This window comes from Saimiri boliviensis, chromosome 20, assembly GCF_048565385.1.
Source record: "Saimiri boliviensis isolate mSaiBol1 chromosome 20, mSaiBol1.pri, whole genome shotgun sequence".
Taxonomy (NCBI): Eukaryota; Metazoa; Chordata; class Mammalia; order Primates; family Cebidae; genus Saimiri; species Saimiri boliviensis.
Genome location: NC_133468.1, coordinates 3,864,021 through 4,006,829, shown reverse-complemented (window position 1 = coordinate 4,006,829; position 142,809 = coordinate 3,864,021). Strand labels below are relative to the sequence as shown.

Below are 142,809 nucleotides of genomic sequence, written 5' to 3'. Positions count from 1 at the left end.
AGCCTTTCATCCTCCATAACTGCATGAGCCAATTCCTTCTAATAAATCTATATAATATATCTGTCTATACGATAAATAAATAACTCTATGTACTTATGTAACTCTGTATGTTACATCTACCTATCTATCTATCTATCTATCTATCTGTCTGTCTATCTATCTATTCTCTGTTGTCTATAGAGAACACTGACATAGTAAGCAATCATATAATCTGCAAATGATGAAAGCTGTGTATTTTCCAAATCAATCATTGTACTTCGTTTTTTCTTGCACTGACTAGTGCCCCTTAGAGGGGATGATAATTGAAGTATTTTCTTGCTCTGATTTTAAAGGAAGTAGTTACTTCAAAGAATTCATCATGGAATGCAATATTTTCTGTAGGCTTTTAGTAGATAACTTCATCATTTTAAAGAAGATCCTTAGATTATGAAACACTTAAAATTATGAATGAATATTAGATGTTATCAAATGCTTTTTCTGCATCCATTTAGATGATCATGTTTTTCCTTTAATCTGTTAATGCAGTGAATTACATTAATAGATTTCCTAAGTCATTAATCTGCTAAAGTGCATTTCTGGGACAAACCAGACTTGGTTATGACATTTATGTATTTCAGTTTGCAAATATTGGACTAGGATTTTTGTATCTATATTCCTTAGTTTGGCCTGTAAATTTTATTTCTTATATTAAGTATTAGCCTCATGAATGGCATTGTCAAATGTTTTCTTTTTTCTATTCTGAAATTGTTTGGTGAAAAAACATATTTTGTTCCAGTGCATTTCTGTACTGTGGATTAGTTTGATGGTATGTTGAAAGTGTTTTGGTTTGTGTGGGATTTTCTCCCAGCACATTAATATTTTACACTCAAAGTAAGAGGATCTGAATTCAGGCAAAACAACACAGCTGAGAGAGTATAACTTGAGAATATGAGGCTGTGCCTGTTGTGGCTTTGACTCAGTCTCTCTCAGCTTAGTGTGGCCCCTTGTTCTCTCACAAACACTTCTGTTTGGTCTTTATAACTCAGTGGCATCAACCCTTCATCATATCCTTTCTCTCCAATATACTTTTATCTTTCTTAAAAGGTCAAGTTCTCAGTTTAATGTAGTATGTATGTACAGATATGCACATATATATATATATGTGTGTTTGTAACAATTTATCATGCCCTTTTAACTTTGCTGTTATTTTTCATTAGGATTGTGGTTTTCATTAGTGTTCTGGTTCCAAACCTCCTTATGATTTGAATGGTCTGTTACAATCCTATTATTCCAATACCTCTGTTTATTTTTTGTCTGCAGTACAACACAATAATTTTCAGAAATACCTATACCATAGTCTAGCAGAAACACCTTATATATTCCTTGATTGTTTTGCGGCATTCCTTGATTGTTTTGTGGCATTTGTCTGCACCCAGATCTTCACTTGCTGTCCCCTCTGCCCAAATATTTTCTACCATAAAGGCCTTTTATATACCAAACTTGGTATCCATATGCAAAAGGATGAAGTTGGACCCCTACCTCACACCATATACAAATATTAACTCCACATGGAACCAAGACCTAAATATGAGCGCTAAAGCAATATAAAACTATATACGTGGTGGTTGCCCAACACTGTGAATGTCCTGTGATTACAGAATGGAAAACTACAACAACCAGTTAGGCAGCACTGCTCATGGCCAAACCCCTTTAGGAATAAAAGTTGGGGTAGCCCCATCAGGTTAAGATCCACAACCAGCTGAGGTGTTTGCTGAGGGCAAAAGGAATATGGAATGGGTAGTGGAAGACTGGTCATGACTACATGACCAGTGATAAAAATGAGAACTGTACTTATGAGTATTTTTTTCTTGCTTGGTTATGAATATGTTTTTGGTAATACTTCTTCCCTCTCTTATCCCTCATTATGTAATGAATGTACAATGTGTTGACTTTATGTCATAGTATTTGTTAACTTTACCTCATAGTATTTAAGTTATGAGATATCAAGGAGAAGAGCAAACATCACCTAAAGACTTTTGCATCTTCTTCTGAGGAAAGGGTTAATGCACTTTCAATTGTATGCAGGGGTTTATCATGTTAGGAAGAAGTATGATCTTGTTGTTGTCTTGGTTTGGAGATTAAGTATGGTTTAAGCAGATACATATGCATGCCATGTTGACAAGTGGTAGACTTCTGATGGTTAATTCTGTGTGTCAACTTGTCTAGCCCACAATACTGATACTTAGTTAAATATTATTTTAGATGTGTCTGTGAGAGTGTTTTTGGATATTTACATATAGAACAGTGGACTTCGAGTAAAGCAGATTGCCTTCCATAATGGGGGTGGGCATCATCCAATCAGCTGAAAGCCTGAATAGAGCAAAAAGCACACCTCACCAGAGCAAGAAAACATTCTGCCAACAGATGGCCTTCGGACTTGAACTGTAACACTGACTCTTCTTGGGGCTCCAGTCCGCAAGCCCACTCTGCAGATTTTAGACTAGCTGGCCTCCGTAATCACACAAGCCAATTCTTTAAAACAAATATCTCTCTCCCTCTCTCTCTCTCTCTTTCTCTCTCTCTCTCTCTCTCTCTCTCTCTTTCATTCTCTGTCTGTGTGTGTGTGTGTATAAGAGTTCTGTACAAATTTTAAATGTTAGACTCTTATCAGATGTGTAGAATGTATTGAATGTTTAAAAATATTTTCTACTGTTCCTGGTTTCCTTTTTTTAGTTTCTTGGTAGTTTTCTTTGATGGCCACAGTTTTCAATTTTGTTTTTAATTTACTTTGTTTAATTAAAAGCTTCCAATTTATTATTTCTTTGAGTGTTTGTGCTTTTTGTACCATATCTAAGTAATTGTTGCCTAATCCAAGGGCATAATGATTTACCTCTATATTTTATTCTATGAGTTTTATGATTTTAAATCTTACATTGAGGTCTTTGAACCATTTTGATTAAATTTTGTGTATGATGTGAGAAAAGGGTCCAGAGTCATATTTTTGCATGTATATCCAGTTATCCCAGCACTGTTTGTTAAAAACCATTTTTTTCGACATTAAATGGTTTCACCACCCTTGTCAAAAATCAGTTGACCATAGGTTTTGATTCCTTCCTTCAAAATCAACTGACTGAAAATGTGTTAGAGTACATTTTTGGACTCCTCATTTTATTCCCTTAATCTAGATATCCTTATGCCCATACCACACTGTGCTGGTCAGGGCCTCTTGCAATTACATGTGTATGTAAGCATTGGCTTTGCCATTTCTGAAAAATATTAAATCTTTCAAGCCATGAACACAGGGTTTTAAAAATTTATTTTAAGTTTTCTTTAATTTATTTCAGCCTTATTTTATAGTTATTAGTGCCCAAGTCTCTCACTTTCTTGGTGAAATTTATTGCTATTTTATTCTTTTGAATATTGTTGTGAAAGGTGTTTGATTTTAATTTACTTTTCAGATTGCTTATTGCTGGTGTATAGAAACATAACTTACTTTCATGTTTATTCCATATACTGTAAATTTGATGAATTCATTTGTTAGCTATAGTAGGGTTTTTTGTACATTCTTTGTGACTTTCCAAATAAAGATTCATGTCATCTCTGAATAGAGAGTTTTCTTCTTTTCCAGTATATATGTCTTTTATTTCTTTTTCTGGCCTAATTGCTCTGGCTAGAACTTCTGGTACAATATTGAATACCAGTGATGAAGGTGGGCATTCTTGTGTTGCTCCTGGTTTTAGGCAGAAAGCTTTTCATCTTTTACCATTGAGTATGTTAGCCATGGGTTTTTCATACATTTCCTTTACTGTGTTGAAAGAGTCACTTTTTTATTCTTAGTTTTCTGATTGTTTTTATTCTAAAAGCATGTTCAGTTTTTAAAAATGCTTTTCCTGCATTGATTCAGATGCTCATGTGTTCTTTTTTCCTTCATTCTATTAATGTGGTGAGTTATAGTGATTGATTTTCATATGTTGAACTACTTTTGCATTTCTGAGATTAATCCCACATGCTCCTGGTGCATAATCCTTTTTATATGCCACTGGGTTCAGTTTTCTAGTATTTTGTGGAAGTTTTTTTTTGTATTCTCAATTCATAAGTGATATTGGTCTGTAGTTGACTTCCACATCTTTGTCTGGTTTAGTACCAGGTTAATGCTGGCCTCATATACACAAAGGTTGAAGAAGGGTTCTCTCCTCTTTTGTTGTTGCTCTGGTTTTGTTTTTTTTTTATTAAGAGTTTGAGAAGGATGGATGTTCATTCTTCTTTAACTGTCTGCCAGAACTTATCCAATGAAACATAGATTTTTCCTTGTTGGGAGTTTTTTGATTACTGATAACAATATAGGTCTGTTAAGATTTTCTATTTCTTCTTGAATCAGTTTTGGTAGGTTGTGTGTTACCAGGAATTTGTTCATTTCATCTAGGTCATCTAATTTGTTAGCATACAAATGTTTGCAGTATTCTCTTATAGCTTTTTTAAATTTCTCTAAGGTTGGTAATAACATCCCCACTTTTATTTCTAACTTTTAGCACTGGGTGAGCACTGAGTTAGGTAAAATAAAGACATACCTTTCAAGTAGGTTCTTCCAGGGAACACTCACATGCAGCCGACAGTGATAACTTCGCAGATTTATGTTTCAGGGGAGTCTCTTATAAGCAACATTAAACTAGATTTTGTTTCCCAAAAACTTGAAATTTTTGTCTCTTCACTGAAACATCAAGCAGAATTACATTTATCTGAGTTACTAGTATACTTCAATTTAGTTCTCACATCTTACATTTTTCTGTCTAATTGTCCTGCTTTTTATGTTTTAAAATATTTAAATTGTGAAAAGTAACACATACATTTTTAAAATGCAAGACCGTAAATGTTCAGTGTAGCAGAAGAGTGTAAATAAAACAGCCGTATAATCCTTCACAATCCACAAGCACCCTCACAAGTCACCACCCAGTCATGATCCTTCTTTGCATTTCTTTGTGCTTTTACTACTGAAGTGTGCATCTCAAACACTATGGTTTATTTGCGCATTTATGGATGCTATGTAAAATGGAATTAAAGTATGTGTATTCAGTTATGTGGAAGATTAATCTGTGCTATTGTGTATCACTTTGGCTCACTTCTTTTTCTATATAATATTCCATTCCAGTGCACGGAATACCACAAGCTATTCGTTCATTCTACAATGTACTTTTGATTTGTTCCATTTTTTAAATAAATAATGGTACCTTGAATGTTCTTATGCATATATCTGTGCATTCATTTTTCTAGGGAATATACCTACAAATATAATTGCTGAGACCTAGAGCATGTATATCTTCAACTTTAGTAAATAATTCGAGATTGTGTTCTTGAGAAGTGTACCAATTTACCCTCCTGCTGGCAGTGTATGAGGGTTCCTATTCTTCAGCACCCTTAACACAGGAAATTTTCAGTCTTTTCCATTTTAGCCTTTCTGCTGGATAGCTCATTGTGGTTTTAATCTACATTTCCCTAATTTTTAATGAGGCTGAATTTTTTCATATTGTTATTGATATTTTGATACCCTTTTTTTGTGAACTGACTGCTCAAATCTTTTGTCCATTTTTCTAATGTGTAATTTGTGTTTTTATTATTGATTCATAGAAGTTCAGTCTGCATTCTGAAAATGAGCGCTTTCTTAATTACATGAGTTGTAAACATCTTCTACCACTTGGTGGCTTGCCTTTCCACTCTCTTTACGGTGTCTTTTCTCTCGTTTTGTTTTCTAGAAAAATAGTGTTACAAAATCCTATAAACCTGTCGTATCGCTTTGATCATTATCAACAGTTCATCCTTATCTTTATGCTGTCTGCAAGAGAGGTCTTAATTTTAGGGTTTTGAAATTTACAGTTCCTTTCTTTTATAGTTAGTGTTTTTTTGTGTTCAGTTTAAGGTATCTTTCCCTAAGGTCATGAAATACTCTCACATACAATCTTTGACCTATTTTATTGCTTTGTGATTTGTGTCCCCACACAAATCTTATGTTGAATTGTGATCCTGAGGACTGGAGGTGGGGCTAGGTAGGAGGTGATTGGACCATGGGGGCAGACTTCCCCCTTGCTGTTCTCATGATAGTGACTGAGCTGTCACTAGATCTGGTTATTTTAAAATGTGCAGCACTTCTCCCTTCTCTCTCTCCCTCCTGCTCTGGCCACATGAAGACATGCCTACTTTTCCTTCCCCTTGTACCATGACTGTAAGTTTCCTGAGGTCTCCCCAACCATGTTTCCTGTAGAGCATGTGGTATTCTGAGTCAATTAAACCTTTTTTCTTCAGAAATTATCTAATCTCAAGTAGTTATTTATAGCAGTGTGAGAACAGACTAATACAGTTTGCATTTCCCATTTAGATAAATAATGCATCTGAATTGACTTTGGGGTGTGGAATGAAGTAGGGGTGTAGTTCCATTTATTTTCATAGGAGTACTAACTTTTCCCACTTCATTGATTGAAAAGACTGTCTTTTACCCACAACTCTGTAGTCTCACCATTTCCGGTCTCTTGCTCTTGCGCTTGCGCTCTCTCTCTCTCTCTCTCCCCATTGTGTTTGTGTGTGTGTGTGTGTGTGTGTGTGTGTGTGTGTGTGTGTGTTGCTGTGGCCTCCAGCACTCCATCTCAGGGGTTGGGTTGCTGTGGATCCTGAGCTAAGCTGATGCTGATCATGAGAATCCTGGTCACACAACTGCCAACTGGCTTCCGTCCCTGAATTGCAAGACCAAAAAAAAAAAAAGTCTGTTGTTTAAGCCATCCGGTCTGTGGTACTTTGTTATGGAAATCATAGCACACTAATAAACAGGGTAAGAGATACCTGTTTCCAGAGGAATTCTGGAACTAGAATTCTCCTAGAACAAAAAACCACATGGTTCAAAATACACAAACTGCAATCTCTGGAGTTCTCTCAATTCCTTTTCTGTCCAGATTTCATCTGCAATAAATGGGAGAAAATGGCTAGAAAGTCTCTATCCAGGATGCCATCTTTATAACCTAATGAGCAACGGCCAGGCTCAGGGATCGGCCAGGTGTGGCTCCGCGAGCCCCGCCATACTGTCAGATGTTTGTACCCTGGCAACCCGGTTCGTTACATCTCTGTGCTCCTCTGCCCTTTGGTTTCCTCGTCTGCAATATGGGGATAATACTAACACCTACTTCAGCAGGGTGTTGTGAGAATTAAGGAGAGAGATATATATGAGAGCTCTCATCACCTATTATAGCAATTTCATTACTACTCTGTTTCTAACCAGACTCTTAAGAGAAATATGCAAAAGCCTACACACTAGGATTAGAAACACTGAATGGAAATTTTAAAACACTAGAATTTGGCATATCAAGTTTTCCACTTAAAAGATCTGTACACTGATGGCTGGGCATGGTGGCTCACGCCTGTGAAAATCCCAGGACTTTGGGAGGCCAAGGCAGAAGGATCATGAGATCAGGAGTTCGAGACCAGCCTGGCCAATATGATGAAACCCCATCTCTACTAAAAACACAAAAATTAGCTGGGCATGGTGGCTTGTGCCTCTAATCCCAGCTACTCCAGAGCCTGAGGCAGAAGAATCACTTGAACCCAGGAAGCGGAAGTTGCAGTGAGCCGAGATCTCATCACCGTACTCCAGCCTGGGCAATGGGAGACTCTGTCTCAAAAAAAAAAAAAAAAGATGTGGACCCTGAAGCTAAAGAAAGGTACAGAGACTTGCTCAACTTCGCCTTGATAAAAAGTGACCTGGCTCAGATCTAGACCTGGGCTCTGGAGCCCTGAGTGTGCACTAAACCCCCACCCTGCAATTCTGCTGGGTGCCCTTTGCTTTTTCCCCTGGATGCTTCAGGCAGAGTCAGAGGGATACAGACAAGTTGTGTCCCCCAAATTCTTATGCAGAAGCCCTAACTGGCAATGGGAGTGTCTGTGAAAGCAGAACTTTAAGGGATGATTAGGTTAGATGAGGTCATAAGGGTGGGGCCCTAATCTGATAGGACTGGTGGCCTCACAAGCAGAGAACAAGAGGACTCTCTCTCCTCCTGCACACACCAAGAAATGGGGGGCCGGGGGCCAGGACCCGGAGTAGGAGAAGGCTTGTTTTACTGACTCACACTGCAGTATGCTATGCTGTAAGTCGGGGTACACCACTGACTTCATTTGTACTGAGTTATGCTGGTGAACGCAAGAAGATGCATTCTGGGTTCATCTTTCTTGAGGGGAATGTTGGTTGTAAGTAAAGAAAGTTAAATGACTCATTAATCTGCTCATTGGTTGCCTATGAAATCAGACTGGCTGTTATCAAAGCTTTTCGCCATGAAAAGAGAATCTCTGTTCTGTGGCCAGCTGTCTGTGGGACTTTGCTGTGGCCGCCCAGCTGAGAAAAGCAGTCCCAGGGGCAGGAGCAACAGGACTTCTCTTGGAGCAACCTTTTAAATGAGGTCCTGCGTTTTGTAAAAGTGCATGGAGCCCCAGCAGCTGAATCAGGACGCTGCAGGAGGGCCCTGCGCCCTGTGGTTGGGTGTCCCCGCAGGCACTCTCCCTGGCTAGGGAGGCTGGAGAGGTGACTGCTTGTCCTGGTCCAGCTCTGAGGAGGTCTGGCAACATCTCTTCATCCAGACCCTGTTCCCTTTCCTCATCCTCGAAGTCCTAGCCTCAGGCTGCTTTTATTTCGGGTGGTGGGGGCGGGGGCGTGAGGGAAGAGGACAGCATCTCGCTCTGTTGCCCAGGTTGGAGTGCAGTGGCACCATCTTAACTCACTGCATTTTTGACTTCCTGGGCTCAGGGGATCCTCCCACCTCAGCCTCCTGAGTAGCTGAAACCACAGGCGTGCACCACCATGCCTGGCTAATTTTTGTATTTTTTGCAGAGACAAGGTCTTGCTATCTTGCTCAGGCTGTTCTCAAACCCCCAAGCTCAGGCAATCTTCCGCCTCCGCCTCCACCTCCCACAGTGCTGGGACCACAGGCAGGAGCCACGGCACCTGGCCTGCTTCCTTCCCGGCTGATGGGTCTCCCAGCATCACCAGGCCTTGCGGTGGCAGCAGCGCCTCTGGTGACCATGGCTGGAAAAGCTGGTCCTCGGGCAGTACGTCACAGGGAGGCCGAGCACTGAAGAGCACAGTGAGGAGGCCAGCGATCAACAGGGAAGGCTGGAGGGAGGTGACGCTGGGTCTCGGTGACAGCCAAGGCCCAAACTCCTGCCCCGCTGCCATGAGGGGCTTGTGGCTCCTCTTGGGGGTGTGAGGGCACTTGGGAGCAGCAGGCTAGTGGGGCTTGCTTCCCAGACACACCCCACATTACTCCACACAGGACATTCTGGGAGGGATCGGGTAGGCTTCCCAGGTACAGACCCCGTGCTTTTCAACATCGCTGTGCCAGAGTCCATGCTAGACGCACCGGTTCACCCACAAAACATGTTCCCAACAAAAGAGAGAGTGGAATATGTCTAAATCCCAAACCTGGGACTGGAAGCTTAGCCATTATGCAAACCTGGGAACATAGAGCTTTAAACTAATTTTGCAACTGGAACCGTGTGGTTGTTAAAGGTGGGGGCTGGTCTGGAGGAGACACGGAATGGCCCGGCCCTGGGGTTGGACGTGTGGACACAAGCTGAAGGCAGCAGCCCAGCTTTTACTTTCCTGTGTGCTTGTTAATGGCAGCAGCTGCAGCTAAAATCACAGAAGGCTGCAGGGGTTTTCCAAGCCACAGGCCTCTGGGCGGCGAGGCGTGGGAACTCTGGGCGGCATGGCGTGGGGCCTCTGGGTGGCAAGGCGTGGGAACTTTGGGCAACGAGGCGTGGGAACTCTGGGTGGCGTGGCGTGGGGCCTCTGGGTGGCGTGGCCTGGGGCCTCGGCCTCCTCGCCTCTTCTCACGTGTGCGACGTGCACTGTGGCCTCTGCCACTGCATGGGGCTGAACGAATTCTATGAATGTTCCCGCCTGTCTCAATCTTTGTTTCCGGGCCCCTCTGCCACTTATTCTCTTGCTTCTCAACTCCAAGTCCTCAGCCACCCCCTCCCAGTCTCCTTACTTCTGCTCAGCCCCCTCATGTGGGGGTTCCTGGGGCTCCGTCCTCACCACCTGTCCACACCCTCGGCCCCAGGGAGCTCCTGCATCCCACGGCTTTAAACACCACCATGGTGATCCCACCTCAGCTTTCCTCCCACCCTGGCCTCTTTCCTCAGTTCCAGGCTCACGAATCATGAAGCCTCTGCTTTCCTGCGTCCAAACCTCACCTCTTGGCTTCTGCCCTCCTTGACCTGCCCAGCTCTGTCTCTGGTCCTCGTTTCCTCAGGGAATGCCCCAGCAGTGATGCCATCCTCCATGCCCACAGACCAGTCTCCATCAGGCCTAAAATCCTGCCACCCCCTCTCCTTCTCCAGCCCCCTGCTCACAGGTGTGTGCACCTCCCTCCTACAGGGTGAAAACCCCCTGCCAGTCTCCCTGCCAGTCCCCCTGCTGCTGCCCCTGCTTCCTGGTGGTCTGTCCTTGGTCATGCCAAGCTGTCAGGCCTGTTCCTGACAGGGAAGGGCCCACCCACCTCCCAAGCCCACTTGTGCAGTCCTTTTCAATGTCAGGCTCAGGGCCTTGTGCCAGCTAAGCTCCCCACCCTTCCCACTGTTAAAACGGATAGCAGCCGGGCTAGACCCAGCCTGCTGACTCTGGGCTCCCACCAGGAGAGGTGGCCCTGGCAGTACAAACTATAGGGGCCTGGGGGGTGGGGAAAGAGAGAAAGTGGCAGGTTTCTTGCTCGCTCCCTCTGCCATTCTTGCCCAAATCCCTGCAGCCACCCTAATCCAGTCTGTCTAATGGAGCCCAAGCCGGCTCAGGCCTCGTATGAGAAGCCGGCTAATCCCTGTGGCTAGGAGGTCACCACCTGTCTCCAGGATGCCCTTTGCTCTCTTGGCATCAGAGAGCCAAATCCTGGGCCTCAGAGGGGGGCGATGGTAAAGGCATCTTTTGGCCAAGCCCCCTCACCTTGGCCCCCACGATGAGACGGGGAAAGTTAGGTACCGAGAGCCTCACGCAGTGCATGCCACAGCTCGAGTCGCTGCCTCAGACCCAAAGCCCAGGGAGGCTTTAGACACAGACAGAACAACCCATGAGGACTCCATCTTCCCAGGCAAGAGCGGGCAGTGGGAGCTGCAGGGAGAGGCGGCCCTCCCCTCCCCCCATCAAGGGCAGTGGGCGCTGGCGTTTCATGCCATTCTGGGTGCGAATCCCGATGCCCACACATGCCAGTTGCATGCCCTTGGGCATGGCAACTCACTCCTCGAGAGCTGTTTCCCGACTGCAGGGTGTGGTAAGTTCGCTCATATTTAAAGGCTGCTCGCTCCGGGCCCCTCCCTGCCCCTTGCTCTACCTCCTGCTGCTTAGGCCGTCCCAGCTCAGGCAGCCCCTGCGCCCTGCAGGGTTTTGCAAGGAGAAAGCCGGGCAGTACCTTAGGTAACTGCCATCAAGAGCACTGGCAGACAGGACAGAGGGAGAGAGACAGAAAGTCGTTAGGGACACAGAGAGATAACGTCAGGGAGAGACAGGAAGGGACAGAGGAAGATTTCCAAGAAGAGGACAGCGACAAGAAAGCCAGAGGCGGGGACTGAGGAACAAGGAGACCTGGAGGCGGAGGCAGAGACGGAGAGATGGACAGAGGCTCCGTGTCAGACACAGCCGCAGCCAGACAGCCAGAGTCGGAGTCGGACACAAACCAGAGACAGGAAACCAGGAGACAGACCCAGAGATTAGGAGAGGGAGGGGACCGGGCTTCAGGGAGGGCCAGCGCCGCCGCCCCCACGCTCAGGAGGGGTCTCCACCCTCTGAGTGGCCTCTCGTCCCTCCCCAGAATCCTTAAATCCTCTGTCGCTCAGGACCTCGGTGGCATCTGTCATAGACTTGTCCTGAACCCATAGCGGCTGGCGCAGGTGACTGGCTGGGCTGGGGAGGGAGCCTGGGTGTTCGCTGGGGATGGACCTCGAGGAAGAGGGGCCAGGCCGTCAGGAGGTGGGGGGCCTGGAGGGGTGGAGGCGGTGGTCGGGCGGGACCCCAGGCGATCGGGTTCAGCGCCGGTGAGAGCGAGACGGACGCCTGGGCAGGCCAGCTGCGCTAACTCCCCAGAGCCAAAGTGGAAGGCGCGCCCGGAGCGCCTTCTCCCCCGGACCCCGGTGTCCCTCCCGGCGCCCTGAGCCCGCGCCCTCCTTCCCCCAGCCCTCAGAGCGTTCCCCACCCCTCTGTCTTCCCGCAGCCCGCTAGACGAGCCGATGGCGCGGCCCGGGAGCGCCCGGGAGCCGCTGCTCGTGGCGCTGCTGGCCCTGGCGTGCTTGGCGCAGGCGGGCCTGGCGCGCGCCGCGGGCTCGGTGCGCCTGGCGGGCGGCCTGACGCTGGGCGGCCTGTTCCCGGTGCACGCGCGGGGCGCGGCGGGCCGGGCGTGCGGGCCGCTGAAGAAGGAGCAGGGCGTGCACCGGCTGGAGGCCATGCTGTACGCGCTGGACCGCGTCAACGCCGACCCCGAGCTGCTGCCCGGCGTGCGCCTGGGCGCGCGGCTGCTGGACACCTGCTCGCGGGACACCTACGCGCTGGAGCAGGCGCTGAGCTTCGTGCAGGCGCTGATCCGCGGCCGCGGCGACGGCGACGAGGTGGGCGTGCGCTGCCCGGGAGGCGTCCCTCCGCTGCGCACCGCGCCCCCTGAGCGCGTCGTGGCCGTCGTGGGCGCCTCGGCCAGCTCCGTCTCCATCATGGTCGCCAACGTTCTGCGCCTGTTTGCGGTGAGGGCCGTGTGGCCGAGAGAGTCTCTCTCCCTTCCTCGCCCTGGGGTGGCCCGAGTCTCCTTTCTTTACTTCTGGAAGAGTCTCCGTTTTAATCACTCGAATTCACACAGCGTCAAAGAAATCCTGTTCGCTGGGCCCGACGCAGGACTGAATCGGATCCACCCAACCACTGCAGCCGCCCTTGTCTACCCGGTCCCGCAAGGGCGCCCCTTCCCCGGCGGGTGCCACCTACGCCTAAGCCGGTTGGTTGGGGAGGGCGGCCTGGACTTAAGTCCCCATTTGCCGGCCTGCTCGGGTGTCCTTGTTCTGGGCACACCCCCTGCAACCACGCTAGGTGCTCCTGCCTCCTGGACCTCGTAGGCTCGAGTGATGAACTTGAGTTTTCTTTGGAACGGGGCCCTTCTTCCAGAGCAGCAACTGGGACGTGTCCTTGAGCTGCTGTGGAGGGTAGATAGGCCCGAAAGGTCTGGTCCTTCTCTTTTTTGATCATTTAAATTCATTCTCAAAATGTCTGCCTTGAACCCTCCCTCAAGGGGCGTCCAAGAGCGGGGCGGGCTGTTCCTTTCTGAGCGCCGGTGTCCTGCACCCTGCCGTGTGCAGGTACCCAGGCCGGCCCCGTCCTCAAATGTAGGGAACTGTCCTGTGAGGGACAGCGTGTTCCTTGCAATTCTAGGGGCCAGAGGAATTGGGATTAGGGGGCTTTGGCATATGAGTTTGGGAGTTTTCGATTTGGTCATTAACTGGGGGTTGTGGGACCGTTTTTCTGGAGTTCCGTCGGGGGGGGGGGGGGGTGCGGGGAGGAAGCACCGTTTGCATGCGGCCGTCTGTGAAGTAGGAGGGCCTAGCTTCCATCTGCCTAGGGGAGGAACTTCTGTTTCCTGAGAGTTTCTCCGACTCTCCCGGGAGCAGCGTCTGCGTTTGCTCCACGCAGGCTGGGCTGCTCCCCATCGGCTGAGCACATGGAAGCCCCCATCCCCGTTTCCTCGGGTGGGCAGTGTTAATGTGGCCAGACACACACCTCCATGCTGGCACCAGAGAGGCTGTGCTGCGGCCCAGGGGTTTTTCAGCCGCTCGTGTGCGTCCCCGGCCCTGCCCAGAGCTCGAGTTTCTGTCTGTGTCGTCTAGATGGAATGCAGAGATCCCAAACCCCAGGGCTTTCAAAGGGCCCAGTTGGGGACTCAAGGGGGCAGGACCCTGTGAGCCCAGGGCTTGCTGCTGCCATCTCAGCCCAGGCTGAGGTGGCGCTGCGGGGCTAGAAATGCAAACATTAAAACAATAAAAACTGTGGGAACGACAGCCGCAGGCAAGATGCTGCAGTTCCTGGTCTAAAAGAAACAATACAGTCATTTCCCGGCCGCCCTGTGCTGGCAGGCATCTTCAGGCAACTTCCCTGAGGAACGTTCTTCCCAAACTCAAGTGTCCCGGAGAGCTAAGAGGACCACACCATTGCTCACTGAGCTGTGGCCGTGGGGACTGCCTTGCCTCCTGTTCTCCTGGGTTTTTTCTCTCTCTCTCTCTCTCACCTTCTTGTTTCTCTCCACTACCACCTTCGCTCCTGTCTCTCTCCCTGCCCCTCCCTGCTTCCTTTTCATGCTGCCTCCACACCTTCTATCCTGTTTCTGACAACCCTGGGCCAGCCCCGCCTCCCCTTCTAAAACCTCTGTGCCTCTGGCCTTCACACTAGCTCCTGCTGTAGCCCCTCTGCCCTGGAGCCCCGGAGCCCCCTCTTGCCTGTCTTCTCAGCCCCGTGCCTCCGCCTCCACACTCCCTGGTCACTTCAGCCTCTGATCTCTGCTGTTAATCACTCTAATGCACGCAGAGAAACCCAGTTTTCAACAAACCCGATCCTAGGCCAGACGAAGCCTTAAATCAAACACCTGCCGCTGCTCCCCCGTCTGCCCTAATCCCTCTTCGAGCTGCTCGCCCCTGCAGACCGCCCCTTGGTGTGAATCAGGAATATGTACTTTCCCCTGGGGCTGATTAGGACACGCAGATGCAGCTGGATGGGCTGCAGGTCCTCTGCTGGGGGTTCTTGCTCGGGACACAGCTTGTACTACTGCACGTGGCCGTTCTGCCCCCTCCCCTGGACCTGCATACCTCCCACGTTCACAACCTTCACAGAGTTCTCAGGCCCACTCACAAAACGCAGACCTTGCCCCACACCTTCTGGCCTTTCCAGGTGGCTGCTCCAGGTGGCCCCAGGTCCCCACCCCAAACCTCCCATGCCCCATCTGTGTCCCAGGTCCCTGCCCCCCACACCGTCTGTGCCCCGTGCATGTCCTGGGCCCCCCTTGCCCTCCCTCTATCGAGTTACTGACCTCCATCCACAGCCCAGCTGTCCTTCCTGCCCCCAGATACCCCAGATCAGCTATGCCTCCACAGCCCCGGAGCTCAGCGACTCCACGCGCTATGACTTCTTCTCCCGGGTGGTGCCACCTGACTCCTACCAGGCCCAGGCCATGGTGGACATCGTGAGGGCCCTGGGATGGAACTATGTGTCCACGCTGGCCTCTGAGGGCAACTATGGCGAAAGCGGGGTTGAGGCCTTTGTTCAGATCTCCCGAGAGGCTGGTGAGCTGGGGACTCCAAGGCACCAAGGGGTCTACAGAGGGTGGGCCCAGGGCCCTTGGGTGGGGCAGAAGCAGGGAGATGAGGGCCTGGGTCCATGGTGGGCTCCAGGGCCAAGGTGGCCTGGCTGGTGCTCCATGTGGGCAGGGCCTCTCCTTTGGAGGACTCAGCCCTGCCTCAAGCCTGGCGGATGGTGCAGGCCAGATTTCACCCCTGCAGACCCCGCAGCCAGGGTACACAGCCCTACCAGGTGGGTGTGTGGGTGGGTGCGACAGAAGCTGACTTTGGCACCCCCAACACCCAGGGGGGGTCTGTATTGCCCAGTCCATCAAGATTCCCAGGGAACCAAAGCCAGGGGAGTTCAACAAGCTGATCAGGAGACTCATGGAGACGCCCAACGCCCGGGGCATCATCATCTTTGCTAATGAGGATGACATCAGGTGGGACAGCGGCACCATCGCTGGGCCCCAAGGGCTCTCCCTGAGGGTCCCGCCCCTGCTCTTGCACGTCACTGCCTTACACACACCCTCCCTGCCTCCCTTTCCCCTGCTCCCCGCACCCTGGACCTTCCCTGCTGCTGGCTGTGAGTCGGGTGCCCCCAGCGGCGAAGCAGACTTGTCTGGGGAGATGCCATAAACCCAGACCGAGTAGCACACAGAACTGGGGTCTGTGTTTACAGCTCCTGGGTGTGGGGAGGGACCTGAAGGAGGAGCTGAGGGCAGAAAACGGGCTGTTAGGGAAGAAGCCCAGGGTCCATACAGAGGCTGCGGACCTCGGCCCGAAACCCACTGGCCCTGAGCTCATATCCAGCCTGGGAGGGTGCGACGTTGGCAGAGGTGTGTGGGGCAGGGGTGGCTTCTAACTGGATTTTCCCCCAAGAAGTTCCCCCCCTACAGTGGGTTACAGTGAGCAGAGCAAGTGGGCAGGCCTGGGGTCAGAGGTAAGCCCAGGGAAAGTGTGCCAAATGCCTCAAGCCCCATGTTTCCTGAGAAACAAGGATCTGGTGAGCGTTTGTGGAGCAGGGGAGATGGACAGAGTGGGAAGGAGCCAGGGCCAAGCGGGAAGAGGTTCCCAGACCCTCCGTCACCACAGCCCTGTTCCTACCAGGCGGGTCCTAGAGGCAGCTCGCCAGGCCAACCTGACCGGCCACTTCCTGTGGGTGGGCTCAGACAGCTGGGGAGCCAAGACCTCGCCTATCCTGAGCCTGGAGGACGTGGCCGTTGGGGCCATCACCATCCTCCCCAAAAGGGCCTCCATTGACGGTGAGTCCAGGGGCACTGAGTTCCCCAGCCCACGTGTCTCCCCAGCACCCCCTCTTGGGGATGCTCTTTTCTGCATCGCGTAATTGGTGTGATAATCCAGGTCCCTTCTCAGATCCCCAGATCCCATGATTCTGATCATCTGTGGACACATCCCTCCAAGCCGTGCTTAAATGGGATGGCGTGAGGAAAAGCACACTCCACTCACTGGACAGGGGAAGAATTATTGGTTTTTGGTTTTGTTTTGAAATTTAGTGCCTGTATTTCTAGTTCTGCCAAATACATTCTAATCTGAGGGTGAGGGTGGGAGGGAGAGAAACCCAGGCTGTGGACTATACCACCCTGTTGATCACAGTCATGCGGCCCTTGCACCCCCAGTCCCACCTGTGGATCTGGATGAATCCAGCAGGGACCGGCGGATCACCTTACAATAGGATTGTTCATTTTCCCCAAGGCTGGACTGAGGACGCCTTGATGACACCCGTCAGGGCTATTTTATGAAACACAGACCCTGGAAACGGGGAGCCCTGGGTGCTAGGACTTCCCAGTCTTAGGGGGATATACACCATCACACCAGCTACGATGCATTTGGGTGCCAGCGACAGCCTGGACTGAGGGCAGTTTTAGTGATAAAGGCATCTCATCACAAAACAAGCGGTCTAAGAGTTGGCAACTTCAGGCGTGGGGCAGTGAGTGAGTGACACTCTCAAAGCCCTGGGCTCTGTCCATTCTTTTGTTCCACCATTTCCTGTGGTTGCCTTATGTCTTCCTGCTTGTGGTCTCATAGTCACAAGATGGCTGCTGAGGCACCACCCATTATGTCTTCACAGCAGCATCCTAACAGGAAAGAAGGAGCAGGGATAAAAAGGCTTTCAACTGGTGAGGCTCTGAGCTTGCATTAGCATGTAAATCCTACCCTGGAACCCCCAGTTGGCTCTGAGTCCGCCAATCGGAACTTGGTCACGTGGCCACTCCTAGCTGCAAAGTGAGCATGTGGCAGAGAGACACAGGAGGAACACAGCTGGCTTGGGTCACCACCACCCTCCCCCTCCTTCCCTTTCTGTAGGTTTTGACCAGTACTTCATGACTCGATCCCTGGAGAACAACCGCAGGAACATCTGGTTCGCCGAGTTCTGGGAGGAGAATTTTAACTGCAAACTGACCGGCTCAGGTACCCAGTCAGATGATTCCACCCGCAAATGCACAGGTGAGAGCTGCCCAGGGTGGCAAGGGTGGGGAGAGGGAAGGTGGGAGGCCGGGTTGGGTGCATGGGGGCCGGGCACGCTTTCTCTGGGCATCCCTAGGACAGGCGAGGAACGCATCGGCCGGGACTCCACCTACGAGCAGGAGGGCAAGGTGCAGTTTGTGATCGATGCGGTGTATGCCATTGCCCACGCCCTCCACAGCATGCACCAGGCACTCTGCCCCGGGCACACAGGCCTGTGCCCGGCGATGGAACCCGCCGACGGGCGCACACTGCTGCAGTATATCCGAGCTGTTCGCTTCAATGGTGAGTGGGTCTGCACACCTGCAGCAGTGAAGACAGCAGGCAGGATGGCTTTGCCTGTGGAGGCTGGGATGACCTCCGGGTGAAAGCTCTGGTAGGGGCTGCGTCGTCGAGTCGGGGCGCCTGGGGCTGAGTGTCAGAAACTTGAGACAAGTTCCGGTCCCCACTTTTTTTTTTTTTTTTTTTTCGAGACAGAGTTTCGCTCGTTACCCAGGCTGGAGTGCAATGGCGCGATCTCGGCTCACCGCAACCTCCGCCTCCTGGGTTCAGGCAATTCTCCTGCCTCAGCCTCCTGAGTAGCTGGGATTACAGGCACGTGCCACCATGCCCAGCTAATTTTTTTTTTTTTTTTTTTTTGTATTTTTAGTAGAGACGGGGTTTCACCACGTTGACCAGGATGGTCTCGATCTCCTGACCTCGTGATCCTCCCGCCTCGGCCTCCCAAAGTGCTGGGATGACAGGCTTGAGCCACCGCGCCCGGCCCCGGTCCCCACTTTTTAACATGACTCCCTCTCAGGCTTCAGTGTTCCCCCGGCTGTTTTGCACATTCAGACGCTGGGGAGTTTCTCTGTGAGCGCTTCTGCCTGGAACCCTCAGTGGATCACACAGCACTCCCCTCCACTGCGCAGAGCTTGAGGCCATGTGGACTCTGGGGGCGCACGTGGGGCGAAGTTAAGACTGCGTGGGGGGCCCACCCAGGGACTCACTGCCCTCTCTGTGTCATACGCTAGGTACAGGTGTGGGTCTGATGTGTCCCTTGGCACCAGCCTTGGTGTGTGGTCAGGGCTCCAAATTGCGTCTTCTGAGAAGACGCCGGTGGGCTCAAGCTGTGTCCACAGTTTGTGGAGAGATGACTTTCTGTTCAGTTACTATCCTTTACACAGTTCAAAACTCCGCTCTTCCACTAAACACTCACTCGCCACCTTCTCTCCGCCATGCTCTCTGCTAATCATTTCAGCTTAGTATTACTCCGGAGCCCTTCTGTAGGCTGATGGAACAAGCTGGTAAGAAAAATGGAGCTCGTTGTTCCGGTCATTCCGATTTCATACTATCCCTCAGACCTCTCTCCATGTCTGAACTCATCCCCTAGCCTGGACAGTGAAACTTTTTTCATTTTTAATTGTGATAAAATACACATAATAGAAAATGTATCACCTTAACCATTTTGTTTTGTTTTGTTTTGTTTTTCAAGGAATATTTAATAACAAGGTAGGCAACATATGCTTATCTAACATGGAATTTTATGTCACTGCTGCTAAAGCAAAACATCCTGTTCACTGGGTGAAAGACCTGCTTTATGTGTGTACACTTCAGTGCAATTAAAAAAATACTGTAATTATAATTTCAGAGCTTCTGAATTTCAACAGATGCCAGTATTCTCTTTTTTCATATGGGAAAAATCCTTTGAAAATCATTTGAAGCTTGGACAAAAATTCCACAGCTGTATTCCTCAGGATCACTCTGCAGAGAATTCAGTCGTGTTAAATACATTCAGGCCCCACACAGTGGCTCACTCCTGTAATCTCAGCGTTTTGGGAGGCCGAGGTGGGCAGATCACTGCAAGTCAGCAGTTCAAGACCAGCCTGGCCAACATGGTGAAACCTTGTCTCTACTAAAAATACAAAATTTTTTTAGTTACTCTACTGAAAATACAAAAAGTTTTAAATTGTGTAAAGGATAATAAAAAATTAGCTGGGCATGGTGGCAGGCACCTGTAATCCCAGCCACTCAGGAGGCTGAGACAAGAAAACTGCTCGAACCTGGGAGGCAGAGGTTGTGGTGAGCCAGGATCACACCACCGCACTCCAGCTGGGCGGCAGAGTGAGAGTCTGTCTCAAAAATTAAAAAAAAAAAAAAAAAAATCCGAATGTCGTGCAGCCGTCACCACCATCCATCCCCAGAACTCTTCATCTATGAAACCAACACTCTGTACACAGTGAACGACTTCCCACGTCCTCCTCCCACCAGCCCTGCAACCACCATTCCACTGCCCCTCTTTATGAATTCTCTCCCCTCGGTACCTCCTGTGGTAGCATCAGACAGTATCTGCCCACGTGTGACTGGCTTGTTTCACTAAGCACCATGTCCTCAGGGCCCATCTATTTTATAGCATGGGTCAGAACTCCCTTTTGGAGGCTGAATCGCGTCCCACTGTATGAATGGGCCCCATTTGGGCCATTCATACAGTGGACATTCGGGTTGCTCTCACTATGTGAATAATGCTGCTATGGACGCGGCTGTACAAGTATTTCTTTGCCACTCTGCTTTCTAGTCTTTTGGGTATCTGCCCGGGAGTAGAATTGCTGGGGAATGTGTTTAATTGTTTGAGGAGGCAGCTTTCTGCAGCAGCTGCAGCCTTTTCCCATCCACCGTGCCCAGGGGCTCTGATTTCTCCGCACACTCACAGCACTTGTTATTTTCTGGTTCTTGGATAGAAGCCACCCCAGTGGGTGAAGGGGGATCTCCCTGTGGCTTGGATTTGCACCTCCCTTATGAGGAGTGGTGTTCATTAAGCCCCTCCTTTCTCCTGCTGGCCCTTGGGGCCTCCCCAGGAGGCCAGCTCTGCTGGGCTGGAGGACCAACGAGGATGCCGGGCTCTCCTTCCAGGCAGCGCGGGCACCCCTGTGATGTTCAACGAGAACGGAGATGCGCCTGGGCGGTACGACATCTTCCAGTACCAGGCGACCAACGGCAGTGCCAGCAGTGGCGGGTACCAGGCAGTGGGCCAGTGGGCAGAGACCCTCAGACTGGATGTGAGTGTGAAGACTGGGCCCCGGGTGGGCATGGGCCGGGGATCCCGGAGGCAGAGGCCACCAGCCTGTGTTTTGTGCATCCCAGGTGGAGGCCCTGCAGTGGTCTGGTGACCCCCACGAGCTGCCCTCGTCTCTGTGCAGCCTCCCCTGCGGGCCAGGGGAGCGGAAGAAGATGGTGAAGGGCGTTCCCTGCTGTTGGCATTGCGAGGCCTGTGATGGGTACCGCTTCCAGGTGGATGAGTTCACGTGCGAGGCCTGTCCTCGTGACATGAGGCCCACGCCCAACCACACGGGCTGCCGCCCCACGCCTGTGGTGCGCCTGAGCTGGTCCTCCCCCTGGGCAGCCCCGCCGCTCCTCCTGGCCGTGCTGGGCATTATGGCCACCACCACGGTGGTGGCCACCTTCGTGCGGCACAACAACACGCCCATCGTCCGGGCCTCGGGCCGAGAGCTCAGCTACGTCCTCCTCACTGGTATCTTCCTTATCTATGCCATCACCTTCCTCATGGTGGCTGAGCCCGGGGCCACGGTCTGTGCCGCCCGCAGGCTCCTCCTGGGCCTGGGAACGACCCTCAGCTACTCTGCCCTGCTCACCAAGACCAACCGGATCTACCGCATCTTCGAGCAGGGCAAGCGCTCGGTCACACCCCCTCCGTTCATCAGCCCCACCTCACAGCTGGCCATCACCTTCAGCCTCACCTCCTTGCAGGTGGGTCCGTGGGCTCCCAGGAGCCAGGGCAGGGAGAGGGACTGTCCTCAACTTTAAAAAGCAGACAAGGCCAGGCACAGTGGCTCACTCCCGTAATCCCAGCACCTTGGGAGGCTGAGGTGGGTGGATCACCTGAGTCCAGGAGTTTGAGATCAGTCTGGGCAACAGGGCATAAGCCTGTCCCTACAAAAAATATGAAACTTAGCCGGGCATGGTGGTGCGTGCCTGTGGGCCCAGCTACTCGGGAGGCTGAGATGGGAGGATTGCTTGAGCCCAAGAGTTCAAGGTTGCTGTGAGCCAAGATTGCACCACTGCACTCCACCCTGGGCGTCAGAGGAGAACCTATCTCAAAACCGAAAGAGAAATGTTGCTTCTAGAGTCACTCTTTTCTATTTTGGCTCCTGTGTTTTGTTGTTTTATTTTTAAAGGCCACAGGAAAGGGAACCCCCCTCACTCCTGTATGACAGCGGCTCAGTTAGGGCGGCCACCTTCCCTGCCGGGTCTTTGAAGGAACACGGGGCAGTAAGGTGCGGAGTGTGGGCCTCAGGGATCTGTCCGTACCGCAGTGAAGTTATTTTTTAAACCGAACGTGCTCTTCCACAATTTGGCTCACATACGGAAATGGGACAAGGAGCTACCTGAGCGGTTTTCCTGTTTCCACAAGGGAGTCCCTGCTGCCCTGTTCACCGGGGCAGTGTGGATGAGAGGCGCCGGGTCCAACATTTTACTGTGGAGTGGGGCATCGAATTCCAGCCAGTGGCCGGTGTTTCATGCTGGGCTGTGCATTAAAAAGTGGCGCTCCTTTGGGGGATTTTCCTAAGACAGTAACATTACAGCCTTGGAGACTGCTTCTGGAGTCTGGGAGGCCCTGGATGTTTTCTGTGGGAAGGATACAAGAGACAGATGGCTTGGGGAGGGCGACTTGGTGTGACATTGCAGGGCCAGCGGGGTTCTCAGGGCCAGGTGGAGGGTGGCCTCCGTGCCAACACCTGCTCATTTGGACCTGGCACTCTCCGCTCCCAGCGAGCCCCTTCTCTACTGGTTCCACACACGCCACGTGCCTTGGTTTATGCAGTTCTTCGTGACTGGGAGGTACTCCCGTCTTCCTCCAGATAACAGAGCCTGAGTGTCCCCTGGTCAGGCCCGGGTCTCCATGTGCCACACATCCTGAGAAGGTGCGGCCTGAGGTGCTCCATGCCCCCCCCACCCCCAGGTGGAGATGCTTAAACCACGTTTGGGACCCCCAGCTCTCCTCCCCAGCCCGAGCCATTACCCGACCCACACTATACCCTCCTTTCCAGAGAAACGGATCTTTAAACAAACGCAAACTTGCAACTGGACTAGGTGTTTTTGCCATGACTACCACATCATGATGGATGTGAAATGGCCTCTCATTGTGGTTTTAATTTGCCTGCAGTGAATACTGGTGCACCTGGCCCTGGGGCTTTCCTCTCCTGTGCTTGGCCTGTTCCTGTCCTTTGCTCATTTTTTGTTCTTTTGCAGGAGTCCATTCCTGAGTGAGGCATGCTCGCCCACTCTGTCCCATGGCCTGCAGCGCCTGTGGGCACGTTTTGGTTGTTATCAGTCCCGTGGCCTCACGGGCACATTTTGTTTGTTATCAGTCCCATGGCCTGCAGCGCCCGTGGGCACGCTTTAGTTGTTATCAGTCCCGTGGCCTGCAGTGTCCGTGGGCACATTCTGGTTGTTATCAGTCCCGTGGCCTCACGGGTGCGTTTTGGTTATCAGTCCCGTGGCCTGCAGCACCCGTAGGCACGCTTTAGTTGTTATCAGTCCCGTGGGCACCCTTTGGTTGTTATCAGTCCCGTGGCCTGCAGCGCCTGTGGCCATGCTTTGGTTACCAGTCCCGTGGCCTGAGGCGCCCGTGGGCGCGCTTTGGTTGTTATCAGTCCCGTGGGCTCACAGGCGCACTTTGGTTGTTATCAATCCCGTAGCCTGCGGTGCCCGTGGGCGCGCTTTGGTTGCTACTGCTGTACATCCCTGGACTTGCATTTCTGTTTCTTAAAAGCAACTCTTTTCCCCCCACCTGGAGCCTTGTCCTAGCAGGAACTTCCAAACTTATTTTGGAAGGTCCTTTCTTCAGGGGTCTGCTGCCTTTGGGAAAAGCACAAAAAGCTGCTTCTTCTGGGTGGGCAGATGATTGCAAAGCATTCCTTCTGGCAGGATCCCATGGCCCTGCTCCAGGTGCATGGCATGGCACTGGCATGCAGGCCGGATTCCAGCTGCATCCCCACCCCCAGTCAGGTGCTCTTGTACAGTGGACAACTAAACGCGTGGGGCGGCCCTTCCAGGGTCCCACCTTTATGCAGGTGGCTTCATTCCTGTTTCCCAGCTTCCCTTGGCTGGAGCTTGTGTTTCCTGTCCTGTGAGAGAATTGGAATTCCATCTCCTCCCTGCAGACACCAACACTCCTCAGGCCACCTGGCAGCAGCTCCCACTCCCGCTGCTCCCCACTGAGTGCCCCCATTTCTCTTGCCTGTGATGTTCCCTTATTTTGAAGCTCACTACATGTGAGGAGGCTAGAGAGACGATGTGAGCTCGGTTCCAGAGCTTCTGGCCGCAGCCATCGACCTTGAAGGGGTGAGGTCAATGGCATTGGTAATATTAACGGCTAGAACACAGGAAGAGGACACCGAGCTGCCCCTTATGCAAATTGCACTGATGTTGCCAACACAGCTCTTCTCTGAAGCTACAAAGTCACAGGCCCTTGGCTGGGGGGACCCCTCTTGAGCTGCCCCTTCCTGGGCTGCCACCCCCTCTTCTCCACTGAGTGCTCCTGAGAGCAACCACAAAGAGGCAGAGCGCCCCACTTCACAGGCCAGAGCCTCAAGGAGATCCCAGCCTGCCAGGGGCCTCGTGGGAGCTGGAACGGATTTGTCCCAGGAAAACGCTGTGTCTCTGACGTGATATTGGCTCCTGCAGGTGGTGGGGGTGATAGCGTGGCTGGGGGTCAGGCCCCCACACAGCGTGATTGACTATGAGGAGCAGCGGACGGTGGACCCGGAGCAGGCCAGAGGGGTGCTCAAGTGCGACATGTCAGATCTGTCTCTGATTGGCTGCCTGGGCTACAGCTTCCTGCTCATGGTCACGTGCACAGTGTATGCCATCAAGTCCCGCGGCGTGCCCGAGACCTTCAATGAGGCCAAGCCCATTGGCTTCACCATGTATACCACCTGCATCATCTGGCTGGCATTTGTGCCCATCTTCTTTGGCACTGCCCAGTCAGCTGAAAAGGTAATGAGGTCCCCAGAAGGTCTCACTGCCTCGTGTTTCCCGCCTGTCCTGTGGTTGATTCATTCAGGAGCTTAAATGCTTGTTCACGCTTTTGTTTATCCCGTATCTGGCCGCTTGCTCATCCACTCATTCCCTTCTTACTTGGTTCATTCATTCGCTTATCCACTTCTAACCCAGCTTCTTAACTTCCACTCTTCTTTTTTATCATTTTCATGTCTTTGAGAAATGGTGCCTCACTCCGTCACTCAGTTAACTTTTTTTTTTTAATTCAAGTTCTTCATATGCTTTTTTTTTTTTTTTTGGCACAGAGTCTCGCTCTCTTGCCCAGGCTGGGGTGCAGTGGTGTGATCTCGGCTCACTGCAACCTCCGCTTCCCAGGTCAAGCAATTCTCCTGCTTTAGCCTCCTAAGTAGCTGGGACTACAGGCACACACCACCAAGCTGGGCAATTTTTGTATTTTTAGTAGAGACGGGGTTTCACCATCTTGGTCAGGCTGGTCTCAAACTCCTGACCTCAGGCGACCCACTCGCCTTGGCCTCCCAAGGTGCTGAGATTACAGGCCTAAGCCACTGTGCCCAGCCTTCACATGCTTTATAGCTGCCGACCGATCAATGTGTTAGTCCATTGCTACATCATTTATTCCCATAGAGGGCAGAACATTTTAGATACCTGTCATCCATTTGTTTGCCGCTCTGCTCCTGAATTCAGTCTCCGCCCATTTATTCATTTGCACGTATTTGAAACGTGCTCATTGGCTGGCTCTCATTTCCCCAGGTGTCACTCTCTGTTAATAACCCCTCCTCGCCCCTCCCTCCTGCCTGTATCAGAGCTGCACGGAGGCTGCCAGCCCCTCGGGCGCCAGGGCCTCGGCTCCTACTGTTGTCCTGGGCCAAGTGCTCCTTCCCCGTTCCCGGACTGAAACAGACTCAGCTCCAGGCTGTGTGGTGAGGCTGTGCGGGGCGGGGCAGGGAGAGTGGCGCTGAGTCCCACCTCGTCCCCTCCTCCGTGGCCTAGATCTACATCCAGACGACCACACTGACCGTGTCCTTGAGCCTGAGTGCGTCGGTGTCCCTCGGCATGCTCTACGTCCCCAAGACCTACGTCATCCTCTTCCACCCGGAGCAGAACGTGCAAAAGCGGAAGCGGAGCCTCAAGGCCACGGTGGCGGCCCCACCCAAGGGCGAGGACGCGCAGGACCACCAGTAGCAGCACGGGGGGATGAGGCCGCCCGCTGCCCCTCCTTTCTTCCTCTGGCTTCACGGTGGGAGCTGTCAGGAGCCCAGGCCTCCGGTGAACAGTCAGAGGAAGAGAGTCTGCAAGGACCAGGCCCAGCATGGGTGGGGCTGGCCTTGAGAAGGAACTGGACCCAGCTCTGCCCTGATGCCAGCACTTGAGCGTCTTGCTTCCTCACCACAGACCAGACGCGCTACCTATGGTAGGAAACAGCCACCGAGAAGGTCCTAACTCTAGAGAGGGACTAGACTTGTTCTCCCGTTCGAGGTTGGAAGATGATGATGCGGCCCCGGGCTTTGCCTGGTTTGAGGGAGATGTCCTCCCTCAGTCAAGCCCCGTAACCTGGGCACTGGGCAGTGTCGAAGAACGTGTAGATCCCGGAATGAAACGTGGGGTCAGAGAGGAGGAGGAGCTGTCTCAGCGAGGGACCTGTGGCTGTGCATCTGGACGGAGGCACGCCGGTCTGGGTAGGATTTCTCTGGCACCGAGGGAGAGACCCTGGGTGAGTCCCCTGCGAGCATGGGAAGGGCCTGCAGTGGGCGAGGGAGCGAGGTGAGGAACTGGGGTACACCCCCAGGAGACTCCTCGTGCCATGGGCTTTCCCCGCCGGCCCCCCCAGGATTGGGCAAGGTCAGTCTTAGAGTACAGCTGTTTTCCTCCCCTGGATGTACTCCCTTAAATCACCCCCAAATCTTGGTCAGGCACAAAGGCTCATGCCTGTAATCCCAGCACTTTGGGAGGTCCAGGTGGGTGGGTTACCTGAGGTCATGAGTTCGAGACCAGCCTGGCCAAGATGGTGAAACCCCGTCTCTACTAAAAATACAAAAAATTAGCGGGGCATGTGGCCGGCATCTGTAGTCCCGGCTACTCGGGAGGCTTGGGTGGGAGAATCACTTGAACCCAAGAGGCGGAGGTGACAGTGAGCTGAGATCACGCCACTACAACTCCAGCCTGGGCAACAGAGCAAAACTCCGTCTCAAAAAAAAAAAAAAAAAAAAAAAAAAAAAAAAAAAAAATCACTCCCAAACCTTAAGAAATTCAGATCCACTTGTGTAGTGTTAATGATGTGAGAACAAGGAGCAGGGATGCATTTGTGTTGTGTTTGGGGTTGAAGATGGGTTTAGAGCTCCAGGTTGGCAAGAGTGACAGAGAGTCATGTCTGTGGTGAAGGTTAATCCCAGATGGATGGCTCAGGAGGAGTCAGGCTCAGGATGGAAACTCTTCATTCCCCGTGTGTACTGGGAAGCCTGGTTTGACAGTTGAGCACAAGGCCTGGGAAGGAAGAGGCTTGGGCTGCAGATGTAGGCACATTTGTTTTTCATTGACAGTTTTTATAAAAAAGCTTGGTTTCAGTTATGGAATTCTGTGTCACTGGGGGTAAAATTTAAATTTTGTTAAATTGACTGCTGTTTAAGATCAGTGTACACTCTCTAGTATGTGATGTCTGGAACTAGTTTTGAGGGTGAACCACACTTTATCCAACATACGGACTCTTTCTCATACAGCTTCTCTGGTGCGTGGTAGGTTTTGACTTTGGGACTAGGTGGGTTTTTTTGTGTGTGAAACCTCTGACAAACATACTGTTGCACCACTGACTCTCCTTCCCCACCTCTGTGGCATTCCTAGGACTCCTCCACAGTTTGAATTAGGACGTTTCATTTGTTGCTGAATGCTGTCCAGAATGTGTTTATCCATAGGGTTTCTCTACTGTGCGGGCTCTCTCAAGCGTAATGTTTTGTTTCCTTGCCGAAGGTGGTTCCACACTTGTGATTGTCTAGGGTTCTTCTGTATGAACTCAGAGTCAGTGAGCTCTGATCTCCAAGTGAAAGTTTTCCTGCATTTTCTGTTTTCTCAGTGTTTCTCCCTGTAGGAATTTTTAATGTGCAATTAGTTTTGTCTTCTTGTTGAAAACTTTTCCACATTTTTTTACACTTGTGCTGTTTTCCCCACTCTGAACTCTATGATTCAGAATTAGGAGCAGTTCTTAGTAAAGGCGTTTTCACACTGATTGCACGAAGAATTTCTCCCCAGTGTGAAGTTTCTGGCATAGAGTCCTGGCTTCCTGCAGAAGACTTTCACACGGCCACGTTCATGCCTGTGGGCCTCTCTGGCAGGAATTCTATGACACACCGCAAGTCCTAACTACCTCCTGTGGGCTTTCTCACATTTGGTCTCCTTGTAGATGTTATCTTCACAGCATGAAGCATTCTGTGTACAGTGGGACATCCCCTGTTACTAAAGATATTATCATATTCACAAGGTTTCTCTACTGTCTGAATTTTCTGATGTATACAAATGACTGACTTCTACAAGAGGGCTTTTCCATACTCAGTGTGTACATACAGTTTCTGCCTGTGATCAGTTCTTTCTTATTATTTTATTTTTTTGGAACAAGGTCTTGCTCAGTTTCTTAGGCTGGACTGCAGTGGCATCATAGCTCACTGCAGCGTCAACCTGGGCTCAAGCAATCCTCCAGCCTCAGCCTCCTGAGTAGCTGGCATGCACCACCATACCCAGCTATTTTTTTTTTTTTTTTTTTTGGTAGAGATGAGGTCTCACTATGTTGCCCAGGCTGGTCTCAAGCTTCTGAGCTCAAGCAATTCTCCCACCTCCACCTCCCAAAGTGCTGGGATTACAAACATGTGTCATCGCACCTAGCCTCTTTGATCATTTCTTTGGTGTTCAGTGGAGGTTGACAACTCCCTGAAGATTTTCCTGCTTTTTGCATGCAGGGATTTGAATTCTTTGAGGTCCAATCAATTTATTTGGACTCCTGAAAAACGTATTGTGGGTTTTCTCCTATGTGTGGAATGGATGAGGCCATCTTCCAATGTGGTTTCTCTTCTGTCGAGTGAGCTGACCTACACCTACGGTTTTGTCCCATTCGTTGCCCTTGAATTATTTCTCCCATCATGAATTATATGTCCCAGTGAAAATGGAGTTCTGGAGGCTTATTCCACGTGTACACAGTTAAAATTGCAGTGTTCCTTTCTGGGATGACAGCTCTAAGGCAGAGTAAGTTTATGTTTTGACATAAGCTTTACCTGCCTATTTATAAGGTCTCACCTGTGGTCCAATGTGTTGACACTTATATCGAAGGGCTTCTGTATATTAACCATATTCTTAGGCTTTCTCACTTGTGTGAATCACAGCTTTGCCACATTTCTTAAACTTTTTGCTCTTTAGAAATGTCCCCCTAATTTATTGCGTTCATTGCTTGTGACAGAGAGTCCAGGGAACTGACTTTACTCTGTTACTTCCTGTGAAATAAATTCAGCTTTTCCTGAAAGTTTGATCTGGGTCTTCAGTTGCGCCTTTATACATTTCATGAAACTTCTTAAAAATGGAATAAAATGCACAATTCCAAGTGAATCTTCCCATCATTTTATAGAATGAAACTGCTTCACAAATACTCTTTATTGATACCTTTGTTTCTAAATTTGAAAAATTCCAAACTGTAAATATTTTTCACCCCTTGGGCTTTGATGGGGGAACGCTGCTGTAGGATGCACAGCCAGAGTGGAATATGGATGGTTATTACAAGTAGCTTGGGGGGTTTCAAAAATGACATTCCACCCTGTGGAGAAAAGGCTGAAGAAATGTAAGGGATAGAAACCAAGAAGGAATAAGGCTCTGATAGGAGGAAACTGGTCAATCGGATGGAACTCCAAAAGGTAGGCTAGAGTATAGAGAGGTACATTAGCAAAAGGACTGGATTTGGCTGGGTGCGGTGGCTCACACTTGTAATCCCAGCACTGTGGGAGGCTGAGGTGGGCGGATCACTTGAGGCCAGGAGTTCGAGACCAGCCTGGCCAACATGGCAAAACACCATCTCTACTAAAAACACAAATTTAGCCAGGCATGGTGGCACGTGCCTGTAATCTCAGCTACTCAGGAGGCTGAGGCACAAGAATCACTTGAACCCGGGAGGCGGAGGTTGCAGTGAGCCAAGAGATTGCACCACTGCATTCCAACCTGGGTAACAGAATGAAACTCTGTCTCCAAAATTAAAAAAAAAAAAAATTAAAAAAAGGACTGGATTTGAAAATTTTCAGCTTATCACTTCATTTGTGGAGTCCTGTCTTACTCCATTCAGGCTGCTATAAAAGAGTACTATAGACTGAGTGGCTTCTGAAAAACAGGCATTTCTCACAGTTCTGGAGGCTGGGAAGTCCAAGAGGAAGGCACTGGTGGACTTGGTGTCTGGGGAGGGCTGCTTCCTTGTTCATAAATGGCACCTTCTTGCTGCGTCCTCACCTGGTGTGAAGTGCGAGGGCACCTAGGGTCTCTTTTATAAGAGTTCTAATCCCATTCCCGAGGGCTCTATCTTCATAACACCCCAAAGGCCCTACCTCCAAATACCATACATTGGAGGTTAGGATCTTACCATTTGAATTTTGGAGCAACATAAATATTCAGCATATAGCAATTACTCTGTCAGAATACTAACTAGTCTTTCTGCTTCTAATATCTTTTCCCTCTTATTCATCCTACATACTAATATAAAAAAATCACCTTTCCATGGCACCATGGTGCCGTGACCCCATTGCTAGGGTCCCAGCCTTTTCCGGGTTGTGATTCATTCTCAAATCTACCTGCAGACTCTCCTAACAGAAATAGTAGAAGGGTACATCAGTCTAGGGGAACATGGCCCCAGGCACTGCTCACTGATACAGTCTGCCAGATTAGGTATGATCATAGCTCTCTAATATTGAATTTACCTGTAGTATCAATGTCTGAGTTATTTTTCCCATTCTCGTCTGCAGACAGGTAAAACTTCCAGGGCACACAGATCTCGTCTTGCCCATGCCCTGTGTACTTCTTTAAGTCAGCTTTCACATCTTGACCTTGCACTGTGTCATGGTTACGGCTTCTTGAGGTCAACTGCAGCTCTGCTAGATGAGTGACCTTGGGCAAGATACTCATTTCTCCCACAGTCACTGAAAGCCAGAGTCCCCTTAATGCACCCTGTAGAGGTGCCCAAATTGCTACCATTGGACCTCCCAGTCCTACCAATCACTGCCCACACAGGCCCCACTCACCAACTCAGCCCCACAACTGAGCGGTCCCCGGACCCCACCTCACACCCAGGTAACCCCTACTCACGGGCCCCCACAAGCTGCCCATTCATTGTTAGTCCCACTCATAGCCTTGGGTGCTTACTCTGTGCTAAGCACCCGGAATACATCAGCAGACAAAACACAGGAATTGCTTCCTTCAGGTGACTTGCATCTAATAGTGGAGACACACAATAAACAACATACGAAACTAATAAATAATATTGTATGTTGGAGGGTGACATTCTGTGGACAAAAGAAAGTAGCAAAGCAAGGTACAGAGAATAGGGAAGCTGGAGGTGATGGCTGCAGTTCTGAATAGGGCAATCCAGTGCAGGCTTCCCGGGAAGGAGGTGGGGAGCGAGCCACGGGGATGTGTGGGCAACAGGCTCCTGCGGGCAGAGGGGCGAGTGCCAGGCCCTAGGGCAGGGGCCTGCCTGGTGTTTTCGGGATCCAGCAAAGAGAGTGGCATGGAGGAGTAGGGTGAGGGAGGGAGGCAGCAAAGTGGAGCAGTCAGGGCTCTCCAGAGGACAGAGCCCAAAGGATCAACAGATTAGACATAGATATAGATTAGATAGTAAGAGTTTTGCTCCGAAGGCCTTCAACTGATTGGAAGAAACCCACCTAAATTATTGGGGGTAATCTCCTTTACCTAAAGTCAGCTGATTGTAGATGTCACCTACATCTACAAAACACCTTCATAGCAACATCTAGATCAGTGCTTGATTGAATAACTGGGTCCCAGAGCCTGGCCAGGTGACATGTAAAGCTAACCACCACCTGAGGCACTGGCATATGTATATTGTGTGTAGCCCTGTAGGCCAAGGCCATTAAAATCATGGACTTTCTTTTACTCTGGGTAAGACGAGGAGACACTGGAGGGTTTTAATAACAGTTACCGGGTCCGACGAACTAACTAAAAGGACCACTCTGGCTACTGTGTTGAGACTGTTTTAGAAACATCTGTTGTCTTTTTGGAGTTTATTACATGCGGAATAGTGTGTATTACGTGCGGAAGAGTGTGCTTAGACACCTTTATTCATAGAAGCAACGCTTCGCAATCATACGCCCAAGCTGCACTCTCAGCAACACCTTTTATACCCGTGTTTTTAAACAGGGCTTTACGTGCAGAAACAGTGTAGTGGGCACCTTCATTCACCGGACTAACACTGCTCTCAAACGTGCACTGCTAGCATTCTTAGAAACATCTTTTTTTTTTTTTTTTCTTTGAGACAGAGTCTTTCTCTATACTCTAGGCTAGAGTGCAGTGGCATGATCTCAGCTCACTGCAGCCTCCGCCTCCCGATTTCAAGTGATTGTCCTGCCTCAGCCTGGGAGTAGCTGGGATTACAGGCACCCACCACCACGCCCAGCTAATTTTTGTACTTTTAGTAGAGACAGGGCTTCACCACGTTGGCCCGGCTGGTCTCAAACTCCTAACCTCAGGTGACCCACCGGCCTCAGCCTCCCGAGGGGCTGGGATTACAGGTGTGAGCCACGGTGCCCGGCCAGAAACATCTTTTGATGTGTATTTATGTTTTGGGAAAAGAATAAAAAGGAGAGAGAAATGAGGTGAAGCGAACTTGGGCTGCCAGAGCGACTGACTCCCGCAGCCCACGGCGGTACAGCTTAGGGGGTGAGGATTCGGGTTCCATCACAAAGCCTTCACATTCAAAGCCCTCCTCTTAACTCTAATGTGATCTTGGTCAAGCTGCTTAAGTCAAAGACTCCTTGTCTGTCAAGTAAGCATGATGATCATATCTAGCTGATAGGTAACCATCCACCCCTACAAACTTGAAGGTTTCTATATAAATTTCATGGCATAATGTAGGAAAAATGCACACTGCCTGACTCATAATGAGTGCTTAGTGAACCTATCTCTCATGCGATAATGGATGAGTATAAAAACCATTAGAAAGACTAAGAGAAGTTCATGACTAAAAAAACCTAAGAGACAAGAAGGACCACGACCTGCTTCTCAAGGAATAACCATCGACGCGTCCTTTACCTATCTTGTCTTCAACTCGGATGGATTCTGAACAGCTGCGTAACTGTGCTCCCAAGATCCCGTTTATCTCTAACTTCAGGTATCCATGTTTTCCTGCCATAGACTCTTGTAACAAACCTCCTTCCTAATGAACCTGTTTAGTTGTGGCATTATCTTCACCTCACCATCCCAGCCCAATGCCACTGCCTGCTTAAGAAGTTTAAACTATAACCCTGGTGACAACAGCCTCCAAGTTTCGTCCTCTGCCTGGGTATGCACTGATCAAGAACAGCAGAAGTCATATAACTAGATAAGAGTTTTAAAAATCTTCAGTCGACCTCTATGTTTTTAATCAGTAACGACACTAAAAACTGGATGATAAAAGATTTGCCTGTAGGTATGTTACTGAGATGAATTAGCGATTGAACTTCAGGTGATTAAATACGTTTTCCAACTTTGGAATTTTTCTTCACTGCTAGGAAAATTAATTGAGAGAGAAAGAAAAGCAGTTTGAAACTTTTCCATTTTCTAACACTCTGGTAAAATGTATATGATTATAAAAACTATCTGGAGCTTGGAAATTTGAAATACAAAACCCAAAACCAGGTAACAGCTTCCTGTGTTTCAAGTGCTACCAAGGCCCCCTGCATGAACTGACGGGCCTGTGTGGTCTTACAGCTTCAACTGATGGAAGGCAGGGAGGGCAAAGGGGGAAGGAGGAAGGGAGGGAGGGGAAGGGGAGGAAGGAGGAGGAAGGGGGAGGGGGAAGGGAGGGGGGAGGAGAAGGAGGGGAGAGGAGAGGGAAGGGGAGGGGGGGAGGAAGGAAGGACTTCAGCAGGTCTGCTGCCAGTCACCACTGTCAGAAAGGCCGCTGGGTTTTATTCTCAAACTGCTGCCTCTCCAGGGAAAGAGGTCCTCCGGGTGAGCGCGCCGCCTGCCCTTCCCCTGCATCTTCACCCAGACTCCCGGCTCTCTCACCCCCGTGAGGCTCAGCCTCAGGCCTGGTCCAGAAGGTGTGGATCTGAGAAGGGGGTGAGCCACCAAGGGCCGCAGCCTCAGCCTCAGCTGCGTCAGGCCTGGGGTCATCTGTGGTTTGCCTGCATGGGACCTTTCCACACCCTCCCTTCTTTGGAGAAAAACCCTGTTTTTTTCCTGTGGGCCCCTCTCTCCCACTCTTGGCTCATGTGGTTTGCATGAACCCCACCTCCTTAGGTTCCAGGTGAGCACGTGGCCCCAGCCCTCTCCACCCACCAACCCCAGGCAGCACAGACTTTTCCATTAGGTGGAGTAGACACAGTGCCTACGGCCCAGAGTGTTTCTAGGGAAATGTTTTCAGTTCTCCTCAAATTGGAAGGAAAAAACAAATGATCTTTTAGGGTCAAATGCCAATGCAGTTGTAAAACAGATTGTACAATGTCACATAGTCATAAAATAGTTATGAAATATAGGGTATATATTTTAAAATTTTCCTGTATATTTTGTTTTAGCCAGGTGTGGTGGCTCACACCTGTAATCCCAGCACTTTGAGAGGCCAAGGTGGGCAGATCACTTGAGGTCACGAGTTCAAGACTAGCCTGGCCAACATGGTGAAAGCCCATCTCTACTAAAAATATAAGAAATTAGCTGGGTGTGGTGGTGCATGCCTGTAATCTCAACTACTGGGGAGGCTGAGGTAGGAGAATCACTTGAACTCAGAAGGCAAAATTTGTAGTAAGCCAAGATAGCACCATTGCACTCCAGACTGGGTGACAGAACAAGACTCTGTCAAAACAAAGACAGAAAAGAAAAGAAACAAATCTTTTGGCTGGGGACAGACAGAGCCTGCCCTTCCTGGGGCTGGCCAGTTCTTAAGAGACAGCGAAGACTGAGCTGGGCATGCCTTCAATATGCACTAACCACCCAGAGCCAGGCCTCCTCTCTCAGGCTCGCACACCCCGGGAGCACCGCTCCACTGCCTTCATCATCCCTGAGCTGGAGACCAGGCACTTAGGGACACCCCCTCTCCTTCTAGATTACAGCCCACTGAAATTACTCAAACTAGTCAGTCTAAACTATTCACCCTGCCCTGCCTTTCCCTCAGAAACCCAAAGAAAGGCTCTGGCTTCGTGTTTTCCCCAATACGCCCTGACTCCTGTCTTCCTCCTGACTGCCCTGGTGCCTCACCCACATGGCCCTGTACGGCCTGCCCTGCCTCCTGTCTCCAGGAATAGTGAGTACACTTCCATTTTCCTGAGCCTCTCCTCGGCCTCTTTTGGCAGCATCTCCTTGACCACCTCATAATAGAATACAAAACAGGACGGAAGTAACGGTTTCATGCAATTTTGTGACGAGTAAATGAATTAATATATGCAAAGTTCTTCCAATAGCATCTGGTACTAAGCATGCCCTCAAAGGTGAACTGTGAGCCCCAGTGATGGGGGTACAGCTCTTCATACTCCACAGTGTCAACAGTCTGCCTTTGAGGACCACATAGGGTTTCAATGGTCATTGCCAGGGGCTTGGGCCAGGCTGGCTACAGAGAGAAAAACACTTGGAATGCTTCTGGCCGTGTCTTAGCGCCATCTAATTAGATAACCAGGTGACAGAAATGCAACTTATACATCTTAGAAAACTGGGCACTTATTTTATTTTCAGAAAGACACACCGATGAAGAATTACTGTCAACATTTTTTTAAGGATAGTGATGTGGGTACACAGGGTGGCACATGGAACACAGAAGTCTCAGTGCCACCCAGTGCTGGCACCTGCAGAGGATGACTGTCAGCACCACCAAGAGGCCCTTGAGTGATGAGAATCAACCAAGCCTTGCATTCTTTTCCCTTCACAAACTGTTATAAAAATATTTAAATTGCCAGGCCAGGCGCGGTGACTCACGCCTATAATCCCAGCACTTTGGGAGGCCGAGGCGGGTGGATCACGAGGTCAAGAGATCAAGACCATCCTGGTCAACATGGTGAAACCCCGTCTCTACTAAAAACACAAAAAATTAGCTGGGCATGGTGGCGCGTGCCTGTAGTCCCAGCTACTCAGGAGGCTGAGGCAGGAGAATTGCCTGAACCCAGGAGGCGGAGGTTGCGGTGAGCCAAGATCGCGCCATTGCACTCCAGCCTGGGTAACAAGAGCGAAACTCCCTCTCAAAAAAAAAAAAAAAAAAAGTAAATTGCCAAAGATCGATTTAGCAGGAGTTGAGGTGGGCCAAGAAGTGGGGAGCCCTCCAGCTGCAAGACAGAAGAGGGTGAGAGACTGGCATCTCCATGGTGTACTGCCGGCTGAGCCAGGGCTACGGGGGAGGGGGGGCAAACTGCAAAGGAACAGGAAGAAAAGGAGAGGCATCAGACGGGGGAGGCTATGGTGTTCTTGCATTAATTCTGAATTACACTGTTTTCTCCACCAAAAGCATTCAGTTTAAAGCAACTTTGTTCCAAGACTCTGAGGCTCGGGCACAGTAACCTGGAAGCCTGAGTCTGCTGCAGGGACAAAGTGCTGTTCTGGAAGCAGTCAATGAATATGGAGGAAGGTAACGTTTTAGAGAGGCCACTGTCAAAGCTGGACAAACAGGAAGGCAGGGAGAAAGAACTCAGATGACACATCAGTCACCTGGAGATGAGGGGCACCTGGCAGGAGATGGGCAGAGGAATCTGAAGGAGGAAATATGAAGCAATTTTTTTTTTTTTCTTTAAAGAGGAGGCAGTTTCAGTGGCTGTTCCCAGAAGCGAATAGAAATGAAGAACCTATCAAAGTCTAGATGCTAATTCCCTTCTCAAACCCTCCCCCTGGGCTGAGTGGAACTGGCAGCGGGATGGGTCTCAGAAGGCTCCAAGATGGGAGGAGAGGCCAGGCTCTTACCTTTTTCTATGGCCCAGGTGAGGGGCGGGGAGACTGGCTTCACGTGAAGCTCATGGTCGTGGCATGCCAAAACAGTCTTGTGCACTACATGAAGCAGGTGCAGGCTGGACCTGTAAAGACGGAGCTGCTAAAGGCGGCACATGACCAGGTGGCCAAGTCTGTCCCTGAAGAGTCCCAAATCATGGTCCTTCATCTTGTCACGGTTATGTCTACATGGCCATTAGGACTGGAAAAGCAAGGTACAGAATGAACTGCTCTTTCTAGGAAACACTGGGTGTTTGGGGATTAACCCAGCTGAAGGTGGGGTACAGAAAACTCCCTCTCAGTAACTGCTGAAATGTCAAACACTGCACAGATCAGCTGGCAGAAAAGACTGTGGCTGAGGAAGTCTTACTGCAGGGTCCTCAGAAATTTACTTTTAGGGGTTGGGCTGGGGCAGGTTAAAATGCCCAGGTAGAGAGCCATATAATCCATGTGAGAAAAAGACTAAGACCCAGGCAACGCGCACTCTCCTCACTGAGAAGGCCACGTAGCAAGCTCGCACTCCTGCAGTCAAATACAATGAGCCACTGCCTGGCCAGTTACTAGTACCATAAATATGTTCAAGTCAGCCTGGGCATGTCTAATAGGCCAGCGACTTACTTTTTGCCTTCCCAGACAGGGATAAGTGAACAGGCACGTCGGAGGGCTAAATCCATGAAAAACCAAGCATGACAGAAGAGGAACTCACGGAGAGCGCACCGTCATCTCGGAGGGGCTGCAGGCTGCACTTAGGTGCTGGAGCATAGTTCCTGGAGCTGTGGCTGAGATGAAGGAGACTCTTGAGCTGGGTGCAGGCCTTGGCCCTGGCTCAACTGTAGGCACATACCAAGTAGTGGTAGTTCTCATGCATTGATTACAAATAACCAACCAACTCAGCTTAGAAACGTGCTTCTTGGGGATTCAAGGTAAGGGGGTGGTAGTTAAGACCTGGCACATCACATGGATAGGGATGAAGGCAGACATCTGTAGCAGTGAACGTGACTTTTTCAGATTTACTCTGGAATCTCAGGGTGTCAGCCATGTGAAGCTGCAGATGAACTTCTGTGGACATGGGACACAGACAATCCCAAGAAACCTCTTGGAACAGTGCTTCGCGTGCAGCTTAATATGGGAGAAAGTCTGAGTTGCTGGTCATCTAGCAGGAGATGCTGGCCCACAAAGGTGGCCTTTATTAGATGAAGACTGAATTTAGATTACTTGGACTTTGAAGCTGCTGGAAGCTTCCAAGTACGTTGCAAGCCAGAGCCCACTGAGTTCTACCATGATATAGAATATCCTCTTCTGTAACATGGGGTGAGGTGCTGCATTCTGAGGGGTCAGCATTGCTCAGCCTGACAGAGAGCACGTCCACAAACCAGGAACTTGCCACTTCACTGTCCAGAGTAATTTGCTTGGCCTCCCATCTTCATGCATGGTATGTTCCACCTGGCGGTAGTGCAGGCTCCTCCATTCCTTGTGGTAGGGAAAGGGAGAGGGCCCCAGAGGCTGTGTGTGTGAAGGAGCACAGATGTTATTTTATCTGTGTGATTTCTACTGAAAGCAACGAAGGATTAAAGATGGTGAAGGAACCCTGCCTCCCAGACTGCCGTACCAGACTTTTGAACATGGACATGGCCCTTGCCAGGAAATGTCAATGGTGCTACTGACCACTTCTTGACTCATGGAATTACTCAACATTTTTCTCACCATTGTCAGCATGAGTCCTTAAATAGTGAAAGGCCTAGATGGAGGAGAGGAAATGACCACTTCCAAATGCAAATGCAGAAATGCAAAGCTGTCAGCTTTCCTATGAATATAGAATTAATACCTCCAGAAACCTAGAAAAAAGCAGGGGAAGGACTAGGATGCAGCAGTTCATACTGAGAGCAGTAAACGTACTCCAGTGCAGTAGACACGGTGGACTGCCCAGTGAGGGAGAAGAGAGCGGGTCAGAGCACTCTGAGAACTGGCCTTGGGGCTTTCACCTCTTCTATCAGTTGCACACAGGGAGATGGGAAATGACAGATGGAGGTGGTCAGGAAGACTACAACTAAAGTGGGTGGAATCATTGCACCAGAAGCTGAGCAAGTCCCTGACTGATGTGTAGATTCACTAAGTATACTACAGAACAACTGGAGGGTAAACGTGACACAGGCAAAGCCCCTACTTCAGGCAGCATCCCAGGGTCAGTCAAGCTGAAGCCCAGTGGAAATGTGTAACTCAAGAACTGTGATCAAGCTTTGCCTTCCAGACAGAGACTCTTAAATTCTGAAAGCTGTATTTGGCTGTGATATTCAGAATCATGGACTGTGTCTGAGACCAGATCACCACACTCCCCATATGGGGCAGTGATAGGTGACACCATGCAGACAGTGAGGAGTTGCTAAGTCAGAAGAGGGTCGTTTAGGGAAAATAATCTCACAGGGATTCTACAGGGATGAAGCCAGTGGACAGGCAGACAGAGGTATCTGACAATGGATGGTTTGCAGCAGAAGGTAGGAAGCATAATGTAAATAATTATGGGTGACCCATGGTGACTGCACTTTCTTTATACTGGGTGTCAGTGGTTTGGGTGAAGAGAGGACTAAAGGTTCCATTAGAGGTGGCAACTCAACTCTCTCATGTAAGAGAATCTAGTAGAGTGAAATGCTTGTAGGCCATTTTGACTTTTTGTTCTTTTGCTTCTCAACTTTAATTTTTATAATTTCATAGTTTCTCTAATCATCAAGATGTAATTTGATAAACCAATTTTAATGCTGTTAATTGTTAATGAAGCTCCATTTTGGTTCTGATAGCTGGCACTTCAGACTAATGAAACACTACTGCTACTTGAGGCAGTATTAAAGAATGAGGAGTGTTTGCCATTCTTAAATGCCCAAACCCCATGACACTGTCAAACTTGACACTCGGTAAATAAAGTGACTATCTTGATGCAAGCTTTCATAGTTATTCTCTAGAATGGATTATCTTACATTCAATAATTAATTTACTCAGTCTCAAAGGTCTTCCATACAAACTACATTCGTATCACTTTTCTCCAATATGATGTCTCTGATGCTGAATGAGATTTGCAGTCTGGTTAAAAGCTTTCCCACATTTATTACATTTATAGGGCTTCTCTCCTGTGTGAATCCTCTGATGCTGAGTAAGGTGGGTGCTTCGGATAAAGGCTTTCCCACAGATTTTACATTTGTAAGGTTTTTCTCTAGTATGAATTCTCTTATGTTGGGTAAGGGCTGAATGGTCACTGAAGGCTTTTTCACATATATTACATGTATAAGGTTTTTCCCCAGTATGTATTCTCTGATGTTGGGCTAGTGCTGACTGGTCCCTGAAGGCTTTCTCACACAAACCACATCTGTAAGGTTTCTCTCCAGTGTGAATTTTCCGATGCCGTGCAAAGGATGAATTATCCCTGAAAGCTTTCCCACATTCATTACATTTATAAGGTTTCTCTCCAGTATGAATTCTCTGATGTTCAGTAAGGGAAGAGTTTACTCTGAAGGCCTTCCCACATTCGTTACATTCAAAGGGTTTCTCTCCAGTGTGAATTCTCTGATGCTGAAGAAAACTCGTACTCTGATTAAAGGCTTTCCCACATTCATTACATTTATATGGTTTCTCTCCACTGTGGATATTCTGGTGTTTGGTAAGATGTGCCCTGCACACAAAGGCTTTTTCACAAATGTTACATTTAAAAGGTTTCTCTCCAGTATGTATTCTATGATGATGGGCAAGGTGTATATTGCGGATAAAAGCTTTTCCACATAAATTGCACTCAAAAGGCTTCTCTCCGGTATGAATTTTCTGATGGTAGGTAAGTGAGGAGCTCACTGAGAAGGCCTTGCCACATTCCTTACACTCATAGGGTTTCTCACCAGTGTGAATTCTTTGGTGATGGATAAGGTGCGTACTCTGGTGAAAGGCTTTCCCACATTCTCTACATTCATATCTTTTCTCTTTAATATGAATTTTCTGACTTGTTGTTTTTTCAGTATGAATTTTCTGATGTTTATTAAGAGTTGAACTCTTAGAGAAGACTTTTCCACACTCACTACACTCAAAGGCTTTTTTGCTGGGTTGAAGTCCCTGGCTTTGAGCACTGTGAAGAGATGAGCTCCTAATGCTCCCAGAATCATCACATTCCTGTTCACCGATCCCAGCGCGGGTGTTTGGGTGAGTGAGTGCTGCTCGCTGCAAACTGATGCTCTGGCCTCCACACTGCCACTCCAACAGACTAGCACATTTCCAGTAACTACTGCTACCCAATCTTTCGTTTACTGTCCATTGATCCAATTCTTCTTCGGGAATCTCTGCCTTGAGAGTAGACTTCTTACGGACAGGCACAGCCATCCAGTCTGAAAGACGTTAAAAAGAAAAATGTCCACAGTAAAACATTTGCATGGGACAAGATGATAAGCCTGTTCATAATGCTAACAGAGAGTGTAAGCTTTTCTGTTAGTCCCTTCTTTTGCCCTCTTTTCTGCCCTTTCTTACTGTTACTTCAGAAAATTTTCTGAAAGTAACAGTAAGAAAGGACAGAAAAGAGGGGTGAAGAGGGGGTGATGGCAGGGGTTGGTCTCATGTGTAATAGACGAGGCAGGAGAGCTTGGAAGCGTGATCTCAGACGTCACAGGCCTCAGTTAGAATTGAGAACAACACATGTTTTCTTTGTGATAATAGAGAAGTTTTCTTATTTCCTAAGCCTCAAAAAAAAAAAAAAAAAAAAAAAGAAAAAAGAAAAAAGAAACTGATAAAGACCACATAATGTTAACAGACAAGAAAAAAAAGCACCCTGTCTATTCAGAGATGGTTTTTAAAACAACCCAGGTGTGGCCTTAAGAAGCTGTTGAAAATAGCAGTCAACACTTGGTAGGAAGAAAACCTTGATCCAGAGCAATTACTAAAATCAAGATGCAGGCTCATTTGAGCATTCAGGTGAATAACAAAAAGCTAGGCTGCTGTACAGGCTGTGTGAAATGCTCCTATCTACTAAAAAAATAAAATAAAAAAATAAGGACCTCCTATTGCTTGTGAGGAAGCAATGTCTCCAAACCCATATGAATAATGTGACATCTATAGGAGGAAAATGTACCATGAGATATTTTGTGGCAAAGTTATCTCAGGATAAACACTGCAGCTGTAAGCACTGCCGGCAAGGTCATAGTAGACTTTCTCAGGGCAAACAGGAACGGGGCTAAAATGTAACACTAAGGACTAGATTCTAAACACAGATGATGCAAAATTCATCAGAAATCCCAGAAAAGCCATCCTGAGTACTTCCTTTTCCCACTCGCTCCAGAAAATCTTTAAAAGGCACTTCCGGTATTATTTTAGAATCAAAGAAACAAACCTCTTTACTTATCAAGAAAAGAAAGGTAAACGGGCACATTTCAAGACTAAAATCCTGTTGAGCTCAGAACTGATACATCCTTGCTCAAAACAAAGAGTGGTCAAAGTTAAACATCAGCATGGCCAAAGGTCAAAATGGTAAGGACTACTTTCACCTCTGGCAGACTAACATTTCTGCAGAAAACAACTAGGACATCTGAACTGAAAAAAGTTCTCTGTCTGAAGGCGTGAGATGTCACCCAGACAGACTTTATAGTCTAATATTTGGGAGAGAATGAAAATATACAGAGGTGATCCCAATACTCAGTGGCTTGTTACTCAAACAATTTACTGAATTCTTAAGCTTTACAGGGCAAAAGAATAAAGTTAAGCAGATATCCAGAATTTTCTATAGTATTTTGGTACTATGGAATCAGGACCTTCCAGGGAGAGGTCATAGTAGACACGTGGAGCTCTGAGCTGGTACTCCCAGGTCTACAACCTAGTAGTAGGGGCAAATGAGCAGTTGACAAAGCTTTATAAATACTGTGACCAACCTCCAGCTATTACAGCCCTTTGGTTGGACGAGGATAGTTTGCTTACACTCTAGCTGCTAGCAGGGAATTTAAGTCTTCTCTGGAGGAACAACATCTAGACCCTTGGCTCTTCTTCACACATAGTATCAGGGACTCAATAAAAGTCAGCTGTGCTAAGAAATTGAATGAAGGGCAAGAAATAGACAATAGAAAAAGAACTGCAGAACACAAATAACAGAGTTATCAGATGTGAACATTAAAACAGCCGGGATTAATATGTTCAAGGAAAGAGAATGAGAGTTACAAGAAAGAACTGGAACAGAAAAATCAAATTGAAATCCTAGAACTGAGAAATACAAAAACTGAAAGTATGAATTCAATAGATTTTTAACAAGGTATCAAACACAGCAGAAGAGAGGAACAATGAGCTACAATAATACATAAGCAGAAAATATCCACAGTAAAACATGGCTAAAAATATAAACATTTTTAAAAAGAGAAAGGCTGAAATATGAACTCCGAGTAGCGCCATAAGCTCCACGGATAACTACAAAGAAAGTCCACCTAGGTGCCTCACCTAGGCATACTGAAAACCAAAGATTACCTTGAAAGTTGCTTGAAGAAAAATGATACATTACCTTTGAAAAAGCATAAATAAGACTGGCAGCATCTTAATGAAAACGATGGCACCCAGAAGACAATGAAGTAGCATGTGAAGTGAAGGAGCCTAACCGCCAAACTAGAATTCAACACACAGAGAAAGTATCTCTAGAAAGTAAACATGAAGTAGGTATTTCCATAAAAATAAAAACAGATCGCGTCACCAGCAGATCTACATAAAAAGAAACACAGATGTGTTCCAGGCAGAAGAAAAATAATTCCAGGTAGAAAAAAAAAAAAGAAATGATCTCAACAACCCAATAAACAGATTTGACCTCAAATTCTCAATTCTCCCCCATTAAGCTACACTTTCAGGCCAATTCCTATCAAAATTCCAGCAGGAATTTTGTGAAAATTGAATCGCCAATTCTAAAATTCTAAAAGAAAAGAAAAGAACAAAACTAGAGAATTTACGTCAGCCAGTGTAAGGCTCATTATAATGCTAGAGTCATTAAAGCAATGTTGTGTTGGCACAAGATTGGATAGAATGAAACAGAACAGAGTCTGTACACAGAGTAGAAACAAATCTGTACACAATCAGAACAAGGGAACAAATTATAGAACCCAGAATCAGACTCAAGTACCTCATGCAGTCACCTCATGTATGAGAAAGGTGACCGTGCAGTACAATGGGGAAAAGATGGTCTTTTCAGCAAATGATCCTGGGTCAACTGGATACCCATATAGAAAATAATGAGTAATAAATCTTCCATATGGACTGCAGACCTAAGTATTTAAGACAAAGTACTAGAGCTACAATAGAAAAACACAGATCTTCATGGCCTTAAGACAGGCGTCCCCAAACTTTTTATACAAGGGGCCAGTTCACTGTCCCTCAGACCGTTGGAGGGCCGCCACATACTGTGCTCCTCTCACTGACCACCAACGAAAGAGGTGCCCCTTCCTGAAGTGCGGCGGGGGGCGGATCAATGGCCTCAGGGGGCTGCAGGCGGCCCGCGGGCCGTAGTTTGGGGACGCCTGCCTTAAGATGTTCTAAATAGAACAGAACAAGCATTCACAATAGGCAGGAAAAAAAAAAAGACTTCTGATGAATTCAGGTATCTCAAAATTCAGAATTTCTATCTATCAGATGACATAATTATCCAGAGTGGGAAACAATATTTGCAATGTGTATATGTGACAGAGGATTCTACATTTCAAGTATACAGCCCTATAAGCCAATAACAAAAGATCAGACAACAAAATAGAAGTGGGGGGAAGATTTACAGATATTTTATAAAAGAGGATATTGAAATACTAAAAATTAAAAGATCAACTTCAGTTATAAGCATACATCCTCTAGAAAGGTGGAAAAAATTTTGAATGACAATACTAAGTGTATAAGAGATGCTATGGAATCCTCACGGTATGCTGGCAGGAGTATGCATTTGTATAACCACTTCGGAAAAGTATTTGGCTATGTCCATTAAAGTTTGCAAATGCACAATTATAACACTCCTAGCTATTTAATCAAGAAAAATGTGTACATATGTTCTCTAAAAGTTGCACAAGAAATGTTCATAATGGTACTATTTATAATAGCTCTAAGTAGAAATAAACCAAACATCTAGCAACCGTAAAATGTACAAACAGTAACAGGTTTACACAGCAAAACATTATACAGCAATAGAACGAACCAACCATTGTTCCAAATGACAATAAGGATGAATCTCAAACATACTGTTGAAAGCAAGAAGCCAGGCCAGGTGCAGTGGCTCGCGCCTGTAATCCCAGCACTTTTGGAAGCCAAAGCAGGTGGATCACGAGGTCAGGAGTTCAAGACCAGCCTGGCCAATATGGTGAAACCCTGTCTCTACTAAAAAATACAAAAATTGGCCAGGGATGGTGGGGCACAGCTGTAGTCCCAGCTACTTGGGAGGCTGAGGCAGGGTTATCGCTGGAACCCAGAAGGTGGAGGTTGCAGTGAAACAAGATCACGCCACTGCACACCAGCCAGGGAAACACAGCAAGACTCCATGTCAAAAAAAAAAAAAAAAAAAAAAAAGAAAGAAAGAAAAAGAAAGAAGCCAGATACGTACTGTATGATTTAAAGCTTAAAAACAGGCAAAACAAATCTAACGCCAGGGTAGTTGTTACCTTTAGGACAAAAGAAACTGACGGGACTGGGTGGTGGTAATGCTGTATTTCTTGATATGAGTACTGACAACACAGGTATATTTAAACAATAAAAATTCATTGAATCAGACATTTATGATCTATGTAGTTTTCTGTATGATGTATATAGGAAACAGTTTCTGTATAAAGTTCAAAAGTTGGCTTTTAAAAATTTGGGATATGGCTTTCAAAAATAATAAATAAAAATACCAATTTCTATCTATCTTTTCTATCAGCTCTTAGATACTGATGCCTATTAAAACCTTTTCTTGATTGTGATTAAAAACACATCATCTATATATCACAGAACATATGACTTAAAATATTTTTTGAGGGTAATTATTTGACTTTTAAAATATTCTATATTACATGATAACACTCATCTTCAAAAGGATTTTATCAAGACGGGAGTCAAATGTATTTTGGTTTGACCACACTGAAAATTAATGAGGTGTGAATTAAGCCAGTTCAGTAAGACTGGACTTGCTGGCACTGATTTAGCCTACAGTATGAAAGAGCACTCTGGTGTGAGCAACTCAGTCACACTCACAGGGTACCAAGTCACTTTACGGTAGGCTGAATTAAGGAGCTATACCCTATGGGAAGAGATGGCCAGGGGCAGACCTGTGTTACTTTTAGTTAAATGATTACAAGCTTGCTTTGCTTTTCGTACACCAAGATTTGTGCCTGGATCACATCCAAACTATGGTGCAGTAAAATAGAAGCAGAGATCAAGCCTCACAGGAGTCCTATGGTGCGAACCGTCTGAGAGCGCCCTGTAACCGCAGAACACTTCGGTGTGGTTGCAGAGCAGAAAAGAAACTGTTCTGGTCCCACAACTCTTCCCAACATAGAGTTTGTGTGAGGATCTCGTAAAGGGAGCTTATGCAAGAGGCTCTGGGAAATAATGCAACCTCTGCTCACAAGACTAAGGAGGGTCTTTGCAGATGGGAGCTGGTAAGGCTGGAAGGCCTTAAAAGGCAGAGATAGCGGATCACCACAGGCTCTGCCTGTGTTCTCAGAATATGGAGCAATTCCGATTGCTCTGTGTCTACAATGCTCAGGAGAGAAAAGCCCCTTGATGTGCTGTGTGTGGTCAGATCTTATGGGCCTTATCCGCTGTGCCTCTCTTGCCAAAACATCTGGAGAGACAATGGGTGGTAAAATCTGTGTCCTTAGTTAGCATTTCTTAGGAAAACCACATTTGCTGTTGAATGCTGCGAACACATGCTCTTCCTCAGGCTATCTTCCTCCTCAACCCTCCTCCCCTGACAGCCTGCAAGATTAACAAGATAATGTATTCAATAAAAGCACATGAAGCCTAGAGTTCAAGGCCAGCTCGGATCAGCCCGCACTTGGATCACACAGCGAGAGTACGTTGGACCCCTGGACCCATGCTGTAAAATTTTATTCTTGTGTCTTTGTCTTTATTTCTTTTCTCACTCCCTCATCACTGCAGAGACATGGGGCACCCAAGTACAGGGTTGGGCTGGTTCCCAACAATATCCCTACCTGCATTGGTCCATATTTAAAAAAAAAAAAAAAAAAAAAAAAAAAGGGCCAGGTACGGTGGCTCAGGCCTGTAATCCCAGCACTTTGGGAGGTCAAGGTGGGTGGATCACAAGGTCAGGAGTTTGAGACCAGCCTGACCAACATGGTGAAACCCTGTCTCTACTAAAAATACAAAAATTAGCTGGGCATGGTAAGTATGCACCTGTAATCCCAGCTACTCTGGGGGCTGAGGCAGGAGAATGGCTTCAACCTGGGAGGCGGAGGTGCAGTGAGCCGAGATCACGGCATTGCACTCCAGCCTGGGTGACAGAGCCAGACTCCATCTTAAAAAAAAAAAAAAAAGTTTAAAAATACTTAATGTACTTAATGTGGAGTTTGAAGTGGCACACGAGTACTGCGTTCCAAGCCTCCCACACAATGTAGGTAAGAGGTCTGCAAACACTGGGAGGGGCCACACACTAGACCAACTCACTCTTCAGTCACCGAAGGTTTCAAGAATTGGTCCTATCAATTCCACCTGGAAGTGGAAGTCAGGATGGATAAAATAAGGAAGACTGGTTTAGGGTCAGTTTACCCTGCCCTTAGGTGTCCAGATCTTCTTCCCAACTCAAGAGAACTAGGGGATCTGCCCTTTCTCAAGGTGGCACATTTTTTTTTTTTTTCAGGAGAGAACAAAAGAAAGCTGGTCTAGACTGAAGACACCTGGGGCCAGAGAACTGTATCAAGACGGAAGCCCCACTTACCCATGCAGAGCTTCCAAAAGGACGTTCATCTTCCCGCTGTTTACTTTGGTAGGCAATGAGGGATTACTAGGTAGCTGAGGAAAGCCTCTAACAGGAAAGAAATACCAAATCATCAAACAGAAAACTAGAGAAAATGAACCCAATGATGGGAAAAGAAAATGTTTTTGGAAATCATTATCTTCAAATGTAAGCTATTTTAACTTTAAAACAGGAATAAGAATTTATCTTTTTAAAAGGCAGTATCTGGAGAAACGAGTTCTTGGAAATTAAAAATGATTAGAGAATTTAAACATGAAATAGTTACTTCTGTAAACAATTAGAAAACCAGAAAAAGGAATGAAATGACTGTTTTTAGGTAAATGACAAATGGTGGTCAAGGATGGTGGTCCCTGAGAGAAGGAAAACAAGCCAGGTGAGACCTGTGGATGCCCCAGGGTAGTTCCTGGAAGCAGACTCCAGGTCATGGCACGGGACCAAAACAGAGCCCAGGGTCTTAATAAATTGAGAGGACAGAGATCAGGTTTCGGGAAGGCCGTGGCTGTAATCTGTGAACCATCAAAGAGAAGAAAGCCGCAGAAACAGAATTTATAGTTTAAAACTGTCCCACAAGTCTTCTGCTTCTGGCCCAGAATACGTCACTGGTTCTGCCAAATATATAATGGAGAAATAACAGTATTTTGGCACAAAATTTCCCAGAAAACAGAAGGAGAAATTTCCCAATTCATTTTGTGAGACCGACGTTACTCTGAGACCAGACACAGAGATGTCATAAGGAAACTATAGACTCATATCGCTCATGAAAATCAATGCAAAATCTTCCACAAAATGTTCACAAATCCAATTCAGCAATACTTAAAAAAGATAGTAAGTGAAAACTAAGTTACATTTATCCCCGAAATACAACTTTCACTTGGTCCTTAAAAACCAACATAATTCATTATATCAACCACAGCATCATCTTAAGGATTGAGAAAAACATTAGACAAATATTTAGTACAAATCTGTGATAAAACTCTCATATCAAACCAGAAATGGGTATAAACGTCCTCAACCTAATAAAGAATATTTACAAAAAGCCTACAGCTAACATCATACTCAATGGTGAAAGACTAAATGCTTTCCCGGTAAGATAGGCAAGGCCACCCCCCTACAGCTACTACTCAACTTTGTGAAGGAAGTCCTAACCAGTGCGATGAGAAGCAACCAGATCTCACCTACACGGTTGTGGGAATACAAAGTGGAACGGTCACTTTGAAAATAGTTTCGCGGTTTATTACAGAGTTAAACACACACTTGGTATACAACCAGCAACCCTCCTCCGAGGCAATGACCCTAGTGGGAACATATGCCCACAAAAACAAAACATGTAAACGATCCACAAAGATTTCCACAAGAATGTTCATAGTGGCTTTAGCCCCAAACTGTAAACTCAGATGCTCACTCGTGATGAATGGATGAGCAAACCGTGGGACCTGGATGAGCAAACAGCAGAAGGCCACTCAGCAATGGCAAGGGAACTGCTGACATTCAAAACAACAGGGAGGAATGCCAAAGACATGATGCCAATGAAGAGACCAGACCGAACACGCACTGTGCAACTCCATTCATGTGAAATCCTGGAGACGGGCACAAGTAGGTCAGTCGCAGCCAGGGGCTGTGAGAAGGGGGGCAATTAACGGCCAAGGGGTGAGAGAGACCTTTAGGGGATAAGAAAAATGTTTTTTTCCTTGATTTTCTGATGGCTACAAACTGTAGACATTTGTCAAAACGGATCAAATTTTACACTTCGAATTGGTGAATTTTATTCCATGTAATTGTATTTTGATGAAGCCGAGTAAGAATTACGTTAAAAAACCTCAGTAGAAGAACTGGAAGATAAAGTTGTGGAAACCTGTCAAAAAGCGCATACGCAAAATAGCATAAAAGATGGGAATTTCAATAATCAGAGAAGAAAATTAGAACAGTCTACGGTGTCCAATGTTAGTGTCAAGCATTCCACAAAGAGAAACAGAAAAAAAAATTGAAGCTGGAAATAAAAAAAATAATAGAGAAAATGTCCTACAGCCAATGGGCAGGAATTTAATTTATTTATTTTTTATTTTTTGAGACACAGTTTCACTGCTGCCCAGGCTGGAGTGCAGTGGTGCAATCTTAGCTCACTGCAACTACCACCTCCCAGGCAGGTTCAAGCAACGTGCCTCAGCCTCCCGAGTAGCTGAGATTACACGCTCCCGCCACCACCTCTGACTAATTTTTGTATTTTTAGTAGAAATGAGGTTTTGCCATGTTGGCCACGCTGGTATTGATCTCTTGACCTCAAGTGATTCACCCGCCTCGGCCTCCCAAAGTGCTGGGATTACAGGTGTAAGCCAACACGCCTGGCTGGGCAGGAATTTTAGATGGAAAGGCTCACTGAACGCTCACGCAAAGGCTCATCAATGCTCCGTGGATAAAAACAGAACCACAACAGGGAACATCATTGGGAAACTTAAGGTCACTGGAGTAAACGAGAAGATCTTGAAAGTTTTCAGAGAGGAAAAACAGGTTATAAATGATTAAGAAACAGAGTGAGTTCAGATTTCTTAACAGCAGCCTGAGGTCCAGAAAACAATGGAGTAATGTCAAATTTCTGAAGGAAAATGATTTCCAGTGCTGAATTGTATCCAGTCAAATGATCCATAAGGTGTCAGAGAGGAAAAAAGACATCTACAGACAAGCTAAGCCACAAAATATTTATTTCCTTGCATCCTTTCTAAGAAACTACAAGGAGATGTGTGCCACCAAAAGGAGAGAGCAAACCATGAAAGAAGACATGGGACACAGTGAAGAGCATGGTAAACTGCGCAGGAGAGAAGGGGATTCTCAGGATGCCAGCTGGGCAGCAGATGTGGAAGGCCAAGCCCCCTAGAATGGAGGTAGGTCAGAAGGCTCCAGAAAAGATAAAGGCAATGAGAGAAGGGCTGAGATCAAATTAATGACAATATAGACCAATCTAAGAACCAATGAACTCTAGGAATACACTGCTTAGTGTTTGAGAATGTCAAAACACTGACCATTGGTGGAATGAAAGCCACACTACAACCGGTGGACAGGGATGGAAAGGGCAGTAGGCAGGAGTCGTTGAAGGGGCAGGGGGTGAGTTTAAGCCTCACTTTTTATAGAAAGAATTCAATACGTAATGTCTAAAACGGAAAAGTCAAGAGGTAGCAATACAAACATGTCACTTGGAGAAACGGAAGCAAATATGTCAAATAATCAGCTAAAAGAAGAGAGAGTGGTTACTTCAAGAGAGGGGAAAATCGGGACGTAGGGGGAAGAGCAACCATTGTTCACTACAAACCTCGTAGAGTTTCATTAAATGGCTGTATTACTTTGATTAAAAATAAATGCCTAAAAGAAAGAAAAAGAGGGAAAAACAGAATAAATTCCAAAAAAGTTGAAGGAAATAGTGAAAAACAAAAAATAAACACAAATAGAAAGGATCAGCAAAGTCAAATGTTTATTCCCTTAAAAGTCCTAAAAAAGGACAAACTTTTGACAACACACAGAAAATAAAAAGGTAAATATTATTAGAAATGTATTTATTCAACAAATATGTACTGAGACCTAGTATGCCCAAGACACAAGAGCAAACAAGACAAAGTTCTTCCCTCACGGGAAAAAGGTAGAAAAGATCATTTAAACAGGACACAGAAAGCATTAAGAATAAAGATCAGAAAGAAAAAGAGTGATACATTTTACTTCATCAAATAAGAACTTCTGTTCATAAAGAAAGAGACATGGTAAGCTACAGACTGGAGAAGATAATGGACATACATACCAACCGATAAAGTATAGATTCCTAAATACAGAGAGAGCTCCTAGGAATTAATAGAAAAAGAAACTATAATAGAAGAATTGGTGAAGAATAGGAATGTGTAAGTCATAGAATGTAAATAATTGATAAATATATGAAAAGATGTTCAACCTCACTAGTAATGAAGGAAATGTCAACAGAAACCACAAGATACCATTTCTCAGGTATAAGACTAAGAATTCCTTAAAACTCTGACAGTTCCAAATTTAGGCAGGGATATTAAATAACAGCAATTTGCATCAACTATTAGTATAATTTGGAACAACTAATTTGATGATCAATCTGGGAATATCTAGTAAAGTTGAAGGAGCATATACCCTTAAATCCAGTACCTCTGCATGAATGAATACACACAAAGAAACTCCCAAACAAGGTCCATGTATATAAGGAAACATGTACGAGAATATTCAGGTCAGCATTATCCATAACAGTAAAAAGTCTAGAAGCAACTTACAGGACGGGCAGCAGAAGAATGGATAAACTAAGGCATAGTCATTGAAGGAAAAATGCAATTTCAGAAATGACCTAGAGCTACACGCTTCAACAGGGATCTGAAAAAAAGCCAGTTGTACAAAGGTTTCTACAGTAAAGTACATAGTTATTAAGTTTTAAAGCATGCAAAGCCAAGCAAATATTGCCTAGATCTGTAGAAGTCTGTGGTAAACCCACGAAGAGAAGCACAGGAGATGCTGGTATAAAATTTCAGCTAGTAGCTGTCTTTGTTATAAGACAAAGAAAACACAGAGAGGCTCAGTGGACTTCAAAAGTGCTGCAGCGTTCCATTTCCCAAGCTGGATGGTGAGACATGGGCATCGCTTCCTTATCATTCTTTAAACTGTTCAAAAATACTACATATTATTTTTTGCATACATGATGTACAATATTCAAAACAAATTTATTTTATGGTGAAAGAAATAATGGAATGTGTAGAAATTACATGTAAGAGCAAAAAATAAGAAATGGTTCTCTAAAAGAAGTTCCAAGCAAATTTCAGAGAAAAAAATTCAGATCATAAATTTGGAAATAAAAGGATATAATATGCAATGTTAAAGTCATAGATCACACATAGTTGCAATCAAATGTATTTTATAACAAAAAAATATGATAAAACTAAAAAAATTTACAATTGAGGTAACAAAAAGAAACCTCAACGGATTAAAAAATAAGGAAGAAATTATAAAAGGTATTAGCAACTACTCAATTAAGGGATCAGTTTTCTTTACATTTAGTGAGTGAACAATCTGTATGTAATTTAAGCTCTTTTGAAGAGGGGAAGGAAGTGTAACACCAAGGGTCGGATGGGTCTCCTGCTGGCTTCATGCTAACCCTGACTTGCCTCTTAACAGCAGCATCACATCAGCCCAAATTAGTTCTGCAGCTGAGGCTCCATTTTCTCCCAAGTGGAGTCAGTCATTCTCGCCTCACAAGTTGTTGTAAGAATTAAAAATCCCCCAAGTCTTTCAGCCTGGTGCTGATCCACAGGTGTTCAAATGTCAGCTTTCTTCCCCTCCTCTGGCTCACAGCACAGAGAATAGAAAAACTAAAAAGGAAAGCTATTTACCAAAGACTTTTTTCTTATTATGATTAAAAGTAAGCGTCAGCCAGGCAAGGTGGCTCACGCCTGTAATCCCAGAACTTTGGGAGGCTGAGGCTGGTGGGTCACTTGAGCCCGGGACTATGAGACCAGCCTGGGCAACATAGTGACACCGTCTCCACACACACAAAAAGTGTATATTATAAACCATGACTAATTAGTGTAACAATGGAAAATTTCTAGATCCAATACGTTGAAAACCTATTATCATTGCTCTCTATGGTCTTTGATGTCTTAGCCAGTCATTAAGAAATGAAACAGAAATACAGAAATAAGAGGAAAAAAGATAAAAATGAATTCAATAAACATATTAAGAATGAATATGAACTAGGAAGGGAAAATACTAGTCATTTGAACACGACTAGCACTTCTTTACAGCAGAAATTCTCAGTGAACAAAAATCAAAATGGGACATGTATTTTTTTTAAATATAATTTTATTAGGAGGCTGAGGCAGGAGGATTGCTTGAAGTCCAGAGTTTGAGATCAGCCTGGACAAAATACTAAAAAAGAAAGGCCAGGTGCAATGGTTCATGTCTGTAATCCCAGCACTTTGGGAGGCTGATGGAAACAGATCACCTAAAGGTGACGAGTTTGAGACCACCCTGCCCAACACGGGGAAAAGCTGTTTCCAGTTAAAATATAAAAAATTAGCCAGGCAAGGCAGTGGGCACCTGTAATCCCAACTACTCGGGAGGCTAAGGCAGGAGAATCACTTGAACCCAGGGGGCAGAGGTTGCAGAGAGCCAAGAATGCATCACTGCACTCCAGCCTGGGTGACAGAGCGAGACTCTGTCTCAAAAACAACAATAAATAAATAAAAATTAACCAGGCAGTGGCAAGCACCTGTAGGAGAATCACCTGAACCCAGGAGGTTCAAGGCTGCAGTGTGTCATGATTACACCACTGCACTCCAGCCTGGGTAACAGAAGGAGACTGCCTCAAGAAATAGATAGATAGATAGATACACACACATGTAACTTACATAAATTATATGTTATGTAAATTTATTTATTAATTAATTTAAATTTATAAAATTCATAATTTATGTAAAATATATAAAAATTTAATAAATTATATATACATATAAAACTTTAATAGGCAATGGAAAAGCCGTAACACTTTCTTGAGACATAAATTAAGTCTTCTTTGATGTCAGACTGGCTAACTGCTAATCATCCTTCGCAAACCAGCCCCAGTGCCCTATCACCAAGCAACTCAGAAATCAGGCCTGCAGGAGCAGAGTGCAGGGGCGCCCAGATGCAGCGAAGTGGCCTTGCACCTTCTGGGTTCAGGTGATTCTCCTACAGGTGCTTGCCACTGCCTGGCTAATTTTTATTTATTTATTGTTGTTTTTGAGACAGAGTCTCGCTCTGTCACCCAGGCTGGAGTGCAGTGATGCATTCTTGGCTCACTGCAACCTCTGCCCCCTGGGTTCAAGTGATTCTCCTGCCTTAGCCTCCCGAGTAGCTGGGATTACAGGTGCCCACTGCCTTGCCTGGCTAATTTTTTGTATTTTAACTGGAAACAGCTTTTCCCCGTGTTGGGCAGGGTGGTCTCAAACTCGTCACCTTTAGGTGATCTGTTTCCATCAGCCTCCCATGCCAAGGTGGTAGAAGTGTGAATGAATTTCTTTTAATTTCCTCCATTTTTGTTACAAGACTTCGTGTAACACAGAATAAAATATTTAAAATGCCTTAGTTTGATAATGGAACATACAAATTCATAGATTATTCTGAATGCTATTGAATATATTAAACATTTTTTGTTGACAACTAAGTTTTAGAGTTAAGATATTTAATTTCCAGCTGGGCGAAATGGCTCACGCCTGTAATCCCAACACTCTGGGAGGCCAAGGCAGGTGGACCACTTGAGGTCAGGAGTTCGAGGCCAGCCTGGCCAACATGGTGAAACCCTGTCTCTACTAAAAATACAAAAATTAGCCAGGCATGGTGGTGCACACCTATAGTCCCAGCTACTTTGGAATTTGAGGCAGGATAATCACTCGAACCCAGGAGGTAGAGGTTGCAGTGAGCTGAGATTGTGCCACTGCACTCTAGCCTAGGCAACAGAGTGAGACTCCCTCTCAAAAAATAAAAATAAAAAGATACTGAATTTCCATAACAGATTGGGTCCTAGATATTCCAGGTACACAGTTATTTATTGTAGGATATAAATTCCTGCCTACTACATTGGGTCACTGTGAAAAATCTGTAACAAAAGGTTTGTAAAAATACTTGACAGCCTACAAAATGCTAGCTGAAAGTGAAACACTACAGTACTTGGGTAAGGCACTAAGCGCTCTAGAATCCTGGGGGTTATGGGGGAAAACACATCACTGCCCTCAAGCCGCCAGATACAATGAGCTCCTCAAGACAAGTAACAGTCACCAAACTGCCATGTCTTTTGTATCCCCAGGCAACAAGTCTGTGCCACCTACTAGGTGCCAAGCACTGTGCTAGGTGTGAGCAACACAGCAAAATATGCAATAAAGCTGCTCTCCACGGCACCTGCAGCCTAAGACAACAGCTGGCAAAACAGAGAAGATACTCTGCGTGGCCAAACACATATGGAGGTAGCTGAGGAAACGTGCAGTGTTTACTAGAGGAGATGCCTATAGGCACATGATAACTGGCTCTTAAGACCAAAAGCTGCCATGCTGCGGCTCCTCATGAGAGAAGGGCAGGCAAGGACTGCACTGTCAGACGCTGAACAGGACGCCCATGCACGGGGGTGTGGGGAGAACTGCCCAGATGAAGTTGAGTCTTTTCTAGACCACAGACTCTACTAATCTATGCCAAACAGGGAGAGAAGAAAAATCATTGCGGGAAGGGTCCAGGCCTACTACATTTTGGCAGTGCAGGCCAGGACAAATGAAGCCACAAGGTATGAAGGTGAACAAAGGTGAAAGGGGAGCTTTCTCAATCCACAGGCTGGTGCATTTGCAAGCCTCCCTGCCTTCCCTACCCAGCAGGGATCCTCCCTGTCTCCCACACACATGATTCTTACCAAGACAGAAGCCTCCAGAGGGGTCCTCTGGCATCCACTCTTCCCTTTTTTCCAGCTGGGAAAATATATCTGGTTTGGGTCCTAAGAGCCCTGTTTTTGAGGGGAGACAAAAAATGAACCACATTTGTTTATACAGGAGATAAAAATCATTGCAAAGACAAAGCCTGGCCCTCAGAGCTTAAGGGGACTTGATAGGAAAGTCCAGGGCCAGGTGCATTCCCAGTGGAAGGAAAAGATGACTCAAGCCTAAAACAATCTGTTCACACATTCCTCTCTCTGCCAGAAAGGAAGCATTTGACCCCTAGTCACTTCTGAGGCATCTGAGAGGACTCCAAAAGAGGCCTGTGCCCAGGACACTAAGGACAGGCAAGGATTCGTAACACTCTTGAAGACAGCATCCTCAACCGGTCCAACCGAACCTTCTATATGGTGTCAGTGTAAGAGTCCTGAGGAGATCCCTGAAAGTGAAGAGAAACTTTGCAGGGGTCCCACTTACCCAGTGAGACCAGGTTCCTGTAGTTCTCCAGCATCACATCCCTGTACAAGGCCCTCTGGGCTGGGCTCAGCTGCCCCCACTCTTCCTGAGTGAAGAGCACAGCCACATCCTTGAAGGTCACCGATTCCTGTAACAACAAATTCATTCTCCTTGGCCAGGGGCAACCCCTGCACATGGTTATCTGGAAAACAGACTGGCAGCCCCTGGAAGCTTCTGGAGATTTACAGGACTGCTAGCACACAGGGAGCTGGTGTTCTGTGGCCAGTTTAAGCCCTCTTCAGGGTCTCCTAGGGGCTGAGCCTTGGACTAGACATTGCTACCCACTCTGAAGAAACACATATGGTGGTGAAGATAGGCTTCCTCACCGCTGAGACTTCCAACTTGCCATTCATTTAGCCTAGAACATTTTCTTTTTCTTTCTTGTTTTTTTTTTTTTTTTTTTTTTTTGTCAAGATGGAGTCTCACTGTCACCCGGGCTGGAATGCAGTGGCACCATGTCGGCTCACTGCAACCTCCATCTCCCAGGTTCAAGTGATTCTCCTGTCTCAAACTTCTGAGTAGCTGGGACTACAGTTGTGCACCATCATGCCTGGCTAATTTTTGAAGTTTTGGTAGAGACAGGGTTTCACTATGTTGGCCAAGCTGGCCTTGAACTCCTGACCTCATGATCACCCACCTCAAACTCCCAAAGTGCCTGGCCTAGCCTAGAACATTTTCTTTCTTGCCCTCAAACCGCCCAGCCCTGCCTCTCCTCTCACCCCAGGGGACCAAATCCCGCTCAGGTCTCAGCATAGACACCACTCGCTGAGCGCAGCCTTCCCTGACAGCTTTCACAGTTGCCTATGAGGGCCATCAAGGCCATCAAGTCCCATTTTACTGTGATGTTTGGTTTACTTTCAGTTTCCCCCACTGGACTGTTAACTCCAAGATGTGGACTGCCTGTCTCTACATCTCCTGGGCTTCCCCACACCTGGGACATGACCCATGCACTTGGCACCTATCTGTGGCTGCTCAGCCACTCCTGCTTTTCTTCAGGGTGTACCTTCCCACCTTCAATACACACACAGACACCTACATACACACCTATGCATACACATACACCTACACACACACAGACGCCCAGATACAACACACACCCATACCCACCCCCCCCACACACAAGCATACACACCCATACCCCTCCACTTAAACACACAAACACACACAACAGGCACCCATACCCACATCCCACACACACACACAAGCACACACACAAGCATACACACCCATACCCCTCCACTTACACACACAAACACACACAACACGCACCCATAACCACACCCCCCAGAGACACACCCATATACACCTGCACACAAACACATAACCCATACCCACCCTCCACACAGACACATACACCTAGATACATACATCTACACACACACCCCAACTCACTCCCCCAGAGACACATACACATACATCTACAAACACACACACCCATACCTAACCCCCACACAGAGACACACAAACACACATGCACCTACACACACATACCTACACACACACACACCCATACCCACCCCCCAGAGACACACAAACATATACCTACACACACCCCTACATACACCCATAACCACACCCCACACACAGACACACACACACAAGCACACACACACACCCCCATACCCATACCCCCACATATACACACATAGAAATACACATAAACACAGAGACATATACACACAAACTCACAGACACACCCCTGCACATCCCCCACACACCCTCAACACACATATGCAAGTACACATGCACCCAAACACACACACACACAAATACACCCCTCCACACACCCTGTGACACCCTCAACACAAACACACGCACACGTGGGCACATGTGCATACACTCATGGGTCCCATGGAACGAGTCATTCTACACAATAGGACCTCGTTCCTTCTGATTAGAACTACGTAGTCCCTTAGAAACTCTGAGATGGGGTCACAGAGGAAAGTCTCTCTGTCCTGACACACAGGTATACTTAAAATCTAACCTAGCATGTAAAATCCAGTAACTATTACAGCTCTGGTCTTCCCAGCTGGCTGAGAAGCTAAGGGAGCCAGTGTTCACTGAGAAAGAAGAGGTAAACAGAAGCCCAGAGAAGAAACCAAAGGTCCATGAGAAAGGACTCTCGGGTTATTCTACACCCCACTTCCATAGCCAACACCCAGCTGTGTCTTTGCCTTTGCATTTGGGGAAACACCTCCGTATCTTTCCACTAAGTGCTGCTTCTGCCTACGACAGTCTGAATTAGGTTTCTGCTACCTGCATCCAAAGCCTTGGTACATGGCAGGGAGTCAAGAAACACTTGAATTGAAGCCAGGAACCAATTTGTTAGGGACTAGGTATCGTTCACTTTGTATTTCTAGCCCAGATCATAATTCCTGGCACATTTTACAACCCTAACATATGTCTGTTAAATGCCAACCAAATTAAGGCAGCCTCTAAACATGAGATAAATTGTGTGACACCGACAATGACTTTGAGGAAAAGGTTAGGGATGGAAAATATCACAGCAGACTGGAGCCGTGGGTGGAGGCAGGTTTCACAGAAAACCTGGTGCATGAGATGGGGCCTAAGTGACAAGTCAAAAGCCAAGAAGAGGAGCAGCCGGTGAGCTGAGCTACGCTGAACATGGCACTCTCACCTAGCTGGTCATCCCTTCCAGTGATTCCTGCCACACATTCCAGTCCTTGGGAAGGTTTAAATGTGAAGGAATTAGACCAATTTTACCAAATGTATCAGAATGTATATGCCCAAATGAACACTGTCTCCTTCAAAGCACAGTCCATATTTTTCTTCTAAAGATGCTAGGCCTGCTCAAAGCGTTTTAGGAATTTATTGAACTTTTTGGAAGCATAGTCTTTTCAATCATTTCATGGGTTAAAAAAAGGCAAGTGTTATTAAAAAAAAAAAAAAAGTCTAGTAAATCCCACCTCCCCCAAAAAGTATTCCCACTCTGCCCTTCTCCGAGCTCTGTGTGGGGTACCACCCTGATATGGTTTGGATGTGTGTCCCCTTCAAATCTCTTGTTGAAATGTGACCTCCAACGTTGGAGGTGGGGCCCGGTGGGAGGTGTTGGATCATGGGGGTAGATCCCTCATGAATGGCTTAGTGCCATCCTCTTGGTAATGAGTGAATTCTCACTCAGTTGGTTCACCTGAGATCCAGTTGCTTAAGCGCCTAGGATCTCCCACTTCTCTCTCTCACTCCCTCTCTCACCATGTGATGTGCCTGCATCCCCCTTCACCTACTGCCATGATCAGAAGCTTTTTAAGGCCTCATCAGAAGTAGATGAGGCTGACACCATGCACAGCCTATAGAACCACGGGTCAAGTAAACTTCTTTCCTTATCAATTACCGAGGATTAGATTTCTTTAGAGCAACGAGAAAAAGGACTGATACATGCCTTTACCACTTCAGATCCCTAACCTGACTGGCTAGTGAAAAGAGTACAGGTTTTGATTTCATAGGAACTTGCGTTCCAGTCCCAGTTGTGACATTTATGTGACCTTTAGCAAATGATACATCTCCAACATCCACCAGGATGAGCCAGATACGGGTGGGGGGTTGGTTGGGGAGAAGCAACTGAGGTCAGTGTCTGGGTGGGACTGGATTGGGAGAAAAGCTCCTGGTCGGAGGAAGGAAACACGCCACACTCTTCAACTCCAGAAAGCAATTTAGGGGGAAGAAACCCCGACTCACCTGGACCATGGCTGGCAGGTGGCTGACAGCCATTCTTTCTTCTCTGATGAGCCCTCTTAGGGACAGGCAAAGTGCTGTGGAGGCAGGTGTGGAGTTTTGCACCCTTAGGACTCCTCAGGCTAGAAGGGTCTACACACCTGCAATTAAGAGAGGACTGGGTCAAAAGCTCTCATACGGCAGTCCAGCGCAAGGCAGCGGGCATTCACATCCTGGGCGGCCTCCAGTACCCCAAGCAGTGAGTGCTTTGGTCCCTGTTTGCTCCCCATTCTCTCTCCTGCTTCAGAAGATGCTATACCTTGACTTCTTGCAGAAAGCCTGCTCCAGCCCAGTTCTCACACCTTCCACCCACCCTCTGGTCTTTCCCTTCAGCCTCACTGAGCAATCTCAACATATATAAATGTGTATATATATATATATATATATATAATTTTTTTTTTTTTTTTTGAGACAGGGGCTGGAGTGCAGTGGCACGATCTCCCCTCACTGCAACCTCTGCCTCCTGGGTTCAAGCGTTTCTCCTGCCCCAGTCTTCCAAGCAGCTGGGATTACAGGCTCCTGGCACCACACCCCAGCGAATTTTTTTTTTTTTTTTTTTTTTTTTTTTTTTTTTTTTTTGAGACGGAGTTTCCCTCTTGTTACCCAGGCTGGAGTGCAATGGCTCGATCTCGGCTCACCGCAACCTCCGCCTCCTGGGCTCAGGCAATTCTCCTGCCTCAGCCTCCTGAGTAGCTGGGATGACAGGCACGCGCCACCATGCCCAGCTAGAATTTTTGTATTTTTAGAAGAGACTGGGATTTCACCATGTTGGCCAGGATGGTCTCGAACTCCTAACCTCAGGTGTTCCGTCCTCCTCAGCTTCCCAAAGTGCTGAGATTACAGGCGTGAGCCACCGCGCCCGGCCGAGAATTGTCTCTTTAACAAGTTATTCAGCTCCAGAACTCATCAGGATGTACCCGAAAAGGTGGGGGCGCTGAGGCAAGGCAACTGAGGGCGATGCGTGAGTTGGGCTGGACTGGAAGACGGCTCCCGCTCCCGCTCTCCCTCTCCCTCTGCCTCTGCAGCTTTGGAACAGCTGCCTCATCTGGGAGTGATGGGAGAAGAGGGAAAGGAGGGCAGTCTTCTTTCTCCTCAAACAGGCGGCTCAGAAGTCTGCTCTTCGCTGTCGAAGCCTTTTAAGCAAGCCCTTCCCTGGCCGCAGGGTTCTGACTCTCTGGGGCCCAGTGTGGGCGGCCCGGAGTCACGGGTGCGCGGAGGCTGCGTCTGCCTCGCCGGGGTACGGGCAGCGGAGGGAAGGAGCCGTGTCCACGCAGCTCCCGCCCGTGCCGCCTCGCCGGCTCCCCCGGGGCCGCCTCGGCAGGCTCCCGGCGCAGGACTGGGAACCGCGCCAGGCGTGTCTCCGTCACCTGCGCGGAATCCTCGGGCTTCCCGGAGCCCGCTGCAGGACACACGCCGGAGGCCCTGGCCCCGTCTCCTCCGCAGGCGCTCCCAGCCTCGACCCCGCGCCCAGGATGGCCGCCCCTGGCTGTCCTCCCTCTGCACGTCTGGGATCCCATCTCAGACCTGCATTCCAGGAAGTTCGGGGCATTCGGGCAGCGTCCTCCAGAAGGGACCACGACCCGCACCTCCTCGGCTGTCCCTCCGCCCTTCTCCCCGGACCGCCTCAGGACCACCACCGCGCTCCCTCTGCGTCTCTGACCGCCGTGCCCGGTCACCCCCGTGTCGCTCCTCCAGGAGCCTCCGCCGGCGGCGAGAGACCGCCAGCGCCACATCGCAGCCAGAACACAATGAACGGGAGGCTGCCGCTGCGGACGGAACTGCGCTTGCGCGTTGCCCTGGGAACCGCTGGGCCGAGTTCCCACAAGTCTCAGAGCTGCGGCAGTTCCGCCTGCCGGACTCCACTTCCACAGGGAAAATCGGCGGCGAGAGTGCCGCCGTGCGCCTGCGCGAACAGGGCCCCGCCCCCCGCCCCCCCCCCCCCCCCCGGCGCTTTGGGCGCGAAAACTACGTTTCCCAGAGGCCCCTCCGCGTCGACGCCAGCGCGCTGACCGCGTACGGAATCGGTTTCGCTCTGCGGGCTTTAGAGTTAGGTCTCTGCCTGGCGGCAAGGTCCGGGAGGACGCAGACCAGCGGAAAGCTGACGGTGGGACGAGGGAGGCCAGTCCAGGGGCGCGCCGCGCGGTCACCGCCGAGGGACGATCGGGAAGGCCTGGAAGACCGGCTGGGAGGCTGACGGGGACCGCGCCGAGGCCGGGAGGGCCGCAGGAGGGCGCCTGGCCCGACGCCGGACTCCAGCCTGGCTCCGCGGGCGGGCCCGGGCGGGCCGGGGTGGAGACGCCGCAGCCCCGAACTAGTGTACGGTGCGGGGAGGACGAGGATGTCGGGCAGGGACGTCCTGCGCGGCGCCTCGGGACGGAGCCCCTGGTGGCTGGAGCCCGGCTGGCGGCCCCTGCCGTTTTCGGGAGGCAGAACCCTTCGTGCTTGGGGTCTTTCGGAGGTGGGGACGAGGGAGGGGAAGAAGCCTGGATGCCCGGAAGCCTCCATCCTGGACAGCTGCGTGCCATTTAGAAGGTGGTGTTTACTTTTGTTGAGACTGGCGAGGATGAGACGAAGCCTAAGAATATCTAACTGGAGATACTTCGTTGCTTTTGAAAAGATAATTTGCATGGAGCTCAGGAAAGAAAGATGAGAGGGTTTTAACTTTGTTGGTTAAAAAAAAAAAAAAAAAAAATCAAGAATGTGACCTGAGGCTTGTCACATATGGAATTGTTGGCCCCCTTTTAGGAAGCAGGGTCACTGACTACAGCATTCCGTTTGGAGTTTTATTGAAGAGTTCATTCTATAGACACTTTGTGTCAAGTGTTCGACAAGGCCGGGGTAGCCGCTGTGCAGCCTCTAGAGCAGTTGCGGGGTACCTGGCAAAGCGGCGGGGGAGGCAGAGGATGGTTTGTGAATATCGCTGGTAACCCTTCTCTCTCCCCTCCCAAGCCCTCAAACATACAAACACCACTTCTGGCCCACCCGTGACTCCAGGTCCCTCAAACTGGGCCCTAGAGAGTGAGAACCCGAGCCGAAGGGCTGGAGAAATAGCTGGGAAAACCCTGCATGCATGGAGTTTTAATTGTACTAGAGGAAGGGTCAAACAAGTAGAAAATATTTATCAGGTATTGATAACACTGCTGTTAGGGGTTAGGGTGTGATGGGGCGGGGAATGATTTCAAGTAGCATTTTTGGAAGTTCTCTTTGAGGAGGTAACATCTGAGCAGAGATTTGAATACAGTGAGGGAAGAAACGAAGTGAATGTCTGGATAACGTGCCTTCTAAAGGGAGGGAACAGAAATGCTGTCCAGAGAGAAGTGTTCTTGGTGAACTCCAGGCAAGGTCCGTATGACTGACGAGGGCCTAGTGAACAAGGAAGAGTGGGAGATGCTGTTGCAGGGGTAACTACAGGCCTTGAAGGAAATTTGGATTTATTCTGTGTGCCTGGAAATGATTAGATTCGAAAGAGTGACATAGCTGGGCACATTTCGATAGAATCAGTGGTCAACTTCAAGGAGGGCAGATAGTGGTGGGGCTAGAGGGGATCCAGGGAAACCAGTGAGGAGGCAATGACAGCAGTCCAGAGTTACAAGTAGCCTCCCACAATTATATAACTTTTCTATAAGGCAATTGCTTCGAGAGCCTAATGATTCTAAGATAATGAAGGGTTCTGGGTGCCATGCTAAGGAATTTGGATATTATTGTTTGAGGAATGTGAGAACGACAATATGTATTCAGCACTAACTACATGTTGAGCACTTTTATAAGCACTTCACATTATTTAATGCAACCAAAAAGTGAGGTTTGCCCTATTAATAAATGAGAAAACCAAGGCACTGATCTATTAAGTGCCTTGCTCAAACACCCATGTCCTTGGAACCAGGAGTCCTTCTCCTGCTGATGGAGGAAAGGTTCAAAAGTGCTGTTATCATTTGTCACCTGGATGGCAAAGAACTGACATACAAAGGCCCAAGTCTTCCAGAACTGAAAAAAGTAATGAAACCTTCATTTATCTGACCCATTTGTCCCGGAGATGCTGTAGTTTATTAGGCGTATCTAACAGGTGCCCTTCCACAGGCAACTAACACACGAAACACAAAACTATTTCAAAGCTGAAAAGCAGTGAAACCTCTAACATGAAGCCTGACACACCCTTTGGCTTTAGGCAGAACTCACCCACTACACTATATTGTTCTGAGCGGTCACCGAGGAAACCCCGCTTCTGTCAAGGATTCTCATTAGGATCCAGTCTCCTCGGAGAAAGGAGGTTAAAATGTGGCCTGGAAAATTCCTTTCCCTTCTGCTCTATTAACTATGGATATGCAGATGAACACTTACATGTGACCAAGCCCTACATCACCAGTCTGTTCACTCTTCCTCAGGACAGAAGCTACTTGCTAGTCATTCCTGGTGTTCATTTGCTGCGCCCTGTTGGGACCCGTGCAGCATGATGTAGTAAGATCCTTTAACCCCATTTCTTCCTGCTTCTTGACTTCCATTCCGTGCTCAAGTCATACACCTCTGAAAATTTCCTATACACTATGTTCTCTTAGCCTCTCTTGCCATTATTCGTATTCTTCCTACACGTTTTCATTTCCTCTCGTCTTCTATTCACCCAGCTAGTTCACTCCCATGGCACTATGTGCTAGGAGTTACTTGACAGCAGAGATCAGGCGTCATTTACCCTGGAATTCATAGAAGCTGACTTACGCTAGGGGCTCAATAAATGTTAGTTGCATGAGTGAACGACACTAAGTAAGAACAAGGTCTTAGTCATCCTTGTCACAATAGCATACAGCACAGGCCAATTGCTTATACGTCTCTTGACCACAGGCAGGAATCAGATAATGCCAATGTGTATATAGGCAGGGAAGTAACCGACCTCAATTAAGTTCTAAGCATTCATAAATTTTTCAGAGGCCCTTCTCCTCGAGATCTGTTGTGATATTTTTCAGGAGCCAGAGGCAGTTCAAAGCTGTGAACAATCTAGGAGCGGGTACTGGCACCATAATCTGCAGCTCCACCTCTATTAGAGAACGCTGATTGGTAACCTCTTTAAATGCCCAGAGGCCCATTTCACAGAGCTGAAGTGGAGATAATGGGCCTATTTGAGTCTTTTGAATGATGATCCAGCCATAGAGAAAATACCTTGTTCACCCAATTCTCTATAGTTCCAGAGGGTGCTGTGTTTCTTACTGCCTTCTGAGTCACCCTTGTGCATCCCAACTCCTGGTTTATTTCAGATTTCCCTACTGTGAGCTCCCTGTGAACTCCTGAGCTCTAAATCACCAGCAACTAACTGAGTAGGTGCTCTGTAAATATCTCATGGCAATACTGGTCATATCTGTCATAGTTTGCTTCACACAGGCCTGCCTGCATGGACAGTGATCACATGGCAGTGCTCCTCCTACCAGCTGACTGGATGGATACTTAGCCAGAAAAGGTGACTTGTAAGGCTTGTCTTAAACAGATGATCTGGACCAATGGGTTTCTTTCACGGAATTTTACAGTTACGACGGAGACACTTGGGTGTTAGAAAGGTGAAAAGTCACTAGATATGAGAGCTGATGCTGACATCTTGGGTCATGTGCAAATTTAACTGTAAGCCAAGGAATCCAACCACCAGTGAGGGGATGGAGAAAGCAGTAACAGAACCCACGTTGGGGTGGTAGCAGTGGTGAGGGGTGGAGGAACAGAGACAGGCAGAGAGCATACACACGTCCTTGGTTGCGGGTGATTCCCAATTGCTGCAAAGTCTTGGCTGTACTGCTTTAATTACCAGCAAATCCTCCTATATTACTGAAACTTAAGTTCTACCTGAGAATGGACACTGAAGTGAAGGGCTTGGGTAAACTCAGGATATGGTAACAAAGGTCCTCTCCTAGACCTGTATACTCCTAGTACTCCTCCCAGGTGGTTGGATTCCTTTGCTTACAGTATTTGCACATGACCCAAGATGTCAGCGTCAGCTCTCCTATCTAGTGCTTTCATCTTCTAACATCCAAGTGCCTCTGTCCTAATTTTAAAATTCCACAAAAGAAACCCATTTGGTCCATATTATTATTGTTTCACAAATATACGGCACCCTTCCCGTAAGCCGGGAGGCTCGAAGAGGAGGGGGCAAGTCAGTGACACTAAGCTTCTCCGCTCTCCTGCCCCGCCTCCTTCCGTACACACAGTTCTCAACTCAGCATGCAGATCCTGGGTCTCCTTGCCTGTACTCAGATGCAGACCACTGCAGTTAGAAAAGGAAAAGGCGGCAGAATGAAACAGCAAACTAGCCTCATCCTCAGGAACTTAGATTTATAAGAACCTCTCTCTTCTACACCATCTCCTCCTTTCCCTTCAGAATTTTTTTTCTTGTTCCCCACATCATCTCAAGAGAGAGAGCTAGAGGGGAAGAAAGGAGGTAGACAAAAGAAATGGGTAGAAATTGATGGAAAAGATAAAGACAGCAGCAAAATAAAGGCTCAAAAGGCAAGCACAGGACAAGAAAGAAAGGGAGAAATGGAGGGTTTTGAAGCCTAGGATGGATGCAATGTCTCAAAATTGGTAAAATATTAACCCTAAGAGTTCACATAGCCAAGAGACACTGGATTGCTGAAGGTTCAAACAGTTAAGAGTTCACAGAAACTTCCTCCATTGCCATCTGCAGACATCATCTCTACGCATCATTTTTGGATTCTCATCTCTCCCAGTGGAAAGTTTCCTTCCTCCTGTTGAAAGAGATCCCTACAGCCTCTACCCGTGTTCCAGATCTTATTTTCCCACATTAAGCTGCATGTTCCCTCCTTTCTGTACCTTCACTCTTCCACACCTCTTCTTAGTTACGAACATGCTCATCCTACCTTAAATCATGCACACACTTCCTGGCAGATTGCTGGCTGGCTAAATCAACACCATCCTCAATCCCACCTTTTTTTGTACCTGCCTCCTCTGTAGAGGCTGGCAGGGTTAAATACTTCTTTCCCCAGCCTGCCTTGTGCTAGGGGTGGCCATACAATATAGCTATGGTCAATGAGATGTAAGTAGGAGTCTACCGAGTGGCTTCTGGGAAAAACTTTCCTGATCCAAGGCACTGATGTTGGTAAGGGAGGTGCTTCCCTCCTCCTTCCCTCCTGCCTGGAATGCAGATACCTTATTTGATGCTATGGCCATCATGATGTAACCATGATGGAAACCCCATTAAACTCAAGACACTGAATTGTTTTACATGTGAGCCACCTCCAGATTTGTTATGTGAGAAAAATAAATCTATTTGCTTACACCATCGTGGACTGGGTTTTCCACTGTTTGTGGCCCACAGCTCTTCTGATATGCTCCAAGCCCCAGCCTCTCTAGTTATCTTTCTGAGTCTCTCCCACTTCAGTAAGGCTGCTAGGTTCTTTTTAACATTTAACGCACTCTTCAACCTACTAAAAGAGAGTTTGAGCCATCTTAAATTCATAGCTAAAACAAAAGGACATAATTCTATTTTTATCTTACTTTACCCTCCATAGCATTTGACAGTATTAACTATTCCTATCCCCCATGTTAAAGCATCTTTTTACTTTTGTGGCACCAACTTCTGATGTTTCTATTTTCTTTTGGCTGTTTATTCCACTTAGCTTCTATTAATTCCTGTTTTCCCCAGCTGCCCCATCAATGACAGTCCTCCCAGGATCTCCTTTATCATTTACTCTGCTGCCTACCAGGACTCTTCCCTCGGATGTTCCACAGACTCATGGAAATGTTCCCAAAGTGAACTCCATTGCCCCACAAAATTGGGCAGCTATGTTTTTAACTATAGCAACGTTATCTACCAAAATAAGAAATCCAAGTAATCCTAGACTCTCCCTTCTCATTCAATTGGCACATGTAGTCAGTTAGCAAATTTCCTAGCTTCTGCTTTGTTACTGCTTATATTCTTCCCTCTCCTCTTCCATCATACTGCCAACTGCCACTTTCCTTCTTTCTTTGAGACACAGTATCACTCTGTCGCCAGGCTGGAGTGCAGTGGGCGCACTTGGCTCACTGCAACCTCTGCCTCCCAGGTTCAACTGATTGTCCTGCCTCAGCTTCCTAAATAGCTGGGACTACAGGCAAGCACCACCACACTCAGCTAATTTTTGCATATTTAGTACAAACAGGGTTTCACCATGTTGGCCAAGATGGTCTCGATTTCTTGACCTCATGATCCACTCGCCTTGGCCTCCCAACGTGCTGGGATTACAGGCATGAGCCACTGCACCCAGCCTCATACTGCCACTTTCTTAGTTTAACCCTTATAAACCAAATAATATATTTTACTCATTTTGATTTTCTAATCATGTCTAACACATTTAGGACTTGGTAAAGTGTGTGAAATAAACAAAACTATCTTAACTACCGTACTAACTATAGATTTAGAAAATCTCCCATTCTGAATATGTTTTTGAGTTGCAGTGTTTCTGGGTTTTTTTGTTTTGAGACACTGTCTTGTTCTGTTGCCCAGACTGGAGTGCATTGGTACAATCACTGCTCACTGCAGCCTCAAACTCCTGGGTTCAAGCAGTCCTCTCACCTCGGCCTCCCGATAGCTGGGACTACAGATATGTGCCACCATGCCTGGTTAATTTTTACAAAAATTTTTGTAGAGACAAGGTCTTGCTATGTCGCCCAGGCTTATCTTCAACTCCTGAACTCAAGCAATCATCCTGCCTCAGCCTCCCAAAGTGCCGGGATTACAGGCATGAGCCGCAATGCCTGGCCTCTTTTGTTAATAGGTCAGATGGCTGCGTCTATTCATGTTCAGTCCGTCTTTTCCTTTCCATGTTGATAGCCAAAATATGACACAAAGATATGTATGTGATTCTTCTGTAATTATAGGACTACGTTATTTAAGTGATCATTTAACAACAGTTTAATAACTATTAACTGAGAACTCAAAACAGCATGCTATTGCACTAAGATGTGCATACTTATTTCATTAATTTATGGAGACCAGCCTGTAGTTAAGGGACAGAAGAACAGTGCAGGGAAAGACTAGCAGCATGGAAGGGTGCCAGGAATTGGTAAAGGAATTTTGACTAAAACATCCAAGGAAACCAGACTGTGGAACAGGAGCATCTAGACAGCATACAGACAGCTTAAAATCATAAAAGAACAAAGATTTCCCAGCATTCATTATATTTATAGGTTTGTAGCATTTTAGAGCTAACAGAGATCCTACAAGACTTCTATCTCCAACATCATTCACATACCAAATAGAGAACCATCACCTGGTGGAAGGAGGTGATTTGTCCAAGGCAGTGGCAGATTAGGACTACATCCCAGGTCTCTGGGCTGTCCAGTTAAACACTCAGATTTTTCTTTCCAGTATGAAGTCTTTGATCACCAAAGGAGAATCTGCACTATGATATAGCAACCTATCTTCAGCATGAGTCTTTACTGCTTATATTAGCTACGTAAAACTTCTGATGTTAAAGTAAGTTATACTTTCTAAATCAAGACTTCTCTACTTTTAGATGATTTCTCTGCAGTGCTCTGTATTATCTGATATGGTATGTTATATTTCAACTGAAAGATTCCCACAGTCATTACATTTATTAGGTTTCTACATTGTATGTCTTACATGCTTATTACTGAAGAGTTCATCATGATGTAGAGGCCAGTGAAAACATTCCTCATGTATGAGTTCTTTGATGTCGTGTAAGGTTTGTACTCCGGCTGAAGGCTTTTCCACATTCATTACACTGATAGGGTTTCTCTCCTGTATGAGTTCTCTGATGCACTGTAAGGGATGAATTCTTAATGAAGGCTTTTCCACACTGATCACATTCATAGGGTTTCTCACCAGTATGAATTCTTTGATGTTCAATAAGGTAAGCACTCTGGCTGAAAGCCTTTCCACATTCATTACACTCATAAGGTTTCTCTCCAGTGTGAATAACCTGATGCACGGTAAGGGATGATCGTCCAGTGAAATGTTTTCCACATACCATACACTCATAAGGTTTCTCTCCAGTGTGAATTCTCCGATGTTGAGTAAGAGATGAATTCTTACTGAAAGCTTTTCCGCACTGATTACACTCAAAAGGTTTTACTCCAGAATGAAGTCTCTGATGTTCTATAAGGTACGTACTTTGGCTAAAGGATTTCCCGCATTTGTTACATTTGTAGGGTTTTTCTCCAGTGTGGTTTCGCTGGTGTAGGGTAAGAGTCGAGCTCTTACTAAAGGCTTTTCCACATTGACTACACTCATAGGGTTTCTCTCCAGTATGGCTTCTCTGATGTACAATAAGATGCATGCTTTGACTGAAGGCTTTTCCACATTCATTACATTCATAGGGTTTTTCTCCTGTATGAGTTCTCTGATGGACTGTCAAATTCATGCTTTGAGTAAAAGCTTTCCCACACTCATTACATTTGTAGGGTTTCTCTCCAGTATGAATCCGTTCATGTTGAATAAGAGATGAATTCTTACGGAAGGCTTTGCCACACTCTCTACACTGATAGGGTTTCTCTCCAGTGTGAGTTCGCTGATGGACAGTAAGATTCATGCTCTGACTAAAGGCTTTTCCACATTCATTACATTTATAGGGTTTCTCTCCAGTATGAATTCTTTGATGAACAGTAAGGGAGGAGCGATCAATGAAGTGTTTCCCACATACATTACACTTATAGGGTTTCTCCCCAGTATGAATCCTCTGGTGCTTAAGAAGGGATGAGCTCTGGCTGAAGGTTTTGCTGCACTCATTACATTCATAGATTTTCTTTCCTACAAACATTCTTTGAGTTTTAATTAACTCCGAATTTTGTTTGACATCTTCTCCATGTGAATTACAATCATGGGGCCTTTTAACCATAGGAATGCTTTGTTGTGTATCAAGGATTGAACCCTGACTGGAACATCTTTCAAATTCATTACCTCCACATATTCTCTTCTCAGTGAAGGTTTCCTCATGGGTAACTGCCACTTGGCTCAGATGACTATCCTGTTGTCCCTCTAACCAATTATTAGGTTCCCAGGTTTCCCCTACAGTAGAATGCCAGATAGCTTCCCTTTCCATTATTACCCCATGGCATAAATCTTCAGTAATGTTGGGCTTTGGAGTTGGCTCTTTGGTTTCAAATCTTGTCTCCCAGTCTGAAAAAAAAAAAATTCAAATGCACATTGGTTTCTATGCTGGGAGACTGGAAACTGTATAAGGTGGGAATGAGAATTAAACTATCCAACTGAAATAACTTGAACACACTTGAGAGCTTTCAAAGATGTACCCCAAATTAGGTAGAAAAATACCAAGGGAGAGAAGGAACAGTGAACTGGTCCATAGAAAATAGGGGACCTGAAAGCAGGGGGTGGAAGATGTACTGGGTAAGCAGAAAACAGAGTGAGCCTATTTAGGGGGGATGGACAGTGAAGGCACTGACCGCTGGAGTAGGCTACATAATGAAGGTGGAACTAAGGGGAGATATGCAGAGGGGCTGGAGTTGGGAGAGGTGGATGAGGAAGCTGCACACTGTACCAGTATTCCTACCAGCAGTTTCTTCTCTCCTACAAGGCCACCTAGAATTCTACACCTAATTAATCTTCCTAAAACATTACAGTGTGACACAGTGTAAAAACTGCTGACCCAAAGTCAGACAGACTTGGATTCAAACCCTGCCTTAACACCATCTTAACTAGTTACTTGTCTCACTGGGTCCTAGTCTCACAGATATAAAGTGAGGATTAAGAAATATGGTCGGGGCTGGGCATGGTGGCTTATGCCCATAATCCCAGCATTTTGAGAGGCCAAGGCAGGCACGTCACTTGAGGTCAGGAGTTCAAGACCAGCCTGGCCAACATGGTGGAACCCCATCTCTGCTAAAAATACAAAAATTTGTTGGGCATGGTGGTGGGTGCTTGTAGTGTTAGCTACTTGGGAGGCTGAGGTAGGAAGATGACTTGAACCCAGGAGGCAGAGGTTGCAGCGAGCTGAGATAGTGGTACTGCACTCCAGCCTGGGCGACAGAGTGACACTCTGTTAAAAAAAACAATGATAGGAAGTAAATAAGGTAATGTATATGGTATAGTTTGGATGTATGTCTCCACCCAAATTTCATACTGAAATTAAATCCCCACTGTTGGAAGTGGGGCCTTATGGGAGGCGATTGGATCATCAGAGTGGTTTCTTATGAATGGTTAGCACTATCTCCCTTGGTACTGTCCTCCCTATCATAAGTGAGTTCCTGTGAGATCCCGTTGTTTACAGATGTGTAACACTTCCCTCCTCACTCTTTCTTGCTCTTGCTTTTGCCATTTGATGTCCCTGTTTCCCCCTCATCTACTGCCATGATTGTAAGCCTCATTAGGCCTCCCCAGAAGCAAATGCTGGGACTATGCTTCTTGTATAGGAACTGCGAGCCAATTAAAGTTCTTTTCTTATAAGTTACTCAGTCTGAGGTATTTCCTTATAGCAACATGAGAATTGACTAATACAGAAAATTGGTCCCGGGAAGTGGGGAATTTCTATAAAGATACCTGAAAATGTGGAGGCGACTTTGGAATAACTGTGTAACAGGCAGAGGTTGGAAGAGTTTGGAAGACTCAGGAAGATAGGAAGACAAGGGACAGTCTGGAACATCTTAGAGCCTGGCTAAATGGTGGTGACCAAAATGCTGATAGTGATATGGACAGTTAAGTCTCAGTGAAGGTCTCAGATGGAAATGAGGGACTTACCAAAGGTCACCTTACCTATGCCTTATTAAAGAACGTGGCTGCGTTGTGCCCTTGCCCTAGAGATCTGTGGAACTTTGAGAGTGGTGATTTAGGGTATCTGGTGGACAAAATTTCTAAGCAGCAAAGCACGCAAGAGATGGGTTGACTGCTTCTAACAACCTATGCTCAGATGTGAGAACAAAGGAATGACTTAAAACTGGAACTGACACTTAAAAGGGAATAAGTTTGGAAAATTTGCAGCCTGGCCATGTGGTAGAAAAGAAAAGGCAATTTTCAGGGAAGGAATTCAAGCAGGCTGCAGAAATTTGCAGAAGTAAAAAGGAGCCAAGTACTAATAAGCCAGGACAATGGGGCAAAGGGCCTCAAAGGCATTTCAGAGACTTTCACAGCAGCCCTCCCTCAGAAGCCTGGGAGGAATGAATGGTTTCCTAGGACAGGCCCAGGGCCCAGCTGCCCTGCACAGCCTCGAGACACTGCTCTCTGCATCCCAGCCACTCCAGATCCAGCCATGGCTGAAAAGGGCCAGGTTACAGCTCAAGCTGCTATTTCAGAGGGTACAAGGTGTAAGCCTTGGCAGCTCTGATATGGTGTTAAAGCCTGTGGGTACACACAGTACAAGAGTTAAGGCTTGGGAACCTCTATCTAGATTCCAAAGGATGTACAGAAAAGCCCAGGTGTCCAGATAGAATCCTGTTGCAGGGGCAGAGGCCACACGGAGAGCCTCTAGTCGGGCAGTGCAGAGGAGAAATGTGAGGCGCTGCCTAGCGGACCTGGGAGAAGACGGCCAGCGCCCTCCAGCCTCCAGAATGTAAGACTCACTGGCAGCTTGCACCCTGCATGTGGAAAAGCCAGAGACATTCAGCTACAACCCATGAGAGCACTGCCAGGACTGAACCCTGCAAAGCCACGGGGGCAGAACTGCCCAAGGCCTTGGGAATCCACCCCTTGCAGCAGAGTGCCCTGGATATGAGATAGAGAGTCAAAGAAAATAATTTGGAAGCTTTAAGATTTAATGACTGCTCTGATAGTTTTTGGACTTTCATGGGGCCTACAGCCCCTTTCTTTTGGCAGACTTCTCTCTTTTAGAACAGGAGGGTTTACCCAATGCCTACACCCCCAGTATATCTTAGAGGTAACTAACTTGTTTTTTATTTTATAGGCTCATAGGTAGAAGATACTTGCCTTGTGTAAGATGAGACTGTAGACTTTTGAGTTAATGCTGAAACAAGTTAAGACTTTAGGGATTATTGGAAAGGCAAGATTGTATTTTGAAATGTGAAAAAGATAGAAGATTTGGAAGGGGCCAGAGGTGGAATGTTATAATTTGGATGTGTGTCCCCACCCAAATCTCATATTGGAATATAATCCCCAGTGTTGGACGTGGGACCTGGCTGGAGGTGATTGGCTCATGGGAGCAGTTTCTAATGAATAGTTTAGCACCATCCCTCTTGGTACTGTCCTCCTAATCATGCATGAGTTCTCATGAGCTCTGGCCATTGAAAAATGTTTAGCACCTCCCCCCGCCACACTCTCTTGCTCCTGGTTTTGCCATTTGATGTGTCTGCTCCCCTTTTCCCCTCCATTATGATTGTAAGCCTCCTGAGGCTTCCCCAGAAGCAGATGCTGGCACTAATGCTTCCTGTACGGCCTGTAGAACCATAAGCTAATTAAACCTCTTTTCTTACAAATTATCCAGTCTTGACTGGGCGTGGCGGCTCACACTTATAATCCCAGCTCTTTGGGAGGCTGAGGTGAGTGGATTACCTGAGGTCAGTTCAAGACCAGCCTGGCCAACATGGCGAAATCCCATCTCTACTAAAAAAAAATACAAAAAAAAAAATTAGCCGGGCATGGTGGTGTGCACCTGTATTCCCAGCTAAAAGGAGGATGAAGCAGGAGAATCACTTGAACCCAGGAGGCAGAGGTTGCAGTGAGCTAAGATTGCACTCCAGCCTGCGTGACAGGAGTGAAACTCTATCTCTAAATAAATAAATAAATAACCTAGTCAGAGGTATTTTTTATAGCAATGTGAGAACAGACTAATACAGTATGTAAACTATCCTTTGGGAATACACTCCTCTGGAACATAAAGTACCAGAACATACATGAAACTTAAACTCTTAAGGGAGATGACAATCTAGACCAGGCGTCCCCAAACTGCGGCCCCCTGAGGCCATTTATCCGGCCCCCCGCCGCACTTCAGGAAGGGGCACCTCTTTCATTGGCGGTCAGTGAGAGGAGCACAGTATGTGGCGGCCCTCCAATGGTCTGAGGGACAGTGAACTGGCCCCCTGTGTAAAAAGTTTGGGGACGCCTGATCTAGACGTTTCTTCCCCTTAAACTTTAAGCAGGCTGTAACTTATTCATGGGGGTAAGACAGTCCCAAAGGATCCTATCATTTCCTAAATATCCACTGTCTGAGAGGAGGCTAGAAAAGGGCTCTGTAGCTACTCAGACTTCTGTTTTCTCAGATCCTATTTCTTAACCCAGACAATAGAAGGACTGCAGGACTGGCACTGCAACCTGAGAATCAGCTTTTTTATTGCTGATCAAAGACAACAGAGTAGAGATAAACACTGAAAAAATAAACCAAAGGCTTAGGGGCAAAGGCTTTCCTGTGAAGCAAGAAATATGCATTTACCAGGCCTCTTTCTTCTGACCTGACCTGCTTACACGGGAGGAGAGAAAAACTGGGAAGTCAAGCAGGCGCCGCCTCCAGAACACACCACCAAGTAACCCCAAACAGAGGACCTGTCAAACTGAGTATGAAAATACCAGCAGGTGACGTGTGAGTCTGCAGCTGCCTGTTGCCCCACCTCTGCATGGGGGTCAGCCAGTCAACTCAAGTCCTTTGGGAACATTTAAGATGTTATTACACAACATAACAAGCAAAGGAGAATCCATTCACACTATTCGACAGCTACAAAGTTCAGATACAACTGCTTCTATTCAAAGATAAATTACACACAGAAAATACTAAGTTTGGAAACTATGTAGAGGTTCAGGAAATAAAATTTAAAAATACTAAAAACAGGAGTGTGAGACGAGAAAAGAAGTATAAAGACCAAAAGAAAGAAAAAAATGTTGGGAGAATAATTAAGTGCTTCTAGTCATCAAAAAACATTGTAAAGATAAAAAACAGGGCCGGGCACAGTGGCTCAAGCCTGTAATCCCAGCACTTTGGGAGGCCGAGGCGGGTGGATTACGAGGTCGACAGATCGAGACCATCCTGGTCAACATGGTGAAACCCCGTCTCTACTAAAAATACAAAAAATTAGCTGGGCATGGTGGTGCGTGCCTGTAATCCCAGCTACTCAGGAGGCTGAGGCAGGAGAATTGCCTGAGCCCAGGAGGTGGAGGTTGCGGTGAGCCGAGATCGCGCCATTGCACTCCAGCCTGGGTAACAAGAGTGAAACTCCTTCTAAAGAAAAAAAAAAGATAAAAAACTGAGTGCAGTGGCTCACGCCTGTAATCCCAGCACTTTAGGAGGTTGATGTGTGAGGATTTCTGGAGACCAGGAATTCTGGATCACCCAGGGCAACACGGTGAAAGCCCATCTCTACAAATAATTTAAAAATTAGCAGGTCGTGGTGGTACACATCGGTAGTCTCAGCTACTCGGAGGCTGCGGTAGGAGGATTGCTTGAGCCCAGCAGTTCAAGTCTGCCATTGAGCCATGATCACGCCACTGCACTCTAGCCTGGGAGACAGAGCAAGATCCTGTCTCTAAAACTAAAAGCTACAAAAATAGAAACTACCTACTGGGAGAAGATATTTGCAACATATGACCCACAAAAAACTAGAATGGAAATTTGGAAAATAATGTTTATGAAACACCAAGGCCACTAGAAAAAATGGGCAGAAGACTTGAATGAGCACTTAAGAAAAAGAAGGCTGAACGTTCTGCAAACATAAGCAAAGATGCCTAATCTCAACAATAACCAAGGGAAAGCAGATTAAAGCTGCAACAAGATACCATGACCACATCCCCCCAAATAACAAAATGTAAAAATTCAAACTGACAGCTTTTGGAAAGATTCAGTAATGGAAACTTCTATATGTTGCTGGTGGAAATGCAATTTGATTCAAACATTTGAATAGTTTAGTACAACCTAGAACAAGCATACTGGCTGATTTAGCAAGTCCACTGCTAGGTACATATACTTAGGTAGCTCTACCTTGCAACAGTATGAGAATTCATGATTCTTTACATAGCATTGTGTGTAACAGTAAAAACTGGAAACACCACAAATGCCTGTTGTCAAAAAATGGATAACAAAATTGTCAAGTGTTTATATAATGGAATAATTGACAACAGTGACCATTAATAAACTAAAGCTACACGTATCAATATAAATAAGTAAGCAAAGGCACGTGTGTGTGTGTGTGTGTGTGTGTGTAGTAACATTCAATTTAGATAAAGTTTTAAAACAGACCAAAACTAAATATATTGTTTAGAGATTCAGTGACAAATGGCAGTACTATAAAGAAGGGAAAGGAAGTATCACAAAAGCCAGATTAATGGTTACATCATGGATAGAGGTAAGAGGATGTGAGTAAGGAGATGCACACAAAGCAAGCAATGTTCTGTTTCCTGATCTGGATCCTGGTAACAGGATATCTGCTTTTTTTTTTTTTTTTTCTCCCCAAGATGGAGTTTCGCTCTTGTCGCCAGGCTGGAGCACAGTGGTGCAATCAAGGCTGACTATAACCTCCCCATCTCAGGTTCAGGCAATTCTCCTGCCTCAGCCTCCTGAGTAGCTGGGATTACAGGGACCACAGGCATGCACCACCATGCCCAGCTAATTTTGTCTTTTTAGTAGAGATGGGGTTTCACCATGTTGGCCAGGCTGGTCTCAAACTCCTGACCTCAGGTGATCCACCCGCCTTGGCCTCCCAAAGTGCTGGGATTATAGGCATGAGCCACCGCACCTGGCCTGTTTTCTTTTTTTAAAAAAATTTGTCTTTGTCATTATTAACTAAAAAGAGAAGCAGTAGGGCACAGTGGTTATGGTAACACTAAGATGAGACTTTGGACTTCGGTGTTAATTAAGAACTCGAAATGAACTCTGGAGCTCCACCGCTGTTAGCTGTGTGACCTTAGGCAGGTTTCTTAATCTCTCTGTGCCCTAGTGTCCAAATTTGTTAAGTGGTACCTATCTCATAGTGTTGATATAAGCATAAAAGTTAGTTGACATTTATAAAGGGCTTGGAAGAGTATATAGGTTTTGGTTAAATAGTACATATTTTATACACTCTTCCTTGTATGTATTTCAAAAATCAAATTAGAAAAAGAAGGAAGTATTTTGTTCTTTTTAACAGTTTTAATATTTTAATATTTTCTAGTATTTTGCATTCTGGAAAATATTAAGCATTTTAAGCTCAAACATCCTTTTGTACTACAGAAAACTTAATAGGATTCAGTATATCTTCATGGAATTTAGACTTAAAAGTTAGTTCTGAGGAGTTGATGTTTATGAAAGAAAACAGATTACTTACAGATTTTTTTAAAACTGGCCTAAGAGGATGCCTGCCAGAACTGAGGGAAGACTGATATGACTCAAGAACTCCATATGGTCAACACTCCAAACATGTGTAGAGAAAAGCAAACACACTCTGAAATATGAAAGACTCAGTAATAACGGTACTCCTAAACCATTTATGAACTATTATTTAAATATTCAATTCGAACAAAAAATAAACATGAATGAGAAAGTTAGTTTAGGTACAAAAAGACTGGCAATGAAATGGTGAATCCACTTCAAGGATGAGCCTTGAAGACAGTATGTTAAATGCTAAAGCCAGTCACAAAAAGACAAGGATTACATGAATCCACTTATATGAGGTATCTAGAGCAGCCAAAATCATAGAGGCAGAAAGCAAATTAAAGGTTACTAGGGACTGGAGGAAGTGGGGGAATGGGATGCTACTGTTTAATGGGTATAGAGTTTTCATTAGGAAAGATGGAAAAAGTCCTGACGATGGATGGCGGTGCTGGTTGCACAAAAATGTGAATGTACTTAAATGCCTCCAAATTATACACTTAAAATGACTAATTTTATGCATATTGTACGTGTACACACATAAACACAAAACATTACAATTAAAAAAAAGATACCTAAAGAATTACATTCCAGGCCAGGCCTAGTGGCTCACGCCTATAATCCCAGCACTTTGAGAGGCTGAGGTAGGCAGATCATGGGTTCAGGAGCTCAAGACCAGCCTGGTCAACATGGTGAAACCCTGTCTCTACTAAAAATACAAAAATTAGCTGGGCATGGTGGTGCATGCCTGTTGTCCCAGCTACTCAGGAGGCTGAGGCAGGAGAATTGCTTGAATCTTGGAGGCTGAGGTAGAAGAATCACTTGAACCCAGGAAGTGGAGGTTGAACTGAGCTGAGACCACACCACTGCACTCCAGCTTGGGTGACAGAGTGAGACTCCATCTCAGGAAAAAAAAAGAAAAAGAATTTCATTTCAACTATTTGGGAAAACCTCATATTTGAAAATTAAGCAGTGAACTCGAAAATTCCAAGAGGTCAAAGAAGAAATCACAGTGGAATTAAGAAAATATTTTACATGTTACAGCCAAAGTGATGCTTAGAGGAAAATCTATAGCTTTAAATATTTTTACAGTAAATAAGAATGGCCCATAATCTGTGACCTATGTTTCCACCTTAAGAAGTTAGACAAAGAAGATCAAATTAAATCCTAAGAAGTGGATCCTCTTCCTGATAAGGTGGAGTAGGCCTACCCCCATCTCTCTTCCACTAATAAACCTGAACAGGAAGTATGAAGCAATTATTTGAGGGCCCTGAAAAGTAAACAGTAGCAGGTGAAGTGGGGAGGAAGACCAAAAGCCAAAGTACCACTGAACCAGTGGTGAGCTTGCCTTTTTCCCTCAGCTATCATCTGTACTAAACTCATACAGCAACCTGAAAACAGGCACTGAGGCAAGGGCAGGCAGAGGAGGTTCTCCAGGAGAAGCTCTAGGGCTGGTTCACGGAGCAGAAAAAGGATTTCTAATGCTTAAGGAGAGTAGGGGGAATAGCCTCTTTTTTTCTCCTTTTCTTCATTTTATTGCACTCCAGCACCTAAGCAATCCTCTGGTGGCTGCTGCGACAGCAGTGGCACTGCGAGCTGATAGGAGCCCAAAAGCAAGAGGAGAGGGTCCTTCCTCCCCAAGCAAGGAATCTGTGGTCCCAAGGAGGACAGTGAGAAGCCCCATTTCATCTTCTCTTTCTTAGTCCTCCTGATGCTTGGTCCTGCATAAGGATGGTCACAGCAGAGTGGGGCAACTACAAGCCCCTGCATGGTAGCCAGAAGAATAAAAAGGAGAGCCACAGGAAGCTGAACTACTGAGGATATAGACAGGGAAGAATGTGAGAAAATGACCCTCAAAGTTATTTAAGAACTCCTGAGCTCACATGTGAGATACGTATGCATGAATCTGACCCCCTAAGCAGCATACATGGACTTTGAGAATAAGAAGGGCCATTGCTTAAATTCCATATTGGCCACAGAGTGACACACATGTGAGCAAGATTCAAGCAACAATGTGAAATCTCTGACAACTAAACTGACACCAAAATCACGACCCACAGAAAGGAAGCTGGACTTTGTAGTCTGATCTCAGGCAGGTTGACTGCCTGCTAAAACAGAAATATCAACATTTTCTGTTGGATTTAAAGAAGACATAGAGTTTTATAACATAGTATTCTAAATGTCCATGATACCTTCTGAAGTCACTGAGAATATAAAGAACCAGGAACATTTCAACTTACATGGGAAAAGATGACCAATAGACATCAAGTGAGATGATACAATTATCTTGCACAAGGCAGCTGCCTTACTTGTTCCAACAAGAGTGAATACACTCTAAAGAAATGGAAATTAAATCTCAGTAAAGAAAATGAACATATAAAAAAGAACTAAGTATAAATTCTGGAAGTGAAAAATATGCAGTATTTTTAATATACAAACATTTATTTATTAATCTAGAAAATAGAAATCTTGGGGCTGGATGTGGTGGCTCACGCCTGTAATCCCAACACTTTGGGAGGCTGAGGCAGGTGGATCACCCGATGTCAGGAGTTCAAGACCAGCCTGGTCAACATGGGGAAACCCCATCTCTACGAAATATACAAAAATTAGCCAGGTGTGGTTGGGGGTGCCTGTAATCAATCTCAACTACTCAGGAGGCTGAGGCAGGAGAATCGCTTGAACCCAGGAAGGGGAGGTGGCAGTGAGCCGAGATCGTGCCATTGCACTCCAGCCTGGGCAACAAGAGTGAAACTTCGTATCAAAATACATAAATGAATAAATAAATAAGTGTGTGTGTGTGTGTGTGTGTGTGTGTGTGTGTGTGTGTGTGTGTATAAATCTTGCTAAATAGGTCCAACAGCAGAAGGGTGAAAACAGGAAAGAATTAACTTGAAGACAGATTAAGAGAAATTATGATTCAAGCTGAACAACACAAAGAAAAAGGATTGAGAAAAAATAAAGATAGAGAGTGCCTCAGGGATGTATGGGGCAACACCAAAAGATCTAACATTTGTCTCACTGGAGTCCCAGGGAAGGAGAAAATGTTTGGTACTGAAAAAGTATTTGAAGAAATCATTGCTAAAAACTTGTATTTGACAAAAGACTTCGACCTATAGGTACAGGGTCAACCCAAAGAAATCCACGCCCAGAAACATCTGATTATGATTTTTTTTTCTTTATTTTTGAGACAGAGTCCACTCTGTCACCCAGGCTGAAGTGCAGGGTGCAACCTTGGCTCACTGCAACACTCCACCTCCTGCGTTCAAGCAATTCCCATGCCTCAGCCTCCCAAGTAGCTGGGACTACAGGCGTGCGCTACCACACCCAGTTAGTTTTTGTATTTTTTGCAGTGACAGCGTTTTGCCATATTTCCCAGGCCAGTCTCAAACTCCTGGGCTCAAGTGATCTGCCTGCCTTTGCCTCCCAAAGTGCTGAGATTGCAGGTGTGAGCCACCATGCCCAGCCATAATCAAATTCTAAAAATGGAAGTAAAAAATAATCTTGAAAGCAGCCAGGGAAAATTAATACACTACTTGGCGGTGGGGCAAAAATCTGAATAACTGAATTTCTCATCACAAACCATGGATGCCAGAAGGAAATATACTAAATATTTCAAAGTGCTGAAAGAAAATAACTATAAACCTAAAGTTCGATATTAGCAAAACTCTTTCAGGAATGAAGGTGAAATAAAGACATTTTCATATGAAAGAAAAGTAAGAGAATCTGTCACCAGCAGAACCACCCTGTTAAGTCCATGTAATCTCAGAGCCAGAACTCTCAATGTTTTTAAACGATGCTGATTACTTAGATATCAAGAGTATAACTAGGACAAAGAAGGATTTATCCAGGGAATAAAGCCTGGCTCACCATTAAGAAATACTATCATATTAATAGGTGATGCGTCATATGATCAACCTGATAGATGCTTCAAAGTATTCAACTGATATCCTTTATCCATTCCCAATTCATAAACAAAAATATTAGCATTGCACCAATGGAATGGATTCTCTCTAGAAGAATTCTCTCTAAAAACAGAACCAAGGAAAAGGTGCTTACTATTACTACTTCTATTTAATGTTATTGCAAAAGTGTAAGCAATATCACAACTGAAATGAGGGGAAAGTTTAATTTTTCCCAGATTGCTGGGAATACTCTGAACCCCTCTGTAGTGACTGAGCAACCCCAAACTTCTGGAAGAATTGGCAAAACCCAAGTTACCTGAAATAACAAGAAGAAATTGTTATTGAATTTGGTTTCCCTGAAATGAGTTATTTGCTTTGTGATGCTTGTTAACTTGCTGTATCGATTATATTTGAGAAAATGAAGGCTAATGTGAAATGCTGAGATGAAACTTATGATGTTGGCTCTGCCAAGCTGCAGCTTGTAACTCTGGCTCTGCTGAGCTGTTCTGCTAAAAACAGGAACTCTGTGAAAGGGACTAACAGGTAGCTTGAGTGCTGGAGAGAGACAACAGCGTGTAACGGGCTTCTCATTGCCGAGAGCCAAACGGACGTGTAATGGAGAGGCTTATTACCTAGATTCCTTTCCCAGGAAAGGCATATTTATTAGGGCCCTGGAAGGGGAATGCGATCCTTATGGAGAGCCTATAAACGGATGCGTGAGGGTCATCTGTCTCTGTGGTTGAGATAAAGATGTAAAAGTCTTTCTTCTCCCACTGCTCCTCCAGGCCTGCAGGGAGGCCCCCTCCTCTTGCAGTTGTTGTGGTCAGGCTGGTTGTCCTGTGTCAGCTCCTGTTCTGCCTGTAGCTGTGAGCCCAATATGTTCTTGCTGATAATCATAAGTTTACGTTTAACCTACAACCCTGCTAAGGTGTATGGTTTCTATGCTGACACACAGAAAGTTATCTTTACATTGTTCTGCTTTTATAATACCACGTTGTGATTTTTGTGCATCCGTTTTTGCAAATGTATTCTTTTTGTATAATGATCACTGAAACTTTGCGTAACTTCGCTTCCCCTCCCCTAGTGAAAGAGCATAATAAAAAACTGAGGTTTTCAGGGGAATGTCAGACATCCACGGAGCAGCTTTATGTGGTGTCTCCCCTGGGCCCAGCTTTAAGGAAAACTTTTTCCTTCTCTCTCCTTTTCACTGACCACTGGATCACTTTGAGAGATCTTAAACCCATGTTGATGTATTGGGAGCTGGTCTCGCCAATACCAGATGATATAACTGTCTACCTACAAAATGAAAAATGGTTAGGGTGGCTTCACTCAGAATTGATGAAGTATTGTGGGCTTGGAACCTGAGCATTATACATCAGAAACTGTAGCTCTTCCCGGATTAGACAATGTTTCATATCCTTGAAATTTTACTATCCCATTAAATAAGGACTTTATAAAGCACATAGCATTATGCTTGGAAATAATAAGGATCCAAGCTGTAACATTATTAGCTGTTACCATTACCATGATCACTATTCTATAATCAGCAACATACAACTCTCTCTGCCTTTCCTTTTTTCCTAAGCAAGACTTTCCAGTGATAATACTGGAAACATTCAATACTCCCTTAATGGTTTGGAATGCCTTTTCTGCCTTCCCTCATTAACTTATAGGATTTATGTAACGTTGATACTCATCAGGACGTGAACAAGAGTCTCCAGGCCAAGGTGTCTTGTCTGTCACAAACCCCTTAGTACATATGACTGGCCATAGCAGAGGCTGGGAGCTTGCACAGTATTGGTGTGTGGATGGAAAGGGGAAGTTGATTTATTTCTTTTCTCATTTTATATTTCTTCCATCTCCTGTGTAACAGTTAAGTTTCTCCTAACACCCAACTAGACTATTTCTAAACCCAGTTGTCTGGATTTTCTATTTAAACTCCTGCTGTACCCTACAATGCATTCTCTATATAGCAGTCAGACTGGTTTTATGAACATGATAAATCATTCATTCAATAAATACTTAACAAGTCAGGTACTGTTCTAGGTGCTCAGGATATAGCGATGAACAGAAAAAATTTCTGCCCTTATGAAACATATTTCAGCAAGAGAAAGGAAGACAGTAAGTAAAATACTTAGTATTTAAGTGGTATACCTTATAGAAAAACAATAAAGGCATTTAAATGCATATAGGGAACATGATAGGTGAGCGGAAAGGTCTGCAATTTTAAACTGGGTCATAAGAAAAGGCCTCACTGAAAAGGTGACATTTAAACCAAGACTTTAAGGGACTAAGAGAGGAAGTCATAGGACTATCTAAGGGAGAGCTTCCCAGACACGGTGTAACAGCCAGTGCTAAGGCTCTGCAGCAGCAGTGGGCCTGTCTTATTTAAGGAAGAATGAAATTTTTGAATATTTCTAAATTCATTATAGTATTTCAGATCAATTTCCTAGTAATGGAAGCAAAGATATGTGCATGTATTAAACATCAGTGAGACTCATGTGAGCATGCAGGTAGATAAAGACTAACGGTATATAAATTCTTGTGTGTTTCTATACATATGTACACATATATTTACACGGACACACATACATATACACAGAGGTAGTCACCTAGTACATCTCTGAATTTTTTTTTTTTTGAGACGGAGTCTCGCTTTGTCGCCGAGGCTGCAGTGCAGTGGCACAATCTTGGCTCACCGCAACCCTTGCCTCCCAGGTTCAAGTGATTCACATGCCTCAGTCTCCCAAGTAGCTGGAATTACAGGTGCATGCTACCATGCCCAGCTAATTTTTGTACTTTACTAATGGGATTTTACCACGTTAGCCGGGCAGGTCTCGAACTCCTGACCTTCACCTGCCTCAGCCTCCCAAAGTGCTGGGATTACAGGAGTGAGCCACCACGCCCAGTTGAAATTTTTTAAAAATCACACATGAAACACAGACAGTGGGCTCCCATGTTTAGAGATGGTTAGGGTGGCTTCCTGGAGAGCTAAAAAGATTATAGAATCCCCAACTGTATTTTTACACATAATATTTGTTAGTGGGTTTCTAATACTTTATACATGTTTTTAATTTTTGTTTCCTTCATAACTGAACATCATCAAATGATTTAAATCTAATTACCAATGATGAGAGACTAAAAGTCACTGCCTCCTGCATTACTAATAATTTCTATCTTTTCTTAACATTAGCCAGTTTACAATGATCATGCTGGTACCAGGGACAGCACTTCTGGATTTGCAGTTTCTACTCATCTTTTATAAAACGGGAGCAAAAATCTAACAAAGCTTTCAACTGTACCAAGCTTTAGTACAGAAAAAAAAGAAGTGATGCTGAAAAGAAAATTAGGCCAGGATACAGAAGTTTCTAGTTTTACTAAAACTAGAAACTTTAGGATATAAGAAGTCACAGCAGGTCAAGGGATGAAAGTGAGAGTTCGCATTAAACTCGAAGCAAAAAGCCAACAAAACAAAACACCTGTGTTCAAATGCTGGCATATTATTTCACCTTTTGGAGCCAATTTCTTCCACCATAAGAGGCGGAGCAGCACTTACCCATGGATGTGTGTGTCAAGTAAGTGAGATGCTGGCTGGGGAAGAGCCCAGCACGCGCTCAGTCAATACTTTCTCCTCTTGGCTTGGACAGGATGACGAGAGGACGAATGGGCAGGTTAATCTGGTAGCAATATCCAAGAAAATCTAGAAAGAACACGATGGAGTTTGCACATCATCAGCTTCTATGGGCTCCTTTTCATTCCTCAACTTTCGCCTATCTTTAGTTTCTCCAACTGCGATGTACACCTCTCTGTTCTTTTAGATACACTCAAGTATTTTCCTTGTTAGAAAACAAACCACAGACTTCTTCTGAGTTCTTACTCTTTCTTCCTTTTCCTTCAAAGATGACCTTGTTGAAATGACAGTCTGTACTTAAAAGTCTTCACTTGCTTCTTCTCCTTCACTTTTCTGCACACAGCATCTCTCAGCACTAAATGGGCTCTTCCCTGGGTCCCAAGTCACTCCCGAGTCACCAAGCCTAGCAGGCATTTTCATTCCCTGCTTGGCACTGTCATACTCCGCCTCGGCGCTCCTCTCTCTCTTTGACCCTGTTCTCTGCTGGGTCCTCTCCTCCTCTTTGGACCACTCACCTCTGCCAGAGCCTCCTTGGCCCCCTCAATATGTTATTGTCCTGAGGGTCCCACCCTTGCTGTTTTGCCCTGCCCACTCATTTGTTCATCCCAGTCATCTGTATTGATATGAATTTCACAAAATCAAATTTATATTTTCACCTGATTTCTGAAAATTCTACTTCATATCATTCAATATTCACTCAACAAATACTTAACTACTTACTCGAGCAGAAAATGTTGTAGGCAGGGAAGGTAAACAACATGTTCAAAAGAGTTCAATGAGCCTACATGTTCGTGGGTAGACGACATTGAAAATGATGAGTAAAATACAGTGTGAAATGCAATTTAAAATAAAACAAGTGAAAAGGCTTTAAGTTCCAACCCAGTGGGGAATCATGAAGGGGGTAAGGAAGTGGGAGATGAAAACTCATATCAAAATGTATGTGATTGCTTCTGCTGCCTCCAGAAAACCCACCAGAATGACAATAACCAATGAAAATGACACAAATAAAATAATCTAGGGAGCAAGGAAAAAACTGCTGCACATACATACCAGAAAACCAGAAACAAAAACCTGAAATATTCTCAAACAGATGAGTGAACTTCATGCATGCATTAGAAAGACTGCTATGTAAGAAGAACACTCAGAGAATGAGAAAGTGGCTCACAGAAATAAATAAAAAAAAAAATAGCACAAATAGATGTTTTCACAAAAGAACTGAAAGGTAAGGTTTACAGAAATCTTCACATCTCCTGGCACTCTCCCTTTCAAACAATGCCACGTCATCTCCTACTTCAGGGTTTTCGCACCTGCTGTTTCCTGTGCCCCCCAGTGTTCTCCCATGTGGCCCGTCACTTTGAGTAGTTGTTCAAAAGTCACATTAAAGGAGAGGCCCTCCCTGACCACCCTGTGAAATCATGCTCTCGTTAACTACTGTAGTTCTCTTAGGCTGCTGTATTCTTCCACATCACACGTACCGCTGCGGTACATGCATTTCCCCCCTTCCTGCCGCCTTTCCTTTCCATTCTCTCCCTTCCTCCCTTCTTTCTTCCTTTATTAATGTATTCTCCTTTTATTTACTCCTCATAATGTGCCACCTCCCTGCAAAATGACCTAAGTGAGCCCTAGGGAAATGAGGCCCATCAGTAATGTGGAGGTATCATCTGAGAATACACATCTAGTGGCCCTAGTCTCTGCAGAGACCCAAGAATCTCTGAAGTGATTTTCCCCAAAGAGACACATTCATGTAGCAAGTCTGTGCAGCCTGGCACTTACCTTGAAAGCCACCCTCAGGCAGTTCTTTTTTCATCAGGCTCAGTTCTTCTCGGTCCGGCTGGGAAGTCACATTGGATTTGGAAAGGTAATTTCCTGCTTGAGAGGAAAACATTAAATTTGGGTTCTGAACTAAGTCTAAACACCAATCCTAGCACAGTTCTGATCCGTTCTCCCTCAGGGCTTCTGAAATAAGGAAGGTGTGGCTTATGAAATTCCCATTTTCCATTCTATACAGAAAAGATCTTCTGCCTTGAAAGAGAGGACACCAAACAAACACCCTAAAACAATGCCTTATGATCAGAGACTTTCAGTCCAAATCCATAAATTTCAGAGGTCACACAGGAGGTATTATAGGGGAAAATTTGCAGTTGAGGGGGGAACGGTGTCAAGAGGTAGGTTTTGAGTTACAAGAAGTCCTTACCCAGTGAAACCAGGTTCTTGTACTTCTCCAACATGACGTTCTCATACACTGTCATTCTCTGAGCACAATCTGGTTGAATCCACTCTTCCCAAGAGAAATCTTGAGACACATCCTTTAAGGTCACTGACTCCTGAAAGTAAAAATTGCTCAGTAAGGGATTATTCCAACAAAATCCCTGAGGGAAGCGAAAAGCCAGCAGCACTAGAAGGACAGGGCACAAAGATCTGCATGAGGAAACATGCTGCCTTCCAAATGGAAGAAGATGTCTGCGAGGAATCACAAAATAACCAGAGACATAATATAAAAAGAGCTCTGGGAGTTAAGGTGAGGAAGAGTAGGTGTAAGTGAGAAATAGGGAAGGGCACTACAGGCTGCTCTAGATTCCCCTGGGAGGGGAAGGGGGGCGGGGTGTGATCACCTCCTATTCACCCTATTGCTGAAGGAGGAAATCCCTGCCCTAAACAGTACACGATGACCAAACACAGGACACTTGACACTGAACAGATGACAACAAATTACTGGCCACATACGGTCGCGGCCCAGGGGAGGAGGGCACCACATGCCATTCGGGGTCATAAAGGGGTTAACATTCAGGAACCTGGTGAACCAGCAGGGACTATGGGAGCAGGCTCTGTAGTGACAGGGGATTGGGTGACCTTTGGTTACCATGGGAGGATGTGACTTGCTTGTTTGAATAATCCCACAGGCTGGTAGGGAGGTGAGACCATTATTAGGTTGAGGACAGGGTAGGCTGTATCTGGCCCAGCTGATGGGGGAGCCAGTGGGTCAGAGAGCTTTTCCTGGTGGGAAGAGGCACATCTGACAGGAGCAGGGGAATTCACGGCCAGGTCTCACTGCCTGACTCACTGCCCTAGAGGCTCCAGGATGTCAAAGGAGCACAAGTGGGAATTCCAGTTAATGGAGGAAAGCACGTATAAACAGGGAAAATCTAGAATGTGGTTGTTCTGTGACAGAACCAATAACAAATTCAGCTATACTTGAAACTGGCATTTCAAATGTGTAAGTCCACCGCAGCCTTGTTCTCTAGCCCTTAGCACAGGAACTAAAATACTGGGGGAAGATCCAAGATGGCCGTTTAGAAACAGCTCAGAGTTGCAGCTCCCAGTGAAAATGCAGAGGGTGAGTGGACGCCACATTTTTATCGCCCATGGACCGGGAGATTCCCAGGCGGAGGAGCCCCATGGTCGCCAGCGTGGCTGGCAGCGCGGTCGGCGTGGCTGCTTTGCCCCACGCGGTTGCTTTGTCGGCAACCCGGCCAGCTGCTCTCCGTACAAAATACACTGGTCCGGGTGCCCTTTTGGCTGCCGATTGGAGCCCCGGGACGTCACCCATTCAACTCATTGAAGAGGGGACTGAAGAGGGAGCCAGGCCAAGAGATTCCTGGGCAAAAAAAGTGCCACTAATCTCAGCGCCGTTGTTTAAGCCGACACAGTGAGTCACCGCAGGGGAAATCACACAGATCCTGGCGCCGTTTCAACAGGCGACTGGAATATCTGGGATAAAAAAGAAAAAAAAAAAAGCTCTGAGGCAGGGAGCCAGGTGATCAGGCTCGGCTGGTCCCACTCCCACAAAAGAACAGCAATCAGAAACTCTGGATTGAGAGTTTCACAGCAAGCACAGCTGAACCCAGGACGGTCCAGCTCTGTGGGGGAGGGGCGTCCGCCATTACCGAGGCACTCCACCACTACAGAGGTAGGCCGCCATTGCTGAAGCAGCCTACCGTTGCCAAAGCAACCCGCCATTGCTGAGGCTGCCTGCTGTCGCCAAGGCAACCCGCCTTTGCCAAGGCAACCTGCCATTACAGAGAGAGTCCGCCAATACATAGGCACACCACCATTGCCAAGGCAGTTCTAACTACACCCATAGAAACAGGACTGCAGGGAAGTTCACACGGCAGCTGGGCAGAGCCCACAGCAGCTCGGCAAAGCCTCTGCAGGCAGACAGTGACTAGGCTGCCTCCTTGCTGGGCAGGGCAGCCCTGAAACAAACAAAAAAGGCAGCAGCACAACAGAAACTCATAAATAAAGCCCTAACTCCCTGGGACAGAGCACCTGGGAACAAAAAGCGATTTATGAGTTCTGCTGCAGCAGACCTAAACGTACCTGCCCAGCAGCTCTGAATGAACAATGGAGCTCACAGCTCAGCACTTGAGCTCCTATAAAGGACAGACTGTCTCCTCAAGCAGCTCCCTGACCCCTGTATACCCAAAGAGTCACCTCATAAAGGAGAGATCAGACTGACATTTGGCGGGTATCCTTCTGGAACAAGGATAGCAGAAGAAGAAACTGGTAGCAACCCTTACTGTTCTGCAGTGGCTGCAGGTGATCCCCAGGCAAGCAGGGCCTGGAGTGGACCTCAGCAGTCCTACAGCAGAGGGGCCAGTCTGTTAGAAGGAAAACTGAGAAACAGAAATAACTTTACCATCAACAAACAGAACGTCCACTCAGAGACCCAATCTGAAAGTCAGCAACTATGAAGACAACAGGTGGATAAATCCATAAAGATGGGAAGAAACCAGAGCAAAAAGGATGAAAACACCTGAAACCGGAGCACCTCTCCTCCTACAAGGGATCACAACTCCTCACCAGCAAGGGAACAAGGTTGGATGGAGAATGAGTGTGAAGAAATGACAAAATCAGACTTCAGACTTCAGAAGGTGGGTAGTAAGAAACTTCTGTGAAGTAAAAGATCATGTTCTAACCCAATGCGAAGGAACTAAAATACTGTAAACATTTAATATCCATTTCATGAGGGAAAACCCAACTGAGTGGTGGCTACTATAAATGGTAACTGACATTTGTATTCAGTTTTTACTAATAGGAGATTCACGTCTCACCTCATTTAACCCATAGAAGAACCTGCTAGATCGATAGCACTAATCATTTTATAGATGAGGAATCTGAGGATTGAAGACATGAGATATCTTACCCAAGATCACACAGCTGGAACTTGAACCCAGCTCCCTGTGGGCATCCGACTCCCTACGTTGTGAGATAAGACGATGGCCAAGAAAAGAACTGTGGCAAGCAACAGAATCAGAAAGATGAAGGAGATTCACCCAGAAGGTCAGGGGAAAGAGAGATTCAGGAAAGAGGTCAGGGGGTCAGACAAATAGAACACGAACGGAAAAGAGAGCTCCTGATGTAAACACTTGCATTTTTTTTTTTTTTTTTTTGAGACGGAGTTTCGCTCTTGTTACCCAGGCTGGAGTGCAATGGCGCGATCTCGGCTCACCGCAACCTCCGCCTCCTGGGTTCAGGCAATTCTCCTGCCTCAGCCTCCTGAGTAGCTGGGATTACAGGCACACGCCACCAGGCCCAGCTAATTTTTTGTATTTTTAGTAGAGACAGGGTTTCATCATGTTGACCAGGATGGTCTCGATCTCTCGACCTCGTGATCCACCCGCCTTGGCCTCCCAAAGTGCTGGGATTACAGGCTTGAGCCACCTCGCCCGGCCAACACTTGCAATTTTAGCAGTGTGGTGGAGGCAGAAGTGAGTTCATAGTGGACAGAAGCATAAATAAGACATAACGAATCAAAAACAGGCTGAGATTATGGCCCATGCCTGTAATTCCAGAACTTTGGCAGGCCGAGGCAGGCGGATCACCGGAGGTCAGGAGTCCGAGACCAGCCTGGCCACATGGTGAAGCCCTGTCTCTGCTAAAAATACACAAATTAGCCAGGTGTGGTGGTGGGCACGTGTCATACCAGCTACTCAGGAGGCTGAAGCAGGAGAATCACTTGAACTCGGGAGGCAGAGGTTGCTGTGAGCCAAGATCACGCTATTGCACTCCAGCTTGGATGCTGGATGACAAGAGCAAAACTGCGTATCAAAAAAGAAAAAAGCCAGATAAATTACTTTTTCTTTTTTTTTCTTTTATGCTTTTTTTTGAGATACAGTCTTGCTCTGTCACCCAGGCTGAAGTGCAGTGGCGTGATCTTGGCTCATTGCACCTCCTTTTCCGGGGTTCACGCAATTCTCCTACCTCTGCCTCCCAAGTAGTTGAGATTACAGGTGCCCACTACCACCCCCAGCTAATTTTTGTATTTTCAGTAGAGATGGGGTTTCACCATGTTGGCCAGGCTGGTCTTAAGCACCTGCCCTCAAATGATCCACCTGTCTCAGCCTCCCAAAGAACCGGGATCACGGGTGTGAGGCACTGTGTACAGACAGATAAATTACTTAAAGCTTTTTGTAAAGAAGCTGAGAGTAGCTGGGTGCGGTGGCTCACGCCTGTAATCCCAGCACTTTGGGAGGCCGAGGCGGGTGGATCACGAGGTCAAGAGATCGAGACCATTCTGGCCAACATGGTGAAACCCCATCTCTACAAAAAATGCAAAATATAGCTGGGCATGGTGGCGCATACCTGTAATCCCAGATACTTGGGAGGCTGAGGCAGGAGAATTGCTTGAACTTGAACCCAGGAGGTGGAGGTTGCAGTGAGCCGAGATCGCGCCACTGCACTCCAGCCTGACGCCTGGCGACGGAGCAAGACTCTATCTCAAAAAAAAAAAAAAGATGCTGAGAGCAAGACTATGGAAATAAGAATAGGTAACAGAAATAAAGCAACAGAAAAGGTTTTCATCATTTAAGGACAGAGCATTTTGATCTGTAAATAAGCAAAGGGCGAAAGCACAACTGACTCTTGAATACATCGGGGTTAGGGACAGCAACACCCCTCACAGTCTAAAATCCTCGTGTAACTTTTGACTCCCCCAGAACTTAACTCCTAACAGCCTACTGCTGACTTGAAGGCTTACTAATAACATAAACAGTTATTTCACATATACTCATTAAATGGGAGCGGATCATCATAAAGGTCTTCATCCTCATCTTCACCTGAGACGGCAGAGGAGGAGGAAGGAGAGGAGGGGTCGGTCTCGCTGTCTCGGGGGTGGCAGAGGGGCAGTAAGTGGCAGGAGAGGCGGGCACACTCAGGGTAACTTTTATTGGGCCACTTTTATAAAATCTGCCTCAGCGTGGGCCTGTGTAATTCAAACTTGTGTTATTTAAGGGCCAACTGTAGCAGAAGGCGGAGAACAATACAAAGGAGAGCAAACTCCATTTCCAAGAAATTTGTGCACTTTGTATCCAAGACCAAGAACTCCAGAAAAAGTGTCAACACAGAATCAGAGTTCACTGTGTTTCTTTCTACGTCATTTTCTCTCTAATTTTACTTAATATTTCAAAGTACCAAAAATATATTAAAAATTACTGACAAATTATTTTCAGGAAAAGTGCAGATTTCCATTTTATCCAAGGAGAAAGGGAACTAAAAAAATCATCAGATGTTCAACAAATGTAAAGAAAGGAGAAAAGAAATAAGACAGAGCGATAACCATAAATAAATAACCAGGAGCTGGGCGCAGTGGCTCACACCTGTAATCCCAGCACTTTGGGAGGCTATGGTGGGTGGATCACCTGAAGTCAGGAGCTTGAGATCAGCCTGGCCAACATGACAAAACCCCATCTCTACGGAAAAAAAAAAAAAAAAAAACCTAAAATTAGCTGAGTATGGTGGCACACGCCTGTAGTCCGAGCTACTTGGAGGCTGAAGTAGAGGAATCGCTTGAGCCGAGAAGGTAAAGGTTGCAATGATCTGAGATCACACCATTGCACTCCAGCCTGGGTAACAGAGTGAGACTTTGTCTCAAAAATAAATAAATAAATAAATAAATAACCAGAAATAACCTAGGCATATATAGTGACAAACATCAATGGTTCACTTTCCCTATTAAAAGACAAAAACTCTAAAATTGATTTAAAATCCAGCTGTATGGTACCTACAAAAGATATACCTAAAACAGAAACCAACAAGTTTAAAATTTCAAGAGGAGGGCAGAGACAGGATATGGCTGGCAAATGCAAATAAAAAGAAAGCATCCAGAATAACATAGATAAGGTAGAATATGTGAAAACAACAATAAGCCTCTTTTTGGTGAAAGAAGGCATCAAATCAGAAATACAAGATTCCCCTTCCAAAAATAATCCACTTTTTCCAGTAAATTACCTTGTTTGCTGAATACAGTAGGCAAAATAAAAGTCCAAATGCAGCCGCTATGTGCTGGTCTTCCTTGCTTCCCTAAACTGTCACCACCTTAAGTGCTGGCTCTGTGCCCAGCATGCAGAGCTTCTATTGTGAAATGCGCTGCAGATCCCTGTGCCAGCTGTGGACTGGTAAAGTGCTGATTTAGGTGACTACAAAAGGCATCTTAAAAGGTGAACATGGTAGGACATGGTGGCTCACGCCTGTAATACCAGCACTTTGGGAGGCTGAGGCAGGCAGATGGCTTGAGCTCAGGAGTTTGAGACCAGCCTGAGTAACATGACGAAACCCTGTCTCTATAAAAAAGACAAAAGTTAGCTGGGCATGGTAGTGTGCATTTGTGGTCCCAGGTACTCAGGAGGCTGCGGTGGGAGCATGGCTTGAGCCTGGGAGGTGGAGGTTGCAGTGAGCTGACACTGCACTGCTGTAGTCCAGTCCGGGTAATAGAGTCAGAACTTGTCCCCCAAAAAAAAGGTAACATGAAACTTAGTAACATCGTACATTTGTCATCAATCCCTTATGAAGTTTTGTTCCTTTCCTCCTTTCCATTGAGGCTGGGTCATTTTCCCTCCAGCACTACATTCAGTACAGGATACAAGGAGATTCATGGGTTTATCTTACACAGAAGTTTTCTTTTTTTTTCTTTTTTTTTTTTTTTTTTGAGACAGAGTTTCCCTCTTGTTACCCAGGCTGGAGTGCAATGGCGCGATCTCGGCTCACCGCAGCCTCCGCCTCCGCCTCCTGGGTTCAGGCAATTCTCCTGCCTCAGCCTCCTGAGTAGCTGGGATTACAGGCACACGCCACCACGCCCAGCTAATTTTTTGTATTTTTAGTAGAGACGGGGTTTCACCATGTTGACCAGGATGGTCTCGATCTCTTGACCTCGTGATCCACCCGCCTCGGCCTCCCAAAGTGCTGGGATTACAGGCTTGAGCCACCGCGCCCGGCCCAGAAGTTTTCTTAAACCTAAAAACAACGGCTTTTTGATATTGTTTTTCTTTGAAAAGACTGCGTATCAAATAGAATAAGGACATTATAAACGATGAAAATATAATTTGTAAAGAAAATATGATAGTGATAAAGTTTTAGGCACCAGAGCAGCAAAATATCTTCAGATATAATACTTAGCAATCCGGCCGGGTGTGGTGGCTCACGCCTCTAATCTCAGCACTTTGAAGGCCGAGGTGGGCGGATCACCTAGGTCGGGGGTTCAAGACCAGCCTGACCAACATGGAGAAGCCCCGTCTTTACTGCAAATACAAAATTAACTGGGTGTGACGGCACATGCCTGTAATCCCAGCTACTTGGGAGGCTGAGGCAGGAGAACTGCTTGAATCCAGGAGGTGGAGGTTGCAGAGAGCTGAGATCACACTATTGTACTCCGGCCTAGGCAACAAAAGCAAAACTCCGTCTCAAAAAAAAAAAAAAAAAAAAAAGCAAACAAATACTTAGCAATCCAATTTTTTTTTTCTTTACAAAATCACAGTCATTAAACCCCAATCACAACAGCAACAAAAAATGAAACACCTAAGGATACATTTAAGAGAAATATGCAAGATCTTTATGGTCAGTCTATAAAAAGTTAACAAAGCCCATAATGAAAGATCTGAATAGAATGAAGCACCATTTTTTTTTAACTTAATAAGAATGAACATTGTAAAGATACCAATCTTCCTCAAATTGACTTACAGACTTTGAAATTCAAATCAGAACTGCATAGTTTTACTCTTTTACTATTACTGTTGGAACTTGATAATATAGTTCGACTAGAAGGATAAATATATGAGAACAGTAACCAAACTTCTGAAAAGAAAGGTGAGGGGAGAGTCGCTTTATGAAATAGCAAAATGGGCTGGGTGCAGTGGCTCATGCCTGTAATCCCAGCACTTTGGGAGGCTGAGACAGGCGGATCATGAGGTCAGGAGTTCTAGACCAGCCTGGCTAGCATGGTGAAACCCATCTCTACTAAAATAGAAAAAATTAGCTGGGCATGGTGGTGTACACTTATAGTCCCAGCTACTCGGGATGCTGAAGCAGAATTGCTTGAACCTGGCAGGCAGAGGTTGCAGTGAGCCAAGATCACGCCATTGCACTCCAGCCTGGGCAACAGAGCAAGACTCTGACCCAAAATAAAACAAAAACGAAATAGTAAAATGAATTCTGAGACAACAAATAAAACAGTATGATACTACGACAGAAATAGAACAATGGAATAGAATCCAGAAAAATAAACATACATTTATGTATATGTGTGTGTGTGTGTGTGTGTGTGTGTGTGTGTGTGTGCGTGTGCGTGTGTGTGTTTTAAATAAACTCGTATCTTTGGAAGGCTGAGGTGAGCAGATAATGAGGTCAGGAAATCAAGACCATCCTGGCTAACACCATGAAACCCCATCTCTACTGAAAATACAAAAAATTAACTGGGCATGGTGGCACATGCCTGTAGTCCCAGCTACTCAGAAGGCTGAGGCAGGAGAATCACTTAAACTCGGGAGGCAGAAGTTGCAGTAAGCTGAGATCACATCATTGCACTCCAGCATGGGCGACAGAGTGAGACTCTGTCTCAAATAAATAAATAAATAAACTCATATATAAATATATGTAAACTATATATAAATAAATAAACTCATGTCTATTTTATATATATGTGACAGTCTGGCCTATTTTAAAGGTTTCATTTCAAGTCTATGGAGAGTGAGCAAATTATTTCAGTAACATCAGCTCCGATGCCATCTCCTGAGAGGGGCCACTCTTCTGCCGAGCTAAAACAGCCCTGAGTGACATTCTACCACATTGTCCTGCTGTGTCCTCATCACAGCACTTGACACTATCCTCAATAAATTCCCTTTTGATTGTCTGCATCCCCTGTGGAAAATAAGATCTAAGAGAAGGAGACCTTGCCTCTCTTATTCACTGCTGTATCCCCAGAACCCAGAACATGGCCTAGCACATGGTGGAGAGGCGCTGAATGTTTAACAAGTGGATGGACTGATGAAATGCTTCATAACATCATGTTAAATGAAGCTAGTCCCCTACTTCACATCACAGACAGTACATCCCAGATAGCTCAAGGATGTAAATTTAAAGTTATAAAACTAATAGAAAACACAAATTTATATTATCTTGGAGTTACAGAAAACTTTTCATACCATGACCCCAAAGCCAAGCAAAGAGAAAGGAAATTTAACTGCATAAAACTTATTTGTAGCAAAAGATATTATAAACATATTTAAAAGAAAAATTATGGACAATATTGGCCACTTATGGCAAAGGAATACTATCCACTTTATAGAAAAGACCTCTTTTATACGTAAATCACCCAATATAAAAATGGGCAAAGGCTGTAGATAGGTATTTTAAAAGGCTGGAAGAATGTATATCATAGTTGTTTTTGAGGGCTGGATACCTGGAAATCTCTCGCATAGCCTTTAAATTTTTAAAAAGGGCTGGTAGATATTAGTCTATATGCCCAATATTTATATTCAGCGAAAAAGATTAAAGGCAAAAAACATTAATACCTGGACAATTCACACTCACGTCACTGGCCAATATGCAAAAGATAACACTATGGAGAAAGATGAAAAAAGGAAAACAACTGTAATATTGCATTGGTATGTCCCAAATCTTACTATATTTAATAACTGCACTCTATTTACAGCTTATAAACACATCTAGTTGATAATTACACTTTATTTCTCAACATCTGAGTCACTCATTTCTCATTATCTACTGGATAGTTCCAAGTGATTGAACAGCAGTTCAGAGACGCAGCAACAAAAGTGAAGAAATGCCTGTAGTCAGCTGCTGTCAAATGTCTAGACTAATGTCCGTTAAGACAAACTGGTTAGGCCAGGCATGGTGGCTCATGCCTGTCATTCCAGCACTTTGGGAGGCTGAGATGGGTGGGTCACCTGAGGTGAGGAGTTCGGGACCAGCCTGACCAACATGGTGAAACCCCATCTCTACTAAAAATATAAAAATTACCTGGACATGGTGGCATGCACCTGTAATCCCAGCTACTCAGGAGGCTGAGACAGGAGAATCGTTTGAACCCGGGAGGCAGAGATTGCAGTGAGCCGAGATCGCACCACTGCACTCTAGCCTGGGTGACAAAGCAAGACTCCATCTCAAAAAAAAAAAAAAAAACTAAACTATGACATACCCACATAATCAAAGAAGCCCTTGATGTACTGATATGGACAGGTCTCCAAGATACATTGTGAAATAGCTGAAAATACAACAGGTGCATAATCCTGAATAAATATTATCTCTTACCAATTGGATAAAAAATTGGGGAAAATATGTATATTTATGGGCTTTTGTAGTATCTCTGGAAGGCTACCTAAAAAATGAGCATCATTACCTTTTTATGTGGATGGAGAACAGGGAGCTTAGAGACAAGGACAGGAAGAAGACTTAAGTGAATGCTTACTTATATTTTTTGAATTTTGAATACCATGAATATATCAGCCATTCAATTTTTTTTTTTGAAGCAGAGTCTTGCTGTGTCACCAGGCTGGAGTCCAGTGGCGCAATCTCAGCCTACTGCAACCTCCACCTCCCAGGTTCAAGTGTTTCTCCTGCCTCAGCCTCTCAAGTAGCTGGGACTACAGGCATGTACCACCATGCCCAGCTAATTTTTGTATTTTTAGTAGGAATGGGGTTTCATCATGTTGGCCAGGCTGGTCTCGATCTCTTGACCTTGTGATTGCCCGCCTCAACCTCTCAAAGTGCTGGGATTACAGGTGTGAGCCACCAAGCCCAGCCTCAAATTTTAATTAATCAAAATCTGAATCAAATTATGAGCAAACATCAAACAAACCCAAATTGAGGAGCATTCTATGAAATAACTGGCTTGCACTCTTCAAATTATCCAAGTCATTGAAGATCAATACTGAAGAAGTATTCCAGATGAAAGGAGACCAAGGAGATACAACAGCTAAATACAATGTGTGATCTGGGTAGGATCCTGCACCAGATAAAGGACACCTGTGGGACAAGTGGCAAAATCCAAGTAAGGTTTGTAGATTGGCTAATAGTACTGTATCAATGTAAGTTTTCTCATTTTGATAACTGTATTTTTGTTATATATGATAATAGAAAACATACACTGACAGTGTTAAATGGGCATGATGTCTGTAAGTTATTCTTAAATGGTTTGGAAATATATATACACACACATATTTAGATTTATATACTTATGTGTGTGTGTGTATACAGGGAGAGGAAAATGGCAAAATGTTAATCTAGATGAAGGCTATCCAGAAATTGTTTTAATTTTTGTAGCAGTTTTTTTTTTTTTTTTTTTTTTTTTTTTTTTTTTTTTTTTTTTTTTTTTTTAGATGGAGTCTCACTGTGCTGCCCAGGCTGGAGGGCAGAGGCATGATCTCAACCCACTGCAACCTCCACCTCCCGTGTTCCAGTGATTCTCCCGCCTCAGCCTCCCAACTAGCTGGGATTACAGCTGTGTACTACCATGCCCAGCTCATTTTTTGTATTTTTAGTAGAGATGGGGTTTCACCATGTTGGCCGAATGGTCTCAAACTCCTGACCTCATGATTCACCCGCCTTGGCCTCCCAAAGTGCTGGGATTACAGGCATGAGCCACCGTGCCCCCTTGCAGGAGCTTTTAAAGTCTGAAATTATTGCATAATAAGAATTTTTTAAAAAACCATGAGATTCCATTTTTCACCCTTGCAAATAACTCAAATGCAAAGGGCTTATAATACCTAGTGTTATGAACTGTGTCCCCCAAAAAAGATATGTTGAAGTCCCAACTTCTAGTACCTTGCAATATGACCTTATCTGAAAATAGGGTGGTCTCAAATTTAACTAGTTAAGATGAGGTCATAATGAAGTAGGGTAGGCCCACACTCCAATACGACTGGCATCCTTATCAGAAAAATGGCTATTTGAAGACATCGGCACATAAGGAGAACATCAGGTGACAAAGGAGGTAGGGATTAGAATGACAGAGCCATGAACCAAGGAACACCAGAGTTCTGGCAAACCACCAGAAGCTAGAAGCTAGGAAGACGCAAGGAAGGATTCACCGACAGGTTTCGGAGAGCATGGCCCTGCAAATGCCTTCATGTCAGACTTCTGGCCTCCAAAACTGTGAGAGGACACATTTCTATTGTTTGGCGTCACTCAATTTGTGGTACTTTATTACAGCAGCTCTTGGAAACGGATATACCAAACATGGAGGAGGACATAGGGCAATGGGAATTCTCAAATGCTGCTGGAGGGAATGTACAATGGTACATACACTCCGGAAAACAGTTGAGCTGTTTGTCACAAGCTCAAATGTACACTTGACCCAGCAATTTCAGTCCTAGGTATTTACCCAAGAGAAATGAAACTGTATATCCACACAAAGACTCATACATGAATGTTCAGAGCAGTTTTATTCATAATAGCTAAAAACAGGAAACAACTTGAAATATCTGTCGCAACTGAATGAACAAAAGGTGGCATATTCAACTGAATACTACTTAGACATAAGAAGGAACAAACTATTACTACATACAATATCATAGACAGATCTGCAAACCATTATGCTGAGCAGAAAGAGCCAGGCACAAAAGTATACATACTGTTTGATTTCATTTACATGAAGTTCTAGAAAAGGGCAAGACTATACTGACAGAAATCAAACCAGTGATTGCCTGGGGTAGGGAATGTGGACTAGAAGTGGCATGAGGACACTGACTGGGGTGATGCAAATGTTCTGTACCTTGACTGAGGTGGTGGCTATGTTGGTACATAAATTTGTCAAAACTCAATGAATTCTGTGCTTAAAATGGGTTATTTTATTAAACTGTGCCTCAGAAAAAACTGATTTAAAAATTAACACGATTTTGACTAAATAAATTAAAATGTAGATTACTGACAACCAAACCACAGCTGTCATCAACCAAAATCTTCTGAATGCTTCCCCTTTCAACCTTTCCCTCTTCCAAAAACTCCCTTTCTCTAATACTCCCATTTTGAAAAAGTTATTTTGCCTTTTATAATAAAGCTGAGTTTGATAATACTGAAGAAAGTAGTAAAATGGAAATCACAAGTTTATACTTGCCTCCACGAAGCCTTCTTTAAACTGGTCTCTAATAAATAAGCAAGTGATCCTAATAAATCAAGGACCCCAAATATATGATTTTATGAAAAGAGAAAACATCGTAAGTCTTCAGTATTCCAGACAACAAGGCTAAGTAAGTTTAACCTTAAAAAAACCAAACAAACAAACAAAAAGGACCTTTTCTGATGCCTTATTTTCTTTTTCAGAGAAACCTGGAATCCTCACCTACTACCCTAGCTCCATGCCTCCCTCTGTCTCATGGATACTACTTGTTCCTAGAAAAGCTTTGATCATGCCAGCTCCCTTATCAAAATTCCTCAGACTGACCTCCACTCCCATGGCCACCACCCGGACAAACACACAAAGTCCTTCTTCCTGACAATTGGTCTTACAATTCTTTTTTTTTTGAGATGGAGTTTCGCTCTTGTTACCCAGGCTGGAGTGTAATGGTGCGATCTTGGCTCACCGCAACCTCCGCCTCCTGGGTTCAGGCAATTCTCCTGCCTCAGCCTCCTGAGTAGCTGGGATTACAGGCACGCGCCACCATGCCCAGCTAATTTTTTTTGTATTTTTAGTAGAGACAGGGTTTCACCATGTTGACCAGGATGGTCTTGATCTCTTGACCTTGTGATCCGCCCGCCTCAGCCTCCCAAAGTGCTGGGATTACAGGCGTGAGCCACCATGCCCAGCACGGTCCTACAATTCTTATCTGATTTCTTCTACTTCAGCCAAGCATGTCTATCAGTCACTGCTTCCTTCATTCCGCCTCTAGAAGTCTGAACACCAGGCTCTTGGCTGGGATGATGCTAAGAATGCCTACCACTTACTGAATACTTTCGACATTCCAGGAACCATGCCAGGCCTTTTTTACTTATTTTATTTGAACTTTCAGCAGACCTATGAAGTAGGTATTATTAAATGAAATGAGCCATGCAAAATTCTGAATAATGCCACCTATAAGGCAGACACTTAGTTAATGCTGTAATTCCTATTATGACCACGAGGACTAATGCTTTAGGAAAGACAAGCCTCTTGCCAAGACAATGCAGCTATTGAATGGTATAGTCAGGATTTAAACTCTGGACACACTGACTCAATTATACCAAATCCTCTCCAGTTATACTTTCCCAACCCTTGAGATGGATAAACACTCCCTACTTCTCCTGGCCACGCCCCTGATTCTCCCCTTCACTCAGGCTTGGAATACCGATAACCTGAATTCCTAACCACATTTGTTCTTTATTATTATTTTTTTTTTTTCTGAGACAAGAGTCCCACTTTGTCACTCAGGCTAAGTGTAGTGGCGCGATCTCAACTCACTGCAACCTCTGCCTCCCAGGTTCAAGCGCTTCTCCTGCTTCAGTCTCCCAAGTAGCTGGGACTACAGGCACATGCCACCATGCCCGGCTAATTTTTTGTATTTTTTAGTAGACACAGGGTTTCACCATATTGGGCAGGCTGGTCCTGAACTTCTGACCTTGTGATCCACCCAGCTTGGCCTCCCAAAGTGGTGGGATTACAGGTGTGAGCCACTGCACCCAGCCCACACTTGTTCTTATTACCATTCTCAGGTACAATTATGATTGTATCCCATGCAGATGTGCCCTCTTTTATGATCCCTGAGAGCCCGTAAGCCCTATAAGCACCAGGATCAACTCTCACATAATTTTTGTTCCCTTTCTGAACCTTGAACAACACCAAGGACACAGCAGGCCAGGGTATCCAGCCTAATGAGTACGTGGCAGCTAGGAATGGCGGTCAGGAACACTGAGGGGGCTTGGTGAAAAATACCGAGCATTCTGCTAGACCCTGTCCTCGGCAGTGAACCCACGTGCAGTATAGGAGTAAGGGGGAGGTTTGAGAGAGGAAAAATGAGCTCACCTGAGCTCCCAATGGCACAGGCCCAGCAGCCATTGCCTTCTCCTTTCTTCCTGTGGGGTTCTTCCTTAGGGAGGGACAGGAGTCAGAGGAGGCAGAGCTGAGGGAAGGGAAAGAAGCCATGAGAAACAAGACTCCTGCAACAGCAACAACAAAAATACAGTAAATAAAGACCTGAATAGTGTCTACACAAAGAAAACAGTTTTCATGTATTAAGTTTCCTTTATTATGTTTATTTAGCTATATAACGATGAATGACAGAGAGACATGACATTCTTGCACAAGATGTCTCAATATCCTAGGATGTAATTTCTTTAATTTATAAACTTAACACATTCCCAACCAAGTTACTCCTAAGTAACAATATTTTAAAGTTAACATGGGCCAGGCACAGTAGCATACACCTATAATCCCAGCACTTTGGGAGGCCAAAGCAGGTGGATCACTTAAGGCCAGGAGTTTGAGACCAGCCTGGCCAAAATGACAAAACTCCATCTCTACTAAAAATACAAAAATTAGGGAGTGGTGGTGGGCACCTATAATCCCAGCTAGTTGGGAGGCTGAGGCAGGAGAATTGCTTGAACCGGGGAAGTGGAGGTTGCAGTGAGCCAAGATCACACCACTGCACTCTAGCCTGGGTGACAGGGCGAGACTCCATCTCAATTTTTTTTAAAAAGTTAATTAATTATTGAAAAAATAAGTTGTGTGGTACAACAGCTAGGATCTTTTTTTAAAAAGAATACTGATGAGAGACAACTTGCCCACCGATACTTATAAAGCTACAAGAACTGGAACACAGTATTACTGACTTATTTACCAGATACGTTGTTGACCACCTACTTTGTACCAGGCACCATTGCATGGGGATCGGGGTGGATATAGCTGTAAATAAAACAGATAAATTCTCCCAGCTCATGGATGTTATAGCTAAACAGGGAAAAGGATCAATGGAACAAATTAAAATTCTACCAATCGAAATGGTCATATATACGTGTGTGTATATATATATACATACATACACACATATGTACATATATGTATATACGTATGTATATACACAGATATGTATATGAATTCAAGATATGAAAAAAGTGACATATCAGCAAAGAAAAAAGTAACTTGTAACAAAGGCTTACCATTTGGAAAAGAACTAAAATGTACACAAAAAATAAAAGTACTAAGATAAACTACAAACATTTTTGTGATCTTGTGGGACAGAAGGCTTCGCTGACAATATCAAACACCCAAATGTGAAGAAAAGGCTTTCACGTCCATATGAGCCTGCGACATGTCTGCATAGTCAGGAAACTGCTTATGTATCAGATACAAAATTAAAATGCAAAATGCAAACTGCATGAAAGTATTCATTGGTGTTCAAAATGCAAATGTAAACAACCCTTTTTGACCTTTCAGAAGTTCAAGAGAATACTAACACTGAGAGTTGGTGTGGGTAAATCTGGCACTCTTACACTGCCAGTGTTTATATAAACCGCCACTTTTCTGGAGGGAATAAGTCAGGAGGTCTTACTGTACCCTAGACCTAGAAGTTCCACTTTAAGAGATTTATAGAATAAAACAAAATGCAAAGACGTATGTAGCCAGATGGCCTATATTGTTTATAATATTGAAAAAAAAAACCTACAAAAACCTAAGGAGAGGATTCACATCCATACTTTCCCTCACACTCATTAAAATGACGATGCAGCTGCATTTAAAATCTGGTAAGAAATAGATGGTGTCAACATATTAAATTTTTTTTCGAGGTGTATTCCCTGTCTTCATTGGGTAGTGTTCAGGCCAGTAAAAATTATGAGGCTTAAGATTTGTGCACTTCAAACACCTTACGAAATGCATCTCATGACTCAATTTTAAAAGACAGAGGAAAAAGCTACTAGTATATTTCTGTTTAAAAACAAAGTCCGAAGTGTTTCTGTGCTTATAGACGTATCCACGCTGCCATGCAGATTTAGATAGATGCTGAATGATTGTTTTAATCTGAATTTTCTAGTTGTGTTACAGTGAAACGGCTTCCCCCCCCCCCAAAAAAAAAAGATTCCCCGAGGTAGAAACCTGCACCCGGTTGGCTGGCCGCCCCATTCTTACGGCGAGATGGGAGGGGAGCCCCCGCCAGTGCCCCAGGAATGAGAACCGGAGGGCGGGTCCCCTGACGCGGTTTACACAAAGAGCAGGTGCCGCACGGGGAGACCCCGTCTCTGGCCCCGAGTCCCCGGGACGTCCGCGGGGGCAGGTGCGCTCCACTTTGGCTGCGCGTCCAGGGACGAGGCTGCGCTGGCCGGGGAAAGCCAGGCAGGAGTCCGGGTCCGAGCGCCTCCCGGAACCTCGGGCCCCTCCCGGACCCGCGGTGGCCGGCGTGGCCCTCGTTCGAACCCCCGGCCCCGCCGCTCCCGGGCTGTGATTCCACCTCCGCGCCTGTCCGGGCACCGCGCCGGGGGAAACGCAGCTCCCGGGGACGAGGGGGCGCGCTGGGAGCCGAGGGGCCCCGGCGCTCCACAGGTCCCGTGAGGCCGCGCCCCCGGCCCATCCGCGGCCGGGCCGGCCCCTCGGCCCTGCGCGGTCCGCCTCGCCCCGCAGTCCTAAGTTCCTTCCGCTGTGGCCCACGAGACTCAAGGCTGGCGCGCCCCCGCCGCGGGCCCCGCACTCACCCTCTCCCAGCAGGAGCGGGAGCAGTCGGCGACCGACGCAGCCGCGCCCGGCGCCCGCAGCCCGAGGCACCAGACTACATTTCCCACAAGGCTGCGGGGCCGCAGAACGGGACGGACGTTGGAGTGCGCAAGCGCGGGGGGCCCCCGCAGGGCGAGGCTGTACCAGTGACCCGTGGCAACGGTCCGCCGTGTGGCCGCCGCGCACGCCGCCAGGTTCCCAGGCGGCCGCCTGGCCCGGGCTCGGGGTCCCCCTGAGGAGCATGTCGACGTCCACCCCGTGGGGAGCGGGGCCGGCCTCGGGTAAGCCTGCGTCCTCCGAAAGGACCGGACGCGGAGGCCCCTCGCCCTGAGGTCGCACGGGGCGGCACGCGCGGCGGGCCCCGGGCATCGCCGCCACGCCCGTCCTCCAGCCGGCTCACTGCCAGCGGCCGCTCGACGTGCGTGAGAACCACCCTCCGGGGTGTGGACAGACTGGACTCCCCATCAGTTCGGTGTGTGGCCTGCGTTCCGGCCACTTCAGTGGATCTGCCGCTTCGGAACGTGGAGGCGCGCAGACCGCTGCGGCAGCCTGGACGGCAGTCCCTGCTTTTCCGAAGGTGGCCGCCGACTTCCTCTGCCGGCTGCTTTCGCCGTGAGAAGGACACTCCGCCCAACCAGGCTGCAGGCCTCCGAGCCCTGCTTCTAACGGGGCCCTGCACTCCTGCTGGCGACCCCACCCCCAGCAGCCGAGCAGACCTTGCAGGCCCCCACCTCTGATGTCTGCGTGGACGTCCTCCGCCCTCTGTGCTTGCTGGCTTTGTGAATCCCAGGCCGGTTTCGCTGTGCTGAGTTGAGCTCAGCTTTAATGAGGCGGCTTTCCTCCACTGCAATACCGCTTAATAAAATCTGCTTTTACTGCCTTTCGTATCTGGCGCTTTCTCTCTCACAACTGTCTGAACTATTCCAAAATGATGAAAAATATGAAAAACTTAACTATTCGTATAGTCATCCTAAAGTAACCCAGCTAGCCCCACACATTATTAACTAAGCAAAAATCTATTGCTGCACTAAGACAAATGACTTGAACCAGTTGTCTGCAGTATCGCAAGAGAAATGTAACATGGAAAACATGAGCATATTCATCACAGTTGTTCTGGTAGAGAAATGGTCCTTCATAAAACTCCACAATGTAAGAGAGTGCAATTTCCAGAAAGGAAGGAGAGAGTTTGGGGTGGAAGAGAGAAAATCAAAAAAGGTGGGACAAATAGTACCCAAGAAAGTGACAGCAATAAATCCAAATCTATCAATAATCACTAGACAGACACACAGAATGAGCTTTTGAATTAAAAATACTCTAAGAATAGATTTGTAAAAGTCTAGCTCTCTAATAAAACATGAGGATACACAAAGCTTGAAAGTCGAAGTTGGAAAAAGATAAAACCAGCAAATATTAAACAAAGAAAGTTTATGTAGCTACATTTAGATCAAACAAATTTTAAGGCAAAAAATATTACTACAGGTAGAGAAAGTAATTAGATAATGATAAAAGAATTAATTTAGGCTGGGCACAGTGGCTTGCACTGTAATCCCATCACTTCGGGAGGCTGAGGAGGGTGGATCACCAGAGGTCATGTCAAGAGCCAGGAAGAGGTCAGACTGGTGGCTCACGCCGTAATCCCAGCACTTTGGGAGGCCGAGGCGGGAGGATCACCAGGTCAGGAGATCAACACCATCCTGGCCAACATGGTGAAATCTCATCTTAAAAAAAAAAAAAAAAAAAAAAAGCCAGGAAGATCACTTGAATGAAAAAAGACAATCAGTACACACTAAGAAGTTAATGATAGACATGTTACAATTATCTGACAAAGATTTTAAAGTACCGTCATAAGCATGTTTCAACGAGCAATTATGAAATTCTGGAATTGTTTGAAATAGTCTAAAGACTCAGCAAAGAAATGGAATGTTTCAGCAAAAAAGTGAGATTAAAAAAAGTGGAAATTTTAGAACTAAAATACGATAACTAAAAATTTAAAGACTCACTGTGTAGGCAAAGCAGAACTGAGAGGACAGAGGAAAGTATCAGTGAACTTGAAGATATTATAGAATTTACTCAGTCTTAAATACAGAGAGAAAACAGACTGGAAAAAAAGAAGAGACTCAGGAAATCTGTAGAACTATAGTAATAAATCTAACAATATAATCAGAGTTCAGGAGAGAGAGAAGAAAGAGTGGGCCTGGAAAGTCTTTGAAGTATTAATGGCCGAAAAGTCCCAAGTTTAATAAAAGATAAGAGAACCTATAGATACAAAAGGCTGAGCAAACCCCCTAAAGCATGAAACCAAAGAATCCACACCAAACCACATCACAGTTCAACTTTGGAAAACTAAAAGACAAAATCTGGAGGCTAGAGAGAAAAATCAAACCTATAGGGATAAAAATCAAATGAAAACAGATTTTTTATCAGAAACCACACAGGCACAACATTTTTCAAGTACTGAAATAAAAGAATTTTTAACCCAGGGAAATGACATCGGCAGAACAGGAAGCCTTAGGCCCTTGTTCTCCCACAGAGCCATCAACTAACACCAAAATACAAAACAAATTGCTTCTATAAGAATGCCAAACACTATTTAAGAAAATACAGTAAAGAAAAGAAGGCAGACTGGGTAGAACACATCTAATTTTTTTTCCCTCCCAATACGTATTTATGTAGTTCAGGACACGCCACCAAAATATGGCACCTCAACATTTGAGGAAAGAGCAGAAACAAGGACTTGCACACATCTCCCACAAAGCAGGCTGTACCTAGGAAGAATTTCCTGACCTTCCCCTGAAGCAGGTCCTAAGATTCTCCTGTGAGATTTGCCCTCCCTCTACCTGGAGAAAAGTAGCATTATTGCTGAAGACACAGTCACAGAAAAAACTCTTAACAAACAGGCCTTGTTAAGTTCCCCCTACTGTATTACCATTAGATCACATCCTTTGTCCATTTCTATTTCTCCATGACTCTTCATCATATTTAGTATAAAAATACACAACTTTGTTTCTTTGGGACTTCTTTATGTAGGCTCCCGTGTCATGTAGACTTGTATTAATAAGAAACTTGTTTTTCTCTCGTTTTTGAAACTTGAGCAATTTGGGTATTATGTCATGAAACTCTTGATTCTTAATTGACCAGGTAGACTAGAAGGTCAGGTTCCTCTCTTGCCATCTCTAGACACCACAAGACATAAGGGTCTCCATTTTACTTGTGTGGGTGAAATTTCTGGCAGCTCACTAGGCCTACACTGATACAACTATGACTGGGAGCTGTTAAGTGTGCCTCGTTCCTGCTCCGTATTTACCTTCCAACAACACTGTGGGGCTGGAATGTGGTCCGATTACCGCTGGGCAGTGGGAAATGGTCTTACTCTGCACTAGGCCTCCACTTACACCAACCTAGCAGAAATGGGGAAGGATGCTTTCTTCCTACTGTGTGGGGAAGAAGCTCTTTCTGTACATTATCCCCACTATTACTGCTGGGATAAGGTAGGTGCTTATTACCAGCCAGTGTGGATGAATAACCTAACTTTTGGCATTCTCTGACACCACTCAGCAGGGTTTTATGAACCTTCTTTACATCCCTTTAAGGGTATAAGTCTAGATTCCCCACTTGGCTTTGTGGATGTGCATAGTCATTGGACCAGCTTTATCTCGTTGTGTGACTAAAGCAGAGTGGCCATCTCAAGTTTTCTGTCTTGCTAGACTGCCCAATTGCCGGTCCTTTGGGTAGAGACAGTAGGCTTTTCTTAGGGCTTCCTTTTATGGTGAGTCTCTGCTGGTATTTCTGGGTTTCCATCTTCTTCAGCTCCAAGTCTGGGATATATGAGGCAAAAAAAAATCACCACAGGTCAGGCATGGTGGCTCATATCTGCATCCCAGCAGTTTGGAAGGCCAGGGTGGAAGGATCACCTGAGCCCAGGAGTTTGAGCCTGGGAAACATAGGGAGCACCATACCTACAAAAAAAAAAAAAAAAAAAAAAAAAAAAAAACAGCCAGGCATGGTGATGCATGTACAAGATTGTGGTCCCAGCTATTTTGGAGGCTGGAATGGGAGGATCAGTTGGGCCTTGGAGGTCAAGACTGCAGCGAGCCATGATTACATCACTGCATTCCAGCCTGGGCAAGAGAGTAAGACCCTGTCTTGAAGAAAAAAAAAAAATCAATCACCAGAGTCTTATGTTTGTTTATAATATACAAGGTTTCAGATGTATGGGATAAATAAGGAAAGGTACATCCGTCTATTCCATCTTTCTGGAACAATCTGGTTTTTAGGTTGAAAATTTAATTCATAATGCACAACTAATTTATTGAACAATGTATACCAATATTTTATTGAACAATATGTACCAACAAGAAAATAGTAAAATTTATTTATAGTTCTTTTTATTTTCAGGTCAACTCATCTTGAAATCTCTAAACAAAAATTCATATGATGAACATTTAAAATTTTGAGTTGATCTATACCATATACCAGTAAGAACCATAAAGCAGGATATTAAATAATAATGTGGGATTTCTAGAGTTGAAAAGGCTAGAAACTATGTAACTTGAAGCAGGATGGGGGCTGGAAAACAAACAGGTTTCCTGACTGTTCAGTGATCTCACAGTAAGTCCTATCTGAAAATAAGGCTGGATGTGGTAGTTCACGCCTGTAATCCCAGCACTTTGGCAGGCTGAGGCGGGCAGATCACCTGAGGTCAAAAGTTTGAGACCAGCTTGACCAACACGGAGAAACCCTGTATCTACTAAAATACAAAATTAGCCAGATGCGGCGGCAGGCGTCTATAATCACAACTACCCAGGGGCCTGCGGCAGGAGAACGGTTTGAACCCAGGAGGTGGAAGTTGCAGTGAGCCAAGATCATGCCACTGCATTCCAGCCTGGGTGACAGAGCAAGACTCTGTCTCAAAAAAAAAAAAAAAAAAAAAAAAAAAAAAAAAAAAAAAAAAAAAAGTTGTATCTGAAAATAAAAAATTTTTCATTTTTTATAGATCTTAGAAATTATATTACTGAAATAACTGACTTTATAGTCTGGGACAGACTGAACCACGATACTAAACATCTTCTGACTTTGAAAGACTAATTGCACCTTAATTTTGAAAAATATAACTATGTCAGCTTTAATGAAAAATTTTGGCCAGATATGGTGGCTCATTCCTGTAATCCCAGCATTTTGGGAGCCCGAGGTGGGCGGGTCACAAGATCAAGAGATCAAGATGATCCTAGCTAACAAGGTGAAATGCTGCCTCTACTCAAAATACAAAAATTAGCTGGGCGTGGTGGCACCCGCCTGTAGTCCCAGCTACTCGGGAGGCTGAGGCAGGAGAATCACTTGAACCCGGGAGGCAGAGGTTGCAGTGAGCCAAGACTGCACCACTGCACTCTAGCCTGGCAACAGAGCAAGACTCCATCTGAAAACAATAATAATAAATAAATAATTTTACCATCTGTAGTATTTGGCAAAATACCAGAACAGTTTCAGACACTAGGAACAGAAATAACCTTTTTAGTTCTAAGGACTCTTCTCACAGACTCACCCAAAGTCCTACTCTCAAGAATCAGTCCTTCAGTTTCTCAAGCCAAAAATGAGCAAGTCATCGCCTCTATCAGATAATTCTTCCTAGAAGTCTTCACATTGGTCATTTGCTCCTCAGAAATATACAGTGAATTAATATGTCCCGCATCATATCCAAACTCCTAAAGTCTTAGACACCATTCAAAGTCTTTTGACTGTAGCTTTCACTTCAAATATTTTTATTTTATCCTACCAGGAGCCCTCCACACCAGCAAGGCCAGTCTCTCTACAGGTCCCTACAGATGCTAGATTTACGCTTCCTCTGAGCCTTTTGCTCCTCCTCCTGGAAACTCCTTCGTTTCCAGGTATTATTACATCTATCCTTAAGAGTTGGATAATTTCTTTTTGTGCTAAGTTTTTTTTTTTTTTAATTGCATTTTAGGTTTTGGGGTACACGTGAAGAACATGCAAGATTGTTGCATAGGTACACACATGGCAGTGTGATTTGCTGCCTTTCTTCCCCTCAGCTCTATCTTGTCATTTCTCCCCACGCTCTCTCTCCCCACCCCCCCGCCCCTCCCCCATTTCCCCCCAACGGACCCCAGCGTGTAGTGCTCCCCTTCCCGTGTCCATGTGTTCTCATTGTTCAACACCCGCCTGTGAGTGAGAACATGCGGTGTTTGATTTTCTGCTCTTGTGTCAGTTTGCTGAGAATGATGGTTTCCAGGTTCATCCATGTCCCTACAAAGGACACGAACTCATCGTTTTTGATGGCTGCGTAATTTTCCATGGTGTATATGTACCACATTTTCCCTGTCCAGTCTATCATCGATGGGCATTTGGGTTGGTTCCAGGTCTTTGCTATTGTAAACAGTGCTGCAATGAACATTTGTGTGCACGTGTCCTTATAACAGAATGATTTATAATCCTTTGGATATATACCCAGTAATGGGATCGCTGGGTCAAATGGGATTTCTGTTGCACTAAGTTCTTAGAATACAATGTCGGGTGCTTCATCAGGCTTCTATTTACCAAAGAAGAGATCTCGTCTCATATATATATATATACACATTTATGATGACATATCATGACCAAGCAGAATTTCAGGAATGAAACACTAGGTAACACCAAAATTCGGACAATTTAATTATCTATTAAAAGAATGAAGGGAAAAACAAAATGATCATTTCAACCAATGCAGAAAATGGGCATGACAAAATACTACTTCCTTTTGTGATGAAAACTCACATTACACTAGGAATATGAGGGAATGTCCTTATTGTGATAACAAGAATCCACAATCAATTTTTTTGGCAGTGGGGTGAGTGGGGACAGAATCTGGCTCTGTTGCCCAAGCTGGAGAGCAGTGGTGGGATCACAGCTCACTGCAGCCTTAACCTCCTGAGCTCAAGCAATTCTCTTACCTCAGCCTCCGAAGTAGCTGGGACTACAGATGTGCACCACTATGCCTGGCTAATTCTGTTTTTGTTGTTGCTGCTCAGGCTCGTCTCGAACTCCTAGGCTCAAGCAATTCTCTTGCTTTGGCCTCTCAAAGTGCTAGGATGACAGGTGTGAGCCACCATGCCCAGCCTGCAAAGAAATTAAAGCTAACATAATATTAAATAGAGAAATACTTATCATTTCTATTCAACACTGTACTGGCCTGTACTATGTAGTGCTATAATGTAAGAAAAATAAAATGTATTATGATTGGAAAAGAGAAATAGAATGGAAATTATTTAGATGACTGTGTATGCAGAATATTCAAAAGAATCTACAAATGAGCTATTCGAAATAAGAGAATTCAGTTAGGTTGCTGGACACAAAGTCAACATACAAAAACCAACTGTACGAATATACCAGCAACAAACAGGAATGAAGTTTTAAAATACGATTTGCAAGAATACAGTGATGCCTGTATATCTGCAATAATACACATTACGCCACCTTGCCACCGCACAAGCTTTCCCCAATTCGGAATGCCTTTCCATCTACCTCCAAATGCCTGTTGAACTCTGACATTTATTTCCAGTCTCTTCAGATTTACCACTTTTTAAAAAACATTTTCTCTCCCTCCCTGAGTACTTTTCAAACTTTAATTCACCAGCAAATGTTTTCCTTATAATTACAAAAAATAGTAACTATCAAATATATAAAAGTGATAAACATGGAGTTTTCTTATTGAAACAAGGGTAGGAAATAAACTCAAGAGCCCTGACTTCCCAAAAAATCTCCAGGGAAAGATTTAAACTCATTAATTTGATTATTATTATTTTTGGAGAGGTAGTCTTGCTCTGTTGCCCAGGCTATAGTATAGTGGTGCGACCTCGGCTCACTGCAACCCCTGCCTCCCGGGTTCAAGCAATTCTCCTGTCTCAGCCTCCCTAGTAGCTGGGACTACTAGGTGTACACTGCCATGCCCAGCTAATTTTTTGTATTTCAGTAGAGAAGGGGTTTCATTGTGTTGCCCAGGCTAGTCTTGAACTCCTGAGCTCAGGCAATCTGCCTGCCTCGGCCTCCCCAAGTGCTAGGATTACAGGCATAAGCCACCACGTCCAGCCAGATTATTATTAAGCACCCAAATATCCAAATTGCTATTCTTAGCAACAACTTAAAAAATGAAGTCTTTCTCCTATCTTACAGAAAATGAGTCAGCAGGCAGAAATTCCTTCACCTCCAAATCAAACAAACATATCTGTATTCCCATCTTTAGGTGGGCTTTTCCCACACCTGAAGTTAGGTTAAGTCCTCCACCTGTGCTATGACTCGAATGTCTTTCAGAAAATGTGTTCCTCCCAGCGATGTCATCTTTAAAATCCACTCTCAACATGTGTATACATTAAATCATTAAAATAGAAATACTCCCCGTCATTCTTCCCTTCAATTACACTTGAAATACTGTAACAGCCTACTTGTGCACTCCACTGCAGTGAAATTTCTCTTGCCAAAGTCTCCAGTATCTCCTTATTTATCAATTTACTCTTATGACTTGATTTATAGCACCTGACACTACTGCCACCTGAGATTCATTTATCCCTTGGGCTCAGGGACATCACTCTTCTGCCTTTTCTCCTAAAGGGCCATTCCTTTTCATCTTTGCACAATTGCTTCATCAACTTCTTGTATACTGATGTTTTCCTGGGTTGTATCTATGATCCCTTTCTCATTCTAATCTATACATTCTCATGGCCAATTTGTATGTGCCATGTCTTTCACTACTAACTATATCTTAATTACTCCTGCGCTGTCCAGCTCACACTGTCCTTTTAGATTTGGATGACTGTTTGTTTGTTTTTTTTTTTTTTTGAGACAGAGTCTTGCTCTGTGACCCAGGCTGAAGTGGAGTGGCATGATCTCAGCTTACTGCAACCTCTGCCGCCCAGCTTCAAGCAATTCTTCTGTCTCAGCCTCCTGAGTAGTTGGGACTACATGCACCCACACCTGGCAAATTTTTGTATTTTTAATAAAGTCAGGGTTTCACCATATTGATGAGGCTGGTCTCAAACTCCTGACCTCAGGTGACCCACCTGCCTTTGCCTCCCAAAGTGCTGGGATTATAAGCATGAGCCACCGTGCCTGGCCTGGATGACTTAATTTGACATGTATAAAAATCAAACTGTTTACCCCTACATTGCCTACAAGGCATATCACACCACCATCCATCAAGGTAGCTAGGAAACCTAGCAGTTAATCTACCCTGTGTGTCAATCACCTTCCCCAATTATTTGACTGCCAAAACTAAGCCCTATGTATTCTTACTACATTAGTGTTTGCAACATATTCTTCACTGACTACCCTTACTTGAGCTTAGAGCCTCCTTCACCAGTCATTGGAGGTTGAATTCTAGTCTTCAGTCTGTTCAGCTGTCTTCAATCTCCTAACTGCATCCTCCATACATTGATGCAACAGTTTCCATTATTTAAAATCATTACTTGGTACCCTAAATTTCAGAATAAAAGTCAAATTCCTTAGTTTGGCAAGTAAGACCTTTGTTACCTATGCTGCTGCCTCCTCAGGCTTCAGTATCTTTTTTCATTACTTTCTGTAGATTCTCCACAAATGCTAACGTGCTGTCACCCACCCACCTACACCTTAGTCTACGTGGTTTCCTCTATTTAGAATCTCACTTTATGAAGAATACCTATTATTCTTCCAAAACTGGGCTCAGGCATTGTGGTCTCGGGGACACTATCGCTGGTGTCTCCTGGTTCGCTTGGTTAGTCTCCCTTCCTTATTTCTGCATCCCATGAACATCTCTCCATTTGTATTCTGCAACACGGTATCATAGCTTACCTATTTATCTGTGAAAACCCCTTTAACACATAATTTGTTTCCTCCCTTTAATCTCTTCACCCACACAGCTCATGACTTCTTGAAGACAAGTTCTGTTTCTTTCCTCTATGCAATTTCTAGAGCTCAGGATAGTATCTGGCCCAAACTCAGGCTTAAACAAACATTACTGAGTAAACCAGTTTTGAAATTTGTAATTTTTCTTTTTTAAATTTCCTTTGCAGTCTGAAACTTTTAAAAACTAGAAAACCGGCCGGGCGTGGTGGCTCACACCCATAATCCCAGCACTTTGGGAGGCCAAGGCGGGTGGATCACGAGGTCAACAGATCGAGACCATCCTGGTCAACGTGGTGAAACCCCGTCTCTACTAAAAATACAAAAAGTTAGCTGGGCATGGTGGCGCGTGCCTGTAGTCCCAGCTACTCAGGAGGCTGAGGCAGGAGAATTGCCTGAACCCAGGAGGCGGAGGCTGCAGTGAGCCGAGATCACCCCATTGCACTCCAGCCTGGGTAACGAGCGAAACTCCATCTCAAAAAAAAAAAACTAGAAAACCCCATGAGGAAAATAATCTTTTATTTCATAAACGGGTAACTTTTGAAGACTGTCACCAGTGATAGGCTCTTTAAACAGGTAGGATTTCATCTGCAGCCAACTAAAAAATATTAATAGCTTTAGCCTTGAAGTGATTGTCTAAACAAACAAAATGCTTCAACCTAAATTATCTAACATTATTGTTCAGAGCATAGCAAGTGTGGTTTCATAATAAATATGACCTCAAGACAATAAAGAAAAATTTCTGAAAACAAAGCCAGGAAATGTGTAAAAAATATGGGAGGCTATTTAGATGTTGTTTGGAAATAAACAGAACAAGAACAGATTTTTTTCTCTTTTTTAATAAAAGCCATGCACGAAGTTTGACACTAGGTCAGGAAAAGGTAAATTCCATACACTGAGAGGTAGTTCAGTTAGTTTTTATCTCTTATTTGGTCCTTTGCTCTAATATTGCATATATATATATGTACACACACACACGCACATATATGCAATATTCAGAAAATGTTTATGAATTATTGCAGTATTTGCAATAGTTGCACATGGTGGCTGAGAAATATTTTACAGCATTATTTTTCCCCAGGGGAAAGCATGAATGCAGTCCCCCACTATCACAGATGATGCCATTGAGTTTCCCACATTTGGGGAAATCACAGGAGTCAACACATCTGGAGTACAATGGGTAAGCCTTGCTCTGGAAAAACCACCTTTGTGATCACGGTATCTCCCCTGCCAGGTAAGCATATGTTGCATGCACATGTGTGTGTGCGTGTATGTGTGTGTGTGTGTGTGTGAGAGAGACAGTTTTGCAATGCTGCCCAAGCTGGAGTGCAGTGGCACAATCACAGCTCACTGAAACCTCTGCCTCCTGGGTTCAAGCGATTGTCTCAGCCCCCTGAGTAGTAGCTGAGATTACAGGCATGTGCCACCACACCCAGCTAATTTTTGTATTTTTAATGGAGATGGGGTTTTTAACCATGTTGGCCAGGCTGGTCTCGAACTCCTACCCTCAGGTGATCTGCCCACCTCAGCCTCCCAAAGTGATGGGATGACAGGCGTGAGCCACCATGCCTGGCCTATTGCATATATTTTTAAGAGCAATTATTTTGTTTGCTATTAAAATGTTTGCTGTAATAAATATGCTTATTTTTATACAATAGTAGCTTATACAGTTGTTTTTCTAATGGAAACTCCAGCACCTCAGCACCGAGTTTTCTCATTCTTGCATATCATAGATAGCATATAATGCTAATAAAGAGATTTTAAAAACATACCTTTTATCTTACAAATGGCCAACTTCAATGTCTGCAACAGTGAATTGTCTTGGGATATTTTTTAAAGTGGGTGACTAGTATGAAAGCTTTTCCTATATGCATTACGTAGCTAAAGTTTATTCTTAAAACTTGGTATCTGATGAGAACTAAAAGTTTTCTCTATTTCATTCTCAAGCATGTATTCTCTGATGAGTTTTGGTTTAAGGCTTTCACACATGCAAATCAGCTTTTAAGGAGTCCTCTTCAATGTGAATTTTATAATGATTAGTGAGGGATGACCTCTGGCTAAAGAGTTTTCCACATGCATTACATTCATAGGGTTTCTCTCCAGTGTGAATTCTTTGATGTGCAATAAGTGATGAGCTTTGTCTAAAAGTTTTTCCACATGTATTACATTTAAAGGGTTTTTCTCCTGTATGAATCCTCTGATGTTGTATAAGAGCTGCACTTTGGCCAAAAGACATCCCACATTCTAAACATCGATATGGTTTCTCTCCAGTATGAATTCTCTGGTGATTACTAAGGGATGAGTTACACCTGAATGTTTTGTCACATTCGTTACACTTATAGGGTCTTTCTCCAGTATGCATTCTCTGATGTTGAATGAGAGCTGAACTCTGTCTGAAGGCTTTTCCACATACTTTACATTTACATGGTTTCTCTCCAGTATGAATTCGCTCATGAATAATAAGTGTTGAGTGGGAACTTAAGGCTTTACCACATTCATTACAATTATACAGTTTCTCTCCAGTATGAATTATTCGGTGTCTATTAAGTCGTGAAATAGAAGTGAAGCCTTTCCCACATTCATTGCATCTATAGGGCTTTTCTCCAGTGTGAATTCTTTCATGTTGAATAAGAGATGCACTCTGACTGAAGGCTCTCCCACATTCACTACATTTAAAAGGTTTCTCTCCGGTGTGAATTCTCTGATGATAACGAAGGGATGAGCTAGACTTAAAGGTGTTGCCACATTCATTACACAAGTAGGACTTCTTTCTGAGATGAACTTTCTGACATCCAGAAAGGGATGTGCTATAACTGGATGGCTTCCTACCTGGATTATATCTATGGGGATTTTCTCGAGCGTGGATTTTTTGATGTATAAAAAGGCCAGACCTTCGACTGAAGGATTTACCACATTCTTTACATCTATAGCATTTCTCCACAGTATGGGTTCTTAGATGCTTGCAAAGGGATGCACTATGGCTGAAGGCTTTCCCACATTCTTTACATAAGTAGGGTTTCTCTCCTGTATGAGTTCTTTGATGCTGAATAAGAGCAGAACTTTGGCTGAAGGCTTTTAAACATTCTTTACATTTAAATAATTTTTCTCCAGTGTGGTTTTTCTGATGTTTACGAAGAGATGAATTGTGAATGAAGGCTTTTTCACATGTATTGCATTTATAGCGTTTCTCTGCTGTCTTGATTTTTGATTGGTTAAGTAAACTTGAATTCTGCTTGAAACTACTTCTTTGTATTTCACATTTTGACAGAGTTTTCTCTCTAGCAAATCTCTGTTGCTTGATGAACACTGATTCTACGTAGAAGTTTTGACCAAATTCAACATTTTTATGGCTTCTGTCTACAGTGAGAATTTTTGTATGGGTAATTGAAATTATTTGTAAATTTTCATTTTTGTCTTGCTGTTTCTTTAATTTCTCTTCATATATGCAGGGTCTCTCCGATATGAAGTTCCAGGGTTCATCCCTTTTCAGTCTTTTCCTCATCAGCTCCTGAAATGAATCCTGAGTTTGAGTTGTCTTTGTCATTTTAGGATTGCTCTTACATCCTGAAAAACAAAAAAAGAAAGTAACTGCCAATGATTCATGTGACTGGCTGAGACTAAATGTGTAAAAGGAAGATTATATCATTAATCTCAAGAAGGGTTTGCTTTATGACTAAAAGACAGTAAGAAGACAAAATTTTTAAAAACACTACATAAAATAATGGATGACAGCTGAACTGGCAAGTGAACAAAAAAATAAAGCAGACTCATTTTAGGAGGGTGAGTGTGTAAGAGTGACCAAGAGAATGGAGTGAAGGGATTAGAGAAGGAGGCGGCATATGAATTTAGGAAGTATAGTCTGGTACCCAAAGCCTATGGATGGGCTCATAAATTACCCCATTCCTATGATTATGTATACTCCTGAATGTCTTCCCTCCTTCTACTACATTCCAAACTCCTTTGTATCCTTCAGATTCAGTTCAAATGTTAACTCCTCTGTGTACCTTTTCCTAACAACTCACTCCCCTTATTATAGCACTTATTATAGTACATTAAATGGATGTAAGTAAGAAATAATATACAACTACAGATGCTGAGAAAATCTTCAACAAAATTCAGCACCATTGACAATAAAAACACTCAAGCAAAAATGAACTGAGGGATACTTCCTCAACATGATAAAATACATAAGACCTTTTTCCTAAAGCTACTATCTTATTAAATATACTAGAGGTATTTCCACTATGCTCAAGAACAAGACAAAGACATTCATTACTTTCCCTACAATTTAACACTGTATTAGACATATTAACCAATGCAATCAGATAACATAAATCAATTAGAGATGAGTTAAGAGAAAGTAAAACTACCTCTATTTGCTGACAATATATTAAAAAGTGCAGAGAATGAATGATAAAAATCTTTCAGTGAAGTAATTGGATATAAAATCGACACATTAAAAGCAATAGCCTTCGTTTACACAAAGGATCAGAATAGTAAGTATACAAGTCGTATGAAAAGCTATATGAGGGAAATTTTATACCAGTCTTGGATGACATTAAAGTATATCTGAAGAAATAATCACCTCTCCTATTCCTGTAACAACTTAATATTATAAAAATGTTACTGCATTAAGACAGGATGTAGATAGGATTTCTCAACCTCAGATTACATTTTGGGCTAGATAATTTAGTTGTGTGGATAGTGTGGGCTGCCCTGTGTATTGTGGAATGTTTAGCAGCATACTTGATATCTCTACCCAACAGATATCAGTAGCACTTCCCCTCACAACTCCTCCCTCCAGAACACGACAAGCAAAAATGTTTCAAGACACTGACAAATGACAGAATCACTCCTGGTAGATAATCATTGGAATAGATGAATGCAAAAATGATCATGAATTGATAGCTGCTGAAACTGGATGATGGGCTGGGTAATCCCAGCAATTTGGGAGGCCAAGACAACAGGATCCCTTGAACCCAGGAGTTTGAGATCAGCCTGGGCAATATAGTGAGATCCTGTCTCTAAAACTAACTAACCTTGCTGGGCATGGTGGCACTCCTCTGAGGTCCTAGCTACAAGAAAGGCTGAGGCAGGAGGATCACTTGAGCCAAGGAGGCTACAATGAGCCATGATTATGTAAGTGCAATCCAGCCTGGGTGACAGTGAGAGATCCTGTCAAGACAGAAAAAAAGAAAGACAGAAAGAAGGACAGAAGGACGGAAGGAAGGAGAGGGAGAGAGGGAGGGAGAGAGGAAGGGAGGGAGGGAAAAGAAGGAAGGATAAAGAGAGAAAGAGAGAGAGAGAAAGAGAAAGCGAGAGAAAGGAAGGGAGGAAGGGAGGGGAGAGGAGGGAAGGGGAGGGACGAGATAAGACAACACAGAAAAGCAACCGCACGACAAATGGGAAATCATTATATTATTCTATTTTTATATATGCTCAAACTTTTCCACAACAAAACTAAAAATGAAGGTTTCTTCTACCTTCTGTCTTTTCTTGTAACAGGAGTGAATGGGTTAACCTTTTTCCTCTTATAGACCATACCTACTAAGAGAGTTGCGATTTAAAAACTGGTTTCTGCAAAGAAATCAGCACACAGGCTGGGCGCAGTGGCTCCTGCCTGTAATCCTAGCACTTTGGGAAGCCATGGCAGGCCGATCACCTGAGGTCAGGAGTTTGAGACTAGCCTGGTCAACATGGTGAAACCCCATCTCTACTAAAAACAAAAATTAGCCGGGAGTGGTGGTGCATGCCTGTAAACCCAGCTACTCAGGAGGCTGAAACAGAAGAATAGTTTGAACCTGGGAGATGGAGGCTGAAGTGAGCCGAGATGGCGCCACTGCACTGCACTCCAGCCTAGGCAACAGAGCGAGACTCCATCAAAAAAAAAAAAAAAAAAAAATAGAAGTCAGCACACAGAGGACAAGGTCCTAAAAATATATTTCCTTTAAAAACAAACTTTCGACCAGAGTGGTGGTTCACACCAGCACTTTGGGAGGCTGAGGCAGGTGATCACTTGAGGTCAGCAGTTAGAGACCAGTCTGACCAACATGGTGAAACCCTATTTCTACTAAAAATACAAAATTAGCAAGTGTGGTGGTGCATGCCTGTAATCCCACCAGCTACTTGGGAGGCTGAGGAAGGAGAATCACTTGAACCTGGGAGACAAAGAGGTTGCAGTGATCCAAGATCACATTATTGCATTCCAGCCTGGGTAACAAGAACAAAACTCTGTCTCAAAAAAAAAAAAAAAACTTCTAAGTGGAAAATTTAAATATTTATCAAATGACAAAATATATGTTTATTTATTTATTTTCAGAGTACTTCATAACTGTGACTTTTATGCAAGACCTCACCTTCAGCATACCTCAACCAACAGACATCAGTAGCACCTCCCCCTTAAAACTCCAGATGGTGGCATACTACATACTACCTACATACTTGAAGACAGAGAATGCCGAAAGTGTGAAATAAATGTGAGGTACAAGAAAAAGTAGATGTCAGGGAAGATGGTACAGTAGGAAGCAGCAAGGTTCCATCTATCCACCTAGACAAGTGAGCTGTCAGAATCTGTCTGATGCAACTATTTTGAAACTCTGGAAACTATTTGAAGGCTTGCAGCTTCTAGGGGAAGGCCTGGCCAGTAAAGTGAAACTAATTTCAGTTGGCAGCAGCTACCCATGTCTAATCCCTTAAACTCAGGGCTTGCAGCCGTACTAGCCTCCCTAGAGTGGCCTTTGGTGGCCAAAGTGGCAATAAAGACCTTGCTCTCCAAATAATGGGGATCGTGGGTTTGGACTGCAAATTATTGCTGTGAATCACAGAGGTGCAGACACAAATGCAGGCTGGCATTTTTGCAATCCCCACTGACGTGATGTGCTTCCAGAGGATTTAAGGAACAGTGCCTACTATTTTCCCCTTCTGTTTCTTCCTTTTCCTGCTTTGGGGAATCACACATTTAAGGATAAGGATATTGGGCTCAGTGGTTCACGCCTGTAATCTCAGCACTTTAGGGCGCTGAGGTAGGCAGATCACTTGAGGTCAGCAGTTCAAGACCAAGCCTGGCCAACATGGGGAAACCCCAACTCTATTAAAAATACAAAAATTAGCCAGGTGTGGTGGCAGGCACCTGTAATCCCAGCTACTTGGGAGGCTGAGACAGAAGAATCACTTGAACCTGGGAGGCAGAGGTTGCAGTGCGTCAAGAAGATGCCACTGCACTCCCGCCTGGGTAACAGAGTGAGACTCCATCTCAAAAACCAAACAAAATAAAAGTAAAGCAAATGCACACATGGGGAATTTAAAAAGTCACTGCACAAGGCCAGGGAAGACGTGGGCTCAGAAAAAAATATGAGAAGATCTTCAGTTTATATATACCTTAGGCTAATTCCTGGACTAGTGACACCCTACAACAGTAAGAAAACAAAACCAAAACAACAACCAGCAAATCTTACAGAAGTGAGAGAATCTGATCCCCAGAGTTATAACACTGTAAGACAATAGTAATAATAATAATAACAACAACAACAACAAGAAGGAATAAAAAAATTAAAAAGTAGGCGAGGTATGGTGGCTCACACCTGTAATCCCAGCACTTGGGGAGACCAAGGCAGGTGGATCATGAGGTCAGGAGTTCGAGACCAGCCTGGCCAATATGGTGAAACCCTGTCTCTAAAATTAGCTGGGCATGGTGGCACACACCTGTAGTCCCAGCTACCCGGGAGGCTGAGACAGAAGAATCACTCGAACCCAGGAGGCAGAGGTTGCAGTGAGCCAAGATCATGCCACTGCACTCCAGCCTGGGTGGCAGTGTGAGACTCTGTCTCCAAAAAAAAAAAAAAAGGAAAGTATGGTTTAGTCAGTGGAACAAAATAAATAGAAAACATCTCTGACTAAGACCAGATGGTGGCATACTATACAAAGACAACTACCATAAAGATGCACAGGGAGCTAAAGGAAAATGTGAATGAGTCATGAAAATGACAAACAAATGGATGTATCAATAAAAAGGAAACAAAACGAAACCAAGAAGAAATTCTAGGATTTGAAAGTATAATAACTGAAATGAACATTTCACCAGAGAAATTCAAAAGGTTTAAGCAGGCCATACAAAAAACAGCAAACTTTTTTAAGATAAGACAATTAAAATTACTCGAGTCTAAGAAAAAAAGAAGAAAATATTTAAAAAGTGAACAGAACTTCAGGGACATGCAAGATGCCAAAACACGCCTCGTCCTGGGCCCTGGCATGGCCACGCCGGCCCTGCCGAGGCTCTCAGGCCAGCACAGCTCCGTACTTCCCTAGGACAGGACTCCCAAAGGGAGAGGCAAGCTGTCGCTTTTGCTGTGCCACAGCCCTCACTGCTGTTGCCCTCAGGCTCCGGAGGGTGCACAGTGATTAGCGACTGGAGCAGAACCCAGCAGCACACAGCCGCCCCGCAAACAGCGGCCAGACTGTTTCCCACAAGGGTCCCCATTTCCACTTCTCCTCACTGGCCACAGCCTCCCGACCTAGGACTCCGGCACAACCATCAAGCCTAACTAAACACTTCAGATGAAGACGGCACATTTCTCTGAGGAGGAAATCTGAGAGAGAACCCATAGCCCCTCCACCATTACAGCTAAAACGGTACCACACTATCCACCCTTTGGTTGGGGAAGGAACACAGGGCCCAGCTGCTACACTGGTACCTCTAGTACACCACAGATACTACATGGAGACAAGGCCAGTCTCGCTACCTTGTGAGCCTCCATCCCCAACTCTTCACCAGGCAGGGACCCTGTGAAGAGCTGTCCCACCCCTAGCTGAGCATTCCTACTGGTAGTGGCTCTGTGCTTCCCTGAGGAAGGGCCCTCAGGAGCAACTGACAGCCCCTATGCCACTGCCACAGCAGCAGTCCTGCACCTGCTGCTCTCAGTCTGGGAAGAAACAGTGAAGCCCTCACTTGCGCTTCTAGCATGCCACAGTCACCATGTGGACAGGAGCCCAGTCTCTTCTCCCTGTGAGCACCAAACCCCGACTCTTCACCAGCAGTGTAGCCACTTCACCCCTTGGCTGAAGACTCCCAGTAGCAGTGGCTCTGTGTTTCTGAGGTGGAGCAGACAAAGGCAATCCAAAGTCCCTCTGTCGCTGCCACTACAGTGGTACTGCCCTTGCTACACCTGGACTGGGGAAGGACCAAAGACGCTGAGTACTTTAGCTGTACCTCCAGCAAGCTGCAGTTGCCATAAGCAGCAGCCAGTTTGTCTCCCTGGTGACCTCCCTTCCCCCTGCCAGCTCCTCCTGCTCCTCACCAGGCAGGGCCTTCATCCCCATTGTGGCCACAGGGCAGCCACCCACCCTGGGCCAACTGCACTGATGGACAGTGGCTCGGCATCTCTTTAGATGCTATAGAGCCCTACGGACAAGTGGAAGGCTCTCTGCCACAACCACCACCGACGTCCCTTCCCCTGTTGCCTCCAGGCTAGAAAGGGAACATAAACCGGGATCACCCCAGAGCTGTGGTGGGCAGCCCGGCAGTGCCAAACTGAGATGTGAAGCCAGCGCTCGAGTGGGAGAGATCACATCTTCAGAGCACTGAGGGGCGACTGCAGCTGAGGAAGCAGCAGCAGCACGGCTGAGGAAATGCAGAGGAGCAACAGAGCGGCCTAGGAGTCTACCTAACGGCCATGACACTGAAGCGCCATCTACCAGCCCACAGCCCACACACCAACACCAAAAACACTTTACTAATACACCCCTCTGTGAAACTAGGATCAGAATTCAGATACAAATAAAGGCCCCGCACAAAGCCCTGGCCCTCTGAAAACATCCAGAAAAGAAGTCAACTGACTGTACTCAAATTACACCACAGTTAATGAAACATAAGCTCACAGATGAGAAAGAACCATCCTAAGAACTCTGGCAGATCAAAAACCCAGGGTGTCTTCCTTGCTCCAACAGACTGCACTAGTTTCCCAGCAAGGGCTCCTAAGCAGGCTGAAATGACAGAACACGGACAGGAACACAGACAGGAACAAAGATCATCAAGATTCAGACAGCTGAAACCCAATCCAAGGAATCTAAGGATTACAGTAAAGTGACAGAGGAGCTGACGGACAAAATGGCCATTTTAGAAAGAAACAAACTAAACCGATAAAGCTGAAAAACATACTACGTGAATTTCATAATGCAACTGAAATACAACACAGACCAAGCTGAAGAAAAAAAATCTCAGAGCGCAAAGACCGGCTCTCTGAACTCAGTCAGATAAAAATAAAGAAAAAAGAATAAACATGAATGAACAAAACCTGAGAAACGTGGGATTACGTACAGAGACAAAATCTACAACTCACTGGTATCACTGAAAGAGGTGGGGAGAAGGCAGGTAACTTGGAAAGCACACTTCAGGATTTTGCCCCTGAAAACCTCTCCAACCTTGCTAGACAAGCCAACATTCAAACACAGGAAATGGGCCAGGTGTGGTGGCTCATGCCTGTATTCCCAGTACTTTGGGAGGCTGAGGTGACTGATCACTTGAAGCCAGGAGTTCGAGGCCACCCTGGCCAAAATGCTGAAACCCTGTTTCTGCTAAAACTACAAAAATTAGCTGGACATATGCGCACACCTGTAATCCCAGATATGTGGGAGGGTGAGATAGGAAAATAGCTTAAGCCCAGGAAACAGAGGTTGCAGTGAGCCAAGATCACGCCACTGAACTCCAACCTGCTGGAAGACAGAGTGTGTAAGACTCCATCTCAAAAAAAAAAAAAAAAAAAAGAAGTAGAGGACTCACATGATGAAAACTACAAACACTGATGGAAGCAAATAAAAAAGAGCTAAATAAACAGAAAGACATATCATGTTCATAGATTGAAAGACTAGGCAGAGAAAATTGATATACAGGTTTATTGCAATATCTATCAAAATCTCAGCAAGATTCTTTTTGTAGATATAGATAAGATTATTCTAAAATTCATACAAACAAAAGAATAGATAAAAATAAAAAAAAAGAATAAGAAATAATCACTCTACCCAACATTAAAGCGTGTGTGTGTGTGTGTGTGTGTGTGTGTGTGTGTGGTGTGTGTATGTGTGTGTGTGTGTGTATATATATATATATATATATATATATATATATAAACACTGTGTGGTATTGGGAGAGGAACAGAAACACAGATCAATGGAATGAAAAAGAAAACCCAAAACAACCCAACAAACATGGCCAAGTGACTTTTGACAAAGGTACCAAAGAATTCAGTTGAAGAAAGACAGCTTCAACAAATAATGGTGGAGCAACTGAACAGTCATATGCAAAAAAATAAACCTCACATCTAATACAAAAATTAACTCAAAAAAGGTCATGAACATAAATGAAAAACGTAAAACTATAGCACTTTTAGAAGTACATGGCAGAAAATCTTCATGATCTAAGTATAGGCAAAATTCTCATATTTGACACCAAAAGCACAATCCATAAAAGGAAACACTGATCAGCTGGACCTCAGCAAAATTAAAATTTTTGTTCTGCAAACAAACCAGTTAAGAAGATAAAAAGACAAACTACGGAATAGGAGAAAATATTTGCAAACCACCCATCTGTTAACTACTATCCAGCATATATAAAGATCTTTCAAAACTCAATCGTAAAAACGCTAAATAACTCAATAGAAAATGAACAAAATACCCAGACACTTTATCAAATAAGAAACACAGGCTGGGTGTGGTGACTCATGCCTGTAATCCCAGCACCCTGGGAGGCCGAGATAGGTGGATCACTTGAAGTCAGGAGTTTGAGACCAGCCTGGCCAATAAAGTGAAACCCCATCTCCACTAAAAATGCCAAAAATTAGCCAGGCATGGCGGCATACACCTGTAATCCCAGCTACTCAGGAGGCTGAGGCATGAGAATGACTTGAACCTGGGAGGTAGACATTGCAGTGAGGGAAGACCACACCGCTGTACTCCAGGCTGGGTGACAGAGCAAGACTATCTCCAAAAAAAGGAAATGCAAATGGCAATTAAGCACATGAACTATGTTCAACATCAACAGATGACAGGAACACACAAATTAAAATCACAATGTATTTCACCACATACCTACCAGCACAGTTAAAATAAATAGTTGTACCGCCGGGCGCGGTGGCTCACGCCTGTAATCCCAGCACTTTGGGAGGCCGAGGCGGGTGGATCACGAGGTCAAGAGATCGAGACCATCCTGGTCAACATGGTGAAACCCCGTCTCTACTAAAAATACAAAAATTAGCTGGGCTTGGTGGCGCGTGCCTGTAATCCCAGCTACTCAGGAGGTTGAGGCAGGAGAATTGCCTGAACCCAGGAGGCGGAGGTTGCGGTGAGCCGAGATCGTGCCATTGCACTCCAGCCTGGGTAACAAGAGTGAAACTCTTACTCCAGCCTGGGTAACAAGAGTGAAACTCTGTCTCAAAAATAAATAAATAAATAAATAAATAAATAGTTGTACCAAGGCAAAATATAGGCAAACATGCAACCTCACTGGATCATTCAAATGCTGCTGGTGAAATGTAAAATGGCACAGCCACTCTGGAAAAAAATGTGACTATGTCTTCAAAAACTAAACATACAACTTCCACGTGACTCAGCAATTCCACTACTGGGCATTTATTACATAGAAATAAAAGCTAATTTTTCACAAAAACCTGCACATGAATATTTATAACAGCATTATACTTAAATGTCAAAAACTAAATAACCCAGATGTCCTTCAACAAGGCAGTGGCTCTACAAATTATGGTATACTCTATGGAACACTCACTACTCAGCAATTCAAAGGAATGAAGTATTGATGTAGAGAACTACACAGATGAATTTCCAGAGAATTATGTTAAGTGGGACCAAAAAAAAAAAAAAATCCCAAAAGGTTATATACATTTTATCACTCCATGTGTGTGACATTCTTCAAATGATAAAATTATAGAATAGAGATCACACTGGTGATTTTCAGGACTTAGGGAAAAGAGGAGGCAGGGAATAGGGACAGTGAGCAAAAGGGAAACGGGTGCATCCACAAGCGGACACCCAGAGGGATTTCCGTGCTGACTGAAGGGATTTTTCTGCATCTTCACTGTATCAATGTCAATGTTTTGGTTGTGATATTATACTACGGTTTTGGAAATGAGTATAAGGTGGAATCTGTCTATACTACTTATCACAACTGCATATAAATCTACTATTATCTCAAAAACTTTTTCTAAAAACAATTCCCCCGAAAAGTAAGAAAATCAAACTCATACCATTCTCCAAATCTAATCTCGTTCCAGTGTTACTATCTCATTGAATGACACCAGCCATCCCAGAACAAAGCAGAAACAAAGCAAGCATCTCAGACAACCCTATCTCGTGTATCTTCCACATCAAATACAAGCCCTGCTGACTTTATCTCCTGGACATCTACGGAACTGGTTCGCTTCTTTCTGTCTTCAATACCGCTAACCTAGTCCAAGTCAATCATGCATTCATTGTGCAACTGGAAGCCTACCCTGGCCAGGCACTGTTTTAGGTTCTTGGAAAACAGGAGTAAATGAAAGAGGCAATACCTCCTATAGCAGCTAACAATGCAGAGGAAGAGACAGATCATGAAGAACTAGGTACTATTACACAGTGCTAAGCACAGGGAGGGAAAATAAAGCACACCGAGGACATAGCACAGGGGCTGGAGGGCCGTGTGTCAGATAAGCTATGCCTGTGTGAGCAGACGCCTGTGCAGCACAAGGAAGTGAGCCATGTGGGTGCACGACTACCATAAAGAACAGTCCCAGACAGAAAAAAGCAAGGGCAGAGGCCTGAGGCGGGGACTGCTTGGCCCCCCTGACAAACTACAGGGCGGCCAAGGGTGATGAGAGGCCTCAAATGAGGGGCAGAGTAGAAGGAGATGAAGGTAAAGGGGTAGCCAGGGCAAGACCATGTAGGTCTCTGAAGGTCATGATGGAGACTTTGGGCTACGCTGTATGAGATGGAAACCACTGGAGATTTTGAGCATGGAAGCATACAACTTGATTCACTCTTCAAAGAGATAATTCTGGAAGTTACAAAGAGAATAGATGTTGCTGGTAGGAAGGGAGGGGCAGGCCCTGTGTAGGAGTCTTTGTTGGCAAATAAGAAAAAGACTAACTCATACAAATTAAACCGGACTAGACTGGGAGGTGAGGTGGTTCGGGCCTATAATCCCAGCATTTTGAGAGGCTGACACGGGAGGATCACTTGAGGCCAGGAGTTCAAGAACAGCCTGGGAGCATAGCAAGATCCCCATCTCTACAAAATCAAGTAAAATAAAACAGGGCTGTAGAGCATTGTGGCCACATTTCCACCTTAAAAGCACAGTCACTTTAAAATCATTCCAGGCCCTTTCATAAGGGCTGCTGCTAAGCTCCAGAGCCTTCTGTGCAAATCAGGAAAAGACAGCCTTCACTGTGTGCAGTGGTAGCTCCAGCAAACCTCACTGACCAACACCTCCACTCACCACCCTGCACAATTCAGTCTGCCCAAGATGGCTTCTTGCAATAAGAAAACAAAGCAGGCTGGGTGTGGTGGTTCACACCTGTAATCTCAGCCCACCGGCAGGCTGAGGCAGGCGGATCACTTCAGGTCAGGCGTTCAAGACCAGCCTGGCCAACATGGCAAAACCTGGTCTCTATTACAAATGCCAAAAATTAGCTGAGCACAGTGGCATGTGCCTGTAATCCCAACTACTCAAGAGGCTGAAGCACGAGAATCACTTGAACCTGGGAGGAGGGCACTGCAGTGAGCTAAGATCATGCCACTGCACTCCAGCCTGGGTGACAGAACAACAGCCCATCTCAAAAGAAAACAACTTTGTACATGTTGAGGCTACCAGAGGTTCTAGAGAGTCCTGTCCCTGGGAGAACAAGTTTTTCTGTCACTGGCTGTTCAACGGGTAGGTTTTTGTCTAAAATGCTTTCTCTTTTTTAAAATCATATAAACATAGAGAGGGTCTATGTTACCCAGGTTGGTCTTGAACTCCTGGGCTCAAGTGATCCTCCCACCTCAGCCTCCCAAAATGCTGTAATTACAGGCACGAGCCACCATACCCAGCATACAGGTTGAGTTTTTGGTTCGAGCTAGAGTCTGAGATAATTCCAGGAATATCCCAATCCTTCCACCACACTCTCAGTGAAGTGAGCTCTCGTGGTAAAAGGAAGCTGCCTGTCCTAAGGCAGTCTTAGTCCAGGCAGACAGGAGCCCCACCCGGGGTACAGCAGAGACGCAAACCCGTCAGCACCCTAGGCCGTCTGACTTCCATCTGACAGCAGGAGGAGGAAGGTCACCCCAGCAAGAGGGACCAGCCAGGAACCAGCTCTGACATCCTTCACTTACTCAACAACCTGCTCATGGTTTTCCTGCAGGGATATCCTCCCAAATCTGAAAAGGAACTGACTGACAACAGTATCAGGGGCCCCAGCATCCCTCTGGACAGCCCTCTAGACTCCAATCGTATTTTCAGCCTGTTAAGACTCACATCTCCCTGGAGGGGAGACTCACTCGCCATCAGATGCTCCCCAGGTGAGGGGAAAGGTAACAATTCTTCTTTTCCTCTAAGCTTCCACACCAGATTCAGCCCACACATAATGGCCAGACTGACATCCCCCTTAAATCTTACCTGGTTCCCTGCTGCTTGCATTCTGCTTACTTTGTGGTGGCCTCTGGCAGTTTATTAAATTTTAATTTAATATAAAATTAGTGTATTTCTCTCAAAGGAGAGTAATTCCCCTGTAAAAGGAAAGTTCGAGCTACCATCCTAAGAAAGCCCTCCCTGGAACAGAGGCTATGTGGACCAAGGCTGCCTGCCCTGAAGCTCCTCCTTGGGCCCATGGCATAAGGAGGTGTCAGGGAGCCCTCTGGACCTGACAAGCCCTGCACTGTGGTCATCAGACTCCCCACGTGGGCTGGGGGCTGCAGAACGCAGCCTGGGCCTGCTCTGGGCTCCTTATGGCTCCTCAGAGCCTGTGCTTGGCTCTCGAGCACTAACCAAACCCTGCGACAGGGCCCCTGGCTCTCTCGGCTACCTGTTCGGCCTTCTCCTCGCTGGCTTTACGTCTTTGGACCTTCATGAACACCACTCTTTAGGCCTGAAGCACTTCTTCAGTCCCTGGATCCCAGGCCCTTCCTCAGGGAAGCCTTTGCTGACACCGCCCTGCCTGCTCTGTACTCTCACAGCACCGAGCGTCTTTCCCATGTGGTCCTCACGTGAGTATGCTCACCTTGTTCCCTTGCTACATCGTGCACTCCAGAAGTGCGAGACCTGCGTCTCCTTCTGCCCAATTCTACGCCAGCAGCACTCAGCACAGCTTGCTCCTCACTGATCAAGGGACAGCAAAGCTGTGGTTGAGGGTTCAACCTAGATCCCCCAGAGTCGGAGCCCCCCAGTTCAACATCTCTCAGTCCCCTACTGCCACAATGGCCCCTCCCCGTTTCCTCAGGCTCTGTCACAGATTCCTCCCGCTTACGTGCCTCACAAATGCTGTTTTCTGGATTCAGGCCTCTGGTTGGCCCCCTGACCCAGCCAGGTCCAGGCTTCCAATGCCCCTGTTGTGCTGATGGCTCCTTGACCTCCCTTGAATCTTGGCCCTGGCACTTACACACCTGCCCACCAGCAATCTCCATCTGACTTCCTCTTCCTCATTAACTCACAGCAAGCGCCTTCGTCCAGGCCCTTCCCCCTCTGCCTGCCTCCCTCCATGACTGCAGTCGCTCTGCAAGGCTTCCCACCTCTAGTTTTGCCGCACTTTCAATCACAATTCTCCCAAAGTCACCATCTGTATTAAACTCGAATCACAAAGAAAGCCATGAATATATTCTTTGTGAAAAATCAAAATACTACATGTAAATAACATCCCCTTTTTGTGGAACCGATTCTCAATCTTATTCCGAGTGTAACTAATGTCACCACCAGCTAAGATGTGTCCTCCTAAACATTCTCTCTGGGCTTACACGCACATTACACATACACATAATTTTCATTCACCATAAACGGTGACATCCTAACAATGCTCTGTAACTTGCTGGGAGCTCTATCCATGCCCGTGGGCTCCTGTTTTCAGGGTAGCGATGCTCACCAGAGGAAGGACACACTGCAGGTCCCTTAGCTATTCTTACACTGATGAAGACTCAACTGTTTCTAATTCAGATCGATTTTTCTAAGATACCAAGGACCCTATGATTCCCTGCCCGACTCCTTCAGTGATTTCCAGGGCTCCGTTGGACAGTTTCCACCTCTCAGAACCGTGCCAAAGCACTCAGCACGTGGCCCTTTCCTAGCTTTCTAGGCTCTTTCCTTCCTTACCTCCTCCTTTTCCCAAATACACACCCTGAGCTCGGCCAGAGTGAATTATTCGAAATTCCTTACATACACTGTTTGCTTAATGAATACATGAAAATACAGCCCTCTCCTGAAACAGCAGGAAAGAGTAAGAAAAGAGACTGAGAGATTCACGGTGAAGTGATTACAAGGAAATAAGCAGAAGCTTGTGTCCACAAGCCTGGGCTTCCGCTTCTCCATCACTTTTTGAGTTCTGAGAATCCTCAAGGCAGCTTCCCATCAAGTATTCCAGGCTGTGGCTCTTCTCATTAACCAGACCCTTGTCTGCAGCCACCCGCTTACCTGGAGAGCAGCCGCCAGAACTGTCTTTCTCCACCTTCCAGGGATCTTCTCCTTGCTGCAACAGGGAGATCACTTTTGGTTTGGTAAATGGGAGTCCTGCAGGCAGACCAAAAAAAAAAAAAAAAAGTCTTGGTCTTGTTTTGACACAACAAAGTATGCCTTGATTACTAGAGTACCGTGACTTTTTTACAGAAGGAATGTTGTATGTATGGATGAATTAAAATTTATGAACAGGAATCTACGGAATGATGTATCAAGTAACTTTTTTAAAATGAGAAAACATCATATGATTCCCTTTTGAAGGTGGATTTTACAACATTCACCTGGCTGGAAAAGAGAAGTGGGAAAGGCAACGGTAGGTCAATGAAGGATGAGGTAAGCCCTCTGCTGAGAGATGAGCAAACAAACCACAGAACCATCAAAGCGGAAAAATGTTGCCTGAACTATGAGAGAATTTCTAATGTGAAACTGTATAGTGGGAAGGGAATACTTATCAATACCCACCTGACAATACGTGAAGCAATTCCATACTTATTAGGAGGAAGGTTTTCAATGTTTATTTATAGAGAACTGATTTGTATAATCCTCAAACTGAGCTCAAGTTTTTTGGTGGCCCACAGCTTTTATTCAGGCAAGGAAGTGCTGAGATATCCCAATTTTTTTTTTGAGACGGAGCCTGACTCTGCCCCCCAGGCTGGAGTACAGCAGCACGATCTTGGCTCACTCCAGCATCTGCCTCTCGGGTTCAAGCGATTCTCCTGCCTCAGCCTCCCAAGAAGCTGGGATTACAGGCGCCTGCCACTGTGCCCAGCTGATTTTTGTATTTTTAGTAGAGATGGGGCTTCACTATGTCGATCAGGCTGGTCTCAAACACCTGACCTCGTGATCCACCCACCTCGACCTCCCAAAGTGCTGGGCTTATAGGGTGAGCCATGGTGCCTGGCCTGAGATATCACAATTTTTGAATTCTGTTTCTATAGGGGAAATTTCCTTACCCAGTGAGACCAGGTTCCTATAGTTCTCCAGCATCACATCCCGGTACAAGTTTCTCTGAGAAGGAGCCAGCTTCCTCCACTCATCCCGGGTAAAGAGCACAGCCACATCCTCGAACGTCAGTGACACCTGTAAGGACAAGCCGTTCCAGCTCACCCAGGTCCACCCTCAGAGTGGGGAAGACAGGCCACCCAAGAAACGCTTCTGATACTATTCAAGCTTCTGAAGGTTCCAGGTCACTCGTTTAGTGAACAACTGGCCAGTAACAAAGACATACTGAGCAGCACACAGTGAGACCCAGGCCTTGTCCAGCCACTCTAAGAGATGGGTAGAGGGGTTACGGCTATCGGTGGAAGTGTTAATTACTTTTTCATTGGCAATTTGATAATACATATTTTAAAACTTACAACTGTGTATAATCTTTATTTAACTCCCCAATTACTGTTAGGAACAGTGCACAAAAAATATAAGCACAAGGATACTTATCATGGTGTTAGTAGCTTAGTAGCAAAAAAACTGGAAATAAGCTACGTATTCACTGATACAGGCTAGGTTAAATAACTTACGGCACTACCTGTGTGCTCATTCAAGCTTGAAGATAGAAATGATGAAAATCAGAATAAATCTATTTTACTGAATGCTTTACATGGGACAGATACTATTTTTAGAGTTTTATATTAATCATTAGTATATACTTCATGTAACCTTCACAATTACCCTATGAAGAAGATAGTTATTGTTCCCATTTTAAGAGAAATAAAATCATTGAGAGGCTAAGAAATTTGTCTAAAGTCACACAGCTGTTCAGTGGTATAGCTGGGATTCCAATCCAGGCAGATGTCCTAGGCTCCATTTGAAAGTACTCTAAAACTGCCTCTCAAAATCTACCTCATAGTTAATAAATAAGATAGTCCACACAATGCACTTAAAACCGTAACAGGCTCAGATTAAAGGTTCAAATGTTAATTATCATCACATTAATACAAATACTACACCATCATTAGAGCTGATGGTATAAATTGCTATTTGTTAACATAAAAAGACATCCGTAAAAATGCTAAGCACAAAAAGCAGGTTATATATCACTATTTAGCTTGTCCCCTTCAAAAAAAATTTCTATATACATAGAAAATTACTGAGATATACAATAAACTGAATGAAAGTGATTACCTCCAGATGGTGGGGTTAAGGGTGGTTTTATTTTCTATTGTATATATGAAATACACACAGAGTATACATTCATGTGTTGCATTAACGACGGAGGTACATTCTGAGAAATGCATTGTTAAGCCACTTCCTTATTATGGGATACAAGAGACACATCTGGATGGTACAGCCACCTACATACCCAGGCTATATGGTACAGCCTATTGCTCCTAGGCTGCAAACCTGTACAGCATGTTACCATACTGAATGCTATAGGGAACTGTAAAACAGTGCTAAGAGTCTGTGTATGAAAATATATTTAAACATAGAAAAGGCATGGTAAAACACAGTATAAAAAGTAAGAGATGGTATACCTGTACAGAGCACTTGCCATGAATGGAGCTTGCGGGACTGGAAGTTGCCAGAGTGGTGATGAATGGGAAACTTAGGACGTTACTGTGCATGGCTGTAGACGTTTTAAACATTGTACACTTAGGCTACACTCCATTTATTTTTTAAAAGTTTTCTTTCTTCAACAACAAATTATCCTTAGCTTACTGTAACACTTTTCCTTTACAAACTCTTTAGTTTTTTCAAACTTTGACTTCTTAGTAACACTTATCTTAAATATAAACACATCGTATAGCTGTACATAAATATTTTCTTCCTTTACATCTTTATCCTATAAGCTTTCTCCTATTTTAAAACTTTTATTTTTACTTTTAAAAACTTGTTAAAAACTAGGACATAAATGTGCACATTAGTCTAGGCCTACACAGGGTCAGCATCATCAACACCGCTGTCTTACACCTCTACGTCCTGTCCCGCTGGGAGGTCTTCAGGGGCAATGATACACAGGCAGCTGTCATCTCCTTTGAGAACAAAGCTTTCTTCTGGATACCGCCCCCGACCAAAGAACATGCCTGAGGCTGTTACAGTTAATGTTTAAAAAAATACGAAAAAGGAAGACACTGTAAATTATCGAGAATAGTATAATAAATACATAAACCAGCAACATAGTCGGATATTATCAAGTATCATGAACTATCCATAATTGCATATGTTATACACTTTTATTGAACTGACAGGCTGCACCGTAGGCCTGTTTAGACCAAAATCACCACAAAATAGGAGCAAAGCCTTGCACTACAATGTTATAATGGCCATTAAGTCAATAAAAAAACAAATTCTTCGGTTTTTTTTTTTTGTTTTTTTTGTTTTTCCCCAGACGGCATCTTGCTCTGTTGCCCAAGCTGGAGTAGAATGGCGTGATCTCGGCTCACAGCAACCTCTGCCTCCTGGGTCCCAGTCATTCTCCTGCTTCAGCTTCCCGAGTAACTGGGATTACAGGCACCTGCCACAACACCCAGCTAATTTTTGTATTTTTAGTAGAGACAGGGTTTCACTATGTTGGTCAGGCTGGTCTCAAATTCCTGACCTCAGGTGATCCACCCATCTTGGCCTCCCAAAGTGCTGGGATTACAGGTGTGAGCCACTACACCCAGCTATGTTTTAATCTTAAGCAACTACTGCCACATTTATGGTCTTTCATTGACCAAAACATCATTATGCAATGCACATCTATATAAACATACACATACATATGTGCGTGTATATACACACATATCCATAAACACAAATACAGATATATACCTACATACATACATGTGCAAATGTTTTATTCCCTAAAATTTACACCATGACTCTGCGATATTTTTATGGTGAGCAAGAGTATCAAATTATTTGTACAGTGGGTAAGAGCACAAGAAACGATGTTTCTTTAAGGAAAGAATGCATAATCTGACTGGCAGACTAGAAAATGCATGAAATAATCTGAGCTATGAAAAACTGTGTGGCTGGAAAGGGCCCTGAGAGGAGAACACAAGGTCCAAGGCCCCAGGGCATGTGCTTTGCTAGTGGCAGTGGCAGGATCCTAACTCGGAGTTTTCTAACTGTGAACTCTGTACTTTCTCTGGCCTTAGAATTCCCTTCACTGAATTTTACACAGTACTGACACATGGGCAGCAAGGGCAGACAGGAAGGAGGCCACAGAGATTCACTCAAACGCAGGGACGCAGCAGGTTCTGGTCAGGAGAGCGGCTTGGCTCTGTTGGAAGGGAACAGGAATGCCTTGAAGGACAAAGGGCAGCTCAAATGCATAATGGCTCATTCTGTCCACACCCTCAGATCAAACTCCACTGTGTTCCCTTGGTCTAAAAGATAATGCCACGCTGCAGAAGAGCTCTGGTATCACGTGGCTGGATCTGTCCACGCTCTGAAAGACGCGCCAGAGAAACGACTGGGTGGTCCGAGAGAACTGAGAGCCCGAGACAATTTGAAATGTGCTCAGGTTACTTAACTTTTCGGAGTTTAACAGGTTCCTCACATGTAAAACAAAAATTTTAATTGTTGTGCTATTATGAGAGTGAGAAAACAAATGTAAAGCCCTCAGCCCATTCCCTGGTATGCTAGACAGTCAGTGGACATTATTATTGTTAGACAAAAAATGAATAAAGGATAACATCATCTGGGTCCTAAACACATTGTACAGCAGTTTCTACATATCAACATTATTAATGTATTAACAATGTCACTCAGTGACCAAAACCACCACATACTGAGCAGTAACTATGGGCCTAGCCCTGATCTAAACGCTTTCCATACACTAACTCATGTGAGCCCCTCATCTATGCTGGGAAGTGAACACAGTTGTTATTCCCATTTTAGAGGTGAGAAAACTGAGGCACAGAGAGGTGAAGCCCAAGGCCCACAAACGCGGCCATCTGGCTTGACAGCCCCACTTCCTACCCACCACGTATGCTGCCTCTGTACTACTGATATCCCATGAAACACTTCCTGAGGCTACCTGAGGGGTCTTGTCTCTGTCCTTGGAGTCAAGTGACCTCTCCAACTCTGTTCATTCTTCTCTCACCTAGAAAGGGTGGCCTTCTCATTCCCACTACACAAAAATGAAAAGTCTACATCAGTTTTCAAGAGTGATACAAGCAAAGAATATGATTTACAAAGAGGAAGAAAAAAACCTAAAAACTAGCATTGGAGGATCCTGGGGAAGGGGTGGTGGTATGAGGATTCTCAGGGGTGAAAGGAAAAAGTATTCTTCAAAGGATAGGAAGGGAGACGTGGGTGAGTGAAGGAGGCAGGGACTGTTCCCAAGGGGTGCACATTTGTTCTGTCCCTAGTGATACACAGACTTGTAGCAACTTACCTGTCAAATTAGTCTCACAATGGATTGAGATTAGTGAACAAAGTGCGTTTATTAAGAAAAAAGAACCACTAGACATGGATGGGGAGGGTGGGTGGTTCTCCTTACAGAATCCGCCACTCCTAAGGACCGACCAGTTCCTCCAAGGGAAAAGGGCTTGGGCTCCGTCCTGGCTGAAGATGGCCCTGGGTGAAGAAACTTTTAGTGGGAAAATCCACTCACTGAGATCTGGGGCTGCAACGAGCTCACCTGGGGCCTCGCTGCCCGCTGCCCAGCAGCCATGTCCTCTTCCTGGGCTCCCCCCTGAGGGCGGTGCAGTCTCCAGAAGGCGGATCTGAGAAGAGAAAGGAAGCCAGGAGGAAGCCCCTTCTGCTTGCCAGCCCTGGAACCCTCAGCTCCGAAATCCCACCCCGCGTCCGCAGAGGGAGGCGCCCGGAGCCCGCGGAGGAGCAGCGCCGGGCGCCCGTCCAGGCCCGGGTCTCGTGGGCTCTGGGCCTCCGGACCGGACGCTGGACCCGCGGCGGCGGCAGCAGCCCGCTGCGCCCCCCAGGACCAGGGCCCGCCCCGAGCCGCGGAGGCCCTCGGCGCCAGGTGGCACCGCCAGCACCCACTGCGCCGCTCAGGAGACCGGGGCAGCGCCAGGGCACCTGCCCCGTGTGGGCACCTGCCCCGTGTGGGCACCTGCCCCGTGCGCGCCCCTGCGCGGCGGGCCCGGGACGACCTCCTCCCCCTCAAGCCTTTTCCCACCCGGTTCTCTGCCTCCCGCCACGGAACCATCTGACTGCACAGAAAACGGCTCTGAAGAGGACCGCGTCAGCGGGCCCGAGCAGGGAGGGGCGGCCATCATGGGGACGGATACGGAAACCGGGGCCCGGCTGCGTCCGCCCTGCGCTCGGGGTCCCGGCGCCCCGAGTCCGCGAGGCCCGCACGGCGCGCACAGGGCGGACCCGGGAGGAAACGCCTGGCCCGGCGTCCACGGCGGGCAGCGGCGAGCCCGAACGGAGGCACCGGCGGCGGCGCGGGGGCGGTCCGAGGGGGTCGAGAGTCCAGGGCCCGACCCGGGGGCCGGTGACAGGCGCGGGGTGCCCGCCCGCGCCCACAAAGGCTGTCGGGGCCGCGGCGGCCGCAGGCCGTCCCAACGCTCGGCGCCGCCTCCTCCAGGCCCGGCCCGCCTCTGCCGCTCACCTCCCCGGACTCGGGCGTTCCCGGGACCCGCGCTCCGCAGGCTGGAGGCTTCAAAATGGCCCAACCGGGCTGCAGCCTCACGACCCGGCGGCGTCCGAGCTACCTTAGTCCCCGCGCCGCTCAATCAGCTGCGAACGTGCCGCGGCGCGCTGGGACCATGAGGGGCGGGGCGGCCGCTGCGTCCTCTGGGAAATGGAGTCCACGGGAGGACGCTGGCATTCTGGGAAGTGTAGTTCCACGCGTTTGAGGCGGGGTCCTGGCTAAGCACCCAGACGTCGCGGGAGGACCCCTGTGAGCTGCAGGGCCCCGGGTCCCTGGGTCCTCGAAAGAGAAGGGGAGTTTCCCGGGGACAGTGAGACGACGCTGTGTCCGAAGCCGGAGTTCCACGTGCAAGAGATGAACGTGGACCCTGACCTTATAGCACGCATGAAAATCAACTCAAGATCGATTAAAAACCTACATGTGAGACCAAAGTTTGTTATGAACGATTGAAATAAAAGGGGAAAACGTCAGGACGTGGCACTGATTTCTTGACTATGACACCAAAAGCACAGATAACAAGAGCAAAAACAGACAAATGGGACTACACCACACTTTAAAACTCTGGCTAATCAAAAGAAACAGCGGAGTAAAAAGGCAGTTACGGAATAGAAAACAGCGCTTACCTATCATAGATCTGATTTCCAATATATCCTGGATTTATATGGAACTTTGACAGCTCAGCAACAACGACAAAACCAGATAACCTGATTTTAAAATGGGCAAAGGGCGTGAATAGGCGATTCTCCAATGAAGATACACAAATGAGCAATGAACAATAAGCATATAAAAAGATGCTAAACATCTCTAGGTATAAGAAAAATGTAAACCAAAGCACACTGAACTATCACTGCGCCCCCGTTAGGATGGCCACTATCAAAAGGATGTAAATCGGTACAATCGTCAGAGAAAACAGTATAGAGGCTCCTTAAAAAATTATAACTAGAGCTACGTTCTGATCCGCCAGTTCCACCTCTGGCTGTAGATGCGGAGGAAATGAAACTCGGTGAGACTCCTGCACCCCCATGTTCACTGCAACATTATTCACCATGGCCAAGATACGGAAACAGCAATCATCAATGTCTGTTGATGGATGAACGATAAAACAAATGTGTTTATTACACAATGGAATATTATTCTGTCTGAAAAAAAAATAAGGAAATCCAGGGCCAGGCACAGTGGCTCACACCTGTGATTCTAGCACTTTGGGAACCCAAAGTGGGCAGATCATGAGGTCAGGAGATCAAGACCATCCTTGCCAATGTGGTGAAATCTGGTCTCTACTAAAAATACAGAACAGCCGGATGTGACGGTATGCACCTGTAGTCCTCGTTACTCGGGAGGCAGAGGCAGGAGAATTGTTTGAACCCAGGAGGCAGAGGCTGCAGTGAGCAAAGATTGCACCATTGCACTCCAGCCTGGGTGATGGAGCGAGACTCCGTCTCAAAAAGAAAAAAAAAAAAGGAAATCCTGACACACATGACAATATGGATGAACCTGGAGGACATTAGGCTAAGTGAAATAAACAAGACACAGAAATACAAATGCTGCATGATTTCGCTTCTATGTGGAATCTAAAACAGTCAAAGAAGAAGAAAGGAGCATGGTGATTTCCGTGTGTGTTAAATACTAAGCTTCCCGCCACATGGCACAGCTGTCTGCCTGGATGCGCAGGGATCATTTCCTTACTCTCGCAGCCACACCCATCCTGTTACCATGAACTGCAGGTTTCTTTCCGTGGGTGCTGGCCCAGTGCAAGTTCCCGCTCTCTCTCTCTCTACACTACCACAGGCTGCTCTATACCACTCGACACTACCACAAGCTGCTGCTTCTTTTTTTAGAGAGACGGGGTCTCACTATGTTCCCCAGGCTGGTCTCAAACGCCTGGGCTTAATTGATCCTCCCGCCTTGGCCTGCCAGAGTACTGGGATAACAGGTGTGAGCCACCATACCTGGCACACACACACAAAAAAAAATTAACAAAAATGAGATGTTTTATTGTCTTCTCTTTACACGTAGACTGAAAGCCCGAATCCTTGTGGGACCTAAATCATATGGCTTTTGACTCCTTTCCCAATATCTACTGTTTTTCTACTGCACTCTGCTTCTCAGCACGAAAACAGCCAAATGTGTTGCCGTCTTCCATAAAAATCTCTCCTCCCATTGGGTGCGGTGGCTCATGCCTGTAATCCCGGCACTTTGGGAGGCTGAGGCAGGTGGACGACTTGAGGCCACGGGTTCAAGACTAGCCTGGCCAACGTGGTGAAACCCCATCTCTACTAAACATAGAAAATTAGCCAGGCGTGGTGGGACATGCCTGTAATCCCAGCTACTTGGGAGGTTGAGGCAGGAGAATTGCTTGAACCCAGGAGGCAGAGGTTGCAGTGAGCTGAGATCATGCCATTGCACTCCAGCCTGGGCAACAAAAGCGAAACTCCATCTCAAATTAAAAAAAAAACAAAATTCTTCCTCATAAATGATTACCCATCTGGGAAAATGGGTAGATTCCTTCTTACTTTTGCCAGAT

At 45.5% G+C, this 142,809-nt stretch overlaps 5 protein-coding genes and 1 non-coding gene across 19 annotated transcripts; 1 reads left to right on the top strand and 5 right to left on the bottom strand.

Moving 5' to 3' along the window:
- The first annotated feature begins 11,842 nt into the window (after positions 1-11,842).
- On the top strand, positions 11,843-29,299 carry GRM6 (glutamate metabotropic receptor 6). Its single transcript, XM_039460728.2, has 11 exons — positions 11,843-11,886; positions 12,207-12,726; positions 15,084-15,300; positions 15,602-15,737; positions 16,405-16,559; positions 17,623-17,763; positions 17,866-18,066; positions 20,671-20,816; positions 20,902-21,525; positions 24,466-24,777; positions 25,792-29,299. The coding sequence occupies exons 2-11, from the start codon at positions 12,223-12,225 to the stop codon at positions 25,981-25,983; spliced, it is 2,628 nt and encodes an 875-aa protein (XP_039316662.2). The 5' UTR covers positions 11,843-11,886; positions 12,207-12,222; the 3' UTR covers positions 25,984-29,299.
- Positions 29,300-35,657: 6,358 nt separating this feature from the next.
- ZNF454 (zinc finger protein 454) lies at positions 35,658-62,320 on the bottom strand. 5 transcript variants are annotated; one of them, XR_012515244.1, is made up of 6 exons: positions 62,068-62,320; positions 60,508-60,644; positions 56,773-56,899; positions 56,277-56,366; positions 36,901-41,279; positions 35,658-36,355 (listed from the first exon to the last, which is right to left on the bottom strand). XR_012515244.1 is itself a non-coding variant. In XM_010331851.3 (5 exons), exons 2-5 carry the CDS (start codon positions 60,538-60,540, stop codon positions 39,949-39,951), a joined length of 1,581 nt encoding a protein of 526 aa, XP_010330153.3. In that variant the 5' UTR covers positions 60,541-60,644; positions 62,068-62,320; the 3' UTR covers positions 35,658-39,948. The 5 variants fall into 5 exon arrangements, 2 of the variants coding, with proteins under 2 accessions (XP_010330153.3, XP_074246352.1); XR_012515245.1 differs by having other exon boundaries at positions 35,658-37,126; positions 37,631-41,279; XR_012515246.1 differs by having other exon boundaries at positions 35,658-37,010; positions 37,631-41,279.
- A 671-nt stretch (positions 62,321-62,991) lies between these two features.
- ZFP2 (ZFP2 zinc finger protein) lies at positions 62,992-86,316 on the bottom strand. 2 transcript variants are annotated; one of them, XM_039460534.2, is made up of 2 exons: positions 86,226-86,316; positions 62,992-71,650 (listed from the first exon to the last, which is right to left on the bottom strand). In XM_039460534.2, exons 1-2 carry the CDS (start codon positions 86,227-86,229, stop codon positions 70,188-70,190), a joined length of 1,467 nt encoding a protein of 488 aa, XP_039316468.1. In that variant the 5' UTR covers positions 86,230-86,316; the 3' UTR covers positions 62,992-70,187. The 2 variants fall into 2 exon arrangements, with proteins under 2 accessions (XP_039316468.1, XP_074246761.1); XM_074390660.1 differs by lacking the exon at positions 86,226-86,316 and adding an exon at positions 81,008-86,215.
- LOC101034309 (zinc finger protein 177) lies at positions 86,284-106,250 on the bottom strand. Its single transcript, XM_039460535.2, has 5 exons — positions 106,182-106,250; positions 103,522-103,618; positions 88,495-88,624; positions 88,074-88,166; positions 86,284-86,369 (listed from the first exon to the last, which is right to left on the bottom strand). The coding sequence occupies exons 2-5, from the start codon at positions 103,552-103,554 to the stop codon at positions 86,284-86,286; spliced, it is 342 nt and encodes a 113-aa protein (XP_039316469.2). The 5' UTR covers positions 103,555-103,618; positions 106,182-106,250.
- Positions 106,251-112,316: 6,066 nt separating this feature from the next.
- Positions 112,317-140,414, bottom strand: ZNF354B (zinc finger protein 354B). Of its 9 annotated transcripts, none has more exons than XR_012515340.1 (5): positions 139,308-140,229; positions 134,692-134,818; positions 133,697-133,792; positions 117,834-119,625; positions 112,317-113,307 (listed from the first exon to the last, which is right to left on the bottom strand). XR_012515340.1 is itself a non-coding variant. In XM_010331854.2 (5 exons), the coding sequence occupies exons 2-5, from the start codon at positions 139,338-139,340 to the stop codon at positions 118,043-118,045; spliced, it is 1,839 nt and encodes a 612-aa protein (XP_010330156.1). In that variant the 5' UTR covers positions 139,341-139,392; positions 140,347-140,414; the 3' UTR covers positions 116,564-118,042. The 9 variants fall into 9 exon arrangements, 8 of the variants coding, with proteins under 8 accessions (XP_010330156.1, XP_003944013.1, XP_074246738.1 ...); XM_010331854.2 differs by lacking the exon at positions 112,317-113,307 and adding an exon at positions 140,347-140,414 and having other exon boundaries at positions 116,564-119,625; positions 139,308-139,392; XM_003943964.4 differs by lacking the exon at positions 112,317-113,307 and adding an exon at positions 140,244-140,413 and having other exon boundaries at positions 116,564-119,625; positions 139,308-139,392.
- Positions 117,140-117,303, bottom strand: LOC120360453 (U1 spliceosomal RNA). Its single transcript, XR_005576948.1, has one exon. It is a non-coding gene; the product is annotated as a U1 spliceosomal RNA (small nuclear RNA).
- Positions 140,415-142,809: the final 2,395 nt, after the last annotated feature.

Bases quoted from the DNA above. Each gene is read 5' to 3' on its own strand.
- GRM6 (XM_039460728.2), top strand. From the start codon at position 12,223: ATGGCGCGGCCCGGGAGCGCCCGGGAGCCGCTGCTCGTGGCGCTGCTG. The intron at 16,560-17,622 runs GTGAGTCCAGGG...CCCTTTCTGTAG, and splicing joins CAAAAGGGCCTCCATTGACG to GTTTTGACCAGTACTTCATG. The intron at 20,817-20,901 runs GTGAGTGTGAAG...TGTGCATCCCAG, and splicing joins CAGAGACCCTCAGACTGGAT to GTGGAGGCCCTGCAGTGGTC.
- ZNF454 (XM_010331851.3), bottom strand. From the start codon at position 60,540: ATGGCTGTCAGCCACCTGCCAGCCATGGTCCAG. The intron at 56,900-60,507 runs GTGAGTCGGGGT...TTGTTGTTACAG, and splicing joins ACCTGCCAGCCATGGTCCAG to GAATCGGTGACCTTCAAGGA. The intron at 56,367-56,772 runs GTAAGTGGGACC...CCTCAAAAACAG, and splicing joins CAGGAACCTGGTCTCACTGG to GGCTCTTAGGACCCAAACCA.
- ZFP2 (XM_074390660.1), bottom strand. From the start codon at position 81,032: ATGTCTATTGGTCATCTTTTCCCAT. The intron at 71,651-81,007 runs GTAAGTTGAAAT...TTTTTTTTTCAG, and splicing joins TATTGGTCATCTTTTCCCAT to ACTGGGAGACAAGATTTGAA.
- LOC101034309 (XM_039460535.2), bottom strand. From the start codon at position 103,554: ATGGCTGCTGGGCCTGTGCCATTGGGAGCTCAG. The intron at 88,625-103,521 runs GTGAGCTCATTT...TTTTACTTTCAG, and splicing joins CTGTGCCATTGGGAGCTCAG to GAGTCAGTGACCTTAAAGGA. The intron at 86,370-88,073 runs GTAAGTGCCAGG...TGTTCTTTCTAG, and splicing joins GCCTGAGGGTGGCTTTCAAG to ATTTTCTTGGATATTGCTAC.
- ZNF354B (XM_010331853.3), bottom strand. From the start codon at position 139,835: ATGGTTCCGTGGCGGGAGGCAGAGAACCGGGTGGGAAAAGGCTTGAGG. The intron at 133,793-134,691 runs GTAAGGAAATTT...GTCTGCCTGCAG, and splicing joins TAGGAACCTGGTCTCACTGG to GACTCCCATTTACCAAACCA. The intron at 119,626-133,696 runs GTAAGCGGGTGG...TTTGTTTTTCAG, and splicing joins TTCTGGCGGCTGCTCTCCAG to GATGTAAGAGCAATCCTAAA.